General features: G+C 42.0%; 1 protein-coding gene and 1 long non-coding RNA gene across 2 annotated transcripts; one reads left to right on the top strand and one right to left on the bottom strand.

Moving 5' to 3' along the window:
- Window positions 1-38,208: 38,208 nt before the first annotated feature.
- On the bottom strand, window positions 38,209-84,212 carry LOC132592555 (uncharacterized). The gene is made up of 2 exons (XR_009558048.1): window positions 83,412-84,212; window positions 38,209-42,147 (listed from the first exon to the last, which is right to left on the bottom strand). It is a non-coding gene; the product is annotated as an uncharacterized LOC132592555 (long non-coding RNA).
- Window positions 84,213-109,710: 25,498 nt separating this feature from the next.
- PRL (prolactin) lies at window positions 109,711-119,002 on the top strand. Its single transcript, XM_035125422.2, has 5 exons — window positions 109,711-109,750; window positions 111,563-111,744; window positions 113,359-113,466; window positions 117,081-117,260; window positions 118,811-119,002. The coding sequence occupies exons 1-5, from the start codon at window positions 109,711-109,713 to the stop codon at window positions 119,000-119,002; spliced, it is 702 nt and encodes a 233-aa protein (XP_034981313.2).
- The last annotated feature ends 18,431 nt before the right edge of the window (window positions 119,003-137,433 follow it).

Here is a 137,433-nt window from a genome sequence, read left to right on the forward strand (position 1 = left end):
AGAGCCTTCACTGTGGTGGCCCCCTCATTGTGGAACAACCTCCCAGGTGTTCTGCTGCCTGTTAAAAACTAGCCTGTTGATGCAAACGTCACCAGGCACCCATCCTTAGCACCGTTCTATTGCACTTGTATATTTTACTATTTATTTGTAGTGGTTTTACTTTGTAAACTGCCATGAAAGGTGATCTGTAAATAATTTTGGATAAATGAATAGATTCGAGGAAGATAGATACATAGAGTGTTTATTTAGGACATCCATCCTAATTTGGAAGGCTTTTTAATGCCTTGAGTTGCCAAAGGATGGCAAGGAATGAACTTTCTGAGTTATTCCCATGCTATAAATTTCCAGAAATGTGCCAACTGTCAAAAATCACAACACTGGGTGGAAAGGACTCAGAATGGATGTTCTTATTCTTATGGCCTTTTAGAAAACATAATTAACAGCAAAACTGCTGCTTTTGCTAAATACTCACTGTTACTAAACAGCATAGCTATGTGCTTATCAGAATTGCTGCTGTAATTACATTGACTGCTGCACTTCATGCATATATGGATATCTTGCTAAGTTCACAGAGATGGAAACATAAATTAGAAAACACTGGTTTGTAGAAATGTGGCCACATAGAAGACGGCAGGGGAGTACATTTTGTAGTAATTAAATCCCATCACTTATATTCTTCCTACAGATTAGGAGGGGGACGTTCCAGTTTCCTGAAAAGTCGAAACACTTGAACCATGCCAAATTTGTAACTAATGAAGTGTAAGCAGAGAAAGCTTAGTGAACCAGGGTCCCATTTATTATGGCCAGAATGTGAAAACTTGCTGAAGACAGTCAACGTAATCTTGAGAAAGGGAAAGATAAGGGAATAGAATTCCTCTTCTATTTTCTGGGTAAACAATGCAAAAGCATTTAAAGACATAACTGCTAATTTCGGGAATTAATGGTTTGGCGGGCCGCAGAGGGGAAGGTATGTGATTTTCCAGAAAAGATCTGGAAAACAAATCCCCTCGATCTAAACACAGGAAATGAAGAAAGACACTAGGAAGTGACTTTAGGGATAAACACTGTTCAGAAAAAACAGTGCTAAATGGGCTACAATATTCAAGAGCTAAATAGGCTGTTTGAAGATCTTATTTAAGGTGAACAATACACACTAGCAGGGTGGGGTTGGGGAAACAACAAAAAGAAACTATCAAGCGGAGGATCGGAGGACTTGTTTCCAAAAATCTTGAAACAGGAATGAAAGGATGGGGCAGCAGAGAACTCTCCAACGGAAATGACATAGAGAACAGTGCAGGCCACTGGAATAACAAGCATGCTGTCAAAACACAGCCAAAGGATTCCACTTTGCAAAGAATTACAGTATCATTATCGGTGACATGGAGGAAAAAAAGATAAGAGCAGCTTAACTACTGCCTGTCAGTGTCTGCGGCTAGTTCAGCACCCAGTTTAAATAGCACTCAGCCAGCTGCCTGTGGATATACCCAATATTACATGTTAATATAAAAGTTGCACTGCCAAAAGAGATCCCCCCACCCACCCTTCATCTGAACAAACAGAGGAAAGTCGAAACCTTCCACAAAGGTGACCAGGGTGATTGCAAAACACAGGGAGTTGGGTTCATTTTGGCTTTGGCCATGACTGCAGTCCTTTGCTAGTTCATGCTCCATAAGAAATGGGAACCCTACAGAATGGGATTCAGAGTGCTGAAGTTTCCCATTTCCTTTCCATTTCTTTTGCATGGCTATTTGCAAAAATCTATTACGGCATGTTACACATTGGTGTTATTTCTTTACAAAATGACTTTTTATGTTTGTGGATGGGAAATGTTTGTAGCAAGTCAGGATCCTAAACGGATTGCAACTGGGTATTAAGTAAAGTGGAGGCCAATCTATTTGTAGCAAGAATATGGGGACGTCTCACCTACAAAAAAGAGCATTCCTACAAATTTTGTACAAAATGCCTTTCTCTAAAAGCCATAAAACGCAATGCCCCATCATTCTTTTCTGTAGTCCTGTACACACTTATTATTAGATACACAGTGGATTGCTTTTGAACAAGTGTACATGGCATTGTGCTATTTATTCAAGAAAGATAACCAAAGCCCAGCTAACATTCTTGCCCATTCTATTCAATAGCAAATATTTAACTAGACAATGTTTGCCCTAAAAGGAAATTCACACAACCATTTGGGGGGGGGGTGGAAATCACAAGGAGGTGACCTTAATGCTCAGTTTTCCTACAACAAATGGTTCATGAAAGCATTTCTAGAACATCCATGACATTCATGCCCAGAGCAATCCATTTCTATACAAGGGTTATTTTCTGAAAAGCAGAGGGAGGTACTTTCAAAAATGCCAAAAGCGTTGCCCCCTAACGTTTTAGTTGAAGCATGCCCCTACACTCTTCTAAAATTGGATGGGTTAACAGAAAAAGGAAGAGGGTTAGGCCCAGTGCTTTTTTTTCCTTTAAAAAAATGTTTAGGGGTACTCTCATTTTCCTACTCATATTGAAATACTGCCCCTCAATGAGGCCAAAGTTAGATTCACAAAATGTTTAGGGATATGCATACACCTGTGTGTCCCCCCAGAAAAAAAGCACTGGGTAGGCCGCACTGATTCCCATATTACTTCAGCATTGCAAAAAGTACATCCTGCTATCCCCCTACCACACCAAAGCAAATTCTGCATAGCTGTCAAGTTTTCCCTTTTCTCGCGAGGAAGCCTATTCAGCATAAGGGAATTTCCCTTAAAAAAGGGGAGGAACTTGACAGCTATGAAATTCTGTCATGAGCAAGAGAAAATGGGGAGGAATAGAGGGGAGGGAGAGCCTACTGACCTGTAAATCTACATAAATTGGAGGTCAATGTGTCAGTGTAGAAGCTACTCTTGAATCAGGCACTCAGGGGATTTTAGCCATAGCCAAGCCAAGAGCATACACTGTAGATCTTTCAAGACGCTGCCTTAGGTTTAGGTGAAGTGAGGTGGCCACCTCAGATGGAAGATTTTGCATATAGCAAAAGAGCAGGAGGTATATTTAATTTATTATTGTTGTGTTTTTACTGACAGGTGACTGGTGACAAGAAAGCATAGGTGTGCTTTGGGGATTTCCTGCCTCAGGTGCCAAGGTATCTTGTCCCAGTTATTGCACCTTGATTTGTGGGGGAAAGGGATGCCATTGGCTATTCTGTCCCAGGTAGGAAAATGTTTTTGACTGGCCCAGTTTACCATTGTATGCAGAACAGATATATGGTGGTGGCCTAAATTCCAATAGCGTGATTCAACAAAACCAATGTGTACATTATTCCTGAATAGTGAAATTTTAATTCAACATAGCTATTATTATTATTATTATTATTATTATTATTATTATTATTATACACCACCCTATACCCGGAGGTCTCAGGAAGGCAACCCCTAAGCTTTCAGAGCATTGTTGTTCCTCAAAATATGTTCATGAACACTTTGCTTCAGGGTGTTTTCACTATCTGTGAGTAATAATTCAGGGGAAGAGTTTGGATTTTTCCAAAAACGAAGGATGTGATTCTCAGGATTTGAGGAAATTTTGGATTTTTCCCCCTAAACAGATGTTTGGATGGGAGATTACTATCAGTGTCACTGATCATGAAATGAGAATATGTTGTTATGTTTTTAGAGAGGATTAGCTGCAGAAATTGCAAACATTAGAGGAACACCTTTCTCCAAAGGAAGAACAGAAGACTAAGTACACTCTTGTGTGCTCCTGTGTGCAACGGCTCTTGTACGCAATGCTCGTACATATGCGTATATCTCTATGTACAACCTAGTTCTCACACAAATGGAAATGCAAAGTCACCTCAATTATATTGTCCCAGTGTGTAATGAACGCCATCAGACTCTTAAACTTTGCCAGATTTTAATTCCTTCTCCTCAAATATCTCTATCATTATGTCTCCCTGTACACTTGAGATGTGACTGTATCCATTATAGCAGTCAGTCAGCCATGGCCTATTGCTTAATTTAATAACAGATTATGCTGGCCAGCATTTAATAGTCATTAATATCCTAATAACATTAAAGTATTCAGTATTGAACTTAATTGTAATGCTGATGAGAGCTGAAGTAATTGCAGTGGAATTTCAATAATAAATCACAGCCCTCTCTTGGATCTTTAATAAACTGACAACCGGTGCTAAATAAACTAGATGTAATAAAAGGCGACGCTGAAAATTTAAGACATGCAGGCACAATTTGAAAGGTACAGATTGAGGCCTGCAAACGTGATGCATACGGGAAGTCTATTGGAAGCCAGTAGGTGCCACATGCCATGTGGGCTTCTGCAAGTTAGGCGCAAATTCCCAGCACCTTTTGCAATTGGGTACAATGTTTGGAATGGCAGCTCCAAACCAGAATAACATCATTGGTCAGAAGGTGCATACCTGCCAAGTCCTGGATGGAAAAATTCGGGACCGGCACCAGACTTGCAGCGCCGGCGCCATTTTCTGGTGCCGACTTGCAGCGCCGGCACCATTTTCTGGTGCCCATAGAAGGGCAAAGCGCCACTGGAAGTTGCATCTACGCATTTCCGGACATGCGTAGAAGCGACTTCCGGTGCCAGCGCCGCCATTTTCTGGTGCCCATAGAAGGGCAAAGTGGCACCAGTACAATGGCCGCTGGCAGGAGCGGATTTAAGGGAGAATAACGGGATAATAACCGATACGGGAGATCACCAGGAAACGTATGGGAAAAGGGGGTTTCCCGGAGAAAACAGGATACTTGGCAGCTATGAGAAGATGATTTCGGAGATGAATGGCTGATGAAGATGATGGGCTATGCCGAAATGGCAAAATTGACTGGGAAAATCAGAAACCAGGAAGAGAAGAATGCACCCGTCTCCAGTTTCACCCAATACAATTGTATTGGCAGTAGGTCCGGAACAGGCAAGAGGGGATCGTGTTTCACACAATGTGTGATTAACTTAGGAATCCTCTGCATCAGGATGTGGTAATGACCACTAGCCATCTAGGTGGCTTTTTTAAAGGGTTGGACAAAATCCATGATTACAATAGCTTCATAATGGAGCCTCTACATTCAGAGGCAGAGGTTGGTGACATAAAATGAGAAAGAGCTACTGTCTTCAGGTTTTGCCTGCCTGCTTCCCAGAGGCATCCATCTACCCACTACTTACTTACTTACTTACTTACTTACTTACTTACTTACTTACTTACTTACTTACTTCTTTCCCCAGCCACTTTGGGTGGCTCCCAACAGAATATTAAAAATAGAATCAAACATTAAAACCTTCCCTAAACAGGGAAGGGTTCTAGACTAGCTGTTGCTTCTGATTTAGGAAGGCTTGCCATAAGCTGTTTTCTGATGGGAGTCTTTGCAAATCTCACCCATCCACACCTGTAATGAAAGGGATTTTTTTAATGCATAAATATCAATTTGCACCAACAGGCAGCTATGCGATGGTTTTACAATTGGCTGCAATTAGGAGTGGGGAAGAAATTCAACTCTGTTCACATTTAAATTTGCACTCTCTGAAACAGTGTCTGAACAGGAACCTAGCCCTCTTTCCAGACTTGCAGTTCTCTGGATTTTGCAGTGTAGTTCTCCAACTAAGTAATGTGTACAAAATTGCATGTATTAGGGTATGCATATAAATGCACAAATTAGCAAAATTAAATAAAAACATGCAGAAATGTTTTCCCTATAAGGGGAAATTATTTGCATGAACTGTGTATATTTGTCAAAATTGCACACAAAAATGTGTGTTAAGAGAACTTCGCACTAAAACGCTGAAGAATTTTCATGAGGTTGTTGTTGTTTTTTAATCGAATAGCTGCAGAGATGTGGAGAAGTGATTTTAAAAATGGGGAAAGGATCTGTCTGTCCCTAGTTGCAAGGCATTCAGTGTGAACTAGGACAGAAGGAGATTTTACTCAGTGAAAATTCCCATGTAAATGGGTACATAAGCAAAGGAAGAGTCAGGGAAGAACGGCAGAGAACTGAACTTTTGCTGACTTCATTAAAGAAAGCCAAGAATGTGCCCTGCAGCTTACAGCCAGGTACTTAGCTGAAACAGAAAAATGGCATCTGCCCATTTCAGAGAAGATCCTGAATACATAGGCAACAAATACAAGGCTCCCAGTATTGCACCTCATGCTTTCAGCTCAAATGTTTATAAAAGGAAACACTCTGACTTTAGCCAGGAATACTGTGAATAACATCTTTTCTTTCAATACTGAAGTTTTTCCAGGCTGGTCCAGGCAGATCTGTCAAGGGCAGAGACATGCGGCAATGAACGGGAAGAAGGAAAGATTGCCATACTTTTCTGAAACTTGAAGATACGGCTGAGGGTTCATGAGATGGTCAGACTTACTCCTCATACCCAAAATGTCAGCTAAAGGAAGCACGACCAGTTAATGGGGGTTATTGCTTTGCTTTTGTTTTATTATGCATTTTGTGTTTTCATTTTGTATTTTTGTGTTGTGGTGTGGACTGCTCTGTGATCTTCGGATGAAGGGCAGCATACAAATTTAATAGACGAAACAAACAAAACATCTGGAAGGCACTATGTTGGCTGCCACTCATGTAACACATACTTATCATGCCCCAAAACTAAAATCTGCAGCCAGGATTGTTTAAAGGGGAGTGACTTGAACAGAACCAGAGCCTGTGAATAGAACTGATACAAATGGAGTCAAACAGCATCAAATTATTCAGGGTTGTAAGACAAACTGGGCGTTATTTACTCTTTACGCGAGTAAATAATAATCATTAAAAATGGCGAACAGAGTCGAGCGTAAGCAATGATTCAGTGATGCACATCGGAGCAAAAAATCCTAAGTTCATATAAAACATGGGAACTGAACCGGCAACGACTGACCAGGAATGAGAACTTGGAGTCATAGTAGGTAGGATGATGAAGATGTCAACCCAGGGTGTGACAGCTGTGAAAAAGGCAAATTCCATGTCAGAGATCATTAGGAAAGAGATTGAAAATAAAGCTGCCAATATCATAAAGCCATTAAACAAACCTCTGGTGTGCCCGCACTGCGCTGGGTGATTGCTACATCTATATATAAAAAAAGAATATTGTAGAACTGGAAGAGCGTCAGAAAACGTCAATCAAAATGAGCCTGGGGTTGGAAGTGAGAAGTTACAACATTTCTGCTTTTTAGTTTAGAAAAAAAAAGGCAAGCAAGGGATGACATAAAACTATGTACAAAATTATGCACAGTGTATAGAAAGTAGATAAAGAAATTTCCCTTTCTCATAATACTAGGGGCTGGGGGTCATCCAACAAAGCTGAATGTTGGAAGATTAGGGACATACAAAGAGATGCACCTCTTCAGACAGGACTTAGGGCTCATCCATACTGTCATTGGATGTGGATAGCAAGCTTCCTGCACCTCCATTAATTCTTCATTGTCCATATCATGTTCTCCACCAAACCACTTCCTTCCCTTCTTTCAGTCTGGATTTTCTCACACCAGGATTGCTCCAGAAAGGAGTTAATGATTCACTCCTAAAGAGTCTGGGTAACCCACTGCTATGGGTTGCCTTGCCCTACTGCTTCCTATGTGGGTAACCCAATGCTACCTTCTTCCATGCCTCCTACTTCTCTTGGGTTCCCCAGCAGTCGCCCAGTTTATTTCCAGCTGGCTGGTGATGGTTGTGGGCTAATTTATTAACTTACTTCTACTGGAGCTTTCAGGCACCATTTTGCACTCAGGTAAATGATTTGCTTTTATCATGCTTGTGTGTTATTTATTTTGCTGAATCACTGGGGGAGAGGAGTAGTGGTTTTCTGCTTACCCCCTTTATTTAAAAAGGCAAAAAAAAAACCCAACAAATGCAGTGTATTTTGGACACCAAGTAAATAAATAAAATTTTGTTTTATTTAATATATAAATTTAATAACTTTTATTTTATGAAATAAAATTTAATAAAATTTAATAAAATAATTTTTTATTTCCCTCACCCATGTGGAAAGAATTTAAACAGCTGTTATTGTATATTTGACTTGAAAACAAATTCATTTCAAGTAAGCCTATAGAGGGCGGAAGGAAATAGAAACATCTATGCTATGCATTTGTGGCCTAAAAGCCACTGGAATAATTAGATGGTTTCCACTGATGTCAGTGGGGTTTGGATCAGACACATTATACAATGTCTATAATCTCCAGTACCCCCTGCGCTGCTTAAAAACGATCACAACATTTACAGTTACTGGTAGAATTATGCTTAAGTTATGAATCACCTTCTGCGTATGTCTGGCTTCCTATCTTGAGTCATTTTATTATTACTATTGTAATCAGACTTGTCTTGTACAGCACATTGTTGTCAGCTACGTGTTGTTGCCTAGATAGCTAAAGAGACTGTGGACCACCGTAGCAGCACAAGGAGTAATAAATATTTTGATTAAGATACTATTGTCTGCAGTTCCTAACACTGCTTACCAGCAATAGACAGATTCCTTTCCATGGTGTCAGAGTCTGTGGCACTCAAAGTCTAAAAATCTATATTTCTGCATTTTTTAATTCAGACATTTGCTTCATTTGTGCTTAAAAAGAAAGAAAGAAAAGAAAAAATCATTCCAAACAAAAGTATGTTATATTTCCTGCAAAGAAAGCACTTCCTCTGCTGAGCCATACTCAAGAGCAGGCATCCCCAAACTGCGGCCCTCCAGATGTTTTGGCCTACAACTCCCATGACCCCTAGCTAACCAGTGGTCGTGGAAGATGGGAATTGTAGTCCAAAACATCTGGAGGGCTGAAGTTTGGGAATGCCTACTCAAGAGAGTGGGGCGCAGCCTCTGTTTAAGCCAGGGGTAGTTGGAATTCCAGAAGTTGCTGGAATACAACTCTCATCATCCCTATTGGCCAACAACATCTGGAAGGCATCATCTTGGCAACCCTTGGTATAAGCTTGGGGTCCTCATTTATTTATTTCATAATAGTGGGGCTTTGCCACCTAACGTGGCCAATATAAAAATCAGTTGCAAGTGTTGACCTGGGAAAGCTTCTGCTCATGAATCTGAACTGCAAAGGGACCAGAAGAGGTGTTCTACAGAGGTGGCACAAGGTGAGGGGAAGCCATTTGCTTCAGGTGGTGGCTCCGACACCCACCCCACCTTGGCCATGGTGCTTTTGCCAGCCCTCCTGTGGGATTTTCCTTTCCCCTCCATAAACTGTATTGTATTACAGTTGTTGTCTTCTATGCATTCTGTGGGTGGGTTCATTTTCAAGAAATCCCTTTCCATTCGAAAGGAAGAAGGAAAGCTATGGCAACTTCCCTTTGCAATAGCTTTTTTGTTTCGCTTTGAAAACCAGGAGGAGTGTTCAGAAATACAGAACAAGGAAGTGATTTTAAGTGTCGTTGAAAAACTCTTGTGTGGCGATGACCCTCGCTCCCCAGGAAATAAGACGCAAGACACAGTGAAATGAATGGGCTGAGAGCCTGGGCAGAAGAGGCTGAGATTCCCGCCTCCGGCTTGTTTAAAAGAAGGGAAGCCCCGCCTCCCGGCTGACCCTATTGGTCGGCCCGGTTATGACGGAGGCAGGAACTCCCATCTCGCGAGGGGGCTGAGCGCTCAGCCCCCATCGCGAGGGTTCACTCAGGCCACACCCACAACACCACCTCCGTGTGATGCGGAAGTGGCTTTGCCAGTCCTTCAGTATCTGCAATGACGACGCCATAGTAGAATTCCAGTTGCTGAGAATATGTTCTATATGTCATATTGGAAGTTTTCATCCATTTTTTAAAAATCCATACACTACATCTAGATCTTTTTTAAGAAATGGAAAAATATCTGCCATACTTTCCCAGCTGGAGTTATTAATTACACATTCTATTCTCCTACAGAAGCTCTTAACTTTAAACGATTAAATGGCTTGATTAGCAGTGTTTAGCTTCTCCGAGGTGGTTTATTGAATGTCACATTTAACATTCTGGCACCTCACAGATGAAACTTAAAATCCCTGCAGGTTGGAAGAAATATGACTATTTTTTCCCCCAGGGAGCAACAGAAGGGCAATTTGTTACATATTCATTATCTCATCATATTGGACATTTCTATTTATACTCCAGGAAATTGACATGTTACGTGCTGCAATGCATATCATTTATAATATTGATGTACAGCTGCTTTTTAAAGTATTTCTCGAAAACCCTTTCGAGGAAGCATGAATTAGACTGGTGTCCAAAGTGCTGTTGCATAATCTGTTAACCATTTCATAATGTTACTTTCTAGGACTATCCAAATTTTCAAAAGTAGAAATAATTATATTTTCAGGTTACAGTAGGAATGTGCCGTTTCCAATCTAATCACATTTCCCACAGCAATATATGAACCGAAATGCAGTTACCCTTCAAAATTCACACTTCTCTGACCAAACACTATGTACAATAGGATTGTTGAGCTTTGGGGGGGGGGGCTAAGTTTGTTGAGCTTCTTTTGCAAAATCTCCTGCCTAATTCTGTTCTGAGAGCACCACTGTTAACAAAAGCATGATCGAAAATAAAGTGCACGAGATCTGGCCAGATGTTGCTGCTGTTGTTTAGTCGTTTATTCATGTCTGACTCTTCGTGACCCAATGGACCAGAGCACGCCAGGCACTCCTGTCTTCCACTGCCTCCCGCAGCTTGGTCAGACTCATGTTGGTAGCTTTGAGAACACTGTCCAACCATCTCATCCTCTGTCGTCCCCTTCTCCTTGTGCCCTCAATCTTTCCCAACACCAGGGTCTTTTCCAGGGAGCCTTCTCTTCTCATGAGGAGGCCAAAGTATTGGAGCCTCAACTTCACGATCTGTCCTTCCAGTGAGCACTCAGCGCTGAGTTCCTTAAGAATGGATAGGTTTGATCTTCTTGCAGTCCATGGGACTCTCAAGAGTCTCCTCCAGCAACCCTAAACTAAATCAGAGTACTTCAGGCTGATTTGACTAGATCACCTTGAGGCAGCCCCTGGTTCAGATTAGATCCACCTGGAGCGATCCAGGACCATAGCTGCCAAGTCTCCCATTTTTCGCGGGAAATCCCCGTATTTAAACCCGTTTCCCGCTGTTATCCCGAATGGAGAAAAATCCCGTAAATCCCCCAGATTTCCTACCTGCTAGGGAGGCTCCTTCTGCGCATTTCTGGACATGCACAGAACCAATTTCAGGTGCCGCTCTGCCCATGTCTGGGCACCAGAAATCGGGCAGCGCCGGCACTGGAAGCTGCTTCTATGCATGTCCAGACATGCGTAGAAGCGACTTCTGGTGCCACACCGCCACTGATCCCCAATTTTTCTTACCGGGAGTTGGAGGGTATGGCCAGGACTGTCCAAAAGGGTAGTGGTCCGGTGACAAGGAAGGCACATGATACTTAATTGACAAAAGCACCACTTACAGCAACTTCCACAGTGCCCTGGACACACACAATCACATATGCTTCTAGCCTCTTGGCCAGGCATCCCCAAACTTCGGCCCTCCAGATGTTTGGGACTACAATGCCCATCTTCCCTGGCCACTGGTCCTGTTAGCTAGGGATCATGGGAGTTGTAGGCCAAAACATCTGGAGGGCCGCAGTTTGGAGGTGCCTGCTCTTGGCAGTTGTCCCAGGTATCCCATCAGCCTCCCAGCCAGCATAGCCAGTGATCAGAGATAGTGGGCATCAGTCCCAAATTTCTAGAGCACAGCAGGCTGGGAATGACTGGAATACACTCATGTGCACATCTTTGGAGGAAGGGATAAGTGGAATGCATAATGCATGTGTGAACTTCAGCTAGCTAGAATATGCTCACCAATGCTCCCCACCCCACCCCAAAAGTAGCATTGAATAAAACTCTGTGAATGCTGGAGATCATATAAGCCCCCCTCCTCCGTTTGTTTTCTACCTTATCACCAAGCAGTTTTTAAATAGCTATCAGTTCTAACATTTGCATTCCTCTTACCCCTTAGCGGGGGAGGGATGGTGCTGTCATAATTAGACTACATTCTTCTGGGTTCCATAACGAGCTATTATTTTGCTAATGGAATATTCAAGTAGTCTGCAGTAATTTATCAAATAGTCCCAAATCCCATTTTCTCTGTGTGAATTTTTTTGTTCACAGGTAAATTGATGTGTGGAGGGTTATCAGGACTTTTTTGTAATTCAAATTAACCGTTCCACCTCCTTTTCTGGAAGGAAAAGAAAAAAACCCATCCCCTCCCCCAAAAGATATTGAAGCAAAGAGTGCTATTTAGAATGTCTAGCATTGGAACCATTCAGGCTTTCTGTAAGTAGTAATTTCTGTGTTTTAATTTGTTCTCTTCTTTTTGTCTTCACTGCTGAGTTTTTAAAGGGAAGCAGAATTCAGCATGCTTTCAGAGTGTTATCCTTTGAATTGTGGGACTTATTTGCTAGCTGGGCATGAGCAGAAGAACCTACCCACTGGAACAGAGGGCAGCCCACTCCAGCATTCTGTAACCAAGATCAGACAACCGCACAAAGAAGAACTCTTGCCTTCCTTGTGCTGAAAGGAGTTGCTCATGAAAACCACAAAGATAGCACAATTTAAACACATACGGTACAAATTAACCGACAAATGACCACTTGCTTATCTGATTTAAAAACTCAGCTCATAAGAGCCTGCTGGATCAGGAAAATGGTTCATCTAGTGCAGCCTTCTGTTCTCATTGTGGCCACCCAGATGCCTATGGGAACTTCTCAAGGAGGACCTGACCACAAAAGCACTCTTCCTTCCTGTGGTTTCCAGCAACTGGTATTCAGAAGCATTATTGCCTCTGATCATGGAGACAGAGCAGAGCCAACACAGCTAGTAGCTACCAAGAGCCCTATACCCCATGAATGTGTAGGCATGGCCAGCAGCTGTTCAACAGTGGCGTTGAAGGTGATAGACTCCCCTTCACTGGAGGTTTTTGAACAGAGGTTGGATATCAGGGATTCTTTCGTTGTTGGCTCCTGCATTGCAGGGGGTTGGACTAGATGGCCCTTGGGGCACCTTTCCAACTCTAGAGTTCTATGAATCTGTGACTCCAGACAGAGATACTCAGGCTCCCCCATGGATTCCAACTGGACTTTTATGAAGTTCTTCCCTTAGTGCCCAGAGAGTGCAAAAAGATACAAGATGAAAAAGTTTGCTTTCTCTTGCCTGGCACTAATCCCAAAACAATGACATCTCAGTCTGATGTAAAAAAAGATAAGTTCTCTCTCTCTCTCTCTCTCTCTCTCTCTCTCTCTCTCTCTCTCTCTCTCTCTCTCTCTCTCTCTCTCACACACACACACACACACACACACACACACAGGCAAGTTCAGGGAGGAAGAGAAAAAGCTTTCAATTATACTCTTGTCAGAAAGACCTTATAAGGAAGTCAGAGATACCAGGACCAGGCTGCTGCTGCAGCTGCTTCAAATGAGAAACTTTCAATTTTGTTGCAAATCAACTTCTGCCCTCTTGCTTTCAATGTCCATATGTCATAAAGAATTATTTTATTAAGTGCTTCTTGTCCTCTAGGCCTTGTTTTGTCTTTGAAGATAAACTCTGGACCTCCGTTATATGGGATCCTCAAAGGACACCTGCTATCTCCCTCGGAAGGGCCCAGAGTGTGAGCTCTGTCCTTGTTCCCTGTTCTCTCCATATATTATTGCTACTTTTTATTAAAAAGGAAATTATCCTTTGGTCCTCGCCCCAGAGCAGACTGGCCTGCCTCTTTCATTCGCAAATTGACTTTCTTCCTCCAGACAGATGGGAAGACAACCTTAAGTGACAATGAGACAAATTTCATTTTCCTGTGAATTGCCTTTTCAATTATTTGCCTCTACTCTATTTCTCTTTTCTGACCTGGGCCAAGCTGTTACACTGACAGAGGTGCCTCACCTCCAGATTAAAATATGCAAATTGTTATCCTTGCTGCACTTGGAGCAGTGTAATTACAAAGGAGTGCTTGATTCAGTGTTTTATACACGAACAATGCACACGTCGACTTCTGACATCACTCCCACCAATATAAACAAAAAAGTGGCATGGTGTAATCTATTATATAATGACATAGGTATACCATATGATGCTATTACTGGGAAATTTAATGCTATATTCTAGGATTTGGCTGTCTTGCTTTTCTAACTTATTAATAAAACAGTCATTTCAGTAGTACCACCCTTTCGCTTTCCAGACTCCTTTATAAAGTCAGCGTACAACAGTTTTACATCACCAGATCATCTTCACAAATTTCAGAATTTAATTGCAGTGAGGCTGAATGCCTTTGAAATACATGAAAAACATACACTCACAAAAGTGTGTGTGTGTGTGTGTGTGTGTGACATCTCTCAAAACTGAGAGGTATTAGTGGACACATGATTATGGTCTTTCTTTCAACCAGTATGTAGCTTTTTAGCAATATATTTCCCCTCATTTTGAGTGGGGTGCATAATAAAATCTTTCCCCACAACGGGCTCTCCTATTCTTTTCCTTAGCGATGTCCTTCTTTGAGTACAGCAGAGTAGGGTTCCTAAACAACAAATGATGAACAGGAGGCTCGGGCTATAATTTTGAGAAATACATTCACTAGGGAAGGTTCATGTAAAATGCTTTAGACTAAACATTTTAAAAGCAAGACAGCACAACAGCTCACAACCACTGGCCTGCAGATTTATCCATTTCACTTTCAAAGCTGAAAGCACTAATCCAGGCATCCCGAAACTGCGGCCCTCCAGATATTTTGGCCTACAACTTCCATGATCCCTAGCTAACAGGACCAGTGGTCAGGGATTATGGGAATTGTAGTCCAAAACATCTGGAGGGCCGAAGTTTGGGGATGCCTGCACTAATCCATACTGCTAAAGCACCTTGGTCATGCATTTTTAATACTGTCAACTGCCCCACTATTATAAACTCCATAAACTGGCTCCAAATTTCCATCTAGACCCTCAACCTTGGACAGCTGCTTTTGAAACCATGCCAATACTGATGGGGCCTCCTGTGTTTCAGCAGGAATATGCTGTGAGGCAGTGCGCTGTTCTTGATGAGTTCCTTGGCCCTTTGTCTGTGTTGTAAGGCATGGTCTGCCCTGGCGCCCCTAAATTAGCCCACCTCCTCTGGTGCAGTGGAGACTGCTATCCCACTGCCAGATCCAAGAGCAATGTGTTTTGTGCATGGGACTGAGGTGTGGGAGTATCCTCTTGTTATTTGCCTCAGGCAACAAAATACCTTGGCGGAAAGTTGTACTAATGTCCTTTAGTGGAGATAGAAAGAAACAGAAGGTCTCAATGAGGACATTGTAAAAAAGGCAAGAGAGGCTTGGTCTTTTCAAATTTGTGTTGTTATTACTGCGCAACTCAGCTTGTAGCTGTGGTGGAATGGATAAAAAGGAAGAGAAAGCAACATGATGGAGCAGAAAGGCATTTTAAGAGCTTAAAGGTCAACCTGTATAGTGGTAACATCAATATTGGAAACTCAGAACAAATTTCAGGGTAAATTGAGCCCCACAAGGTCTCAACTCCTGAATCCTTTTCTTGGAGAGATTATTAGAGCCGAGTTGGGAAGGCTTTAGTGGGCAGCCTGAAATGCCTCATGTAATATAAAGAAGCAACATCTTTTGAGAAAATCAGGGGGGGGGTCATCAGATGGTCTCACAATTTCATCTTGCTCAGTGGAGAGAATCAGACTGTTCATGCATTCATTCATGTAAAATGAATGCAATGGGGGAGCAGGTTTGGGTCTCCGCCCCAAATATCCACACAGCCATTAAACCTGCAAACAGGGCCTCTGTGCATACTAGTTGTGTGACTTGCTGTCATTGAACCTCATATACTGTGTGAATGCCGGAAAGGGGAGATTTGGAGTGAGGAAACAGAGGGCAGAGAAAGGATTAAGTACACTATCACCATCGTTGTTGTCCTTCCCTTCTTTGATCCCAAATCCCTCGCCCAGTGTAAAACAGACACATTACCGTTACAGTACACATCTGTAAGTAGCATGGGATTTTGGCATCCACAGACTTCCAAACACACATCAAGGCTTAGAAAAGGGTATATCCTCAACCTTGTGATATTGAGATGTTTTGGACTACAGCTCTCATCCTCAGCCATGCTGGCTGGGAATGATGGGTATTGTACTCCGTATCACCTGCAGGGCACCAGGTTGCCCAAAGTCTGGGGCACACTGTACCATTGTAAACACAGAGACCTCTTCATATCTCCCAGCTCTTTCTTAATTATTTTGACCTTGAGACTGGAACTCATTTTCCCATGGATGTGCATTTGTGATATCAAATATAAGTGCATTCCAGGATTATTCAGAGCATGCATACCAGGCAAATAGTTGACATGCGTTTGCTTGAAGCTCTGCAGAAGATAAGAGAGAAGCCAGAACTGCTTTCATAATCCTGACCTTGTGAAATGAGTTCTTTATTAACAAACATGGGGAGGGAGGAATACCCTGCAGCTTAGGAACATAAGGAAATTTTTTAATTAAACTGCTTTGGTGTTGGGTGCAGCCTTTACAAATGCTATTGCTGCACAAGAAAGTTGAAGAGAAACAAGCCAAACTCTCCAGTCTAGTCTCCCCCACTCTAATCTTCAAGACATTGCTGTGTCAGTCCTATATACACATAGGTGAACTCAGTGGGCATTATTTCTGAGCAGACATGTACAGGATTGCACCATTAGTTAAAAATAAGTCTCCTACTTTAAGTGGAATTGATTTTGCATTCTTTTTACTTTTACTATTTGCCATTTCTATAGAATTACAACAGCTGTGTAATTCTTATTTTACTCACCTCTGCTGTTATCTTAAAAAGCAGATAAAACTGACGGCTGATGACTTGCCCAAGTACACAGTTTGACTAGTCCACTCTTACATCTGAAAGAGATTTGCACCAGATTTGTTTCCATGCCATTCCCTTTAAAAATGTGCCAAAAGTTGCTATCATTGATGGAAGTCCAAATTAGGGTGGTATGCTGGAAATGAAATCCTTGAGCATCCTTATGATCATGTGCTTTCATTATGTAAAAGAAAGAACCTAGATATTTATGGGGTAAATTATTTTCTCTTAATATTATGACCCTAGTAGCCAGGTTTATGCTCTTAAATACCAAAGTCAAAAGACTTTATCACTGGTATCTAATTGTATGAACAATTTTTATTAGAAGTTCCCATTTGATGACCTGAGCATAATTATGTAATTATTATGCATTATGTAAGAATGCATTATTCAAAAACCTCAACAATCACTGAAATATCTTATTTCAATATTGCAAATCAGCATGTAGTCCAACTAGCTAGCTGTAGTTGCCTATAGTTTATTCTCAGAATCATTGGAAACCCTATACTGGATACATATGTATTTCTCCCCTGTGGGGCACTACCTATTCCTTAAAATTGATTGTGTAAAACATATCAAATACACACTATCAGTGCTAGTAACAGCATAAAACAGAACGAAGTGGAGGCAGAATCTAAAAGAAGGTGAATCCCTTTTCTCAATCAATAGTAATAGTGAGAAATAACACAATGATTGCAGCAACAGGTTCTCTCATTTTGTGTATTCTACAGCTTTTAAAAATACAGATGATTCAGTCAACTATTTCCATACAATGTAACACATTAAACCACTGAGCCTAGGGCTTGCTGATCAGAAGGTCGGCAGTTCGAATCCCCGTTGCTCGGTCCCTGCTCCTGCCAACCTAGCAGTTTGAAAGCACGTCAAAGTGCAAGTAGATAAATAGGCACCACTACAGCAGGAAGGTAAATGGCGTTTCCGTGCACTGCTCTGGTTCGCCAGAAGTGGCTTAGTCATGCTGGCCACATGACCCGGAAGCTGTACACCGGCTCCCTCAGCCAGTAAAGCAAGATGAGCGCCACAACCCCAGAGTTGTCTGCGACTGGACCTAATGGTCAGGGGTCCCTTTACCTTTACCTTTAAACTAGTCTAGTCATGTAACTGTTCCAGAATCCCCACTCATTCCAACCACGACACTTTTCCAGGATGTGGTGAGTTGTGTTCTGAAGGCATACCACATTGCTGAAGGTGATGTAACCACCTTGCTGAAGCCGAGAAGGTTTCCATCTGGTCAATATGGTCAGCTTTGCCAGTCTGCAGAGGAAAAATCTAAGCAGCACCTGCAGTCAGACAAAGCAAGGCTTGGACCGAGCTGCTTTGAAGGTGTGCTGTCCTTGCCAATCAGCTGGCTGGTGCTGAAAGCATGTCTTGAAAGAGGCTCACTTTCGGTGCCAAACAGCTGGTCGGTGTTGATAGTAATCCCCTTTGAACTGGTCACCAGATGTCATAGTGATGTTAGGTGACTGACAGGCAGGAGACCTGTGTACCCATCAAAGTGACCCATTGGGGAGCTCAGGATCCAGCACGTTGTCCAGAAAAGATCTCCAATCCCTAGCCTACAGCAACAAAATGTAGAGGAAGTGACAAGGTAGAGGACAGGACAGCCTTTTGGCGTGCAAATGAAACCCCTCCTACCCACTTTGCCTTGGGGATGAATGGGGCAAACAACCAGTGTGTCTGGTTTTCCTCTCACTTCTAGTTTGATCCATGTCAAAATGGATTTGAAGTGGATCAAGTGGTTTGGATTGTACTGCTTCAGAATGTGAGCAGAGGCTGTTTTTATTCTCCTACAACCACAACAACCCATATCTGCACACAGAAAATATATAATATATCCTAGGCAGTTTATTCAGCTCTGTTTTGTGTTACAGGTTGATGGATGGGTGCACGTCCTTATCTATGGCTGTGGTATGATATGCTTTGGGACCCAGTTGGGCCTTAGCCAGTAGGCTACAATGCAGTTGCTGGGTCACTGGGAAATACAGAGCAATTGGCTCCCACCTGGCTTGTTTCAGTAAGATGTGGTGCAGCATGTTCTGCACATGTTGGTCATTCCCCTTGGAGGTAACGATACTGGGCTTCTGAAGAGAAAACTCCTTAATCTGCAGGCCTCTGGGGATTTTGAGGTTATCCAATAGCATTGGCCTGACACCCCTATTGTTTGTTATGACATTTTGGCTCACATGATTTGGTATTTGGACTCTATGTGTATTAATACGGTTACTTGGGAAATTCAGCTGGTCCTGCTCAATTCTGAAGGGGGGGGGTCACCGACCTCGCAGATATTTGCCACACAAGAGTTGAACTGTATTGGCATGCTGGGATAGACCTCTACAGTGTTGGTAATTGTATATTTCTTTTGGACTTGCCAAAGGCCCTGCAAGACTGTGTTGTGGGGACAAGAGTAGCCTTTGGATCCCCCCCCCTTCTGTTGTGTGCAGGAGGCAGGTGGGGTACCTTTGAAGGCCACCTTTGAAGATGATGGATGCAGCCCCAAACCTCTGTCTCAGGGGCCAGGGAAAAGGAAAGGCAGAAGTGCGTCCCCCTTTTCCCAGGAAGGTACTTGGTCATCCTTAATGGCTCCAAATTTAATGGCTCTAAATTTTGATAGACAGTTTCTGCACTAATGGTTTTCCTCCACCAGTAATTCTGGGTTAAACAATAAATTCTCCCAGTGGTCAAACCCGACATACATGTCTGACTTTTTATTTCAAGGAACAGCATGCAATTAACCACACGCTTAGGATTTCAAAGCCAAAACCAAACCAAAATGCTGTGTTGTTTTCCAAGCCTGCTTAAAAATAAAATAAAAAATCTTATCTGAAGCACACATAAAATCATACAATAAAAGCAAGGACAACTGAAGGGCAAATCTGTATCTCAGTGAGAAGGAACAGGCTCATAGACTCTTCCCTTAATCCATTTGCCACAGCTCACAATCCAGAAGACTATAAAGGATGAATAGTGAGGTTCTCTGCACAAAGACCATGGAACTGACCTCAGCTGCCCTCCCATGAATAATGGGTGCCATTAATCGGACATGGTGGCAACAACAACACTTTGTAGCTTCCACTTTCAAGCAAGATACTGAAAGGGATAGAAAGCGCAGTCCAGTAGACGTTTGCTATGCTAATGTTTTTCCTTTTATCCTCTTGCTGTGATACAGACCTAGGAGTGAGCTGCTTATTCTGGCATAATTAATGATGCAGAAACTACAGCAATCAGACACTCTGAATGCAATTCTTTCACCTTCCTTTTTTTCTTTTTTAAAAAGCTAACCATTGAGCAATAACCAATTCCAGTCGGAAGTTACTGCAAAGATTAACTATGGGCAGTTTTCTTTGAAGATTCACTGCTACCATGCACAGGTAGGCCCGGTTTAAGCAGCAATGGATAAAGTCCAGACATTTGTTCTCTTTCTAAGTGTTCGACTTATAATGTGGGAGCAGGAGTGTTTAAAGTATTTCAGCAGGGTGGAAGTGCAGTGTAAAGGGCCTGCAATCAGACTGTAAACTTTGTAGCTGAAAGTGTACCCTCTTCCCTTCATACAGTATAGACAAGAGCATGAAAAGTTGTTTTCTACTGAGTCGCATCACTGGTCCATCTAACTCAGTCACTAACTATAGTGGCCAGGAGTGGCTCTCAGGGTACCAGCATCTCTTGTAGCCCTACCTGGAGATTCTGGGTTTGAACCTGGGACTTTCCACATGCAAAGTGGATGATCTACCACTGAGCTATATCCCTTACCCTGAGGCGCCTTGTGGGATTCAAATTTGACCTATGAACAGAATAAGGTTCCATGTGAAAAAATGATTTAGTGCATGCGTCTTATAACAGGCCAAATTGCCATGCAGCTATTGTTGCTTAACACTGTTTGGGAATCTGTGGTAGGTACCAAACATGCAAGGAATGAGATCACATGCTTCCAGGCCCATTTAATGCAGCAGAGCTAAATGGGTGGTCTGATAGCTGTAGCAACTATCCGTTCTGGCAGGTACCATAGTCAAGTGACGTTTACAATTCCAGTCTTAGCTCACTTATTACAGCCTGGATTCATCTTGCAGGCCCTCACCAGTACACATTGTAGCAAATAGCATCATTTTTCCATGGGGTTGCTGGGTCTCAACCCTTCCCTGCATGGGAAATTGATACTTGAAGAACCCAGGCTAATGTTTGTGGGTCCATGAAAGGATGGGAAAAGAGGCAGCAAGGGAAGTGTCAGTGGGGGCTTCAAGTATCCCTGAATGTGGTGCACATGCAGCCTCTTTGGGACTGACCAGAGAAGTACATGCCTCTCTCTTCGTGTGTGTTTCCATACTGCAGCCTTAATGTATCCAGTGGGTGTTGGGAGATGGAAGCTGACTGACAGGCTAATGTTCCTACAGGGAGAAGTGAAGTTAGTTTGTGCAGAATTAAAATGCTTTAAGATCCTTCCATTACAAAGAAGCTCAAATGTATTTATTGCAAAGAAAGGCCTCAGCATAATTCAGACTGCCTGAATAACACTCCTAATCTTCCCAAGTCTAACAGTTAATAGAAATGTTCCTTCGACAGGAATAAGAACACAGCACGGAATTTTGCAGAGGAGATTGCTAATGACAACAGGGTAAGGAAATCATGCCTGATAATACACCTGATGATTAGGCTGCTAAGAGCCACATGTGCAAAGGGAGTAGGAAGAGCGGCTAGGAGAGAAAATGACTTGTTGACATGTGAAGAACAGAGAGAGAAGAGATCATCCAGGCATATTTTTAATGAGGTGTTAAGTAGACCACCTCAAGAGACTCACTAATGAGTGCGAGATGGCTAAAGGTGCAAAGAACACAGAGATAGAGCAAATGGCACAATGCACTTCCTGGAGAGGAAGATAACATGTCATTGTGGCAGCTATGCGTGAGAAGAGCAGCAAAAAATGCTGGTTACTTTATTAATTTGACTTTTTTTTAAAAAAAATCTACGCAACAGCTGAGGAACTTAACACCATAAGGAGAGCATTGCTGGATTAGACCAAAGGTCCATCTGGTTCAACGCTCTTGGAGTGGCCAACCTATGGGAGGCCCACAAGCAGGACGTGAGAGCAACAGTGCTCTCCTACAGTGGAGACAGAGCATGGCCACTGTGGCTCTTTGCCCTTATAGCCTTCTCCTTCATGAATGTTTCTCACCTCTTTTAAGGCCATCCAGACTGGTGGCCATCACATCTTACATCTTGTAACTGGAACAGCTTCCTAGATGAGACTTCTCACAGGGCAAAAAAAAGCAGCTCATTCGGAGCAATATGCCACAGATGAAAGGCCTCTGTAACCCAAGAGACACCAAAATGGAAGTGAGTTCTACTAAAACTAACTGCAGTGCAATGGGAATATTATACATGGGATTATACTGGTAATCTAGCCTTCGGATATATGAACCCAATTGAAAGTTACGGTGGCCTTACTCACCAACTGCTAAGTGCTTTTCACCACTCACATACATTACCCAAACAATATTTCTAGTGCACTAGTGTCATGAAAAGCTGGTGCAAATTAACGAGTTGACTTCTAGGTATTCTGTAGAGGAGTAACTACTGTGTTTCCCCTTTTTTAAGACACCGTCTTATAACTTTTTTCCCTCAAAAAAACACACGGTGTCTTATTTTCAGGGGATGTCTTATTGTTTTTATGTTTTTATGGTATCTATGGTTCCGGGCGGTGGGGCGGCAGGCCTCCTCGGCCGGACCATGAAGAGGCCAGGCCGCTGGCTAGGCGCTCCGCCCGGCAATGCCTTTGTCTCGTTTTTTTTATTCTTTCTTCCATTTCCCCCCCCCTGCCAACCGCTCCAAGGTTCGTGCTACTTTATTTTGGGGGGGGGGTGTTTCGCGAAATAAACGCATGAGGATGAGCAGGGCTGAGGGATCCCGCCCGGCCTTAGACAGGCCACCCGCGCGCCTTCCGAGCTTGGCCAGCCGAGCTTGGCGAGGCGGAAGGCCTCCGGGGAATGTGGGGCCCGGGCAAGGCGGCACTGAGAGCCCCCATGGCCGCTCTCAGCCATCGCCCTCGTTGCCGCGCCCCTTTCAAGCCTCTCGCTCACTGCGCTTGGAAGGAGCCGCGCGCCCAGGGCTCATGCAGCAAGGGCCTTCCGGGGAATGTGGGGCCCGGGCAAGGCGGCACTGAGAGCCCCCATGGCCGCTCTCAGCCATCGCCCTCGTTGCCGCGCCCCTTTCAAGCCTCTCGCTCACTGCGCTTGGAAGGAGCCGCGCGCCCAGGGCTCATGCAGCAAGGGCCTTCCCGACTCCTTCTCAGGCACCCCTTTCCCCTCCTCCTTGCCGGTTCCGGGCGGTGGGCGGCAGGCAGGAAGAGGCCAGGCTGCGCGGAGGTATGGCTTATTTTCAGGGGGTGTTTAATATTGCACAAATGCTTAAAAAGCCTGCTATGGCTTACTTTCTGACTACGTATTAAAAAGGGGGGAACACGGTAGCAATGTAGAAAGGATCAGAGTTTGCCTTTCTGAATATACGGCGGTGGGTCATATCTGTGGGAACACGTCAAAGGGAAAATGAAGTGTACAGGAATACTGTCAAGCTGTACAAATATATATTTCAAAAATGTCCAAAATAGCTTGCATCTGTTTGTAAGCACTCAACAGTGACAAATCAGAGGAAGTCTCTTGTAAGTGTTCAAGGGTAGAAAAGAACAGGATATAGATATGCTTATGTGTCGATTCTAAATATAGCATTCCTGTGCAGCAAAGGATATAGGATTTAAGAGCCTCTGCAATATCTGAAAGAGGTCACCGAAAGAGTAAGAGGAAGGGATGTCTCACCTGACACAGCTTCATATAGCAAAGATCCGAATTCTGGACAAAATGGTTTGCTGGATTGAGCAAACCTATGTGACAAGCAATAATAGTAGCTGATGTTTGTAAAAAAAATAATAATAATTAGAAGATGCCCCAAACTACATTCAACTAAGTCTTACTCAGAGTATACCCACTGAAATGAATGAACCTATGCTAATTAACTAGTCCTATTTCTTCTGACACCAACCCACAACAGTTTGGGGTGGGGTATGGTGAGGAATAGAAAGTGGGGGGGGGAGTCCCATTTCGCTAGCTGAAGTTCTCGTGCCTGCTTCCGCTAGTGGGACCACTTAGTTGAATCCAGCACTCTAACTGTAATCATAACCCTTTGACACAACTGCCGGTATTTGACTTGGTTCTTCACAGCAATTTGACTGTTATGAGCAGTGAGTGGTAGTTTCACCACTTCTTTCAGGCATAATAGCTAAATGGCCAGATTCACTGAGACAAATTGGTACTTCATTCAACCACCGAGGAAGACCTGTATGGTTGGAGCATGCTTGGTCTTTGATATGCATCATTGTGCATCTTTCAGCCGTTGACAGTTCCAGATGGGTGAAGTATGAATAATAATGTTGTTGTTGTTGTTGTTGTTGTTGTTGTTGTTGTTGTTGTTGTTGTTGTTGTTGTTGTTACTCCCTTTCAATGGAATGATTACAAGCACCATGGCCAATTGATATGTACATTTACCACTCAATTCCCCTTATACACATTCCCCTTATACACACTGTAAATTTTATACGTGTGTGTGTGTGTGTGGGTGTGTGGGTGTGGCAGCTTAGTTAAATAATGTGTTTGAACCAAAACAACACCTCTTCTCTTACATATTTTTTGTTTTGTTTTATATTGTTATCATTTTATATTTTGGTTTCTCTCAGTTTTTCTTTTTTCCAGTCTTCAATTCAGTTTACAGTATTGTCCACACTAGTTTACAATATTTTTTAAACTCCCCATGAAAATTCATCAGCATTCTAAGGTGACTTTCTCTTAATGTAGGTTTGTATGCAATTTTGCCCACTAAGTACATTTTTGCAAAGGAATTTTTCCAAATATATGCATTTTAATGCTTACCTTATCCTAGTATGTGTTTTTTTGTACACATCACTTTACCCCAGAAAGGATCGATCTGGATTAAATGGAGGGTATATGGGCTGGCATTTTGATGCCAATGACATCATGTGAACACTGCCAAAAAAATAATAATATTGCAAGCATGAGGACCACCGATCCAACAAATAACACCCATTTGGGAACATGGGTTCCAAACAGTTCACCTAGTAGTTAATTCTGATCACATTCCTTTTCTCATCTAAGTACTTTTGCTTTGGGCTCACTTTTCTGATGACTGAATGATAGTGACAATGAAGTGAAGCCTACCACTCAACTATAAGGTCTCCATTCTTAATCACTTGTTTATCTAGTGCATCCCAGCCACTTTTAATCTGGAATCAATTGACATTGATTAAAAATGCATTTCTATAGAGTCTTGGGGGAAAGGGAAAGTAGGGCAGGAGGGCACATACAGTTGTAATTCTGTGTGTATCACAGAGAATGGTGACAATCTGCTCACATTTGGCTTTGCAACTGTCCCTTGAGTACATCTGTGTCTTCATTTCCATGGTGGACACAAATTTCTCTAAAAGCGACTGGCTAAACTGTAATGCAAAACATTACAGCCAGCTGAATATTTAAATATCTCAATATGCATGTGCAAACACACTCACATAAAAATAGAATATATATTCTATTTTCCACTTCGTTTCACAGATGTCCTAACTGATTGGTCAGCACTACACCTTGCGGCAGATATTTTAAATGTTTGTCAGAGGAAAGAGGGATTGACTTTTAAACATCCCAGAGAATTGTAGCTCTGTGAGGGAAACAGGGTTCAATAACAACACTCCGCAGCCATGACAAACTACAGTTCCCATAATTCTTTTTTTGGGGGGGCGGGGAGCCATGATTGGTATGATACTGCTTTATATGTATCATGCAGATAGGGTCTAAGTGAACAAAGTGCAGGTTTTCCACAGTAAACGCCCAGCATGGAAGTAGCCAATGGCTCCTTAGTTACTTTGCAGTCATATTTCTATACCCTCAACCTTTCTCTTCCTCTGACAGGGGAGCCTTCAGAATTCTCAACAAGCAAAGCTCTCACTTGCTTAATGTGCACAATGAATGAACTCCATCCCTCCCTCTGTGTACAACACCTGATCGGCATTGTACATATAATTAGAGAATTGTAGAGTTGGAAGGGGCCACGTGGGTCATCTAGTCCAGGGGTCAGCAACCATCCCTCAGACCATGTGGTGGGCCGGACTATTTTTTTTTGGGGGGGGGGAATGAATGAATTCCTATTAGGGTTGCCAGACTCAATAGAGGACAGGACTTCTGTGCCTTTAATTGCCCTGCTCTCTTTTGGGTCTGGAAACCTTGAAGAGAAACCAGCAGACCCTTTGCTTGGAAATTAAACAAAGGGTCTGCTGGTTTCTCTTTCAGGTTTCCAGACTCAAAAGAGAGCAGGGCAATTAAAAGGCACAGAAGTAAATCCTGTCCTCTATTGAGTCTGGCAACCCTAATTCCTATGCCCCACAAATAACCCAGAGATGCATTTTAAATAAAAGCACACATTCTACTCATGTAGACCTCACAAATAACCCAGAGATGCATTTTAAATAAAAAAGACACATTCTACTTATGTAAAAACACACTGATTCCTGGACCATCCGCAGACCGGATTGAGGTGATTGGGCCACATCCAGCCCATGGGCTTTAGGTTGCCTACCCCTGATCTAGTCCAACCCCCTGCAATGCAGGATTTTTTTTGCCCATGGTGGGACTCAAACCCAGTACCCTGAGATTAAGAGTCTCATGCTCTATCGACTGAGCTCTCCCAAAGCACATGCAGGGGTTCCTCTCAAGTGTTCATAAGAATAGGCAGATGGCAAAGCTGGCCACTGACCCTTGCAATGCTCATTAACTGAACATGCATACTGAATGAGTTTACAAGCCTCATATGATGAGAGTAACGTGTAGCCAACTTCATTAGCGCCTGACATCGTAATGTGCATTCTTTAATTAGTTTCTCCTCCAACATCATCCTTGCCAACTTTCTTGGCCTGGTACTTCAAACCAAACCCTGGATTGGATGATATAATCTAAAATACACCATCCAATCATTATATAAGTTAATGGCAGGTTACCAGTAAGGAAGGAATAAGTTAAACACTAAAAACAATGAAGACATATGAAGACATATGTGTGAATAAGTGGGTTATTTAGGTGAAACACACTTTTTGTTTCATATGGGCAACTAGTAATGCAAATTTTAAAAACCTCTCTTAGATTTCACCCTGTGACAACTCAGTTGAGAGCAATTAGAATTCTACCAGAACCAGCACGATGAGTAAAAAGGGCAGAACAGTTGGAAGCAGACCATCTGGAAACTGTTCACCCCTTGCATCACCACTAGCTAAAAGTCACTAAACATTTAGCTAGCCCTAATGTTTTACTACCCTGGGTGACCTGTACATCTTCATCTCGAGGATGAACTGGCCACAGCTGGAAGCCACTGATTCTCTGCAGCTGAAACAGCAGAACAAGATCGATGGGACTGAGGCTCTGAGCTTACAGCTTTGAGGAACAGCATTCTGAAGGGCAAAGGAAGGTGTTTGTGTCACTGCGTTGCCCCTTCCCAAGGCCTTGCTTCTTCCTGTGCAAAGATTAGTAAAAGATAGCTGTGTGAATGTGCAGCCACGAGAAACAGGTTCCATAGATTTATTCATTAGTATCAGGCTAATTACCTCTACTTTCATTTAGGAGCATGATTCAAATGAGTGCTCAGCTGCTTTGTTGCAGTTAAAGGTCCTGCTCATAATATTCTAAAGCTTCTGTTTACTAAGATCTTCTTGTACTAACTAAGCAGATGCATTATTTTGTTGTGCCATTATGGAAAACAGGAAGAAGAATCACACGCCACCGCTACCGCCTCTCTATTTATCACCACATACCAGAGATCTACATTTACTTTCTTCCATGCAACTCATATGGTTCCACGTGGAACCATATCTATCCTCGAAACACCTGAATATTGTAAAGGAGTTTTGTGACAGACAGGATCCCGGAACCCAAGACATGAATGAGAAAACAGCAGATCCATTTGAAGTGGGGGAGGTAAGATTTTTCCACAACAGAAGGAGCATAGAATAGGGTGGTACTCACCCAGCCCAGCCCAGGGTTTAGCTCCCTGCAGCCTGCCTCTGTCCCATCAGTGTTTTTCTCTTCAGCCCTGTTCCATTACCAGAAATTATATCAGTTGGGGAACATCTCTTGAGGGGGAAACAGGAAGACCAGGCTACAGGACATGAAGTGATGGTTGCAAGGAACGTTCAGTTTGCCCATTGAAACTTTTCACTCCGAAATACCACACACACTTATAAAATATGGCTGTTTACCATCCCATCTACTGTGACCTTCAGAAAACGTTCTTGAGCTGCCTGCCTAACCGACCAATGTCCAGGGGTGGCCAACTCTGAAGAGACTGCGATCTACTCAGAGTTAAAAACTGGCAGTGATCTACCCCCTTTTGGGGGGTTCAGGTCAAAGTTGTTAAGCTTTTTTTAGGGAGGAGGGAGGAGGAAAGCCCCATTTTTTAGGGGTTCAGGTCAAAGTTGTTGAGCTTTTTTTAGGGAGGAGGAAGGAGGAAAGCCCCATTTTTTAGGGTTTCAGGTCAAAGTTGTTGAGCTTTTCTGAGGTGGGAGGAAAGCCCTCTTTTTGAGAGGTGAAGGGCTAAAATGTTGAGCATTTTTTAGGGGAGCCAAAGTTCTTGAGCTTCTTTGGGGGGGGGAGACAGTGATCTACCAGTGATCTACTACAGGCGTCCAGTGATCTACCAGTAGTTCACGATCTACCTGTTGGACGTGCCTGTTCTACAATTTGCTTATAGACCCGTTCCCAAGAAAGAGGGGTGGTGGCCACTGGGTGATGTGCCTATTTATGAAAAGAACTCTTTGCCTCCATTCATGAGAGCACATTTAAATCACACAATTTCTTGTCTGCCCAAAGCACACAAATAACTGTTGTAGGATTAAGGCGCAGAAGACGGGACTGTTTGGCAATTAATTATGACCATATAGTTTTGTATATGGTGGGGGCACTGTCATGCAGTGGTTCCGCTCCTTCCTCCTGGGCCGTGTTCAGAAAGTGGTGGTGGGGGATGAGTGTTCAGACCCCTGGGCGCTCACTTGTGGGGTGCCTCAGGGTTCTGTCCTCTCCCCCATGCTTTTTAACATCTATATGCAGCCACTGGGAGAGATCATCAGGGGGTTTGGGCTGGGTGTCCATCAGTATGCTGATGATACCCAGCTCTACCTCTCTTTTAAATCAGAACCAGTGAAGGCGGTGAAGGTCCTGTGTGAGTGCTTGGAGGCGGTTGGAGGATGGATGGCGGCTAACAGATTGAGATTGAATCCTGACAAGACAGAAGTACTGTTTGTGGGGGACAGGAGGCGGGTGGGTGTGGAGGACTCCCTGGTCCTGAATGGGGTAACTGTGCCCCTGAAAGACCAGGTGCGCAGCCTGGGAGTCATTTTAGACTCACAGCTGTCCATGGAGGCACAGGTCAACTCCGTGTCCAGGGCAGCTGTTTATCAGCTCCATCTGGTACGCAGGCTGAGTCCCTACCTGCCCACTGACTGTCTCTCCAGAGTGGTGCATGCTCTAGTTATCTCTCGCTTGGACTACTGCAATGCGCTCTACGTGGGGCTACCTTTGAAGGTGACCCGGAAACTACAACTAATCCAGAATGCGGCAGCTAGACTGGTGACTGGGAGCGGCCGCCGAGATCACATAACACCGGTCCTAAAAGACCTACATTGGCTCCCAGTACGTTTCCGAGCACAATTCAAAGTGTTGGTGTTGACCTTTAAAGCCCTAAACGGCCTCGGTCCGGTATACCTGAAGGAGCGTCTCCACCCCCATCGTTCTGCCCGGACACTGAGGTCCAGCTCCGAGGGCCTTCTGGCGGTTCCCTCATTACGAGAAGCCAAGTTACAGGGAACCAGGCAGAGGGCCTTCTCGGTAGTGGCACCCACCCTGTGGAATGCCCTCCCACTAGAGGTCAAAGAGAACAATTACCAGACCTTTAGAAGGCATCTCAAGGCAGCCCTGTTTAGGGAAGCTTTTAATGTTTGATGGATTTCTGTATTTTAGAATCTCTGGGTTTTTTTTGGAAGCCGCCCAGAGTGGCTGGGGGAACCCGGCCAGATGGGCGGGGTATAAATAATAAATTATTATTATTATTATTATAGTATATACTTAGGGTTGCCAGACTCAATAGAGGACAAGACTTCTGTGCCTTTAAATGCCCCGCTCTCTTTTGAGTCTGGAAACCTTAAAGAGAAACCAGCAGACCCTTTGCTTGGAAATTAAACAAAGGGTCTGATGGTTTCTCTTTAAGCTTTCCAGGCTCAAAAGAGAGCAGGGCAATTTAAGGCACATAAGTCCTGTCCTCTATTGAGTCTGGCAACCTTATATATACTAATCACAGGGGTCAAATCATGTATATTCAACTGTATTAAAGACAGGTAGTCTTTGTGTTTGGTTGAAACCTCTTCAGGTGCTTAGCTGGTTTTACAGACAATTCCCAACTGCATCCATCTGTAGAATTAACTCATAGCTGTCAAGTTTTCCCTTTTCTTGTGAGGAAGCCTATTCAGCATAAGGGAATTTCCCTTTTAAAAAAAGGGAGAACTTGACAGCTATGAATTAACTACAAACCTAATGCAAGCCCATAAGGACATGTTCCAGAAACGGCAAAAGAACAGCCTTTCTTCTGATATTTTTGGCATCCTGGCTTCCAGATCTCTCTTGAAACAGAGATGTGCTGAGCCACAAATAAAATCAGTAAATAATACAGAAGAAAGCATTTGAAACTAATATTGTCATGGATAATTCTTGTGAACCATTTCATTGTTTTTAGTGCCTCTTCTTACACTTCAGCTAATTGGCAGCTAATTTAATTAATCATGTTATCTTTCAAAATGAAAAAACAAAAACAAAAAACCTTTGGTTAATCTCTGTTCAGTCAAGTCTTCCAGTGACCTCAATATTAGATTTGCTGTGATGAGGATGGCAAAAAAAGATGTTCCCTTTCGACAGAATGTCTTAGTCTCTTTGTGCCTGGCAAAAATCTACCCATTTTTGTAACTGCTATTAACATTAAATTTTTACTGCTTAGTGATGATATGAAAAGTCAGACTGCATGCCAGCCAAAGTGGACTTTCAACATTTACACTCCATTAATTAATTCATCACCTAAAAGCTAACTATTGATTTTTTAAATGGCTTTTCAAATCTGCTTAAGCCTCTGATGTAATTAAGACATGTGTTTACTGCAAATTATTTAACAAATACAATGCAATGCTTTTCTCAGCCACAACCAAGCAAGCTTCCTGTTGAACCATTAAAATTATTTGAAAAACTTCTATTATTGTGTTATCCAGTTAAATCACATTTGAATAGTGCATATTTTCATAGAGCCATTGGCTCAATTAGGTCAGAGACTTATTTGACTATCCTTCAGCATCCTGTTGGCCTCCTGATGGTTTTGACTACAGCTCCCATCATTTCCAGTCATCATGGCCATATTAAATGGATCCAGCTTTGGTACCCTTCTGAATTTATACGCCAGCCTCTGTACAGGGATTCTGCCATCATGTATTATGCATCTACCAGACCAGTAATCCTATTCATGTGGTGAGGAGGCAGACATGTCACAGTATATTAAAATAATTTTAAATGACACATACAAAAGATATTAAAGGAAATCTTACCTTAGTACAAATTAAAATCCCAGTTTGGAATGGGCTCATTCCATGCATCTTTCTGCTGAAATTAATTCCTTTGCATTATTATTATTATTATTATTATTATTATTATTATTATTATTATTTTGGGAGGGGGTTACAATAAACATTGCTGAGGAAGTGGAATGTTGTCAACACACATTTTTACAAAGTAGAAATGGGGAACTTGTGTCCAATCCAATATTGCTAGACACTGTCTCCATCAACCCCAGACAGCATGACCAATGGTCAGGGATGACGGAATATCAGGGGGTGATGGCAAAGGTTACCCATCTCTTATATATAAGTTTGCAATGTAAATGCTATAATTGCAAATTGTGACCTTTCCTTGAGAATGCAAGATTGTGGTTTGTTTTAAGTGATCACAAGAAAGATTGCAAAATAATAATAATAATGAGACACAGCCAAAGAGAGTCAAGGGGAGTTCACTCATCATTACTCAAGATGCACATGTTTTAGCATGTGTGAAAATACTTGAACGATAGCTGCTCACGTGGAGTGAATCATTTGCAGTGCTTCATTGTAGACAGCATAGGAGCGCTCTACATCATTGTATGCCTACATCAAGGGATATATCTAGGTGAGATATCTAAGTAATGGACACTGATTATGAGGAAGGAAACATACAGATTCAACAAGAGAAAAGGTGGATCTAAAGTGAGATGTTAGATCCTCACAGCCCTGGTCTCAGAAAATATGCTAAAGCCTTCCTTCAAAGTTCTGTAAGTGACCCCCAAACTTAATCCATCTATTAATCCATTCTCATCTTCAAGATGAGCCAAAAAAGATTATCTTGTGGTTTCGAGGCTGCCTCTTTTTCCCCTTTAATAATAGTGAACATGTACTGTGCAATGCCCATATCTGCTTGTTGGTCTTCAGCAACATACCTAATGACATCAATTTTAGGAGGATGGGGTAATGTCATAATGCTATCAGTGGAAATAAGGGGTGTTTTTATTTAAAAAAATAAATTCAAATGTTTTCCTGACTCCTTAACTCCTGATTGCACATCCAGGAATCTGCTCTCCCAGCTAATTTGCAGCCTTCCCATCCATGTGGAAAAATTTATGATTACATAAAATCTGTGCTTAAATACGCAGAGCACACATTTCATTTTGCATCAGCCCCCAGAGGGAGGGCTGCAACAGTTCTGTTGAGAAGATCTGGCTGCTGCTACTGCTGCTGCTTCATTTTCAAATGACATCCAACTGTTAATGGGAGAAGGGAGGATATTTGAAGCTACTCATCATGCATAGATAAAAAGGAGGCAGCATAATCCTGCTATGTCTTGATAACATTAATTAGCCGCAGAACTTAGGGATCTTTTTTTTAAAAAAAAATCAAAACTGTATTGGATTTAACACTTAGTTGCAAAAAAAAACCCTAATAATGTTAAGAACATTTCTGCATTCCTGATTTTTAAAATGGGGTAGTTTTAACAACAAAATAAATATATTTTTGTTGTTTTTTTTAAAGAGAGGTATGCCCATTTTGGATTAACCCAAACCCAACACACACACACACACACACACACATATATATATATATATATGAAGACATTTGCATCATGACATTTTCAACAGGGCTTGTATTTGAATAGATGCTTAGAAACGATTATCTTTCTTTCACTTTACATCAGGGGCCAGCAACCTTTTTCAGCTGTGGGCTGAAACCATGTGGGCTCAAACCATGGGCTCAAACCATGTGGGGGGCCGGACTATATTTTGGAAAAAATATATTGAACGAATTCCTATGCCCCACTAATAACCCAGAGATGCATTTTAAATAAAAGCACACATTCTACTCATGTAAAAACACCAGGCAGGTCCCACAAATAACCCAGAGATGCATTTAAATAAAAGGGCACAGTCTACTCATGTAAAAACACGCTGATTCCTGGACCGTCCATGGGCCAGATTGAGAAGGCGATTGGGCTGGATCCGGCCTCTGGGTCTTAGTTTGCCTACCCATGCTCTGGACTCCACAGGAGTGGGGAAGAGAACTAACAGATCTGCTTCCTTCTCTCTGTCTTCTAAAGGGGGAGACCTCCTTCCTCCATCCCTGGCTGCCCACCTTCCAGCCCTCAGGCATGGTTTACCTGGGGCTGCCAAACCATGAAAAATCCTTCTGGAGCCAATGGGCCCATGGCACTCGGTATGGACCCGCAACTCCCTATTTTAATGTGGGAGAAGCATATCTGAATGATAGCAGCGTCGAGGGCTACTTTGCAGAATGAGTGGGCTAACATTTTAAAAGGATCCATGGACTCTTGCCTGTGTAGATAATGTACCTTATTTGTGGAGACCAAAAACTTCAGAAATGCGGTTATACTGGTATACTGATAACAAATTCACCACAGAAGAAAATGCAGCAAAAAATAAAATAAATAATAAATGCCGGTTCTGCATTCCTCTTCCATTCCTGGGCAAGATGTTGAATGATCCCATAGAAATAAAATAATAATAATAATAATAATAATAATAATAATAATAATAATTTATTCATGCTTAGCCAGTACATCAGCAAGGAGGTAAGACTAAAACCCTTGTATATGTAGGGACATATGGATCTGAAGAAGCTATCAAACAGGGGGCTTCCTCGCCTGCACTCTGGAATGGTACCATGGTAGGATGTATGTACATGTCCTTTTCTGTATTTTTGAATCAGCTCTGTTTTTAATCATGCATGATAGTGCTTGCACAATTATATGCCACGTTCTCTTTAACAGCAAAAAACACTACATGGCAGATGTTTTGTTATAGAAAAATCCGAAATGGTTGACAGTGCATCTTTTATTTTAATTGGCTGATAAAAACCACTGCTTTCTTTGTGGATCTTTGTATTGAGGTGACTCCTTCTGCCACCCACCTCTAAGAAAAATTACTTCAGACACTAAAAAGCACCTTTCGAACCTCTCTCATCCTATTTGTGCTCAGTATGAAGGTTGAAAATGAAGAACAGTTCTTGCCAGTGTAGTTGTTTATCCACGTAACAGATGGATTTAAGAAATAGCCGATTTAAGGCTCAGCCATATAAACAGTCCCATTGCCAATCTGATCAGTACAAGAGGAACACATTTTACTTCCTGACTTTTAAACATCTGCGTTCTCTCACAATGGTCCAGTTCACACAGAATGCTAAGCCAAATCATGACTTAGTGTGAATTAGCAAAAGTGCAGGCTCCTGGAAAGTAGTCTGTGGCCATTTTGCACCTTCTGCAGTCCTGCAGCTGCTGTTGCATTAAGCCATGGTTCAACTTTGTGCGTCATCCCCATTTGGACTCATGTTTTAGCTCTCTCCAACAAACCACATCCTGTACAACATAAGACAAGCTACGTTTACAGGTCATGGTTTGTGTGCAGAGAGCTGCAACCCAAATATGCCTGGCCATGCTAGTTTGCTATACATTTAGATACCTTTGCCAAGATTTCATAAGCAAATTTTGCATGATGGTTCCTGGGATCAAGGTTTTTGTCTATGTTTAGAAACAATTAGGTGCCATTTTTAATAGATTATTTTATTTTTCTGTTGGAAGCCGCCCAGAGTGGCTGGGGAAACCCAGCCAGATGGGTGGGGTATAAATAATAAATTATTATTATTATTATTATTATTATGAATCAAGATGACAGACTGAACCTTTCAAAACTGCACTGAGTTTAGCCACCCATTTCAAAACTTCAGATTTCCAAATCACGCTGTGTACGAAGCTGCTAATATTCTACTTTGATCCATTTCAAGAAAACTTGGCCCTAGTTTGTATGCCAGTGTTACGTTTCTTTTTTAGGTATTGCAAATAGGCTTTTACTGATGTTTGCAGCAAAGATGTCACACCGTCATAGATCTGAAGCTCGACTATCCCATTGTTAGCCAGAGATCCAGAAGAAATATCGTATTTGTGAAAAATGTGTTTTCAATAAAAGAATTTTATTTGAAGGTCACTGCAAAATCATCTGCTTTAGCAAGCTTGAGCTTGTGAGATCAATTCTCTTTAGCTGCATCACCCAAAGGAGAAGAAATAGGATGCATACCACTGTTCCCTTCAGAGAGATTTCACAGGTGTCAATGCCACTTTAGTACCTTAGCGCTGTGCCACACACCGTTTTAACTTCATGAAATGAAACATCAAATGAGATTTTACAATGACAAAAAAAGCATTTTATAGCTGTACTAGCTGGCAAATGATGTACTACAGTGGTTTTACACTAGTCTCATTGTTCTGAGCTTTGAAATTCCTGAGGCTAAGCTGACATGTGCTCAGAGCATGCAATCCAGTTCATTAAAAAAAAATGTTATCACACATCAAAGCTATGGCTTAATGAACAAACCATGTGGACTTATGGAACTGCTAAAACTCCTAGAGCGTAGATCAGTCTCTTTCTCTGGTTTAAAATCTTAACCTTAACTCTCCCAAAAGCATTGGCCTGGGATAGAGATGGGGGGGGGGATCAGGTTGTGAGGAAGTCTAAAATGCTCCAAATGGAAAGAAATAGCATATATCCTTTAAGCTTGTCTGCACAGATACCTTATTGTGCATCAGACTCCCTTTAATGCGTATTTAATGAGCATTACTGCTGTAGTATCTGGACTGCATTGCACGCAGCTGGGAATATGGATGTATGCTCTTAAAATGCCCAGGATTAAAGAGGAGAGTGTCTTCATAAGCATAGTAAACAGTGGATCTGAGAAATTGCTAAAACACGTTGAAATGCTTAGCAGGCATCAGCATTCACAGTGGCTTTCAAATTCTGATTTCAGACACATATAATCTCGCATTTCCCTTTTGTTAAAATTGATTTTTATTCCTTCCTACTTCTGGGTTAACTACAGTATCAGTGTGGTGTAGTGGGTTAAGAGCAGTAGACTCGTAATCTGGGGAACCGGGTTCGCATCTCCGCTCCTCCACATGCAGCTGCTGGGTGACCTTGGGCTAGTCACACTTCTCTGAAGTCTCTCAGCCCCACTCACCTCACAGAGTGTTTGTTGTGGGGGAGGAGGGGAAAGGAGATTGTTAGCCGCTTTGAGACTCCTAAGCGTAGTGATAAAGCGGGATATCAAATCCAAACTCTTCTTCTTAACTATTTATTTAGCTTTTTTTAAACACTCTCCCAGATAGTGCAAAATTCCCCTCTCCTTTACTTTCTCTTGTGAACACACCACCCTCTCTCTCTTCTACTTTTGCTAAATAATACATGATAATGCTGTGAAATCAAGTCTGAATACAATATATATGAAAGATTCGCTGGCTACATTTTCTTAATGGTAACTCTTCAGTCTGTGGAAAGATCAAACTACTATTCATCTCAGATTGGAACAAGCCCATTTAATTCATTCATGTTAGTGAATGTATAAATGCAGGTAAGAGGCACAGATACTCCTTGGTAGATCTTAAAAAAATGTCAGAACGGCCCTGTATTTTTAATATTGAGTCCTGGAGGCCCATCTCCTGAACTAACATTTCTCATCCAGGTGCTTGCTAAGCAGCTTTCCTGTGGCCATATGAAAGATCTCCATGTAATAGCAAGCCCTTAATTTAGCAACAGGCTATATTCATCTCCTCTAAAGGAAATGTGGCATTATTTACCAAAATAGCATTAAGCAGTCCTTCTATAAATCAAACCAACAGAAAGCAAACATTCTAATATCCTGCTGAACCATGGAAAAACACCAGTCTAAAACCCATAGCGAATAAATGAAAAGATACATGCATGCATGTTCTATCCATTTCCAAGCAAAAATCAGTATGACTGCTGTTGAAACGACAGTCTTGAAATTATTCTTACTTTTCACACCAGTCCTAAACACATTTGTCCAAAGGTACACCCCATAGTTTACAGCAGTGCTTTTTTCGGGGGGGGGGCACATACCTCCAAACATTTTGTGAATCTAACGGGAGAAGAAACTAATTTTTAAAATATTTTTAGTTTCTTCTGTAGCACAATGAATCGTCAGTTCCTTTGCTACCCCTGATGGCGACCTCATTTCCTGTCATGGTGTTTCCTGAGTCACAGATGGAATGAGAGTACCCCTAAAATAAAAATTATGTTGTTGTTGTTTTTACATTAGAAGCTGCTTCTACTGTACAGGGTAAATTAGAAATCATATTGTGAACTGTCCCATGATCTTCAGATGAAAGACGGTATACAAATTTCAAACATATATACATATTGCATAGCAACCCATTGCCAATGGTTCAATTGCAAACCTTCTGTAGAAGAGAGCAAAGAGTTTCATAGTCCTGCTCTTGGATTTATTTATTTTTAAGTACTTGTTTAAAAATAGCAGTGTCTTTTAAGAAGCATTTGCGCTAGGTGTGTATATCACATGGCATTTTATACTTCGTAGCTATCGTGGAAAGCATAGCTATACCCCCACAGCCACAAGTATTTATCTAGTAGGGGTGTGCTTGAGGGATGATGTCGAAGATGTCTACCCACTTTTTGTCAAATATTGTGCTGGTGCGTCAAAATCAGTCTAGGATATCAGTTCTGCACCACTGCAACCACCGGTGAACCAACTGTGAACAATGGAACAGGTGGAGAAAGCTTACGTCAGGTGTGAAAGAAACATTGAATGGTACCGTGAGGGGAATTTGAGGCCTCTTGAAATGGCCCAGAGGCTCTTTCTTCTGTGTTAGTCGAATGTGTTTAAGGTTTATATGAAGAGGTTCACACAATAAATGAGAAAGAAAGCATGTGCACCTTGAAAATGAGCATTGCCTTGAAAAGCCTTTTTATTAAAGAAATGCATTTCTCCCAATAAATACCGTTCCTCAGAACAGCAGCAAGCTGAGGAGAGGCCCGAAGGTAGCCTGAAAAAAAGAAGCAGCTGCTGTCATACCACAGGTGTGAATCTTCAATTAAGAACCATCATGCTTTTCTGTCAACACTAATGAAATTCAGATGTGACAGGTAAGAGAGCTGCTTTAGGAAACTTTTTTAAAAAATTGTTGGGTTTCTTTCCCCCCCTCTTCCCCATAACAACCACAGTGAGGACTGCTTGCCAACAGGAAAGTAACAATGTGATGGGAGTGACAAGAAATGGGTTTCTAAACAAGGTAACAGCAAGGTGGGGAAGAAAAAGGGAACTGGTGCCCTTTCGAGCTCTGACAAGGTAGATGAGCCCAGAACTGCCATGTTTGAAACAGTGACTGATGACTTTCCATGGAGGATGTTTCATTGAAAAGTTATGCCACCCATGTTGAAATTCAATCTAGACTTCCAAAGGCTGGGTTGAATGGAAAACTCTCAGGGTAGTAAGTGAGCAGAAACAAACAATTCCCATCACAGAGATGAGTTCAATCCATTTAGCACATAGGGAATATTTTCCAGCTCCCCCTTTTGTTCAGGCAATGTATGTGCTGGGAGCTCCCATAAATGAGACAAGTAAACATTGGGGGGGGGATAGTTTGGTGTATGCAAAGGCAAGCTGAGAGGATGTTTTTTGTGAGATATGCTGAAAGTAAACATGCGCACACTGCCAGGCTAGTAAAATTCATTCAGAAGCTGCCTTTTAACATCTACCCTGAACAGGGTCCTTCCAAGCAAAATTTGGCAAAGTTTTAGTGAATCAAGTCCAATCAGTGATTCTGTGGCTGAAAAACCCCGAGGCAGACCAGGGAGAGATTTCTGTAGAACTGGAATTCTGACCAAAGTTCTTGGGGAAATGGTTGAAAAACCAAAAGTTCTAAGGTGGCTTCATGATTAGCTTCAGAAATAAAGCGCTGAAGTTCCAGAAATGAGGACTTAGTTAGCACATGACATTAACTGGAATGTAGTGGAAGGAGGGATAAAGTTTTAACTTCCGTGACTATTTTTTCCTCTCCCCCTTTTCCTGTTCTTCCTACTGATTATCATGCATTATGCTTTGAACTAGGAAGATGGGATTCACCAGTTTCCACGCCACCTTCTTAACCAGACAGCTAGGAAAGGTCAGAAGCAGGGCAGACAGTTGTTCCCTGTGCATTGGATGTGTCTGTTCTCTTCTAGATATATTTTCTTTGGCTCAGGCACCTGCACAGTGTGAGACCTATCACAAATTTATAAGCCTCAATTCTGTCATGCAATTTACTTGCTCGCTTCCCAGCAGAAGCCCACAAAGAAATCCTCTGCATTAGACTCCTAATTCACTGAATATCCTCACTGCGATCTTTCCCAACAAAATAGGGCACACACAAAAAAGCAGCTGAGTTGCAATTGCAGAAAATACACAGCCATATTAGGCCTGATGAAATGTTTCAGCATTCAGAATGGCTCTCTAGTGAGGGGAGAGAGACCCTGTCAGATAGCTTTGCTTAATAAACTCAGTGGTGGCCAGAAAAATAAGGGCCTATTCACAGGGCTCAGCTTTTGTGCTTGCAGCAGATGAATTTTTAAAGTTATTTGTCAGTCCACGCTGACTTTTCAGCAGCACTACCAGACTACATGCTTATGGGAGAGTCAACAACATGCTTTAAACTTAGCAGGTAGTTCATTGGGAAAGTTGCAGGAAACCTAATAAACGCTCTAGGAATTCTAAACATTGTTCCTTCTAAACTGTCATCTTTAGGAAAGGCAAATTCGGTTTCTGAATTTCAATTAAGAGAAAATACAATGTGTTCACTTTACATTTAGGATGACAAAACAAAAAATGGGGTGGGAGAATTAAACATTGCAAATACAAGGGAACAAAAGAGGATTCAATTTTGCATTAAAATTACATTGTTTTCCAAGGGCCAGGGACTTATTCAGCAGAAGCTCATACCTTGTCATACAGTCATACCTTAGTAACAGGTAGGTAGCCGTGTTGGTCTGAGTCGAAGCAAAATAAAAAAATTCCTTCAGTAGCACCTTAAAGACCAACTAAGTTTATATTTTGGTATGAGCTTTCGTGTGCATGCACACTTCTTCTTCAGTCATACCTTAGTTTAAGTACGCCTCGATTTGAGTATTTTCAGTTTAAGTATTCAGCGGACCTGTCTGGAACAGATTAATCCACTTTCCATTACTTTCAATGGGAAAGTCCGCTTCAGGTTAAGTACGCTTCAGGTTAAGTATGGACTTCCGGAACCAATTGTGTTTGTAAACCAAGGTACCACTGTAATCAGATCAGGCACTTCGGAGAATTTCTAGTGAGCCTGGCCAGGCTGGGGGTTCTGCCCACATATGCAACATGAGGAGCTTAAGCAAGGAGATGGAGCCATCGGAGGCTTTATAAATGCACTTAACTCACCAATACTTTATTATGGAAACTACTTTCAGGTGTAGTTCAGAGATTTTGTAAAAATTAGTTCAGTTACCTTTGTTGAAATGAGCACATTCATTACAAACACTGGTCTTGAAGCAAGGACAGGTGGCAAGTTGTGGCACCAAAATCACGAAAGTCCTTTCAGCTGTTCTTTGGCTTCCACAGCTACACTAGGATTGAAACATTGCCTGTTCACAGCTGTCACTGAGATACAAATAGCATTCCTTCTAATCTGCAGTACAAAAGGAGTTCATGCCTTCAGATGACTCTGGTATAGAATATTTGGTCATGATGCAGGAAAGAATTAAATAACCTAAAGGGTCTATGAGACGGGAGACTAAAAATGTGCTCCCCATTCTTCATAGCGCATTGTAAGGTGGATTGGAATTTGAATACAGTGGTACCTCTACTTACGAATTTAATGCGTTCTGAACGCACATTCGTAAGTCGAAAAAAATGCAAGTCAAATCCCATAGGAATGCATTGGGAGAAAAAATTCGTAAGTAGAAGCAACCCTATCTAAAAATTCGTAAGTAGAAAAAATCCTATCTAAACCGCATCCAAGATGGCGGACGGAGCTCCATTCGTAAGTAGAAACATTCGTAAGTAGAGTTATTCATAAGTAGAGGTACCACTGTAGATACAGATACAGTATACACAGTAGAAATAGGGGAAACTTTTCAAATCAAAAGCTGCTCAGAGCTTTCCAGAGGCACAGCAAAATATTATGGGAAGTGATTTCTTGGAAGTTGATGCAAGTATAATTGTGCAGGAATGGGATTACTACTGAGGATCTAGGATATATATATATGACATGTATGTTAAAAATAACAGGCACAGAAAATGTAGTCAAGCTGAAAATGGATTTGTTGAGAAATTTAGTATAGTTATAACATATTGGAACATGGAAGTATGAGCCTCTTTTCTTATGTGTTATTTGGTTTAACTTCATGTGCTGTTTGGGTGTATTTTCTTTTTCTGGATTGTTGTTGTTGATACCTTACAATTTATTTTATGGAAATATACTAAGCCTTGTTAAGTATTGTTATCATTGGGGGGGGGAGTACAACCCTGCAAAGGTGTGGGATTCTCACAAGGAGACTTCTCTGGAGGTTCGTGGCAGATTGATCCTGCTACCTCTACACAAGATGGGCCTGCTAAACCATTAAAGGTGAAATGTTGACCATGGGAACATTCAACACACTTGAGGATGGAATGGCCACTTGTGCTCCCTCTGATGTAAAGGTGTGTGAGGCGAGAGAAGAAAGGAGCTGCAGTAGCTTGTTGCTGCATAGGCTGGTGAGACGTAGCCCATTTTCTTTCCCCTCCTGGGAAGAGATTTTGACAGTGAGCAATGGCTGGGCGGTTGGTGGGCCATGGACCAGCCTTCCCACTTCCCTGTCAGTCATCCATCCCCTGAAAAGCAATGAGAGAAACAAAGCAATAACCATCAGGAAATACATAGACTCACAGCGTATTTATAGATTATCTGCTGCTGTTAGAAGTTGCCTCTGGCTGCCACTTAGCTGCTGAGCCAAGTTCAAGCTTTTTGTTTGCCAGTACCAAGCCCTATAAAGCTTGGGACCCAGGATACTTGAAAGATTGTTCCATCCCTTGTTCCATATACCCAACCAATCACTGTGCTGTGCAGAAGAGGGGCTCTTGTGAGTATCATCTCATCTGTTGGTCAGTTCCATATGATACAGGAATTGAACTCACTCTCTTAACATTTCAGACAAAGGCCATCTCTCTTATCTTTTCAGCACCTACTGAAGTCCTTCCTTTTTTGACAAGTCTTTTAAGTGGGGATATTTCTGCACTTGTGTCTGCGTCTGTGCTGGATTTGAAATGTTTCTTACATATGGAATTGTTTTTGTTTTTCTATATGGAATTGGTTATCTATCTATCTATCTATCATCTATTGTTGGTGATTGACTGTGAAATTGCTTCCTGATATTTTATGGAAGCATTTCATAAATGGAATCTGACAGATAAATAAGGAGTTGTGGGTAATTCAGAAATAATGTCATTTGACATGTGTGGTAGATGATGGCGAGTAAAATGATGCTTTAACCATCAGAAGTAGTCTCCTTTTTTTGCCAGGGGAAAATGCATAATGACCGCTCCCCACATTAAATGGGGGACGACTTTTGCATGGTCGTGCGCAACCCCCCGGACCCTAGTGCGGCCCCTGGACCCCAGTGCGGCTCCCGGTAGTTTGGGCTGGCAAAAATCGTCTCCCCAGGCTGGATACGTGGGGTCTCCGCCTCGCAAATCTCCTCCTTATAAGATGTCAAACGCTTTCACACTGCATATTAAGGAACATGGAAATGAGCACTGACATAGCAAATAATGCTAAATGAATAAATGCTTCAAACAACTGAAAAATAAACCAGTGTGCCATTGGAAGCATAATTTAACCCCAAATACCAGAGGAGTATAGTGGTAGGGAGGTTTACAGAATGATGTGTGTTTATGTAAGTGGGTGTATTATAAGAGAGGCCTGCTACAGATTCCACAGTTCCCAAGCTGTCGTATGTAGACTCCATGCTCCATGCATAAAACTGCTGAAATTTCAAAGACTCCAATGATATGCCATTGTTTTAGCAGACTCTACGGCTAAAGCAAGGCGGGTGTTTGTTTTGCTTTGTGGGGCAATGGGGAGAATCTTATTCCATTATGGGCATCTCACAGTATTTGGCAGTAGTACTGAACTACAATACTTCAATAGAAATGTAGAATTTTCACATAGAAAGAAGCAGCATTCAAGAGCAATAATTATATGGAATAAAGATGGAAAGCTTTCAGCTTTCACTGTGGACGCTTATGCCATATTGTGAAAATGGGTGGAGAGAGACGTTAAATGGTTAGGGATCTTGAAGTGAGCCTAATTGCACACAGCTGTGCTGAAAATGCAAGCAATTAGATGAGCTTATCTTGGGCACGTTCTGAAGGGGGGCAGGCTCTCTAAGCGTCTTTTGTTTTGGATACCCCAAGATAAAAACAAGAGATGGATCTATAAAAATACGAAAGATTAATAGTGTTATAATGGTGTATTTAGAAGCACTGTAGATGAAAGCTCTTGACTGGCTTATATAGCTGGAATAAGGGAGACCGACTTCTGCTGGAGACACCTAATATTGAGAAGGAAAGTCCATTCAAACATACGTGTTTAACAGCAGACTCAAGCTTATTAAGCACTGAAATGATGAAAAACCAATAATGGCACAAATTTCTCACAATGGTAACTTTTTAAGAATGAGACCCACTTGGAACAAACACTTTACTTGAAATTGATTGAAATGAAGTCATAGAATGGAAGGAAAATGCACAGAATGGGGTGCGGAAGCATCTGTTGATCTGGAAAAACTTTTGACACATCTTGTCTGGTTTGTTCCATCTGAGCTGGATCTAAGCAGGCTTACAGCCTTTTTTTTTCTTGGACTCTTTCCATGGTCACTACGGTAGACTGGTGAAAAAGAGAACCAGCTATTCCTGTAGCACGAACAGCTATGAAGAGATGAAGAAATTTCAGCAGGTAGAGTTGGCATGACCAGCAACATCTGCCGAAATTCCTTCTTCTGCACTCTATTAAAGGTGCAGCAGCCCTATCCTCAGCTTACTTGGCTACCTAATTTACACTGAAAAAAGCCAGCCTGTTCTACAATTTTTAATGCATAAAGACCTGCCCTGGTCCTTGCCAGCCAAGTGGCCAGGAGAGAATAGTGCAAGGTAAAAGCAGAGGCATTTGGGTTTTGCATCTATTTTTATGTGGTAAACAAAAGTAAGTGTTCAACTGCCTGAGCGCATTGGGTGCATATGTTATATTATACTCAAGGAAGTGCATGGGAAGATATATATGATGTGTGTGGACCTGAAAGAGGGAAAAGGTTTAAGTTAAATCAATCACACCCATCTGCTGTAATAATCAGGAATCTTCCACGTATGAAAAAACACGTTCAGAGATAGTTCACATACAGCAAGTTACAGTCACCTGGAGAGCTGAGCCCCCTGAAATTAGCTCATATTGCATCAGGCTGATAAAAAGCCAGTATAAGAGGGAGAGAGAGAAAATCACATAAATGCAAGACTCTGATTTTGAATGTTATAACCTCTGGGCTCTACGTTTTACCATTCAACTGAACAGATAACATTTATGCATATGGAGCTGTTGTATTGCTAATTCCCGAAATAATGTGTGCAGCATGGCATATCATTCCACTGACAAGCAATTGGCAGGTAGCTTTTACAATAGCAAGATGGATTCACAGCATGGAATGTGTTGATTGCTCGTGTCAACCCCTTAGCAATTTTAAACTAGTAGTAATTAGAGCTATAAATCTCTCCCAAGTATAATTAGATTACTATTTATACCTATTGTCATTAAAACCAGCCTGAGACAATTACTTTTTTTGGTTCCATTGCTGGCAAAAGTCTCTTTAAAAGCAATAATCACAGTGTTTAACGCAATCCATATTCCTAATTCTATAATGCAAAATATCAAGGAAATTAGACTGCCTCCCTCTTATACCCAATGAGATGATATGGCAAATTCACTTGTGTGGGTTTCCTAAATTACACTTATCAGTGCTGGATTAAAGGGCATTCATTCATTGAATAACACTCTAGACTACATTTATTTGACAGATATGTCATTCCCCTTTTCCTATCCATAAATGTAACGATGCAAGCACAGTCCATTTAGCTTTCCTCTGCTTTGCTTCAAAATGGGCAGGCTCTGGATATTTTCATTTTCCTCTCAAGTGGAAGCATACCCACTACCTCTCTGTCATAGGAAAATGAATTGTGTCACATTCTGAGTAGGAACACACCTAAATTTGTATTGTCCCTTTCAACACAATAAGCATGATCGTTACCCTCATTCAGTACTTGAGTCATCTCCATATTTTTTGTCGTAACATGGAGCCAGCTTTTCCCATCCATAGCGCAGGTGGATTCAGCCCTTGTGAATTAAGCTGCTAACCCATTCCTATGGTAATTTTGTCTTATGACCAACTGATTGCACACAGGTTTTCTTCCTCATATTGATCAAGCTATCACATAGAGCTCTATCCATCATACAAGTAATTTTCAGCTGGTGCATGAAAAACACAAGAATGAGAATTGACACGTAAGATCTTGCAAAGATGGCTGTCGGATTGGAGGCCAGAAAATATGCATCACCTTTTAGACCTCCTAGACCAAGTAGGAGAGGAGGAAGCCCCAGCTGATTCTTCCACTGGTGCTTCTGCCTACCCTTTTCTTCTGCTTAAAGTAGACATCAGGAGTCCCATTTCGCCCCACTGCTGGTGTAAAGATAGGCAAATGAGAGGACTAGGACAGAGCAGGAAGGGACAGCCGTGGTCACATCATCTCTTGCTGTAACTGGGTGTTCAAATGCACACTTTGTGGTATGTTTTTCATTCAGATAAAGATTCTAGAAAGCTGTCATTTGCAGTGTTGCATAATTAAAAAAAACATTTTAATGCAGGGATGAGGAACTTGTGGGCTTCTTGTTGGGCTCCAACGATGTCCCAACAGCTAGAATAGCCAATGGTCAGGGATGATGACCATTAGTTGCGGTCCAGCACCATTTCCAGGATGGGGGCTAATGGTTCCCCACCTGTTTGAAAACATGCTTAAACTAGTTTTATAGATTAAACTGCAGTGGGCAGCACATTCTTTAATTACCTGATAAAGTACTAGTCACTTCTATTCCCTTACACACAAATGATGTGAAGAAGAAGCGATGCAAAGTATACTTGAAGCTGTGAGTTTTTATTTTTCTTGGATTAACCATAGGTATCTTTTGGACACGGGGAAAACCAATCATTAGACCATTATGAAATTGAATGTAATATGAATGGCTGCTCCCAGCATAGAGGCTGGTTAATGGACTGTGGGATAATCCTTTTCAAGCACATTTTTAGCAAGTGGTCGAAAAAGGCGATAGCAATTCCACGAACCTCTTGTGTTTCCAGTGCTGCAATGCCAAAACTTTCACAAGCACTATATTCACTAGGCAACAGGGGGTTATAAAAGTATGAATTCCTTAATAATGAAAGAAGAACATTCAAACCTGATGTTCTCGACCTAGACAGGCTTTAGAATAGACTTTCCATGTTGTGTGAGTTTTGACCATTTAAACTCCCTTAATTGATGTTCTTGTAGTGCTTTCCCAAACTTATCCAAGAGCTGGCAGTGTTTCTAGCAGTCCTGTGTGTATGCGCACATACACAAATATGTGTGCAATTGCATGTGTGCATGTATTGAATTAATATTATTTACAGCCTTCTAAAGTCTGCCACAGAATGTTTGAATCAATGCCATTCAGCATATCACAATTATAGTTGTTCTATGTTTTAAAAAAAAACCCACTAGGAAGTTCATTTCTTCCTCCTGGATCTATTTATATTCCCTGTAATTTTAGCTTATGTGGAAATGATGCCTTAAAGATCAATGTTACAGCTCCACCTATTACACTAATATTTTTTAAAAAGAAAGGCCACCACAAGTATATACCTAGTGATGGACCTCCCAGAATTATTAAAGGCTACAGGGAGCCTGGATCTGAATCCCTGAATGTTGGATTTGAAGTGGTCAAAAGCATGGAACATTATGGCCTCATGGAGACACAGCCTATGAAAAATATAGTATTTGTAAATCCAGCAAACTATATGTGTATAAAAATTAACCATGTAATGTAAAAGGGTGGAAGGAATTGCAGAGTCAAAGGGATTAATTGGTCCAAAATTAAAATACAGTTGTACCTCGGAAGTCGAACAGAATCTGTTCCGGAGGTCTGTTCGACTTCCGAAATGTTCTACTTCCAAAGTGTGGCTTCTGATTGGCTGCAGGAAGCTCCTACAGCCAACTGGAAGCAGTGGAAGCCCCGTCAGACGTTTGGGTTCCAAAAGAACGTTTGAAAACCGGAACACTCATTTCCAGTTTTTGATCATTCGGGAGCCAGAACCTTCCACTCCCAAGGCATTCGGGAGCCAAGGTACGACTGCACAACAGTGCTGTTAATATTAAAAAGGCAGGAAGGTTTTAAAATTGCAGAGTCATTATTTGAAATGTCTTGTCTATATCTTATTCGCAAATGGCAGTGTTTTGAAAAATAAAAATAAAGGTGCTAACTTACAACTGCTACCAATTTCCAATTCTTATGCTCCTTCCATTTTCTAGTGAGTGGAACAGGTGGACTTTTCTAATTACGAAAACAAGATTCTTGTTCAGTGGAACATTCCTCCCAAAGCTTGTCTTTCTATGCTAGGGAGGGACACTAAAGATAGAGATAGCTGACAAGCAACAGTATTTGTAATTTCAACACAGTATTTGTGTTTCAAAGAATGAAGCAGTTCATGTACTGCATTTATTGGTAGGAAGGAATTGCTCTTATGTGGATTCCCCTCCTCTTTTTTTATTTTTCTTGTGGACCCAACACAGCTGCCTTTGTTCTTTGTGTGACTTGGAAAATACTGAAATACTTGGAAATACTATCCATTCAATAGTTGGTTCCGGAGGTGGAGGAAGAGGATCTTAGACCACCTAGTCTTAGAACTTGATTCCCTGAGGAAACAAACCCTCCAACTGCTTGGTAAAGCAATCTGGCTTCTGCTTTTTACCTAGCTCTCCAGCTAAAATTAATCTCCACCTCTGTTCATACGAGGACTACCTAGTTCCTCTGTTTTCCTGGTCCGCCTGCAAAATATCCTGTGTATTTCACGTAAGGGTGAAATATAGATCTGGGTACGTACAGTGGTACCACGGTTTAAGAACTTAATTCATTCTGGAGGTCTGTTCTTAACCTGAAACTGCTCTTAACCACTTTAGCTAACGGGGCCTCCTGCTGCCGCCGCACGATTTCTGTTCTTATCTTGAAGCAAAGTTCTTAACCTGAGGTACTACTTCCAGGTTAGCAGAGTTTGTAACCTGAAGCATCTGTAACCTGAAGCGTCTGTAACTTGAGGTACCACTCGGCATATGAGATATGGGAATAGCTGTTATATATTTCTGCCTCGGTGCAACTTGATACTTGACTATCTCCTAATACAAACACAAAAAGTGCTGAAAGACACACAATTGTGACAACAATATGTCAATAGTGGGAATAGATTCTTGACAGAATAGACAAAGTAGCGTTAAAGTCGCAAAAGTGTACATTTCGGCAAGGGTTACAAATAACAATATAGCACAAAAACAATTATTGTACTGAAGGATGCTCTGAGCAGTGCATGACTTCTGGATAAGGTCCTGTTTCAAAGATCTTCCTCAGGTGCTAACACCTCAAAAGTGTTTCGAGGCTTTAACTACAACTTTCAAAACTGGGAGGATTTCAGGAATGGGAATATCCAGGGCTTTTGTTCAGCCAGAACTCGCCAGAACTGAGTTCCAGCAGCTCTTTAGTGCGTTCCAGCATCTCTAGCATTGCCCCATCATGGCGCTCGGGGCTGTCCTATAGAATTGATCGGAGCTGCATGGCAGAGGTTGGTGGCGAAAGGCGGCAGTTTATGCTATTTCGCCATGGTGGTGGGGCAAGCGGGCGAAGAAGAGATCCTCCCTCCCCAAAAAGCTTAACAACTTTGATTCTGGCACCTCTTTTTCTAGAAAAAAAGCCCTGGGTATATCTCCAAATATTTTACTTGATTTCAAGAAGATAATACTATGGTGGAACCTCTACTTACAACATAATCCCTTCCGGAGGTCCAGTCATAACTAGTAACGTACGTAAGTAGAGGCACACTTTTCCATAGAAAGTAACGGAAAAGTGAATTGATCTGTTCTGGATGATGAAAAACACCCCTAAAACAGCAATTTAACACAGATTTTACTGTCTAACGAGACCACAGATCCATAAAATGAAGGCAATAATCAATGTACTGTACTATAAAATAAATAAGACAGTATTGTAGATGAAAAAAATAACATTTTTTCCCCTTATGTGCACTGAGGGTGGGTGGGCTTACTTGGCTACAAGCTGGTGGTGGGGCAAGGGTCAGTAAAGAGCTGATTCACTTTGGCCAGGGTCACTTTTTTTTCTTGCCAGGCCAGGTTCTTCTCTGGACTTCCTCAGGTTAGTTCCTTGGCGGAGTTTGGGGCTGCAGTGAGCCCTGCTGTGCCTCTTGCAGGCAGCACCTCTTCCCGGCAGCAGAGGCCTCAGCGCTGCTCCACACCTGGCCGAGCGAGCTCCAGGCTGCTGGCAAGGCCTCTGTTCGTATCTAGAGTCAAAGCACCTACTGAAGGTTGTAACTGGAATTGGACGTAGGTAGAGCTGTATGTAAGTCGAGATTCCACTGTACTATGAGAGTCCACAACAGGGGTCCCCAAACTAAGGTCCGCAGGCTGGATATGGCCCGAAGGCCTCTTTTATCTGGCCCGCAACAACCGTGATGACCGCCTCCACCCGCTCTTACTGGTGCAGCGATGCACTTCCGGGTTGGAAAAAAGCACCGAAAATCACTTGTGCGCATGCGCATTGCCCCCCCCTGACCCAGCAGTGCACTGGAAATGCGCATGCACACAAGCGATTTTCGGCGATTTTTCCCGACCTGGAAGCACGCCACCGCACCTGTAAGAGTATTGCGCATGCGCACAGACGCATGCTCCCGCGCACTCCCCCCCCTCCGTCCCACCGCGCAATCAAAGCCGGGTATGTTTGGGGACCCCTGGTCCACAATTATAGGCAGGGTTATAGGCACCCTTGTTTGTGATGTTATCTACTAATACAGCCTTATTTGAATTTCTTCTGCCTCATCTATAACTCCATCTTAAGATTCCTACAGGATGCAGACATGGGGGGGGGCTCCTCTCTCCCCACTTCTGCTTTGGGTATTGCCCCTACAATGTTTATTTTAAGCACTAAAATCCAGTATCCAAGGGTCTGTGCAGTGTGCAAACACTGCCAGATTCTCAGTGCTTTAAGTTTTGACAACCCTGATCACCTGCCTGGGGAGAGGTTCAATTTAGGCTGAATTTCCCTTTCCCCAAGATGAAGACAGCGCTGATAATCTGTTCAGCTTCAGAAAAACCTCCAAGGCACATGTGGCTTCAAGCCTAGTCTATATTCTGGAATTAAAACACACACACACCAGATAAGCAAGGCGGTACATGTTCAAAACCGGGTCCCTAAGTAAGCTTTTAATTAATATAAATAGAGGAGTCATTACTATTTAATCAGATATCTGAACAGCCCCTATTTAAATTATGTACAGATGTAATCACATAAAATGAGACTAGGGTGCATCACTTCCTCTCCCGCCCCCAAGCCACCACTTCTGCAAGCTCTGCACACTTTAATTTGACTGTGGCAGCTTATTTAAACAGGATCACATTTATTTCATTACTTCTGACTTGTTTGGGAGGTTTCTGATTAATGTAACTCTGTTTTCAGCCAAGCAAACACACATCCAGTTACTGTTGCTGTTTATGATTTATTTAACTCACGAAGTGTGGCGTAATCTTTATTGTATTTGCTCTGAGCAACCTTATAACCCTATGTGGATCTTCAAACAAAGGGCTCAGAAAGATATGGAGAGGGGCCACACCCCAACCTCCAATTGTTCATAAGAATGTGTTGCGCAGAGGTTCTAAATGCACAGACTGTGTCCTGAAACAAATGAGGACACATACCATGTGCTGACGTACATTGGGCTCTAGGCATACAGGCCTCTGTGCACAAGTTCTGATATACACATGGGGGTCAGTGGCAGGACCAGCAAGTGCAATCCCATAATGCAGCTGTATATGTTCGTTTCCATCTGTTTCCTGTTGTAGTCAAGTTGTGAGCACACAGGGTACTAAGACCAGACCAGGCAATTCCTGACAGTCAGCTGGAATGAGTCTTTCAGGGATGAGGAACCGATTGGACTACAACCCTCATTATCCCTGACCACCGGCTATGCAAACTGGGGCTGATGGGAGTTGGAGTCAAACGACACCTGGGTGGGTCAATGATGCTATTCAGTGGCCCAAAATTATGTATTTATTAATTTTATTAAGTTGATATATCACCCTTCATCTCAAGATCTTAGGGTGGTTCATAAAATAAAATACTGTACAAGCTAAGAAACACAGGGAATAATTAAAAACAACAAAACAAGACACCCCCAACAGACAAATTTAAAAGAACATTAATCAGCCAAATGCCTGGTTGGAGAGAAACATTTTTGCCTGGTGCCTAAAAATATATAATGGTGGCAGGCAAACCTCCCTGGAGAAATCACATTCCACAAAGAGGGAGCCACTACAGAGAAGGCCCGTTCTTGTGTTGCCACCTTACAGACTTCACATGGAGGAGGCACACAAGGAAGGGCCTCAGATGCCCACCAACTGTGTTCAGTTGGTTAGAGTGTGATGCTGATAATGCCAAGTTTGCGGGTTTGATTCCCCTATGTGACAGCTGCATATTCCTGCATTGCAGGGATTTGGACTAGTCCTGTCATAGGCCAACTCAGCCCTCCAGATGTTTTTGGGACTACAACTCCCATCACTCCTGACCACTGGTTTTGTTAGCTAGGGATGATGGGAGTTGTACTCCCAAAACATCTGGAGGGCCGAGTTGGCCTATGACTGGACTAGGTGGTCCTCAGGGTCCATTCCAACTCTACAATTCTATGATGAATGTATTGCCCTGGGTGGTTTCTACAAATTTTGAGTGGAGATGGCCCTGTTCAGATGACATAACGTGAGCTACCTCTCCTGGGCTCAGACCTTATCTATGTGCCAGGCTCCTGGTCCATCTAATTTTGGGTGACTATGAAATCGCCACAGCAGACAGTCCTAGTTTAGCATCAGAATCTGAGTCAATTAACAGAGGGGAATAGGAGCCAGGTCACAACAACAAATTAACCATTCAGAGCCCTGGATTTGTGCACAATTGTGGAGTTGCAAAATGTCATCACTGTTACCACCTGCACTTTAAATACAGTTAGATCAGGCACAGGCAAACTCGGCCCTCCAGATGTTTTGGGACTACAACTCCCATCATCCCTAGCTAACAGGACCAGTGGTCAGGGATGATGGGAGTCCCCAAACAACACTAGAAACCTTTAATGGCTACCTGTACAAAGCTACGGGAGTGTTTATCACCACGTCATCATATGTGAAACTCACATTAGTACAGGGGTATGAAGCACTTAAAATTGCAACCGCTGAGTTCAAACAGTGTATCTGAGACTAGCCAATCTAGGGTGGTGTAATTTTTATGGTTTTGAGTAAGGGTTAGGAGGTCCAGGGTTCAAACCCTTACTCAGCCATGAAGCTCACTGGTCACTTTGAGCAAGTCCCCTGTCTCAACCCAACCTACATCACAGGGTTGTTTTTAAGATAAAATGGGGAGTGGGAGAGCCATGTGTGCCAGCAGGAGCTCTTTGGAGGAAAAGTTGGGTATAAATGTAATAAATAAATAATTTTCAAAATTGGACTTTTGAATTAGAAAAGAAATCAAATGGCGCAACCAGGGAGAGGAAGCGATGGAAGAAGAATGGAAAGATTTTAAATTATATCTTAAAAAACATGCTAAAGTAACATATTAGAACAGAAATTAAGTTGTAAATAAACTGTGGAAATTAGTAATATGTGTTATGATAGTTAGAAAACAAGATATATAAGGTGATTAAAATGATATAGAATTTGCTCATTATAAATGTGTTAAAGAACGGCAGGGAGGGAAGCCAGAGGGGGTCCCCATAGACAATGTGAAGGAAAAAGGAATAAGTAATTCGATTTTATGTTTATTTTTCTTGTATTGTTATTATTGTTGTGTTTTTTCTTTTGTGTCTTTTTCTTTGTACTTTGAAAAACTCTAATAAAAATTATTATAAAAAAAGAAAAGAAAAGAAATCAAATGGAACTCAAACCCGAAAGCTTCAATAGAACTCAAACCCGTTTGACTCCTTGCTCACCAGCTCCAAGCAACTGGTTCTGTTGTTCAATGTGTATACAAAAATGATTAATTGCCTGCTGCTTGCCTCTGAGCATAATAATAATAATAATAATAATAATAAATAAATAAATAAATAAATAATATCTCAGCTCCTGCTGCTTGATATACTGAAAACAAATAAGCTGCATCTTTTAAACATATTAACAAAATAATTACACAGAAACACATGTTAAAGAGTAGCAGTGACAGCCACTGAGTGCTCAAAAGTGGTCATGACCTAGCTTCAAGTTGTGAAGTGTCCAAACTTTATTGAGCATTTTAATGCACTTTTTAATGCATTTTAAAATCTATTATTTGATCCATCCTCTCTGCCAAATGTAGGGGGCAGGCCCTCGTATTCTATTTAAACTTAAACTGAGGGGGGGTGTTTTTACAATATTGCCCGTGAAATTAATGGCTGAAACTGAAACTCCTAGCTTTCTGTCCAGTGGGAATGGCACTGGATATTACTAGGAAACACAGCAGTTAAGAACATAATTGTTGAGCACAGAAGCGGGTAAGAAAAATACAGCACCTCCAAAGAAAGGGCTACATTACCCTCTTCCTCTGCTCCTAATAGGTTCAGGAAAGAGCATCAATTTTCTGATATTTATAACCTCCTCTAAACCCTGCTTGTGCCACTGCTCTTAACATTTTATCTGGATGATGTGTGTTTTACTTTATTGAAAGTGTATTGAAAAGCAATGCACTGTAGTTTATAACTGGCCTCTAGATGATGCTAGGATGCTTTATACTCCGTTCTGTTGAAGCACTACTTTACTTCAAACAGGACCTTGAACTCAAATTATCTGGTAGGCGCTTTCTTCAGAGTCAGTGCTTCATTGTCTATCAGTTGAAAAACAAACTGCTCTCTGGAAACCCCTCTCTGGCACTGCTTTACAGAGTACTGATGTTGATGGAGCTTAAACGGGTTTTCTGCAATTGTCGTTCCAGGGCTGCAGACACACTGTGGTTTGGATTCAGTAGCTGGCTCTGCGGGGGCCAGTGAAGCATGGTTGTGCCTATTGGGCAGAGGGTGTTTTGGTTCCTTCCAACTCTATGGCTCTAACTTCCCACAATGACCGTCTGTATCCACAGAATTCACAGAAGCATGTATTGTTCCTCGCAATGCAAAAATGGAAATAGCCCCCATGAATGGAAAAATCTAGCTGGCATCAGTAGTTCTTCAATCTGGCATAAGTAAGCCATAATCAGACGGCTCCAGTTATGGAGGTTGGGAATGTTGTTGTCACACTCCCAATACATAAAGATAAGGTCGGTGTTTCAATTTTCATGGGGACTTCAGATGACTGACAAGAAGAACTGGTCAGGAATGAGAGTGACTCTCGCCTGCTTGGAGAGAGGCTATCCTTGAGGAGAAGGTCTCCACCTTTCCCCACCTGGAAGCTACAATCTGGACAAGCTCTTAAGTGCTATGTGTAGACCGCTGACTCACATTTCTTTGTCATCTTCCATAAGTTGAACAGCTTTACTGCACAAACCAGTCAGTGTTTCTTCAGAAGGAAACCAACTGTGTCCAATGCAGTTTGCTTCCTAGTTCAACCTGATGTTTTATACTACAATTCCCATCATCCGTGACTATTGGCCATGCTGTCTGGGGCTGATGAGAGCTGTAGTCCACAATATCTGGAGGAGCACCATGTTGGCTATTCCTAGTTTAGGTGACTCCATTAGATGAATCCAGCAGAGGGAACTACTGTTGTATGAAATTACTTCTATTCAGCCAATAAAGCCAAGAAGCAAAAGCTGATCTGCCAAAGCCCAGCCAAAAGACCTTCTCCGTCTTCTGGGACATTGCAGAGAGAATAGCTGAGCAGAGGCAGTTTCTCCTCTGTAACAAGACCACAGCGAAAAGAACAGCTGCAAAGGTTTTAGAAATAAAGGAACAAGCAAAACTGGCCTGCTTACATGTCCCAGCAGTTCAGGAAATAATTTGCCCATGTTCTGAACCTGAACAACCATAGAAAGAAATGGCAGCTTGGGAAAGGCTGGGTATCCTAGATCTGACAGAGAGAGAAACTATGGACAATCAGGAAAAACACAGTCATGTTCAGGACACCTCAATGTGGCTAACTCATAACATCTCTCTTTGCTCCTCTCCCTTATAAAGTAGTTAAAACTAAGATTTCTAAGTGTGATTCCAGAGCTAGGAATAGTACATTAATTATACTAATAATTAATTATAACAGACATTGGCTGTTTCCTGCACTGCTATTGTCTAAGAACAGGCTGGTTGGTGCATGTAGTTCTGTTAACTATGAACTCCTCAAATCTGGTTCCAACCCCATATATATATATATATATATATATATATATATATATATATATATTGCCAACATGAAGTTTTGCATCGCAAGCCACAGGTTTTATGGCACCAGCCACAATTGTATATTGATACATAGTTAATGCCCCCATCCCCAAATTAACATTGTCAGTTCTCTTCCATAACTTTAGCATGGCTTTTGGGGGAAATCCAGATCAAGAGCACCAAAAATATATATTAACATAAACAGAACATTAGATACTTCCCAAGAAACATAAAACATAGTACATGAGCCAATATCAGAGTCATACAGTATCTTATTGCATATCTAAAACTGACAGTATTTATTAACACTTATGAAGAGTGTCATGATGACACAGACTACTTTCATACTCACATTTTGGTTATTCCACATTATATACTGTGACTCTTCTGTGGCTGCTATTAAAATCCAATATCCCCCCCCCCCCAAGACATATTTTTGAACACACACACATCTCATGCATGTACTTTTATATAGATGAAGACTGGTGTGCAAAGACTACAGGTCTGTGGGGAGGGATAGCTGCCTAGAAAAAGAATTCAGAGAGTTTAATAGACTGAACTTATTTTGAACCCATATATATTTTGGGATTTCATGTGCGGAACTCCAGCATATAGCCACTTTAGGAATTTTCATTATTCATACATCCATACTGGCTGAATTTACAAAAGTTGCTGGCATAATATTTATGACATTCAGATGCTACAATAAAATACATTGCAACTGAGAGCTAGTTAACCTAACTGTGGCTATAAACAGACATTTGGAAGAAATCTCCCCAAGATTATTGCTGGATTACATTTGCTTTTAGCTGAACTTCAAGGAATCAAGGGCAATTGTGAAATGTGTCATCACAGGCAGGTCTTAAGCCATCGCACAAAATTCGTACATTAAAGGCCTGTTAGGTCATCTGGTCTGTTTTGGATTCCGTGCACTTTCCTGCTTTTTTGAAACTTATCACACAGGCATCATTTCCATAAAGTTATATATGTTATATTGTAGATGTTATATTGCTATTATGTTATATTGTGTCCTCCGCCATCTATCTGAGCTTTATTCAGTCTCATACTCCACCTTCCAGAAAGGATTTGGTGCCAAGACTCATCACTAAAACTGGCAATTGTAGGAGCCAGGTGGCTTCAACTCAGGGGACTTGGACACCGCCACTGACTGCCCAGGAATAGGGTGATCCAAGCTAGACAAAACACTGGTGCATTCCAGGCTCCTCACTGTAGTCCTGTCGTGATGGTCTCTCAGCCTGCTGTATGTTGTTCCAGACTAAAGATTAATTTAGAGGGCTGCCAGTTTCCACTGTCCCTGACCTTTGGCCATACTGTCTGGGGCTTACAGAAGTTGGACCCAGGGATGCAGAACCTCCAGTCCACAGGCCTATTTAGGCCATTTTGGTCAATTCTATTCTAGAGCCTATTTTACATAGCACTCAAGAGTGATGCTGGCACTGTGTAAAGTAGGAGCTAGGATATACTTTTGCAGTTCCCAAAGACCTATAATTGATGGGAAGGAATATTCTGTAGCACATTTGAATAGCTGGGAGACCACTTCCTCACAGAAGGCCACCATGCCTGCCCTGCCTGTGCTGGATTCCACTCCTGCTCTTCCAGGGAAAGAACATGTCTACCATGAAAAACCCAGTATAGGGCAGTGCATTGAAATACTGTATTGTAATGTAATTCCCTCACTAGTCAATGCTTCTTTCTCTTTCCTGTATTAGTCATACGGGTCGAAATGAATGGATTGCCATTGTAGCTAGTAAAATCTGGCTATGTATTTAAGTTACTGAAGGCAAATGAGGATAATAGAGAGTGTCAGCAAGGATTACTTCCTGGATGTCAGGGATGGGCTACAGGCAGAAGTGAGATGAACTGGGAGCCCAGAGGCAAAAGGGCAAAGCGAGACATCAGGGAGCAAGTCAGGAGCAAAGGACAAACCTGAAGGCAGGACCACAGAGCAAGCCAGAGCTGAAGAAAAGTCAAAAGGTACAGCAACACAACAAACCTCAGGAAGACCCCCATGGCTCAATCAAGAACAGGAAACAATCTGGAACAGGAAATGCCCTTAATACTCCTCCTCTGCCCATGAGGATCCAATAGCCTGCCTGGGTGTGCAAGGTCAGCCCAGGGCTTGAAGGAACTAGCTTTCCTAATAATGCATGAGGAAGTAAGGTCCATTTTAAGTTTTTTCTAGATTTATTGAATGGCTTTAAGATTGGCCCTTTCTTAACACGAAAACACATAATCACACAAATTAGTCACAGCCTACATTGCCTGGCTTGCATATGGATTCACGCTTGGTGAAATCATGGAGTTCTTCCTTGTAAATATTGGATGTAAAAAAAGGGAAAGGGGAAAAAAAACACCTTACGCAGGTGACATTGTATGAATGATGAGAGAGAGCCATCCAGCCATGAAATACTCCTAATAGAATATGCACCTCTCTCTCTCTCTCTCTCTCTCTCTCTCTCTATATATATATATATATATACAGTCATACCTCGGTTTAAGTATGCCTCGGTTTGAGTATTTTCAGTTTAAGTACTCCGCGGACCCGTCTGGAACGGATTAATCCACTTTCCATTACTTTCAATGGGAAAGTTTGCTTCAGGTTAAGTTCGCTTCAGGTTAAGTATGCTTCAGGTTAAGTACAGACTTCCGGAACCAATTGTGTTTGTAAACCGAGGTACCACTGTATATATATATATATATGTTTATCAATTGTCCTTTTGCCTTATGTGTAGCTGGATGTTATCATTAACCTTGGTCTGCACATGCGGCAGATAAATGTCATTCAAAGTTTAACGAAATATTACGGTACTTGTGAGAAATGAGACCACGTTTCCTTAGTTAGTACACACAGTAGACAGTTTCTGTTATGAGCCGTGTGAAGCTGTTATAAGCTTTGCAAAAAAAGGGGGGGGGAGATTATTTTATACTTTCAGGGTGCATTCCAATGTCATGCAAACAGCTTATCTAGACATATGGATCTGAAGCTCCATACAGTGCTCCATAGAACAGGAAGACAACAAAGACTCCTTTTTAAGAGGAGGTGTGCAAAAAACATACCAACAAGGCCAGCAGCTTGATAGGCAGCCATTTCTACAGCTTCCAACAGATCCACAGGATGGACAGGCACTTTTCCAAAAAAAATCTATGTGCCTCTTGCTGCTTTCCTACCTAGACAATGAATTAACAAGGTGTCCTGGGTGCTGGCCACATTTTCTGTTCAGCTGATTGGCGGTAGTTCAAGAATGAAAAAGGAATGATTCCATAAAATGCATCAACCTATAAGATTTACCATAACAATTCAGAGTGGCTAATGAAGAACACGAGTTTTGATCTTTCAGAAAGTTTTGGACAAATTAAAAATTTGTCTATCAATGGCTGTATTTGCATGTCATGATAAGCCATAGTTAATGGTTTAGTCTTGAATTTGTAGGTGTTTCCCACTTTGCTCCTTCTCTGGCATAAGTGGGAGCAACCATGATCCCAGGCTTAGTATTATACTTGAACTGGGGGTCATAATTTGTTTCACTCAAACAAACCATGGTGTGAAGGCAAAGTTTGCTGTTGGCTTATAAATCAAAGAATGTGTTCAGATTGTGGCCTGTTGCTCTTGCTGACTGGAAGAGAGGAGTAAAGTGTGAATGATCTCTGCATTTATGACAAACCATGAACTTGGCCTACCTTGAGGCGTGAACACAGCCAATGGAAGAAGCAGAACAACTCTGAATATCAGGTGCTCAATTTCTCTCTTAATTTCAGTTTCTCTCAGTTTCTCATTTTCCCAATCACCCCATTTCCACATACATTTGCAATTTAAAGAAAAAAAGAAGTCCGCGTGAAAATAGCTATATATTTTGGTATACACACATACATATATATTGGTGCACATACATACATTTTCTGGTGCCCAGTTTTGTCTAGTATATGCATTTTTGCAAGCAATTTTTACTGAAACTTGAATTTTTTATGAATTCTTTGGTTGGATAACGACATTGGAAAATTCTAAAAAGTGCCAATTTTGAAGGGGTTCAGTACATGTATTTGTCCAGGAAATATGAATTTGTTAGAATCACATTAAAATTTGAACCAAACATCTCCCTATCCATACAGAATAAACAACGGAACAAGCAACAGAAGGAGGCATAACTTTTATATCTCACTTGGGCGCAAACAGAAGCATCTGGTTGGCCGGTGTTTGAAACAGGGCTGGGCTAGATTAACTCTGATCCAGCAAGGCATTCATACTGGAAAAGCTCTCAGCAAAGGGGGAAAGCAGGAAATAATGTAGCATAACCTCAAGCACATTTCATGCAAACTATACAGGAAAGCGTGCAATCTTCCTCATAGTGCGTTTTTTAAAAAAACCCAGCAGCAACACATAAATGACATAATGTTAGTTAGCTTCCTATGAAGCTAGTTTGTGGATTAACACTTTGGACTGAGCCAAAAACAGACCTTTTTTTGAACCATACTGTACCAGCAAGCATCGAAATGGCTTCAACTAGCATACAATACCAAAGAAACTAACATATAAAAGCAGGGAAAGGGAAGAGCTGGGTGTGTATATAATTAGCAAATTTAACAATAAGCACATGTTGTGCCATCCAAATGCCCCCCCTTCCGACTTAAAATGTAGAAGCAAAATCAGCAAAAACAGGGAGATTATACTGATCTTGGCTTTTTCTCTCATATATTAAAACCAGATTTGGAGAACAAATAGACATTGGTTTTCACATTCCAGGTCATAATATCTTTTTTTTCCCTTAAGCTTACATTTATCTTATCCTTTCAACCATTAAGATTTCAAGGACAAGATTTGTGAGGTAATGTGTTTTTAGATTTATTTTTTTCCTTTTTCTCCTTAGGAAAAAAATATACTCTGCTTTGGCAGTTCAATCCTCTTTCTCCCTTTCGCTGCTTTTATACTGCTCATGCTTTGTGTTAGAAATATCACTGTAGTCCCACTAGAGTTCACAGGAGACATGAGGTAATGGGAATGTTAACAGGAAAGCATGTCAAGGACTTCAGATCAAATAGAATTGATCAGAAATAAAATTTACTGTTGCATCACAACCTCTGTGAATATAACAAAGCAGACCAAACAATTTCATAGTAACAATTTAAACAAACAAAAGAAAAGAACTAATGGCTTGACCAACAATTACATCAAATTGCAAAACTTCTCTGGAAATGGAAATGTTTCCAAGAGGAATAAGATCTCCAGAAAATTAGAAATAAAGCCACAGCAGCTTAATATCAAATCCATGTTGGTACCTCAGGGTCCAAGTGGTGCTAAATCAGATGGGGAATCTCCATATGTTGTTGAGCTCCAACACCCATCAGCCCCAGTCAGCATAGCCAATGGTCAGGGGTGATGGGACTCACAGTCAACCCATGTCAGAAGGCGTCATGGGTTTTCCATGTGTGTGCTGCAAATATCTGATGAATTGCCACTACTGAGACATCTCCTAATCTGCCAAACAGGACGGTCTGTCCTACCCATCTTAATGACATGGCTGACCCTACAGAGTCAGTGTCATAGATTAGAACTATTGTAGAGCACAGTAAAGCAATATAATGCACAGCCGAAAACCTGGAGATGTGGCAGTTGTGGGTAGAAGATAAATATGATAAAATACAGTGAGCCAGCTCCTCCAGGGAGGCAGCACCAACCAGATGTCAGGCTTCAGGGAATCTGCTCCCTCCCACGGTGCCAGCCAAGAAGCAGATAAACCAGAAGAATTCTTACCAAGTAATTTATTCAATAATTCACAGACGAAGGATTGCAGTCTCCCCTAAATAATGGTGTTCTCTGAGTAATGTCCCACCCCCCTCTGTCTCTCCTATTCAATGTCACCCCTGCATTGGCTAATCTGAGCTTTCTGCCTCTGAGTTTTCTGTTCCACTACTCTCAATGTGCACCTGGTCCTGGGAGCAGGTGGCTCAGGAAGGCTTTCCAAAGACACTGAGTCTGTCAGCTGTCTCTCCCCTAGCGCTTCTTCTTCCTGCTATTCCTCTCCCAATATTTCCCTAGCTTCTCCCCTCTGCAGCCTCTGAACTATACCCTTCTGCAAACCACTGTTCTAAATCTATACTATCCTCCTGTTCTCGGGAAGGTTCAGGAGAAGGAGGGCAGTCCCCACCATTCCTCCTCAGTCCAGCCCCAGACATCAAGTCTGGCCAACCTACACAATGCTTCAACTCTACAGAGGCAAAATCTCCAGGAGCTTCTTAAACAGGGTGCCATGGACCTGTCCAAGGTGCTGTATGGTCTGCTTTTTTATTTCATTTTTAAAGGGATTGATTTTCTATAATTTATATTACCATTTCTGTACACTGCCTTGTGAGGACACATATCCTGAAAAGCAGCATATGAATCTTTAAATTAATAAATAAAAGAGGGATTTTATGGAATTTGGAGGAAAGTGTTTACTATAACCTTTGAGGAAGAACAGAAAATCCCCCAAGTCATTCTGACCAAATATCATATTTATTCGAATCTTGCAGCATTCCTATAAATAAAACTCCACCTGAGTCTTTCTGTCATCAAGGTCAGATAGGTTCCCAGTGTTTGAGGATCAAGATGTGTAGGGATATAAAAAAAACCTCAATCCATAAATGGTATTTCTATTCACTTCTAAACCATAAATCCAAATTATAGTATATACAGCTACAAATATGACGATTCAGCTACAGGAGAGAAATATCCAGATATATCAAAGCCAAGATGCATTACAGAATCAATAACTACCACCCCCACCCCAAATGTAAATGTATCTTGAGGGGGGAACTTGAATGAAATAAATTTAAACCATCACATTCTTCCACTCCCCCCACAAACCCAGGAGAGCGAAGAAAAGATGGTTTGGAGTTTCTTCAGCTGAATGAAAATCTTTGTGTCCCAGATGTGATTTGAAACATCAGTCCTGCTGCCAGAGAGGGCCAAATCAGTTAACACTTTGCCACAGCCTTGTAAGAAAGGCACAGGAATGAATGCCAATAAAGGCAGCTCAGTGGCCAGATTAAATAGCTCACCTCTTCCACACCAAATGCAAAACAGGCTTCATTTCCATTTGCAGCCATGCTACGTGAAACAGTAAGCTTTCTATACCCTAAGTGTGCAAATTTAACACTGCTAGTATTGTACAAACAAACATAAATTTTTAACAGCTTAAAAATTCAAATGGGCACATAGAAAGCTTAACAGCAGCTCAGATTGGGAGGACAGGGAAGTCAATGGGGAGCTGATTAAGGCTCCCTGATCCTCAGCCAGACTAACAAGAACATCTGTTAGTTAGATCCATTTAAACAGAAGATACTTGAATTTGAGCCTTTAAATGGGAACACCAGGCCAAGGGGCTAGCCCTTATTCCACAAGTCTACAGGAGGCACCTAGGTACAAATTTACTTGGGGCAGAATTCAAGGAATATGTGATTGTTTTTGGCAAAGGCAATCCAGCAATTTGTTTATTTTTAAGAGATGCTCTATACCTCTTTTCTACCAAGAAAATATAAGGCAAGGAAAATGGAATGAGGACTGGGAGTGGGGAACCTGTATGGGGATTTTGGATAGGTGAACTGAAAGATAGAAGCAAATACAGTGGTACCTTGGTTTATGAACTTAATCCGTTCCAGAAGTCCGTTCTTAAACCAAAGCATTCTTAAACCAAGGCGTGTTTTCCCATAGCAGCGGGGGACTCAATTTACAAATGGAACACACTCAACAGGAAGCGGAACATGTTCTGCTTCCAAGGCAAAGTTCACAAACCAAAACACCCACTTCCAGGTTTGCAGAGCTCTTAATCCAAGTTGTTCATAAACTAAGCTGTTCTTAAACCAAGGTACCACTGCAGTATCTATCAGCCAAATTTGTTTATTGTTTCTACCAGCTTGGATACTGAGGGCCATAGATAATAAAGGAAACACATGACTGCATTTTAGCATATATATATATATATATATATATATATATATATATATATATACACACACACACACACACACACACACACACACACACACACACACACACATATCCATAGGAAGGGGGCTGACCAGGATTGGGGCTTCAGTGACCAAGAAAAGTTATGGATGCTCACAGCTCAGAGAGTAGTTTATCTTCCCTTTGTTACGGTGGCAACATTCTTGGTTCTATTCATTTAAGACAAGGCAGTACAGAACAAGGCATATCTTGTTTGCTCCCGTCAGAGATTGCATGCCTTCTATACATGCTGTCCTGGAATACTATTAACCTGCATTCCCCACCCCCCCACCCCATTCCAGCTGAGCAGCTGGGTCTGAGGCATTGCCTGTTCTCCCTCCCCCCCCCCAAAAAAATATTCTAAGAAGTCAGTTCTTAGAAATACTTAGCAAAATGCTCACTAATTAGGCATTTCTTAAAAGAACTCGTGGTTTGGAGACGGCAAGGTCATGCCCTAATTATGCACTACAGCTAGTTTGCAGTTTTTATTAGCTAATCTTCACTGGCTGGCTTTAAAGATGTAAACAAACTGCTCATTGTGATTTTCCCCCCTACATAAGGCAAAGTACTATGTTCAAAGAAATCTCTGGCAGGCAGAGAGGGGCAAACCTTTAGTCTCTTTAGCTGATGAACAAAACAACAACAACCACTAACCAGCAAGAGTAAGCCTGTTTAAGAGGTTGCATCAGTCAGCAAGTTTCCATAAAATGAATACAGTCATATGCCGAAACCCTCAGAAATGCCATGTTAAAGCCATGTTGATAGAAGGCTGAAAATATTTCAAGTCAGTAAAAGCTTATTATCTGACAAGAGTATTGCCTCTGACAAGGTATGATCCCTCATAAATTTAACTTCTTAGGAAAAAAGCCTTAGTAATGATTTTATACTTTTGCTTACGCACAATTTCTTTTTTCATACTATTGTTTTGCAAATTTAACTTCTTGTGAAACAGGCACCTTGATTTCATGACAGCTTCTATCGATTCTTCCTGTACTCAGACTCTCATGCCAAATACATACATTCTCACACAAACACACCCTGCCCTGCTTCTTTTGCAAGGAAGTGAACCTAAATGGACTTATTGCATTTCTGCACTCCATGCTTTCTACCCTACCCTGAGGGCTATTGGCATATATGATCCTGCCAGCCAGCCCAGCAACAACTGGAACCACAGGCTCCCCTCAGAGCCGTGGGGCCAATTCAGGCATTTTATACTTGGGCATGTTTTTGCAGGCTTGGGATTTGCCCCCCAAGTCTGCATTCCCAGACACAAACATGAAAGCTAATCGCAGACAGATCTCAGTGGCTTCCATGATCCCTAAGGATTTCTGCATCTGCAAAGAAAAAAGGCCTGAAGCAGGATCTGAACTGATATCTGATCTAGTTCATTGTTTTAATGGAAGATACATTATAGACGGTAAACAGTATGTTGTGTCAGATTTCTGGACTGCCTGAAAGATACACCCTCGGTTTGTTTAGTGATACAGTTGTGCACACTCCTATATTGCTAGAGGCAATGGGAAGTTGGTATCAGACTATGGACCAACTACATGTTCTGGAGAAGTAGCAACTGGCAACAACTATAGTCTTTTGCAGGCTAGAGGAACAGTCCTGGGAGATAATATGTCCACCCTCCCATCCTGGTGTCCCTGTTTTACTGCTCTTATCAACAGAATCCCAGCCATCTCAGGAGAGCTCCTGGAGAGGAGGGGTGGTGTCATGGCTCTGGTCAAATGCCTAGAGTCAGAGGAAGATGAGCCAGCCCAGTCCATTGTACCAACCTGCAGCTAAGGAACTGAATCAAGATTTAACCTGATCCTTGTGATCAGCAGCCTGTGCAACCCAAGCCAGGACCCTGACAGACACCTTCTTCTGAGCCTGATTCACCTAAAATTTAGGTCCTAAAGTGTCAAGTACCTCTCACGCCATTGTGCCTGCACAGCGGTGCAAAGAAAGTACTGGACACCAGGCCACAGAAAGAAGTGTTTGCCTTCAGGCTGGGTGGTTGTACCTTTAAGAATTTTCATACTCTTCAGGTGTGGCTGGGTGGGTAAAGCTGGATAGTGAGGGACTCAGAACAATCACCTCTCCTTTCTTGGAGTTGCTCACCTGGAGCTTTTCATGGTGCTGCTTGCCCGCCTTGCCCTATGGCACCTGCTATGGATGGATCTGAACAGGAACCAGTATTATCCACAAGTCTGAAGCTGAGGTATGGTCCTCATTAAATAGAATGAAAAGGCCTGGTTGAGTGTTTAATTTTGAGTTACAGGCAGGAGTGTTTATTTTACAGTTTTAATTCTGTTTGCATGTGTTGTAACCTACCCTGGGATCTTCTGGTGAAGGCTGGCTAAGAAATAGCTGTAGTTATTTAGTTCTAGTAGCACAATTCTAGGCATGTTTGACTCAGAAATAATTCCTACTGTGCTCAGTAGGGTTACTTTCAGAATAGTGTGTACAGGATTGCAGGGTGTGAACTGTATGGGTTTTGAAAACCTCATTCATTTAGGAATTCTGAGATTGTCCTCAAACCAGGTGTTTTCTTATTGTCTTATTCCTCTAAATCAGCAATGGGAAAACTGTGGCCCTCTGGATGTTATTGGACTCCAACTTCGATCAGATGATGAGGGGTGGCCACCAATTCCTCATTCTTGTTCTAAATGAGAACTGCATGAGAAATGGAATAGTTTTGAGGAGGGTGTTCTGCATTCTTTTGTGCTGGTAAAAAAAGAGAAAGGCTAAATGAGCTGAAATGTTGGGTTATACAGAATGTACCGTATATTCAAAGAAAGGAAAGCATATTCAACAATCCACTTTTCAGAAATATTGCCACAGTTTTTGACAGGAAATCAACCACACCCTCAGGGATAACAGAGCCTGTTCAGGACTAAATTATTCCTTATAGATGCTTCAGTACCTATGAGAATGAATTAAATTGATTTGAGAGTGCTCTGGTTTATAATTTCCTGATTTTTATTAGACAGTACCCGAGGTTTAGCACTAAATCTATTTTTAGCATTTTAACATGAATTAATACAAATAAATCATAAGGCCCATTTGCAACATGCATACATTTCTCGCACCCTAATGTATTTCCACTTCATATTCATCATAGCAGAATAATGTGTCTGACAGAAAAATGCATTCTTGACAAGTTAAAATTTTCTTAGACAAGATCCTCTTTTCCTAGAAGCATGTTCTAGCTGATTTATGTCCCAGCATGTTTTGAAAAACAAACCCCTTTTGAAAGCTTCTTAAATATATTGCTGCAATCCAGAATCCAGATGGCTGTGTGCTTATGCAAAGCTTGAGTGAAGAAGCGGGGACATTATATATCCTGGGGCCCCATATTCCTGTTCTGTAGGCCAGAGGCATAGATGGCCGCAAGCAAAGAACCATTCAGGGATTCCTTTCCATATGCTCCCTCCATCCTTTCCTTTCCTTTCCTTTCCTTGAAATCTTCTATAATATACACAGCACTCTGATCCTCATACTGGCTTTCTCTCTGAACACAAACACAGCCACTCCCCTATATATTGAGATGGAGCAGCAACATTATGCATTGCCAGCAAAATAATTTCTGCACTGAGAGCAAAAAGAACACACAATTCAGTTTTGAGTATAGCAGACACTTCTCCATCTTATTTGATACGAAACTCTCCGGAATGTCCAGGGCAAAAACGGGTGCAACCAAATGACAAAAGAAAATCCTAATCTCAGATTGTCTTTTGGGCCTGGCTTAACACTCTGACCTTGAGATGAAGAAGCAACAGCTACTGCCTGAAAGCAGTGGGTATCACAAGCAAATCCAAATGTTGCCTGGTTGCAATACTGCAAGCATGCAGTATGCTGCCATATAAGCACTCGGCTAAAAAAATGTAACACATACTTCACTTTGGGGATCCTCCCAAATAGATAAAGCACAGCAGTGAGTCCACTTTGGCTCAGCATATTCCTCAGTACTCGATGGATAATAAATCCAGCCTTGCCTGTATCTCAGAATCTGGGCAATTTATCTGCCCAGTTGGCCATTTCCAAAAAGTCTCCTCCCCACTGCCTTGTTGCTGTTACTCTGTCCACAGAATTCTGAAAGTTGTGCAGGTTGGATATATATATTTATATTTCATTTACTATGACATATGAATATGCATATCAACTGAGATGACTTATCAAAGCAAAGAATGGATTGATTTGCGCACACACACACACCCCAAATTGACAGATTTTGCAGTTTTCCACAAAAGATCACATGAGCTCTAACCGATCATAGGGAAGTAGGAGGTTTCCTTAAACTGAGAATACGATTGGTCTAGCTAGCTCATTGTTGTCTACACTGACTGGCAGCAGTTGTTCAGGGTCTCAGACAGGATTACAAACCCTATAATTTGCTGTGGGTTGGATGTCACCACTGTCCTGTTAATAAAAGTTGTGCATAGGGACATAGTGGGGAGTAGCACTTGGCACTTCTTCAGAGATTACCATTCTATGTCCTCCAAAGTCTGAGGTAAATGAGATGCTGGTAGAACCCAAGATTTCTTTTTTTTATTATCAGCCCTTCTGGAGCATTCAAGGCAGCCAAAGCACAGAGAAACAGACTGACAGGGCCATGTACTATACTGTATAAGGAACACGTGCACAAACGGAGTAAGTCTCACAGAGTTGGCTGACACAGATTTTGGCAACAGATCAGTTTCCAGCAAAAGATTGACACCAGCAAACACAACATCCATGAGGGAACTTCCTGTTCAGTGTTAACTCAGCTAGTAGAGTTTCTATCTCTAGACAACAAAGGTGCTTGTTGAAAGTCTTCCCATGGTGTTAGCCTGTGAATCAACTTGTAGAAACTGAATTCCTTTAATTAGAAATTCTTGAGCTACTGCTTTGCAAGTGCAAGGAAAATACCATGTACTTTCCTGGTGTGTTCCTGGCGAAGTTTGGATTTACAGCTCCAATCCTCTTCTGCAAGGGTGGCAGACAGATTAAGTCACACTGTCAAAACACCTTAATGGTCTTTAATGACCGTTCAAGAGGAACAGAGGGAGAGATGGCAAGTCAGTTTGTGAGCATTGAGAAACAATATCAAACATGGAACCATTGGAAGACTGGAAAGACCAATGACAATATGGTGTTTGGATGACTTCCAGATTTGTAGAACTGTTCTGTATGATGGAATTTGTACATTAACAAATCTGACAGAGTTTTGCCTTTCATTTAGCCAAATGTAGATTTTGAAAGTAAATAAATGCCACAACTGGGAAATGTAGCCATTCTATTTCAATGGTGTGTATTAATTAATCTGTGAGAAAGTGCCACATGGATCACACCAAGGTCCTCTCCCATTGTATGCATGCGTTTGTTGGTGAGCAGAGTTATGGCACTGGTCCTGCCCCCAAGATTGCACAGCTTCCCCCAATGCAACTGGGGCTCCAACTTCCAGGAAAGTCTGTGCCTGTAGGTTTTCTCCCTGCAGAAGTCCACACATTAGTCGAAGGAGCAGGGTAAGCTGTGTGATGTCAGGAGTAGAGCCAGCTTTGTAGCCCCCCCCCAGTGGTCTAATAACTACTCTACCAGGGAGGGCTAACAATGGTGGGTAGGAGATGCTCTGGTTCACACAAAATGATAAGCCAAACCATGGTTTAGTGTGAATGTGTTGGTTCCTGGAATTTGCAGCCACTTTGTTCCTCTGGTCCTGCTGCTGCTGCACTGCCATGAACAAAGCCAAAGTTAGGCTTAGTGTGTCATCCAAGCCCAGGTTCCTTTGCAAGACCTGAAGAGCCAGAAAGACTCACACTACACCCTAAGCCATGGCGGTCCAGTTTTTCATACCAAGTGGGCTTCAAGAGTACTTTGACACAGAATCTGTGGGCCGCACACTGCCTTGTCATGTGAGGGGTGGGGAGCGAGGCCAAAATTTGACACACACAAGCTTTGCACTGCCTTCCCAAAGCCTGATAAGTGAGGCACCAGGCTTTGGGAAGGAGGCATGAGGCTCTGGCAAGGCCTTGGAGTCCTCCCACCTCCTTCCCAAAGCTGGGAAAGCGCTAACTAGGCTTTGGGAAGAAGAAGGGAGGGCTCTAGGACCTCGTCAGAGCCCTCATGCCTCATCCCCAAAGCCCAGCACCTCGCCTACTCAGCTTTCGGAATACCACATGAGGGCTTGGGGGGCATAAATGTTGCCAAGGGCCACAAAAAAGGCCTCAAGGGCCACATGTTCAACTGCCTGGCCAGAACACTTGCTTATCTCACTGTGGTAACCAAGATTCATAGCCAAGTCACTGGTGAAACAGAGCTTCCCACAGAAAAGGAACCAGAGGTTTTTTCCCCTAAACTAAGGAAGAATGTGATTGAAGGCCATGTGAAGGTTCCTATAAATTACCCAGCCACAAAGTTATCTAATTTTAGAAATAATAATTACCAGTAGTTGTACACATTAAACTAGTTTTACGATCTTTGTTTTCCAAATAATTGCATATTGTTTTATTGAAAACATTGCATGGATTTGAAATAAAGGGCTGCACATGACTCAGAGCACACAGGAATCGAAAAGGCCGTCGCTGCTTAGCACAAATAAAAAGTAATTTGAATAATAGCTGACTGGAGGGATTTCCATTTTATGGCTACCCAATGGCTTATATAAAGCTTGCATTAAACATTATGCATCTGAACGTTTGACCTATCGCATGCAGTCCATAAATAGAAGTGAAATAGATTTAATGGGTTTAAACCCAATTAACCCTGTATTATCACCAATACGGGAAAACAGATCCAACTTACAATACAGTAAAACAGCTTCCATTCTTTCTCAGTCAGAAGCGTACAACCTGAGTTACGTGGAATCTGTTCTATAAACAGCAGGAAAATATACACTGCTTATTTGATCCATTTTGTTTCGATTAAAAAAGGGTTGGGGGGGGGGAAGAGAACCTCAGCCATTAGCCTATATAACAAATGGTCCTCATTCCAGAGTCAAATGATAACTTCATTGCACAGGAATGGATTATCACTTACTTTTTGCCTTCCTGAAGTCAATAAACTGTTTCCACCATTTCCAGCTATATGGCATAGTTATAGCTTATTCGCTTTTCTAAATATTTTATGCTCAACCACCACTTTATTGATTCCGTATTAATGACTGGAAATGTTAACATGGAATAAAGGCATCCTCCGACCTGATCAATTTTGTGTATTTTTAAAGGATTAACGTGTGTGCGCGCCTTCCCCTGTTGATCATTAGTTGCCCCTGTGACTTCAGGGTTAAATCCTTTCGGTATAATTTGGCCAATTTGCAACAAGTTGGGTTTTCTCCGTAAGGCAGAGAAGTTCTGCTCAACATATTGAGTGCAAATGTTAGAGGGACTGAAATTGTTGCTTAGCAATCATGGAAACTACTAGGCTATGGCACTGGGCAAAATTACCCAGCAGTCTGACAACCATTATCAGATTACGCCATAGCATTTCAGAGAAAATGGACTTTGCAAAGGGCTTCAATCAGTTAGATTTGTGTACTGCAAGTAGTTGTCCATAAGAGCATTCCCCAGTAGATTTACCTCTAGGTAAACCCACACACCCACACACCATGAATGATGGCCATTAGGCCTAGATCCATAAGAAACAGTATACCAGACAGCACATTGACTACAAGAACATGATCCTATGGGATCTGAAGAAGCTGAATCTTCATAATGATGGGTCTCACAAGGACCGGAGATGAGATATGCACTGTCCAAGCAATCTATCATCCAGATCGCTTCCTCAGTATGCCCTTTCAGAGTTCAACGCAGAAGAATAAGAGTTCTTTATCACCACCATCCTTATGGCATATCCCAGCCTTCCCCAACTTGGTCCCCTCCAGATATTGAGCAATACTGAGTCAGTGTGGAGCAGTGGTTAGAGTGCTGGACTAGGACCTGAGAGACCATGGCTCAAATCCTCACTCAGCCATGAAGTCCACTGGGTGACTTTGGGACGGTCTCTTAGCCTACTTCACAAGGTTGTCATGAGAATAAAATGGAGTGGAGGTGAGAGACATGGGCACGTCAACTTGAGCTCCTTGGAGCAAATGTATGATACAAATGTAATTGGACCACACATATTGCTGGACCACAGCTGTCATCATCTCTGACCATTAGATATCCTGGCTGGGGCTGAAGGGAGCTGGCATCTAACAACATCTGGAGAACACCAGAAGAAGAAGAAGAAGAAGAAGAAGAAGAAGAAGAAGAAGAAGAAGAAGAAGAAGAAGAAGAAGAAGAAGAAGAAGAAGAAGAAGAAGAAGAAGAAGAAGAAGAGGAGGAAGAAGAAGAAGAAGAAGAAGAAGAAGAAGAAGAAGAAAGAAGAAGAAGAAGAAGAAGAAGAAGAAGAAGAAGAAGAAGAAGAAGAAGAAGAAGAAGAAGAAGAAGAAGAAGAAGCTATGTTGCTATTGATTGGATTCAGAAAAAGTAATGTTTTCATTTAATCACCAATGCTTCCTCTTCATCTGTTGTGGTTTCTACATATACAATCTAATCAGATTTGGAGGCCATGCATGGTCGGGTGGGAAGGGAGAAGGAGACACACACAGCCTGCATGCCTCCCCTCTCCTTCTTTGCAGCCAGACCACCACCACTTCTGACATCCAACCCAAGGCTGCCTCAACCCAATTTGGCCAAATCCTGTGTCAATCCAAATCAGCCTGATTTGCTTTGAGATATGGTGTACAGTCTTACTGAACACCTTCCCAGAAAGAGAAGCAGAAGGCCATGCCTGGGAGCAACTGTGTCTACAGCAGTGGTCAACTTCCCACTCTCAACATAAAAAGAGATGTGTGCTGATTAAGCATAGTATTCACCACCGAGCATAAATTAACTTCAAGATAATTTGCTAGTATTTTTGGCTGGCTCGCTACACAGTGTCAAGAAAATGGGAGGCAGTAGTCATCTGGTGTTCTCTGTTGGGATAGCCTTTGTGCTACGTTTATCAGCTTTTTCTGGCCAAGGTTTTCCTGGCAAGCTGCCTCATTTCTTCATGTCAGCACAAATCACAAAATGCTGGAAGTGAGGATGTTACACTACAGGTAAGAGTGAAAGCTTGCAGGCAGTGGGAAAGGTTAAGTGCAGAAATGTTATTAGCTCACAGGCCAAATCTGAAACACATTTATTTTATTTTATCCAACAATCTAGTTCAAGAACAGTTGAAAGGCTATGGCCTTGTCATGACAGATTAAACGGAGACAGGACAAGGTCATTTGGTACTAGGGATTGTTAGATCCATCCATGTCCATTATTGTAATAATGGATAATATGGGTTTGTTAATAACAACTTCAACTTGGGTGCACAATCCTATCTCACCACCAAAAAAACCAGCTGTTGCAATATCCTTTCCTAGGAGGACCAGATGTCCAGGGCAGGCTGGGAATTGGGATGTATTGCCCCATCTGCTCCATTATCTCACTTTGCCTTGCCTTTACAGAAGCAGTTCCCAAATCTCTTCCTATCATATTTGTTCTTTTACCTTTAATTCAGAAGTATTTTCTTCTTCTTCTTCTGGAATATAATGAAAAAGACCAAAACTATTTCAAAATTCTAGAGTATATTAGTAATTACAGATTCTGATTTCTCTTATCAGAAGTTTTTATGAAGCACTTTGGGTTAGTTTATATAGCTGCCCCCCCCCCCCCCCGCAATGTCATTTTACCATGACTATTTAAGGACACAGTAGCCATAGAAATCTCCTGCAAGTGCCTCTGGCTTCCATCCTATGGCCAGTTCTTACATGTTTCCAGTTTCACAGGCAGGACTCAGCTGCTCACTTGTCTCACTAATTCTCCAAAATATAGGAATGTACAGCTCTAATCCACCTTCTACCCTGGGTCACGTGAAAAGGTTCTTGGTGCAAGAGGTTGCCTTGAGCTCTGTTGCAATGCTGGTATTCCCAAAGTCAGATAAAATACTAACTTTGCGGTCTGAGACTTACCAAACTTTTGGTTGTGGCTGTTAAACTCTCAGCTAAAAGTAAAACTAAGAGAGATTGAAAACCAGGTCACTGGAACACTGGAGGCCATCTTACACTGAGTCAGGCTATTGGCCTATCTATCTCAGTATTGTCTTGATTGGCAGTGACTCTCTAGGGTTTTGGATATTCCCAGTCCCACCTGCAGGGAAAGCATATGCTTTCATTGAGCTAAGGACCTTTCATTGAGCTAAGGATCTTCCCTGCTCTGTTACGGTAAGGCAGGGAACAGACGGGTGCAGAGAGGAACAATTTGCTGTTGCAAACAACAACAACAAATCTTTCAGCTGAGAAGTGTTATTTTTATACTACAGAAGGTTTTTGAATTTGGTAAAGTGTTCATTAACTTTTGCATCATTCTATTCGGACTAACACATGCTGTCAGAATCAGTATCCTTTTATCTGCTCCATTTAAGATGAATCAAAATGCCTCCCAAGTATACTCTTTACAGTCATTTTTCTGGATCACCAGAACCACGAAACTATTTTGCAGGTAGTAGGTTTGTTCCAATAGATCTGGTAAAAGGAGACCATAATCTGAAAACATTAAAAAAAAAAAAAACACCGAATAGTACTTTCATATAAACATAGATGGCACAAAAAGCTTCACAGAAGTTCCACTGTCGCTTATAGCAGTGCCTTTGAATCTGTGCTCAGAGCTTAAATATCGGATTTGATGAGTTGTATGTCATGGATAACTGTCAGTTCGAGTGGACCGTGGTGGCACCGGCTACATTATAGCATGAACCCAATCTTCTTAATAATGCATAAACATATAGTTCTGTCATATCAATCAAGGCAGAACAAATAGATTCTCCCAAGGGTTCTTATAGTGGCTCTCTCCACACGCACCCCCTCCAGCAAGGGATTGAAATAATCTGCACACAGACATGAGGCTGCCACCCATTTCCAACTGTTTCAAAGATTAAGAGAGATTCTGCTGTTATTTAATAATTGTCACCGTTGGTGGTGGTGTGTAGGGGGGCTAATGCACATATTTAAGCAGTGTATTAAGTCCATTGGCTTTATTCTGCTTGGACTGGGTCTCTAGGACATGGGGAGCTGGGATGTAAACAAATGTATATTAAGCTCTCTAGTGAGAGAACATCTACCCATTGTGGTCCCTTGCTGAATAACAAATTCTCCCTATTCTCCACTTTAGTCTGGTTTTTCCACCGACCAATGGTTTTCAAGTCTGAGCAATGTAAATTAAGAAAAAAGAAAGCAATAATAAAATATAGGCAAGCCCTTTGATCATGAAAATGCTCAATGTTTTCAGCTGATCTGTTCTGTAACAAGCGACCAGGGCAGGCATTTTCCAAATTAAGCGAAATGAATCAGAGATCTTTTTTCCATGTGTTCATAGAAATTGGCCTTTTGTCTACATGTGGAAAAGGGAGGTCAATAGGTGTGTGTGTAAGAGGGAAAATGGGAGTTTGCTGTCACACGGCACAGATCTGTGGCTGACTGTCCTTAATGCTCTGCATTGTGAAAATGTGGCCGTTTCTGTAATAAAATTGCCTTTTGCTTTGTTGCTTGTTAGCCCATAAAAATAACTTGAACAGCCCTTACTACGAAACATCAAAAGTACACCTATGGCTTAAACTCTGACACAATCAGAGGGTGTTCTGTTCACATGCAGAAAGTGAGAGTGCTCACACAGAGCTGCTAGTATGCAGTCAAGGACACCCCCATTCATTTAATTTCTGGAAGAAGCTCTGCTTCTGCACCCTCGGCTCACACAGCGTCTGCACAACATTGAACACAAGGCAGAAAACAACTTGTTTTCAAGTAGACAGACACATCTTTGGACAGGAGATAACAGCACTATCCAAAACAGAATGGAGCACAGTAAAGCTCATAGAAATCAATAGAACAGCTTTGATGGACTGCAGACCATATGTTTAATTACACTTCCCTGTAGGCACAAGTTTAAGCTGAAGGGGTTGGCAACTGGTACTTTAAGCTCAGAATGAACTCTGCCATGATGTGGTGTTCCAGCTCTCCATTCCTGGCAGAACAGAGAGCAGTTTTCTACTCCCTGCTACTTCCTTTCCTCTTTTATATAACCTGCCTTTTGCTCTTTCTTAAAACTTGTTGTTTCTCAGATGCAGACACACATAGGCCAAGTTGGCAGAGGCAAGAGGAATCCTCACCACCTAGAAGTCCTAGGTTCATTGCTCACTGAGATTGTAAATGCTGCTACAAACATTAACAATTGATTAAGCAAAACCCCCAGAATGGATCTGTAAATATATAAAGCACCACACAAAGAAAAAGGCATGGCAAATGCTGGAATCAAGACATTCATCATAATTATCTCTGTCTCTCTTTCATACCCTATTCCAAAATGTGTACACTAGAGTCTATGCCAAGTTCTATTAAAGCAGTAGAATTCCATAATAGCAGGCAAATTTTGCAATTATTGTTCAAATTATTGTTGTGTCACAACAACAAACATTCTGTATTTGCACAATACCTTTTTCCTTATGGCGTTTTAACACTTTTCACCAAATAATCTCTGGTAATCCTATCAAATTGTACCACAGCCTTTCACCAAGAGCCAAAATGTAAATGCAAAATGGACCGGAAGGACAAACCTGATTTTAACACAATGAAACCCATAATGCAGTGCAACTGCAAGCCAGCAGCAGGTATAAAGCAGTGACACATAGCTTTTCAATATGCCTTAAGACTACAAATATACAATGCAGTGTGACTTTATTAAAAATGCCTAAAACACCCAAGGCTTTTGTGGGCAGCAAGCAATTTTATTTTTGAATGAAAAGTTGTACTGGACAGAATTCAAACTGGCAGATGGACTTTCTACACAATCTGCTAGACTACTCACTGGCATAGGTGGAAAAGGAATGTATCTCAATGATACACACACAAAGTTCCCAGAGGTATTTGTTGTCATTATTTGTATCATACCCTCGCTGTATATGGCACTCTGCAAAGTAATTTCATCAAAATGCAGATCCCTGCCCTGTTGACCCAACAATCTAAATGCTGACAGTAAGGGAGGAAAACTTCAGAAGGAGGAGAAAGAAGGTCAAGACATGGTAACAAGGGATGGATGTGAACAAATTCAGTTAGCGCAAACATATATAGATATACTGTTGTTTAAGCTAGGAAACAGTTGACATTAGCTGATCCATAAGTGAAAGTGGGCATATGCCACAGAACACCATCATTACCAATTTCCACCTGCTGTGACTGTTATGTGTGATCCATTGAGTTGGGTTCAGTCATAATCAAATGTGTGGGTGAATAAGATGACTTTGGATTGAATATCCACCTGCCATGTGGTTGTCTTGACCTTGGGATCAGACTCCCTTATTTCAGGCAATTCAGAATGGGAGAAAGAATTGCAGTCTGAACCAGCCGTAGATATACAGTGGAACCTCGGTTTATTAACACCTCGGTTTACAAATTTTCGGTTTACGAACGCCGCGGACCCATCTGTAACAGATTAATTCACTTTCCATTACTTTCAATGGGAAAGTTCGCTTCAGTTTATGAACGCTTCAGTTTATGAACAGACTTCCGGAACCAATTGTGTTCATAAACCGAGGTACCACTGTATAGCAAACCAGAATCACATCTACAAGAGGAACTCGTTTTGCCAGTATCTATTTATCCCACAGGGGTGGGTTGCCCTCATCTGACTCTGAGCCCTAGTGAAATCACAAGCCATTGCTCAAAACAAAATCAGGATGCTTTTTGATATGCCAGCTGTAATGGCATATGCCAGATTATTTCCACACATGCGTGAATCGAGCCTTTTCTGTGTATCCTACGGACCTTTGTACCTTTTGGCTCAAGTTTCTCAAAATGGCTTACTTCATTTTATAAGTAAGCCAGCAGAGCAGCAGGAAATGCATCGAGGCCACCAGAGAAATATTTTGTCAACTAACTGGTTGACATCATGGTTTTGCTTCAGAAGGAATAATATGCAGCATTTTAAACATATCAACCCTTTTCAGCTTGTGCTGAGAAGTACTGCAAATCTGACAAACCCTGGTCCTTTCTATTACAGTGACTTGGCTTCATGATTATCAATGACATGGGGCATTTATGTAAATGTGTCTGATACAGTAATTATGAAAGAGAAGTGGGTTCTATAGAACTGTGTGGTCTCTATCAATTAAAATATTTAAATTTATGCTTAAATTGAATGTATTTATTATTATTTGTGGTGAATGTGAATCGACACATTCAATTTGGTGGAATTATCACAATCTCCCCTGAGTCTATGAGATTTTTATGACCTTTCTATCCACCTCCCCCCCCCTAAGGAGCTCACTATGGACTTCGTTATTTCCCCTTCCCTATTTCATCCTCACAACAACTCTGGGAGGTTAGGTAAGGTTGAGAGACAAGTGAACTTCATGACTGAGTAGGGATGTGAACCCTGGTCCCCCAGCTCATAGTCCAACACCTCTACACCTCCCTCGCCCACAGAAATGCAGCAAACAAAACATATTCAAGAACCCTGAAGGAACATGCACTGGAGAGCATCTAGTAGGATTGGGCACAGCTCTTCCACACCCAATCCATTTTTGGGACCACTTCAGAGTGGCCCCAATCCAGCTCAGGTTGATCCTGATCCAGACCCTGAACCTATTTCAGGCCTTGCATAGTATTAAAAGTTTTATACCCTAATAAAACAGGTAGTTGGGAGGGTGGCAGAAGGTGCCTCTCTTTCTTCCTGCTACCAACCACATGTTTAATTTCTAACCCTGCTTTTGATAGTACTGGATCACTCTGGGCAAACTTGATCCTACCCAGGGTAATCTGGAAGTAGACTTAACTGCTGCTTTTTTATATACTTTTGTATTGTTGTTTTGATTTTTGCGAACCTCCTTGATTTTTTTCTTTTTTAAAAAATACTTTTTATTCACTTTTCCAATTAAACAAGACAAAAAACAAAACAACAAACATACACACAAACAAACACAAAAAGAAAACCTATTAATTACATCATAGCTTCCTCATCTAATCTCTTTTTGCTCTGCTGAGCTATGACCTCCCTCCCTCCCTTCATACAGCTTTATTCCAGTCCTATCTCGCAGTTCCTTTTATGGATTCAGTCTCACTTCGTAGGATTTATTTCAGTCCTGCAAGTGTCTTTAAGCTTGTACAATTTTTCTCCATAGTCAATGAATTTACTCCACTCTCTCTGGAACTTTGTCTCTCTCTGGTTTCGGATCCCACAGGTCAACTTTGCCAGTTCAGCATAGTCCATCATTTTTGTCTGCCACTCCTCAATAGTTGGTACATCCTGTGTTTTCCACTTTGGGGCTAATAAGGTTCTCACCGTGGTTGTAGCATACATAAAAAGTCTCTGATCCCCCTTAGCAATCTCATCGTCCATTAGTCCCAATAAGAATGCTTCGGGGGTTTTGGTGAAAGTATACTTAAACATCTTTTTCAACTCATTATATAAATTTTCCCAAAATCTCTTTACCGTCTCACATGTCCACCACATATGGTAAAATTGTCCATCTTTCTCTTTACATTTCCAGCACTCTCTACTACTCGTCCTATACATCTTAGCTAATTTTACTGGTGTTAAATACCATCTATACATCATTTTAATAACATTTTCTTTCAAGGCGGTACATGCAGTAAATTTCATTGTTTCATTCCACAATTTCAACCACGTGTCATATTCAATATTACAGTGGTACCTCGGTTTATGAGCACAATTGGTTCCGGAAGTCTGTTCATAAACTGAAGCGTTCATAAACTGAAGCGAACTTCCCCATTGAAAGTAATGGAAAGTGGATTAATCCGTTCCAGACGGGTCCGCGGAGTACTCAACCTGAAGCGTACTTAACCCGAAGCATGGGTGTAATTGGTTCCGGAAGTCTGTTCATAAACTGAAGCGTTCATAAACTGAAGCGAACTTTCCCATTGAAAGTAATGGAAAGTGAATTAATCCGTTCCAGATGGGTCCGTGGCGTTCATAAACTGAAAATTCGTAAACTGATGTGTTCGTAAACCGAGGTTCCACTGTATGCCCAAAATCTTTTGCCCATTTTATCATCACCTCCTTAGTCATTTCATCTTTAGTATACCATTCTAACAAAAAATTATACATTTTTGACAACTTCGCTCTGCCTCCCAACAATTCTGTCTGAAATTTGGACCTTTTATCTTCAAAACCTACTTTTTTATCTTTAGAAGCCTTGAATTTTGTTCTTATGTAAGGCATAGCTGCCAAGTTTTCCCTTTTCTCGCGAGGAAGCCTATTCAGCATAATGGAATTTCCCTTTAAAAAAGGGAGAACTTGGCAGCTATGATGTAAGGTGATATATAAAGGTTTTTCATCAATCGATCAAAGCCAAGAAAGCATATGAACTTGTCCCTCAGGCCATGTCAGCTGACAGATGCTCTTTGGTGACCTACAGCCATTTAACATGATCAAATTGCAATCTGATTTAAGGGAAGGGGTTTTCTTTCCTCGCTGTTTCGGTGGCAGAGTCTGCCAGGTCTATGGGCCCAACATATGACAAATACATTTTTTTCCTCAAGCGGGCTCCTGACGGTGTGGTCGAAAGATTACCCCACCAGAAGATTGAAGCAAAGTCCCTATCTTGCATTTGGAGGGATAACGTTTTGGCCATGTTAACTGGTCTCTTTTACAAAAAGGAAAACAATAGAAAACTTCAAAGAGGAACAGGGATGTGAAAAATTGTGTTACCACTTCCCCACATTTCCTTTCCATTCTAGTTAGACAAAAAGAGCTTGGAGAGGACTGAACACAGAACACTTGAAACTCCTTTATCCTGCCCTGAGTGCCCTGATTGCTGTCTAATAAAAACAGGAACTTCATTTTATCTGCATGTGCATAAGATTAAAATATCTCCCCTCCCCTACCTCATCCTCCTTTTTCTACATGCCTCATGTCCAGTGAGTTACCTCTGGGCATTCCAGCTCCCCCACCCCCTTTGCCACAGGATCTAAGCACTACAAAATGTTCAAAAAATAGCAACAGCAATAACAGCCTCCCTTCTCTTTTCTGAGCCAAGAGAGAGAGACATAGTTTAATTAGTATACCGTATGTTTTCATTTGCATGGATAACCACGTGTGGGAAGCTGTATCCCTTTGAAGGGTTTTAGGGAGGGAAAGGTAGATCAAAGAGCTGGAGCTTCTTTCTGGAGGTAGGGAAGGGGGGGGGAGGGAGGTCCTTCCCACTGAAGGAAAGCCTCAAGAACCCCACCAGCTACCAATGGGCTGCATGGAATGGTGCTCGAACCTGATATTGTGAATCCTAAATCCCCAATCTATTAGGCTTTTATTAAATGCATCTGAACTCAATTTCCTGGGTTACTGCAACAGATTAAGAGGCTGTCCTTTGATGTGTCTCCCACAAACCTTCCTAGTCGCCACACCCTCTTCCTCTCTCCACTCCGGGCCCCAGGACTCCTCTGCACCGAGCAATGTGATTCTGCATGCTTGCCCAGTCACATGGAGTTGTTGGAGGAATGAATCCAAAAGAAACAGCCCATTAAAAACAGAAACAGCTGTAACAATTTTACATGCCATGGTTCTGATTTCCTTGATTTCTGGGTCTTCCCCTACACACACACACACCCTCTCCCCTGCTTTTTCCCCCTTATCCTGTTCCATTTTTAGAGATCAGTTTTCAAATATTGGGTGGGGAGGAAGCAGGCTGGTTTCCCCACTGTCGCTTACCTGGTGATTTTTTAAGTTTGCCCTAGGTTTCTCATAGGCGGTGGCAGCTACCCAAACCAAAGTGGGGGGGTGAGGGGGGAGGAGGGAGGAGGGAGAGAGAGAAGGCGGTGGAGCAGGAAATAAAGGAAGGAAAGAGGTAATTCAGCAGTGTAAGAGACTGAATCTTGAGTACAGGTGCAGGGTTTTATATCTGGAGGAATGGCTTCTGTTTTTTTTTTCAATCTGTTAATGTTTCTCTCCCTGAAATCATGTAATGGATCACTGCATTTTCATTTTGTCTGAATAAGTACCACCCAAATTAACTATTCCTTAAAGTTGTCTATGTTAGTGCTTTGAGATTTGCAGCAGCCTTTATTGAAGCTCACCAGCCAAGCAAGGCAGTCCTATATGTAATTGCAAGTTAGTAAACACCAGAGTTGTTAAGGAGGAATGAAGCCAGCAGGTGGGGTAGAGAAAGCAAGGAATTGTACCTACTGGGGCCAACTGATGGTCTACTAAGTGTCTGTGCCCTGGTCTTCCCTCTCTGAAGCATGACTTTGAACATGATCCCACTTTGAACTGGATGATGATGCAGAATGAATTCTTGGACAACGGATAGATTCCATGCCAAATGACCATTAAAATTTTCATTTGTGATAGGAAGGTATAGTTGATGACAACGATGGTGATATTTTTTGCAATGCAAAGAAAATTTTTGATACCTAAACTTTCTTGTAGAAAATGCTATGTGTAACTGTCATGCCAAACAGATTGTCGCAACTTATAGCAGCATATTGTGCCCCAAAGAAGCCTGGCACCTGTGGTTTGTTAAGGGTGGTGAGTGCTGTTAAGACCCCTATCCCCGTCCCCGGGCTGCAGTTCACAGAGTGGTTTAACAGCCAATCCCTCTCCCCAAGCAACTCCAAGAACTGTAGCTCTACATGGGGAATAGGGGTCTCTTAACAAGTCTCAGCACCCTTAACAAACTACACTTCCCAGGATTCTTTGAGGGAAGCCTTGATTTTTTAAAGTAATACTGCTTTAAATATATAGCACCGATGGGTCTTTAGTCACTTTAACTACAGAATTCTCCCCCGCTAAACCTACATTTCCCCTGGGCTTGGTGTGGGTATTGTCAGCACAGAACGGTGAGGGGCTGTATGGAGATATTCCCAGACAGTGATGCAGGCTCCTAAATCTATGGTGTGTGTTTCTAACTCATACACAGCATATAAACATCATATAGCAAACCTAGGAGCACAATGGGGCTAAAGCAACTGTTTTAAGTAAACTTAAACAAGATGGCAAATCCCCAGCTGTGCACAAATGTCTGATCCCACATTCCATTTTGGAACGACTGCCCATAAATACAGCAAGTTTCCTTTGTGGCTTGCAGTCAATTAAATAAACACCACACATTCCTCTCCCCCTCACTTTGCTAAGATAGCTTTATTCAGACCATTAGTTCATTAGAGCATGCTACGCTTTACTGTGGTGGATTCCCAAACTCTGTGTTTAATCATAAACTCCACGAAAAGCAAAGAGATTGGATGTTAGCACGTAATGCAGCAATGCTGCACATATGACAAAACAGCCAGGCCAGCGATGTGGCTTGTAGGGCTTGTACGATCCAGGCTCGCATCAAGTGTAAGATGAACAAACAAGACTATGATGGTGGGCTTTGTCAGCACCTGGCCTTTTAAGAAGGCCCCAATCTGCACCACCAGTAGGAGATGAAAATCCTGAGGAGCCTACCTGGAGGTTCCACTTCTGGCAGATGAAGGAGTCCAGCTGCAGTACCTCTGGAGGAGAGAGGGAAAATATCAAAAGCCTCAGAGAGAGGGAGGAGATGCCCTCCTATGGGTGTATTCAGACATGGGCTAGTGATAAAAACAGTAGCGCTTCTGTCCCATTATAACCTCAGGAAAGAACTCTATATCGGTATACCAATCCAAATTCCATCACTTTACTGCCACAACTTTCCAGGTCAAGGGGGCTGCAAAAGGATTTTTCTTTAACCGAATAACACAGAAATGAATGCTAAACATGCACTATTTCCATCAATTTTCTGGAAGTAGCTTTCACACCATGTGAAAGTTCAGGTGTAATGTAGAAATTAGCAGGGAAAGGGAATAAACTGCCATGTAAATGCAGCCTATTCCCTAAACGGCCTCCTGAAGGAGCATCTCCACCCCCATCATTCAGCCCGGACACTGAGGTCCAGCGCTGAGGGCCTTCTGGTGGTTCCCTCACTGCGAGAAGTGAGGTTGCAGGGAACAAGGCAGAGGGCCTTCTCGGTAGTGGCACCCGCCCTGTGGAATGCCCTCCCATCAGATGTCAAAGAAATAAACAACTATCTTACTTTTAGTAGACATCTGAAGGCATCCCTGTTTAGGAAAGTTTTTAATGTTTTATGTTTTATCATGTTTTTAATATTCTGTTGGGAGCTGCCCAGCATGGCTGGGGAAACCCAGCCAGATGGGTGAGGCATAAATTTATTATTATTATTATTATTATTATTATTATTATTATTATTATTATTTTATTTTCTTCATAGGAAAGAAGATGAGAAGACGAGTAGAGAGGAAGGTAAAGTTTGGACAACAATAGACAAAATGTCCTTTGCCTTCCCTGCCATTAATGTACAGAACTGATGTCACGAAGTTTCATCTCCATGCTTAAGTCACTGGGGATCCCTTGCCAATGGACTGCCTTCCCCATAGAGGCATGGCTGGCCCCAACATGTATGACATTTTGTTGCCAGGTGAAAGCCAAGTGAGTTTTTCTGTGTGGGGTGGGGGGGTATTATCAGGAATTGTGTTGCTGCAGCAAGTGTGGAGGCCAGATTGTGACTCCCTGGATATACAGTGGTACCTCGGTTTATGAACACAATTGGTTCTGGAAGTCTGTTCATAAACTGAAGCGTTCATAAACTGAAGCGAACTTTCCTATTGAAAATAATGGAAAGTGGATTAATCTGTTCCAGACAGTCCGCGGAGTACTTAAACTGAAGCGTTCATATACTGAAGCGAACTTTCCCATTGAAAGTAATGGAAAGTGGATTAATCCGTTCCAGACGGGTCCACGGAGTACTTAAACTGAAGCGTTCATAAACTGAAGCATGGGTGTAATTGGTTCCGGAAGTCTGTTCATAAACTGAAGTGTTCATAAACTGAAGCGAACTTTCCCATTGAAAGTAATGGAAAATGAATTAATCTGTTCCAGATGGGTCCGCGGCGTTCATAAACCGAAAATTCATAAACCGAGGTGTTCATAAACTGAGGTTCCACTGTATTTTTAAAGAATGCTGTATTTTTTTTTTATCTGCTTCCAGGTTATATTGAATTGGTTTTTTTGAATTGGGTTTATTGCTTTATTGTGCTATAACCTGCTTTTGGATCATATGTTTAATAGCAGGCTAGAAATTCTCATAAATAAAATGTGTTAAATTTCTCTATTCCTCCTCCATTGCTAACGACAAGCCGGGGGGTGGGGGGAAGCAGATGGTCATGAAATCAGAAGCAGCCACTTATTTGGCCCTAAACATTTGCAAGGCTAAGGAAAGAGAGCCATTCAGTTCGCATGTTGATGCAAACCTATTAAATTTGTGTTTTACTCACCAAATTTGCAAAGTGAAAAGAGGGCTTTGAAATTTGCAGTTCTCTGAATTTTGTGATGCGGTCATCCAGCCCATAGCTGCCAAGTTATCCCTTTTTTAAAGGGATTTTCCCTTATGCTGAATAGGCTTCCTCGCGAGAAAAGGGAAAACTTGGCAGCTATGATCCAGCCCCCCCCCCCCATGCACATAATAATATATTAGTGGGAAATAATGTAAAAAAAAACCCTGCGTTCTAAGGGGGCATAATAATAATAATAATAATAATAATAATAATAATAATAATAATAATAGAATTCATATACCGCCCTATACCCGCAGATCTCAGGATGGCAAAAACATATGCAGTAGGCAAAATAGTATACAAAAAGTCACACGCTAGAAAAAACATGGTACAACTTTTCATGCTGACTTTTTTCCCTTAACGTATACAGAAAAGTTGCGAACTAAACAAGACTGGAAACATGAAAAACTGTGGGAAATGACATTGAAAGATTCATCCACCCAAAAGATTTGTTTAAGGCACACATACCATCCATGTTTTGTCTTCTGCAAAGGTGGGGTGGGTGAGAAACTGATATCCTGGTGGGTGAGATAAAGTGGCGCTCCTTTTATCTGTAGTTTCAGTCTGTCCCAAGCAGAGTGGGCAGTACTGGTGACATGCAGACACTACAGAGATGAATATTCTCTGGGAGGTTTTTTCTTTAATAAAAGCTGTGGTTGATGAGGGTTGGGGGTTTTTTGTACCGTGAACCACACAAAATTCATCTAGAGCAAACACATGTGGCAACTAAGACCTCAGTTGCCATGTCTGCACCAAACGAAATGGTAACAGTAATGTTTAGACCTGCTTTTATAATCTATAAGGTTGCTCATTATGCTGGAAGATGACCATAACAAGTCACAAAACCCTACACATTGCCAATGGTTTGTCTGTCAATGTGCTGTTGTGTAATCCAACATCTCTTTACTTCAAAGAACAAGAAAGAGCCAGAACAGCAGGGAATGGGGAAAACTGGGGCTTATATAGTAACAGAGAACTAGCAGGGGAAAGATACATTTTGGCGGGAACCAATGGCAAGGATTCCCTCCAGCGGAAACCAATCCAGCAGCGGATCCAAATCCTACACTCTGAACCAGCAAATTATAGACGTTCCCTCTGGAACTTATACATTCAAATAAACTCTGTAATACAATACAATAAACTCTATATTACAATACATACTTGGCTGTGCTATTACTTTAATACGCAACAGTGCAGTTGAAGAACATGATCAAATTTTCATCTCTTCGAAACACAGAAGCTTCCTCATCATCAGCTACTGCTTTTGAGTGTCTACATTAGCATTTACCCGTGGCTTTTAAAATACTTTGGTTATATGTATGCATGGAAATACCTATTTCTCTGTTTCGCTCACCTAGGTTGTTCAGAAGCTCCGGTGGAATCTACACACAGATAAAAACTGTTCTGAAAATGCTTTTTTTTTAAAGCGTTTTTTAAAAATCCATTTAATTTTCCATAAGGCTCACCTTCGCCATCTCATGTCACATTTTGTATATTGCACATTTAAAACGTTTTATTTGCAGCTGTATAACTGACTCCTCTGACACAAAGAAAAACTTCTGGCTGCTTGAAACATGTTGCTCTGGGTTTAATGCAGATGAGAGATTAAAAGTAGCATGGTTGGAAAACCTACCTGGATTCAACAGAAAAGGAGTTCACAACTACAATGAACTCGGCTCTGGCATGACATTTTCTTACACATTTGTCGTCCCCCCCCACAGGGATTCTGGGAATTATATCCACATGGAACCTTAATAACAGACTCTGGATCCATGACAAGCAGGTCCATTAATGGATCTACCATTCTCTGATTAACCTAACTGCTGGGGAATGTGCTAACCCCCAGAGAACAACAGCCTTGAATGTGCTAGAGACCAATTCTGCTAATAGTTAGAATCTCTTCAACAGAGAAAACCACTTATGTGCCAGGTGTCATGGATGAACTTTGATGTAGCTGCTCCGGGTTTGTTTTGATCCCGGGGAAGTTGTGCATCTTGTGATGCCACAGCCTTTGTGTGCAAAAAGGATCCTGCAGCTCGTGGAGGAGGAACGTGGTTTCCATTTGGCAAGCAGCAGGAACTGATATCCAAAATGCCAATAGTACTGTGACTGTTTGGGATTTGACAGTGAAATCCTGTTACAAGGCTACTTAGATGAAAACTTTGTTCCGTTCCATGAGACTTGCTCCTAGTAAAGTGTGGATAAGATTGCAACTCTTAAGTGTGTGTGTGTGAGAGAGAGAAAGAAAGTTGATTTCAAGGAAACAAAACAGGCTGGAGACCAGGGAGGAAGAGGGTTGTCCTTGCGAACAGACTGGAATCTAAACATAGCTCCCTTGGTCCATGCTATACAGTCTGAGAGTGCCAAGTATGTGTGTCACCCAGAGCCGTATCTGGAACTATGACAGTGATGTAAGATTCCAACCACATCCTGAAAAACATCAACTGCCTTATTCAAAAATTCCACTCGTTTCCAGTGCCAGATTCCATAGGTGGTGGTGGTAGTGGTGTTTTTTTAATCAGCTGGGATTTTACACATTTTCCATCTGGCTAAAACTCCTCTGAGCTCTTTTCTCACAAAATGCAGCAGGATTTCCTTGCTTTACAACATAAAAGGATATATCGCTTTCAAGGATATATCACTCTCCCTCTTTTACTGGAGTGGGGGGGATTGCATTGCACCGAAGTTTTCTGCAACCTTTGTGAATTTGTACAAATGTGAAGCTGTGTTCAGGTTGCAGGCTCACAGAATTGACTTCTCAGCCTCGGGCTCTATTTGTTGCGTGCTTTGGACATGTCCAGACTGCAGGGATATTGCTAGGCCCTTTAAAGGTCTGGCACAAATGTGCATGTGCTACTTTATGTGAATAGATGCCCCCACACTGTGAAGATTGTAAAAGAAATACAGATAAAGGGCAGGAGATCTGGAGCCCACCACGAAAGATCCAGGATTCTGGGCTCTTAGGTCCCTAACAACACCCCTGCCAGGTAGGCAGGCGTTTCACTGCAGAGAAATCCCCAAGCCGCTCTACCTGCCAATCAACAAGGCTCTCCAGCACTATTGGTAATAGACCAGGCATCCCCAAACTTCGGCCCTCCAGATGTTTTGGACTACAATTCCCATCTTCCCCAACCACTGGTCCTGTTAGCTAGGGACCATGGGAGTTGTAGGCCAGAACATATGGAGGGCCGCAGTTTGGGGATGCCTGTAATAGACTGTCCCTCTCCATTTGTCTTATTTGTTAAATAATGATTTTTTTTCATATTAGTATTGATGATATGGTATATATATATATTTGAATCTGATTTATTTTTTTAAGAAAAGCATTTACATATATGGGCAGTTCACGATAGCTAGCAACACATTTAAAAGTTTATTCCCTTGGCATTGGTCTCTATCAAGGGTGCTGGAAGGGCAGGATTGTCAGAAAGAAATCTAAGAGCAGAATGAGGACAGCTGCCCCACCCCCCAATGCAACAGGGCTGGCTTACCGCATCTTGAAGTAATAACACTCATGACCACCTGAAGATTGTTGAAATGAGATAAGGCCATTGCATCCAGAATCTAAAATTATGCAACTTCACCACAGGCCCTTATGAGAGCAGCAAACATACCAGGAAGCTATGAGCCAAGCAAATACTATGCTGGCCTGATGATATTGCGTATGTATACAGGCAACAACTGATTAACGCGCGTCTGAATGAAGTGCAATCGTGCACACATGCACGGCGCCGAACCCGGATGTGACCCCAAAACACCACTAAACACATCACTAAAAGGGCAGAACGGGGGCGAGACGGAACAGGGAATGGAACTCCCGTGCAAAATAGTCACCAACTGTACATAGCATTCTTTGATGTTTGCCTCTTTTGTATTTTATTTTCTGTGTACTGCTTACAGACAATTGTAGTTCAGTAGTATGAAAACTGTGCACACATACATACATTTGGGGGGGGGGAGAGAAAATGAGCCGACATTCATTGTAATAATAATAAACAACTTTTCTCCAGCCTCTTTCCCATTCCTTCTAATTTCTGAGATTTTACCAAGCATTTCACACATACACGCACACTTTGAAGTCTCTCTTTCCAGCAATAAGTCCTTTTTAAAAGAAAGAATGGGAGAAAGCTGCAGTGCTCACAATGCTGAGTACTTTTGAATTCGGCTCCAGAATCCAGCCTTGAGTAGATATCCCCATTAAATGATCTATTAAAAATACAGGTAAAGGATCCCTAACAGTTAAGTCCAGTCGCAGAGGACTCTGGGGTTGCAGCACTCGTCTTGCTTTACAGGCCGAGGGAGTCGGTGTTTGTCCGCAGTTTTTCTGGGTTATGTGGCCAGCATGACGAAACCAGAGCAGCACACGGAAACGCCGTTTACCTTCCCGCCGGAGCAGTACCTATTTACCTACTTGCACTTTTTGGCGTTCTTTCAAACTGCTAGGTTCGCAGGAGCTGGGACCGAGCAATGGGAGCTCACCCCATCATGTGGATTCGAACCGCCGACCTTCTGATTGGCAAGCCCAAAAGGCTCAGTGGTTTAGACCACAGCGCCACTCGTGTCCCTTATTAAATGGTCTAGTCACACCTAATGCTTTATCACTGTTGAAGGTGAAGCCAAGTGGGATAAACCTGGCCACTGAGAAACAAGAAGACCCACACACACGACCCATGGGTAGGGACCACTGGGAAACCCATGTGAGCTACTTTGAACTTCTGAAAGAGTGAAATATTAACACAGTTTTTATTTTGAAAGAAAATGGAGAATGCATGCCTGCAGCTCGGTCCATAGCCTCCTTTGTGTGTTTGTGCGCTAAGTACAACATAACAGAATGGGGAAGGCTGTAGCTCAGTGGTGGAGCCCCAAGTTCCACCCCTAACTTCTCCAGATAGGGATGACAGAGACCCCAGTCTGAAACCCTGGAGAGCCAATGAAAGTCGGTGTAGAAAGACAACACTGAGCTAGATGGACCATCAATTATTGACTCAGTGTATGGCACTTTTCTTGGGTCTTTGCAGTACAAGAAGTAGCTGCATCTCAAGGCAGAAGGTCAGATCCACACTACCAAACTTCACAGCGAAATAGCCCACCATAGTGAAAATATCCTCCTCTGGCAACAAAGCCCCCATCCCCCAAGACCCTCTTTAGAATGCACATAACCAGATGGGGAAACCTAGGTGCAGTAAATAAATTAAATGAATGTAACAGTGAAGTGCTGAGTCCAGTCATTTCCCCCAAGAGAACAAGAACAGCTCTGTGGCTTTATTGGTGCTTGTAATTAACACCTGGCTCAAACACGTTTATTGGCAAAATAGGAGAAAGATGGGGGAATGGAGGGGAAATCAGCCTTGAAATTAATTGCCTGCCATTTCTATGGGCTCCTTTAACAATGGCATTATTAAAACGCAATCCTGGGGAAAAAAGAAGAAGCTTGCAGCTCCCCATCTCTGTATTTCTATAGTGAGCCACGGTTGATATTAAAGTAATGGATTTCCTCCAAACCAAAAACAATGTTTAGAATTATTCTTATTCAAATGTTTATACGCTGTGGAATTATTTGTCAGAATGGTTCTTTTAACGTAACATCTTTAGTGCCTTACTGCACCAGAAGACTTCATTGTAGGTGAATTTCTGCATTATGCATACCTCAAATCCTGCAACAATACTAATGTACCTATGGATTTTAAGTGGGTTTTAAATATCATTTTTTTAAAGTACTTTGATGTTCTGTTTCATCAGCGGCAGGCTAGAGGTCAAAGCAACAAAGGAAGTTAAGTGTACCTTCCTTTTGTTTTCTCTCACACTAAGACTTTGCTTTTGCCATGACTTCATTATAGGCATGTATTTAAAATAAGTATTTTTCAATTGGCTTCATTGTTAAGATTTGGGGAACAAGATATTTCAAGAGAGGGAGATTTTAATATTTTATTTTATTTTATTTAATAAAACTCTCCCCGGGATTGGAGTGGGGGCGGGTTGGGAAGTCATGTGGAAGTCAACCATTTTGACTTCCACCATCTTAGGGTGCAACCAAGCAAATCTCAGAAAATGAAATACACTCATCCAGATTTCATGTAGCACCCAGAATCAAAACTGTACGGGAAGCCTTAAATTGATTCAAATTCTTAAATGCTGTAGAGCTTATTAGTTCATTGATAAACCTTCTGGCGGTTCATTGATAAACCTTCTGGCAGTTCCCTCATTGCGAGAAGCCAAGTTGCAGGGAACTAGGCAGAGGGCCTTCTCGGTGGTGGCGCCTGCCCTGTGGAACGCCCTCCCAACAGATGTCAACTACCAGACTTTTAGAAGACATCTGAAGGCAGCCCTGTTCAGGGAGGCTTTTAATGTTTAATAGATTATAGTGTTTTATTCTTCTGTTGGAAGCCGCCCAGCCACTCTGGGGAGACCCGGCCAGATGGGCAGGGTATAAATAAATTATTATTATTATTATTATTGTTATTATTATTATTATTATTATTATTATTATTATTATTATTAAAATGGTTCAGACTGATGAATGGTGATGCCCAGTCAAGATACATTTGGAATCTTGTATTTGGGTACAATTGTTGTCATATTTTTGTAAATGCAAGGAAAACTAAAAGAAGAAACAAAAAAAGGCAGGATACAGCACTCAGGCAGCACCTGGGGCCTGTCTTCCACTGTGTCAACAGTTTGTCCAGATTATTCCAGCAGTTCTGAGGGCATCCTGTTTGTTCCACAGTGCATTGTGTTATAGAATTTTAAGCACCTGCTCTTTTTCTGAAACCTCTTTGTCTGGCTGGTTTTTATTTTTATTTATAAATCAGATATGTTCTCGTTGTCTTTCCTCGGGCTTAATAAAGTGCACGGGAGTCATGACAAAATATTTCCAAGGAAAACAAGCCCAATAACAGAAAAAATGCATAGCTACTCTACTCAGCCACTTTTAACCCATGAATCCACATGCTATGGTCAGATCAGCCAGCTCATACATCATAATTAAACCATTGTATTTTTTTTAACCTGACGAAGCTTCAGAATGCCCCAAAGAATTTTGAAGTTTTGTTGGTGTTTTTATTAAGTATTCTGTGTCCTCATTTTGTGGTTTTATGTTGCGAACCATACTGTGATGTTCAGATGAAGGGCAGTATACAAATTTAAGTAGTTGTTGTTGTAGTAGTAGTAGTAATAATAATAATAATAATAATAATATGTTGTTGTTGTTGTTGTTGTTGTTGTTACCGTGCCCATCTGGCTGGGTTTCCGCAGCTACTCTGGGCAGCTCCCAACAGAATACTAAAAACATGATAAAACATCAAACATTAAAAACTTCCCTAAACAGGGTTGCCTTCAGATGTCTTCTAAAAGTCAGATAGTTGTTTATTGCCTTGACATCTGATGGGAGGGCATTCCACAGTGCAGGCGCCACTACTGAGAAGGCCCTCTGCCTGGTTCCCTATAACCTCATTTCTTGCAGCGAGGGAACCACCAGAAGGCCCTCAGCGTCTGGGCTGAACGATGGGAGTGGAGATGCTCCTTCAGGTATACTGGACCAAGGCCGTTTAGGGCTTTAAAGGTCAGCACCAACACTTTGAATAGTGCCCGGAAATGTACTGGGAGCCAATGTAGGTCTTTCAGGACTGCTGTTATGTGGTCTTGGTGGCCGCTCCCAGTCACCAGTCTAGCTGCCGCATTCTGGATTAGTTGTAGTTTCCAGAATTCTATCATGTGGGAAGCAGTTTAGAATTAAAGCAACGCCATAATCAGAGGGCAATGGCAAGAAAAACGGAATAAATGTCCAAGGCCTTTTTCCACAAAAGGGAATCCAAGCATAAGAAACACAGTGGCTGAGTTATTTTGCTGCTGCTGTTAAAAACAGAGTTAATGCTCCACTGATATTTTTTTTCTTAAGCATACCCATCAGGTATCGGGGGTCAAATGTAACCCGAGAAAGTCATGCTAATTAAATATAAGGAAGTCATTAATGCTTTCATCAAGAGCTCTCCGTTTCCAGTAAAACAATATAGTAGTCCATATAAGTCAATCCCTCAGGAGGTTGCAGACTCTCTTTCCTCAGAGGTTTTCAAGCAGAGGTTGGATTGCCATCTGCCATGGATGCTTTAGTGGAGATTGCTGTATTGCAGGGGGTTGGATTAGATGGCCCTTGGGGGTCTCTTCCAACTCTATGATTCATCATGGTTGAAGACTACCTGGAATGTGGAGCTGAGAAAGACTGACACAAAGATATTGGTGTGTGTGTGTGTGTGTGTGTGCCGCCGCCGCCCCCCTGCTGCCAGGAAGCATTTTGGCCTCATCTGTTGATGGAGGGTTAAGCACAACTCTCTGCAACTTTAAACTGATAACACATTTCAGAAGTGGGGGCAGGGATGGACAGAGGCAGGTGTTGGGGAGATCATGTCTGGGAGGATTCCAGTAGCACAGCAGCTCCTGCAATTCAAGCCCTCCCAACTGAGAAAGCCGTTTCCAGTTGGATGAAGCCGAGTATTTCTTTGAGCTTAAGTTGGCACTTATCTGAGGCATTTCATTCATTGCCAGGAAGCACATGCCATGTGTCAATCAGCCCTCCTTTTTGCGGCTTTAGGACCAATTAAAACAAACTTAAACCCACAGGCAAGGTATCCTGCCCAACAGCTGCACTTCTGCACTCCAACTCCTCTGAAGACAATAGCGAGAGGGGAGCATCAGAATAAAGGATGCTGGGGAAAGTCCTCTGCTTTCATGAAAGCTATTCTGCATGTCACGGAAACACAAGCAGCATTTATGTACATCTCAGAAGCAGCCCAGCTGGCAGAACAAGGGCCAGCATTTATGCTGCCAATACTTAACACCATTTAGGTTGAAAATGTGGACATCTTCAGAATCAGGTAAGCTACCTACAGGCTGACCTTGTGCACATGAAGCAGCGTGTAATAAATTACTACCCTTCACTGAGATAAAGACCTGCTGTGCCACCTGCGCCATCCTTAACTCATGGTTAAATATGCTAAAATCTTGCCCACTAACCCTATCGATTACAATTAGATTTTCTTATGTTTTCAGTTTAGCATTCACCATATAAAACCCGTATAGTTAAAGCTATGGTTTTCCCAGTAGTGATGTATGGAAGTGACAGCTGGACCATAAAGAAGGCTGATCGCCGAAGAATTGATGCTTTTGAATTATTAATTATTAAGATCAAACCTATCCATTCTGAAGGAAATCAGCCCTGAGTGCTCACTGGAAGGACAGATCCTGAAGCTGAGGCTCCAATACTTTGGCCACCTCATAAGAAGAGAAGACTCCCTGGAGAAGACCCTGATGTTGGGTCCCTGGAAAAGACCCTGATGTTGGCACTAGGAGAAGGGGACGACAGAGGACGAGATGGTTGGACAGTGTTCTCGAAACTACGAACATGAGTTTGACCAAACTGCGGGAGGCAGTGCAAGACAGGAGTGCCTGGCGTGCTCTGGTCCATGGGGTCACGAAGAGTCGGACACGACTAAATGACTAAACAACAACAACATATAAAACCCATCAATTATCCATACATCCATAGATTCTGGAAGTGGCACTAGACCTGTCCAACAAGGAGTACTTGTTGCATACATGAATTCAATAGGTGGGGACTGTAGATACTATTGTGTCATCAGTACCTTCAGACAAAGTACCATAGCTCCACTTGATTCTCAACATCATGAGATGACTGTAAAAGTCAATATATGTTGGGAAACAAATGGTTGTGAATCCACCACACCGAGGCCCATTCTGTGCGAACTAAAACTACTGGAAGGCCCCCTTTCAAGTCCTACTGATATATTTGTTGTTTAGTCATTTAGTCGTGTCCGACTCTTCGTGACCTCATGGACCAGAGCAGTGATATATACATTTACTGAAATACATTTGTTGAAATCCATTTGCATTAATGAATTGAAGTTCACCTCTTCTTTGGTTTTTTGGGGGTGTGTGGGTTAAATTAAAATTATTTTGCTTCCCCTTCACTCTGATGCATGTTTGAACAAATATCTAACCTGTTTATGGGCATGTACTGTGCAGTTAGCAATTATTGTGGAGGGGGGAGGAGCAGACAGAAGAGAGGCAACATCAGAGAGGGGGGAAACAAGAAAAGTAGTATGCTTCCAATGCTTATCTCCCACCAATTCCAATGATATTTATACATCCATTAGGCAATTTCCACATCTTAAAAAAATAAATAAATCAGGAATGCTGTAAGTTAATGAAGTACAGTATAAGTATGGTATCCGACTTATTCTGTTTAGACCCACAGAGAAAAATTCTTAAATTCTGCTATCACATTTGTATCCCACTCTTCCTCCAAGGTGCTCAATTAAGTTAAAACTGACTTATCATTGATTTCAGTGGGTATATCCTATTAAAACTGAAAATAAGATTTAACCTCATTACATTAACTTTCTCAGCTGAAGTGCTGCATCTGAACAATTAAGAGGGCAGAGTAACAAATGTGCATTTTACCTTTGCACAGTAGACTAGTTTCTAAACGCACTTTCTTCCCTGTCCTCCATCTATCCAAGCCTGCAAGAGGCATTCTTATAGTGCAAGGACACATTCCAGTCAAGCAAAAACACTCAAGGAAGGTGGGAAGCAGGGCCCAAGGACAAACAGAGAGGTGTGCACTTGGCTAGAAGTTCCTCATCCCAAGTTTACACTCTCCTTGAAAAAGTTTTTTTAATGAAATGGTGCCAAACAATTTAAATGAATCAATAACTCATTTTTTGATACTAGATTGTGCCTTCATTGCCCTCTACTTCTCACATTCACAGGAAACCATCCCATGGAAAACTGTATCAGAACGTTTGTAATAACAACAATAGCCATGATTTTAATGCTGTGAACTTTAACAGTCCTATGTAACAAACTTTCCCTCTCCCCACCAGATGCAGTTCCTCTCAAATTTTTAACCAGGAACGGTTGGCCCTGTGCACAATCCAAGCTGAGATACTTTGTCAGAATCAAAGTAGAATTTACTAACAGATCCTTCTTCTTGTTTTCCAGTTTCTAAGAACTATTTAATCACCGAGGAAACCACTTACATTGGACAGGATCCAACCAAAGTCAAGCGCTTTGGCGTTCTCTTGACTCCAACAGGAAAGATAAGCATGCGCTTCTCTCTCTCTCTCTCTCTCTCTCTCTCTCTCTCTCTCTCTCTCTCTCTCTCTCTCTCTCTCTCTCAGCAATAGGATTTAAAGATGCTTAACTCTGGCCATTATGTTCTAGACTACATTATGCTTCATGGGTTTTTTTGCAGCCTTACCCGCCACCCCTACTTAATATGCATTAAGTGGATACACCATTTACAATATTTTAATTCTAACAGTGCATGAATAACACACCCTACCAACTATGATAAGGAACTTGAGTATGTAGCTGTCTATAGTTTCCATCAAATAATGATAATGATAATAATGATAAAGATTTTGGGGGAAATAAATTATCCGTACACCACTCCAGTGCGTTATATGTAGCATAATATGATCCTTAGCTGTGTTTTGCAACATAGCTTTAGCCTTGGGTCTTTCTTTAGACTTCTGTGACCATCTATTTCACAAGTAAAATAAATCACAAATAAGCCTCAGGTTCTCTTTCATTTCAGCTTTATAAATTACCCACATGGGGCAGGTATCCTTTGCACTCGTCATGCAAACCCCATCTTGAAAGCCAGAGGGGCCTCTGCCTGCGGATGACACTGAGCACTTGATAGCTCCAGCAGCTGGGGAGGACTGCTTCAGGGGCTGGCTTTCATTAGTCTTGCCACCTGGAGGAGACTGAATCGAAAGGAGGTTTTACTTTATACATATGGAATAAAGGGGATAGGGATGTACACCCGTTTATTTTGGGTTTCCTTCACTTGTCAACAGAGGTGAAAGTAAATTGTGGCTGTGGGTTAATTCCCCAAAAGAACACCCCATATTGTATCTGTTCCTAACCATTTTTAGCACCGATTGTGCAAGGTTTTGTTTAGCAAATGCATCCGAGTGATGGTTGTACCCAGCTAAGTGTTAGGGCTTTTGTGCTCTTACAACTTATAATGGTATAGTTGCTATTGTTTTTCTCCGGCTTTTGTTGGGGGAGGGGCGCATGCTGCCGCACAACGTTGTCATTACTCAGCTAGTATTCTGCTTTCCCTCCCATCGCAATGGTCCTATTCAGAGAAGGACTAAGTTGGATACAACCCTCACAGCCCATTCACATGATCTGTGAGCCACTTTGAGGAGAAACAGGATACAAGTCCACTAAATCAACCCATCCATCCAAGTGCTCTCCACAGCAAAACATCCACTTCCTGAATGATAGCTTACCCACAACTCAGGTTATTTGTGTGGGTGCTCGTAAGCAATTCCCTCAAAGCAGAAGTGGTTTCTGCAGTGATGTTATCTGTATGGTTCAATGGTAGATGAATAGCCCCCAAGGGTAAATCACACCATCTGAAAAAAGACCTGAGGATCCAGGTCCGAAGGCACACAGTACAACCATTTGTTGTAATGAAGGAGGTCTTGGGCCAAAATCATGTTGTGGTGGCAGATTTGTATCCCTTTAAATGGAGTCCTGTCCCATTCACAGGTAAAGCAAGGTATGGAATGAGGATGCTGAAGCCAAACTTGCCGCTTGTTCATACATTACAACAAGCAGGAATAAAAGCTGTCTCTACATATGTACAAGTGTTTGTGTGAAGGAGTACATACGTATCGATTTGCACAGCTCACCTATTGTGTAGACAAGTACACCAATGATACACTTGTTGAATCTTACATGTAAATGTATAAGTGTACAGCTCAACTATTTGGATACACAGATTGCACACTCACTGAACGAAATGTGTGCGCAACCCTATGAGAGTGCAGGCAGAAGGTTCTGAAATGTCCTATTGGGTCCTGCTATTGACAACCTTTCAATCACGGCTTCTTCCCACAAGCGTTCCAGCCTGGTAAAGAGAGAAATGTCTGGAAGTTGCCCCAATAGAAAGTTAGATCCATATATCTTCAGGCTTCCAATATGAACAGACACGGCTACTTACTAATGGAACTAAACTATTTTTTAAAATGGAAAACACAATTGAGACCTAAAGCTTCTAACAACAGCCAGCCATCTTAATCGATAACACGAACAGCAACCAGGGCCCCTTATTTAAATAAACAAACATATAACATTTGTGTGTTTTAGGTTGTTTAACTCTTGTTTTTAATGTTCATTTTTCAGCTTCTTTTCTATCTGAAAAATCAACTAATAAAATAAAAACTTAAGAGTAGACCCGTTGAAAAGAATGGACTCAAAAGTTTGGCATGATTTTAAGTCAATTTATTTCAATGGAGCAACTGAAGAATATGACTTGTCAGATCCAGGGCCAAAGAAATAAAAATGAGGATCTCGTTAAAAATAGGATCTTGCTGTAAGGCTCCAACGCAAACAAGAAGCAAAACAGCGAAAGACACCTCTCGAGGCTGGCTGCCCTTTCTGCACTTGTTCTTTGCCACTTCCCTCATAAAAGTCGGAATCATTTGCATTCCAAAAGCAGGAAAAGCCGGTGGGCTGTTTGCAACTCCTGGCAACCTTGTCTTTGGTGATAGTCACAGGTGCAGGCAATTAACAAACCTGCCCCCAAGATACGGCCCAGCAGGGTCTCCCTCACAAAACAGTAAAGGGACATCCTAGAACCCAGCTGGCTTACAAACAGAACTGAGGGAAGAGAGGCATTTGCACCCGTTCCTCTCTTTTCTAGCCCCCATTTTCTTTTGAAATTGAGAACACACGTTGGGAGTCACTTTGAAGTCAAAGTCGTAGAGGCTGCTTGAATGTTATATTATTGATTTCCATACAGTCCTCCTTTCCCACAAGGCGGATGTGCATTTTTGAAACCTGTTTAAGAGGGGGGGGGGCTGTTGATCTGTCTCATTCGCCAGAGCAAGATATACTGTATACAGTATATAGAAAAGTAGACCGAGCTGGCGGGTGAAAAGGGATGGTTTGCCTGGTTCAAGACCATGAACCAAAGTCCAAGCCTTGAAAGCTCTTTGCAGCCTCTCTCTCAGCCGAAAGCAATTTTCTGGAATGGGGGAGTCAAAGGTCACCAACTGTCCAAACACAACAAGAATGACATTGTGCTCCTATGAGTTAACAAGAGAATAGATATTGTTTTAGAGGTATTTTCTCGGAGCTGGACCCCTTAGAGTACTAACAAATCCTGAAGGGATTGGGCTGTTGTTTTTCTCCTTTCATGTTTAAATTCTCACAAGCCACAGAGTACGGTAAGCAGCACAGAAACATCGATGCATTTGCAAAATCCACACACACACACACACACACCCTCCAGATCCCGAACCGACAAAAACCAAACTCTGTGCAAACCCCAGTTCTCCAGATGGTTTCACAAATGTAGAAATCCATAAATCTTCCTTTCGTGTTTTTCATTTCTGAAAGTGTTTTATGTTTTTATCTATCCCTTCCCTCTTTTCGGCTAGCCTTTGGCTATAGGGGCTTGCAAACCCCCAGCCATCTCTTTTTAGCTTGCAGTCTGTACTTTTGCGCACTCTGTTGGAAACAGCCCATCTAGTCACCAGCAAGCTCCAAGCATGACTTCATCCTTCAGAACAAATTGCTGTGAAAAGCGCTACACAGGAAGGAGGGCTGTAGGTCTATTTTTAAACACACTGCCTGTCTCATAGCTCAAAAGAGTGGTAAGAAAAGTTCAATCATTCAGGGCCTCTCAGTGTATCCTCTCTCCCTTTTGACTAGGCCTCCAGAAGGCAATTCCTCTGCTAGGAGAGCGGGGGTGGGGAAAAGATGGAAAGAAATCCTGAGGAGGAGACAGAGTCCAATTATACTCCATGGCCATAATCCAACTTAAGAGGAGGGCCTGCCTAATTCTGTTTGGGGTTGGGCAATTCAAGCATGCAGGTGCTCATATTCTACAATTTTGTTGCACAGCAGGGCTGCCTCAGCGAGGATTGCTTGTTTGAATTTTACCTTCACATCAACCAAACAGAAAGCCAGCAGTCAGAAAGTTTATTTCCCAGCTCATGCCTGGCGACATAAACCACGTACTGATTTCTACACTGAAAGGCAGTGGCATAGCATGGGTTGCCGGAGCCCGGGGCGGGGAAAATGTTGCACCCCCTTGGTGTACTGGGCAGCTGGGGTGGTGGCGTGGGCCAGGGGGGCAAATGGAGCCCGTGTGGAGGGTGAACGGAGCCTGCCTCCAATGGGCTCCTCACCCGCTGCCTCCATCCACCTGCTCGCTAGACAAACCCACCTGCTGATGCGCCTCAGCTGCCAAGGCTCTGTGCCTGTCCTGGGGGCACTTGATTGCGCCCCTTCAAAAACGTGTGCCTGGGGCCATGCCCCCGTGCCCCACCATGCTATGCCTCTGCCAAAGGGTGTGTAACATTCACCTTTTGTAGACGCCACAAATGACAAACACAGAGCATTATCCAATGCACTCATTCTAGTAGGATTTCTGTTTGTGCAATAGAACTTGTGGATGTCCCAAATCTACTCCAGAAGGCTGCCCGGGTGGTGGGGACCAGAACAGATGTTGGAGGTGGGGGGGGGAGGAAGGAAAGTCCCAATGTGCAGCCAAAGTCCTTGTGATAAGAAAACAAGTGAATTGGATGCCACCCAATAGTCAAAATATTTTGAACATGTGCTTGGGGGAAGTCATTGCTCATAAAATGACTTCAGCTGATCACTGTGCGGAAGTGATGTGTTGAAACGAAGAGCAATAAAAGGCATCTTTTAGGGTAGAACTCTATTAGCCCCAGCCAGCGTGGGGGTTGCTGTCCAGTAATATCTGAGGTGCTACAAGTTCCCCATCCCTGCTCTTAGGGCAAGGATATGTGAGGAAACCTGGTGTCTTAGGAAACTCTACTTCACGGCACACAGTGTAAAATGCTGTCCAAAAAGCTGTCCAAAAAGCATGTTGATAAACTATTATTTAAAGGAGCAATCCTGCAGCAAGATCTGCTGAGATGAGCAAGGTTAAGATCTAGCAGATCTCTGGCTGAGCCAGAAGGTTCCTAGCACTACCAGGCTACACTACCATGACTCCCCATCCTCAGCTCAGCCAGAGAAACGCCAGCCTATCTCCACCATCCTGCCAGATGGCTGAGCTGAGACTGGTGGATATTAAGCTGGTGTAAACCCTGAAAAGGGGGTGGGAAGGGACTTGGGCTAGATCCTAAGTGAGGTTTTCTGTGAGGTTTCTGAAACAAACATTGCACACATGCATTTTGATATGTATCATTGGAATGAGACTGTGCTAAAGTAGTGGGTTAACAAGGATTTGGAATGAATAACATAGTTAATGACCTGTGATATTTTCAAGATGGTGGAAGGGATGATCCCTAGGGATCTAGAGAGCTGTTTGGAAAGAAGAACATCCTAAATACTTAAAGGAATCCTTAAAGACCAACACATATACAAAATGGTTGCTCTGCACCAATCTAGCCCCCAGGAAACCTAGTCCACGATTATCATTAGGTTTCTACTTTTTACTGGCAATAATAATAACAATACTATTGCGTTCCCTCCACAGCATCACGCTTTCAACGTTGCAGGCCTCCCTATCCAAGTTCTATACAGAGGAAATGTGAAATGTATAAGAAGATTGTGAAGGTGAACAAACCCTGCTTTGATGAGATGCAAAAACATTCATTAGAGCAGTGGCTGAAGACGTCGACACTTATTTAATGAATTTTTAAACTCAAAACTGTTAAGCAGCAATCCTATTTAATGCCATTGACCTTTAAAAGAGTAGCTAGCTCTGGGTTATGCTCTTGCTAAAAAGGACACTGTGGTTTCTATCATTTCCATGTCTCCTTATATGTGAGTGCAGAGACATTCTTGCCTTAGACAGCAATTATGGACTCAGGGAAACTCGATTACCATTTTGAAGGGCCACCCTATGTGTACTTTGCAGTGATTATTCTTTACTAACAAAAGGATCAGGGAAATCTGGACCACACAGCTACTGCACTTGGAGGAATAGGCCATTCTCATATCTGTCAACACTTGAAAAACCAGAAGAAATTGATTTGGCTTCTTCTTCTGACTTCAAGCTGGTTCCAACTTCACACTGGACAATAAGCCAGTTGTTACACACTTTAATAAGTTAGGTATGTTTTTAGTGTGCATGTACTCATATATGTTCTTGCTTTATAAGAGACTTTAATGCCTCCAGTCAAACTTCAAAGTACAAATGTTTTTTCTTTATCTTTTTCCATATAAACTGCTGCTACATTTCTAATTTAATGTACCCATACTGTCTGTGGTTAATGAGAGTCACAGGTTCTCCAACCTTGCAGCAGAAAGAGGCGATGGAAGTCTTTAGAGCCTCTGCACTCAATGGATGAAGAGCTTAATAGTGTCTTTAACAGGTCTTCCATTAAACCACCACCTTTGTCACTGCCTTAAGTAAAGGAGTTCAGAGCTAAGAACATGGTAGGAAAGATCTATTAGTAACTTTTAGCACTAATCAAGTCAAGGCTCTGACAAGGGGGTGAGTTGGGGGAAGGAATAAGGAAAGAGGCTGCCCAGCAGCTTAGAAATCAAGAAAAGTTCTGCTGGATCAGGCCAGTGGCCCATCCAGTGCAGCATCCTGTTCTCACAGTGGCCAGCCAGATGCTTGTGGGAAGCCCGTTCCCAGTCAGTTCCGTAACACTTACAGCTCACACCAGGTTCTAGATACCACTTAAGATTACATTCCCAGGTGCTTCCCCTCTGGTCAATTCCATGACCAACTGTTCTAGAGCATACTCCTCCTCTCAAATATTGTACAAAGATCTCACTTAATTTGGCCCAAATGGAAGTTCTTCCTTGATGACTGTTTCAGGGCCTGAAATGATTTGGCTAGAGGAGCTCCCAGCCAAACAGTGTCTAGCAAAAAATTGCCGTAAGAGTGAAACACTGCACTGACATTTTGTGCTGTCTGAATGGTCATAGCCTCTGCTAGTTTAGGAATGTGGAACTCTCCTTCCCTTGAAGTGAACGCAAAAGCTCTTGCACTTAGTTAAATCCCTTGTACAGACAACAGCTTTGGCAATGGCAAGGAAACACCTGCCTTCAGTCTTTGATTTGTGTCCCAGGAATGGCCAACAGGCTACTTTTAATGGTAATGAATTGAGATCTAGTTCTCGGTTTAACTTTGTACTTCAGTAATTTACCTCTTTGGTTTGCAGCATGTTATATGAGACACACTTCAGTACCAAAAAGGCAAGAAAAATCTGAATTATTTCTCAACCTCTTTTTAAAATAATAACAATAATAATAATAATATCCAGCACACCACTGTATTTCCTTCGCTTGCCCCCCCCCCGAGTTTTTGCACTGACCTTTGTGTACAGCAGCAAAGTATTTATTTATAATTCTGTCCATTCTGTGACAATCATTTTGAAAAGATACTTTTAAAATGTCAAGATCCTTTACGTGGAGAGGGGTGAGGGGAGGAAACAGCTACTTGCTTTATTTACCAACACACACACACGTACACAAATAAATCAAACCAGTCCCCTTCACATTCATTTTTTATGAAAGACCCAGATCTCAGAGATTATGGTGAGCAATTAGAATGGAAGAAGCAGACATGACACAGCTGGAGTTGTTTTAGATAAAATCAGAGTAAAAAGGTCGGTATAACTCAAGGTATATTTCCTACTGCTTACCATAGCTGCCAAGTTTTCCCTTTTCTCGCGAGGAAGTCTATTCAGCATAAGGGAATTTCCCTTTAAAAAAGGGATAACTTGGCAGCTATGCTGCTTACATGTAGGGTTCTTTAAAAACCAGTTCCTGACCTTCATTCAGTTCAAATTATTTTATATTCTGAAAGCTATGTGGGAAACCAGCCTTACTGGCAAAGTAAGCAAATCAGGGATGAAAGCAAGATAAAGGCACAGATTATTAATCTTCTGTCCTATGATAAACAATTGTGTAAAGGTGATGTGTGGGAGAGCATAAATGGGAAGACACCTCAGCTCTGCTCATGCACCACTCACGCACAGGACATCGCTGTATTTAGTTTGACACGGGAAGGGGTGGTTTTAGGCCAGGCATCACCAAACTTCGGCCCTCCAGATGTTTTGGACTACAATTCCTATCTTCCCCAACCACTGGTTCTGTTAGCTAGGGATCATGGGAGCTGTAGGCCAAAACATCTGGAGGGCCGCAGTTTGGGGATGCCTGTTTTAGGCTCACACCAACATCAAACTGTATGGGGAAGAGCTCAGTAACAGAGCATATGCTTTGCACACACACAATGCCCCTGGTTCAAGCCCAACGTCTGCAGGTAGGGGAGATCCCCATCTGAAAGCTGGGAAAGCTCCTGCCAGTCAGTGTAGGCAACCCTGAGGTTGATGGGCCACAGTTGTCTTGGAAAAGGCCCAAATGTGGGATTAGATGCTTGGTTGTTGTGCCATCTATGCAACCATGCCAGGGAAAGGATAGGGCGCCCTTGGATCTCTAGGATCTAAAGACATCTTGTTACCTAGGCATGTCCACAGATTTAGCCCTGGAGCTGATGTAGTTAATTTCCCTTCCACTGATGTCAAGGGGAGAGTAGAAGGGGGGGGGAGTAGTATGACACTGCTTGACATGTACTGTGTGGCTGTGCCTTCCAACGCCACCTCCTCTTCTAGGGTTTGCCCCCAAGACATCAACTCTCTTGGCCCACTAGCTTTTGCTGACAGGTCCAGAGCTTCACCTACCTGCGCAAGCAGTTACGAAATCACTACGGATTCAGAGTTCTGTGTATCCCCATTGCACAGGTCTGGGTGGAAATATTCATTAAACCATCTGAAGTTCTGGACATTAATTAAAACGATTGCTTATTCATTTGATTTCCAAAGCTCTTTCATACGTACTGGGAAAGAAGATTTGGAAACTGGATGAGAGGTCTTGCTGGCTGATATATGCACATAGATGGCTCCTGCATATTAAGGATGCAGGAAGGGACGGGAGGGGGGATGAATACAACACCTTAATAAAGTTTCACATCTGGCAATGAAATCTATTTTAAAAGTTCAAATCTTAAAGTGGCAGTTGTGTTATTTGATGTAGCGCAACGTAACATGCGACACAAATCATTTCCTGAGGGCAAGATGCAGGATTAGCATTCTGGATGACTAGGGTTGCCATATTATTATTATTATTATTATTATTATTATTATTATTATTATTATTATTATTTACCCTTAAAAAATGTTTTTGCCTACTATTGTGCCTTTTCCAGCACAGTTTCAGTGACTTCCACAGCAAGTTGGGTATAAACCCCACAACTACCTTATTGACTTCTTTCTAGTGTCTGCTTTTCTTGCCATATATTACACTGTCCTTGTTCAATTTGCACTGACTTCGGATTTATTTCTGGGGCCAGTTTGAGGTGCAAGTCCTTGTTTGTGTACTTGTGGTTCTTTATTAGTTGTCCCCCCCCCCAAGTGACTAATGTTAAAAATAAGTATACAAACAAAAGTAAAACAATAAAACAAAAATCCAAGCTAAACTGCTCAACAATAACATGTGTAAAAGGGCTGATCCAACTCAACCCAACCCACTAAAAAGATGAGCAGAGGAAGAGGTCACACACACTTTAGTCTCAAAATTAACTTCCCAAAGCCAAGGTGAATAGAAATGTTTTTGTCTTGTTGTCACTAAAAACAGTGGTGGTGCTAGGCATGCCTTATTATATCTGAAGCCTTTAATAGTTGGAGACTACAATATTTGAAGGTCTGCTTCCCTCCAAATGTACCTGACCATCAGGTAAGGAAGACTGTGAGATGGGGGCCTTTTCAGTGGCAGCCCCCTGCCAACTGTGGAATTGTTTCCCAAGCAAAGTTAGACCTGCTCCTTTCGAGTGGGCAGTTTAGATACTGTAGTTTTGCCTGGTCTTTAGTGTGTGTTTGAGTTTTAGCTAGTTGTGGTTTTGTCTATCTGTTTTATTGAGTCTTTTTAAGTGTGTTGGTGTTTAATTGTTTTCAGTTGACTACTTGGACTCTTCTTAGAGCTGAAAGGCTGTCTAAAAATATATGTACACACTGTACATACCTATATGCATCTGTATATATGTACAGTGGTGCCTCGCAAGACAAAAGTAATTCATTCCGCAAGTCGCTTCATCTAGCGAGATTTTCGACTTGTGAAGCGCGGTTTGCCATGGAAAGAAAGAAAAAATGCCGAAAAACTTCGTCTTGCGAAGCGCAGCCATAGAAAACTTCGTCTTGCGAAGCGCCGAAAACATCGCAAAACGCTTTCGTCTTGTGAGTTTTTCGTTGCGTGAGGCATTCGTCTTGTGAGGTACCACTGTATACATACACACTGCATCACATCTGGTACAATATTAAACTTGTTTGTGGTTTCATACAGTCCCTGACCTCATTTCATCCTGGCTACTCCTAAAGCAGCCCAATTCTTCCGTCCCATTAGAGTTTCTTCCTTCCTGTTCATTTCCTCCTTATTTTCCCCAGCTTTCTAAAGTGGTTTCCCTCCTTTCCCTCTTTCAATTAAAAGGGGCAATATTTTATTTTATTTTTAAAGAATGACTTGCGGTACTTTTTTCTAGTTGAGTAGCTTACTTTCCCCCAGCTATCTGAAAGCAAATCAGTAGGCTTCTGCCAGGTGTGTGTATCATACTCAAGTGAAAAGGACATTACTTTCACTTGTTTTCCTGAGCTATATTGGTCTGTTGTACAAAAGAAAAGCCTCTGCAATCTTATTTGAGAGTAATCTCTTAAACCCAGTGCATAGGATGGAGAATATTCTGTGGGGAATATTAAAGCAGAATGGTCTTCTAGATTAGTTGATCTAGGATGCCTTTGTCTCTCCACCCATTACCAGCTCTCACTCTAGCCACCACCAGTATGCTGCCTCCAACAGATTACTCCTCAGGGAATGTGGCCCTCAGGAAAAAAAAGGCTGACCATCCCTGTTTCAGAGCTTTCACATATAGAATCCAAAGACTTGAGTAATGTTGGCCAATGGTAGCGCAGCTTTCAACTTATAACAGATATGTGTGTGATCCCATCTTTTCTATCTTTAAGTTCCTAGCATTGACATAAACATTATCTTGATGCATATACATTACCATTTCAGCTGCAATGACTACTTGAAAGTTGAAATGATGGCAGGGCAGGCCTAGTCCTTCTGAACCCAAAGGTAATTAGCAAGTTTAATAAGTGTGTGTACACAGCGTAGTGCTTCACCCACCATGCCTGAAACACATCATTCGATAAGAGTGTTCAGCTCATGTGAAACAACTGCCAGGCCAGCATACAGTCACTTTGGACAGCACATTCCAGAGAAGGCACCATTTTCCATACTTGACTTTCCATCTCTGTATATCATTATAAGTCAACATCAAGTCAACAGCTTCAGGATCTGTCCTTCCAGTGAGCACTCAAGGCTGATAACCTATCCATCCTGAAGGAATGGATCTGAGTGCTCACTGGAAGGACAGATCCTGAAGCTGAGGCTCCAATACTTTGGCCACCTCATGAGAAGAGAAGACTCCCTGGAAAAGACCCTGATGTTGGGAAAAATGGAGGGCACAAGGAGAAGGGGATGACAGAGGACGAGATGGTTGGATAGTGTTCTCAAAGCCACCAACGTAAGTCTGACCAAACTGCGGGAGGCAGTGGAAAGAGTCGGACACGACTGAATGATTAAACAACAACAACATATCATTATAAAAATTGTGTTTCAGTCTAGAACAAGGGGGCATCATTTTATGCTTTTGGATCCTCGTGTGAAATTGTCTAAGATCATTATTTCAACACACACCTTTGTTCACGATCAATATTCTTTTCTAGTGGGTTTCTGTGTGAGGAAGGATTCTTGTGAATGGCCTAAGTCATGTGACAAACTAGTTTGATTCAACCCATTAATTCTATGATTTTTCACTAAGTGTTCATCTACCGAGCAAAACCATACAAACCCACTGGAGCTATCAAGCACTGTTGACTTGAATGTGCAAATGGTTGTGAGCACCCACCCCCATCCTAACTGATTCAGCTGATAATATTTGCGCAGTTGTTAACTCTGCACAAGTTCTGTTTAGCCTGGAAAGGAAGAAGAAACCCAGACTATGGGACATTGTTGTTGTGTGTTCCTGGTGACACCCCACATACACACACATACACCAAAAGATAAATTGCTCTGCTGTGCACCAGCTGCACTTTTGCAATGGACTTCAAGGGCAACCTCCTGTGGAGATCATTACAGTTGTGAAGGCCTAAAGCTCAAAGGCACAAATGATGGCTTCAATGTGTGGTTGCAGAACAAGAGACTGTCGCCTTCTCACCATGTATAAGTGATGAGAAATAATTCATCCATTCCATATCCCAAAATTCCCTGGTGAATCCTGGCACAGCCACCCCACACTGAAATTCCTTTTTAGCCAAATTTATATTCACTCTTCAGTTTTATTATTGGATTTGGCTTCACTGAGCTCACACACTTCAGTATCCCAGCTACAGCTAGAACCGGCATAAGAATGCAAACTGAGAGATAGAGGCACAGGGCCACTAGGACACCAGACACGTCCCAGGAATAAATGGTTCCTTACATCAAGTTTCCGCCAGCTCATTTAGGACAGAATTTAACACTAGTCCTACACAGAGTAGACCTGTTGAAGTTAATAGACATGCTAAACTTAAGTTCATTAATTTGGATGGGCCTACTCCAAACAGGATCTAGCCAAATACAACCCTCATCTATCACATACAAATGATTATATTATTTTCTCTTAATTTTTATTAAAATTACCATCCTTCTCTTGATGTGTTAATCTTATAGTTGATTATAGTTGACCCCTCAGAATTTGACTAAGAAGATGTTGAATGGTTATCAAATGAAGATCTAAACACATTGCCAGTTTAGGTTGTTTTTTCTTTCCCATTTCTTAGTAGAGAGTTAAACTTCACTATTTTAGTGTACAATGTTCTTATGACAAGTATATTTTAAAGAACATTCTTTGCATTTCTTATTCATAGATATTCTATATCCCCGATTTCTAATTTCCGTTGCCTGTCTCTGATCAATTTTGGCAATGACGTAAATTTTAAGGTGCATTAAGAAACATCGAGGACAGTTATAGTTTACAGGATTTTTAAAGCAGGGCATGTGTCTACTCACTCTTTTAACCAGCTTAATTAACTAGTATCCTTCCTGGAGCCCACAAACTCTTGATGAATATGAATAGGCTTATTGATGTTTGTAATTATGAACTTTGAATCCTGTTGATGAGCAAAGAGACCAGCAAAGGGGGAGCAAATCCTGCTGCATTTATGGATGGGCATCAAAGTGTATATAAAGATGGAACCTAAAGGTGACAGCAACTAGATATTCCATCTTCTGTTTGATAAAGCAAGTCAGCAGAGATGGTTTCTACCACGATCAACAAGAAGGTTTCACTGAAAGGTACGTGTTCTTCCACTCTTTGGGCCTTTCTCTCTTTTAGATTAAGGGGAAACTTTAAATTGAATAAATTTCAAGTCACTTGTAATAGGCATGCATAAACACCCTGTAAATCATTTTGCCGCCTCTGTAAGAACGCAGGGAGGGAATCTTCTTAGAACTTTTGCACAAACTCTTCTAAACATACTGCACAATGTCACACTGTGCACTAGAGAATATTCTGGTGGATCATGATCAATTTAGATCCTCACACTATACTTGATGCATTTTCTATGAAGGAGAGCACTGATTCTTCTCAATTCTTATAGCCGAAAAACATATTAAAACATAATTTGCTCCAATTATGCTCTTCCTTGAAATCTAATGGGACATAATGTAGCATCATGCCTTCACCTTGCTGCAACCCAAGACTCGTTTGGTAACAGCAGCAATCTAACATAACGAACCGTGCACTTCTATGCATTCCGAAGTTTGGTCCCACTGAGTTTAGATTAATTTACTCTTATGTAAGTATGCAAAAGAATGATATCTGAGAGTATTAAAACTGCATATGTTGTGGCTTTTCATTCAGCTCAGCAATGTCTCTCACCTTCTTTTGTTTACTCAAAAAAGATTTCTAATGAACTCAAAGTTTGTTCACAACTTGATGGTGTTTTAATTGGTATTGATAAAAGCATAGCACTACTGTTGCTGTTTAGATCATAACTGTGGAGTTGATCATGACCAATCAGTCCCAGTAGAAGTCTTCCAGATTGAGGTCTAAGACTTGCTTCACACAAATAGCCAGAACACAAGATGTTGAAAATATTCTCTCTCTCTTCACACAAATAGCCAGAACACAAGATGTTGAAAATATTCTCTCTCTCTCTCTCTCTCTCTCTCTCTCTCTCTCTCTCTCTCTCTCTGTGTGTGTGTGTGTGGGTGGGTGTGTGCACTAATATCAGCATATAAACATAACTGAGGTTCAGAGCGGAGGAAGCTATTTTATAGCAGGTCAACCTATCTGTCAATACAGACCAGTATTGTCTTGTCTACTCTGACTAGTTATGGGTTTCTAGAGTCACATTACCTATACCTCAACTTTCTACTGGCAATGCCAGGGATAGAACCCTGGGACCTTCTGCATGCAAGGCATGTACTCCTGAGCTATGGCTTCTGCTAAGAATGGACCTATATCATAGTACATTTATTATAGACTTGTGCCTTAAAGCATAGTTTAGACAAATATAAAATCAAAACATTTGTGTTTCACCGATCAGTTTCTTTGCTGCACTCTTCTTGCATAGCAAAGATATGGGGACCATTTATATGCAGCATACAGATTTAGAAGATATTAAAGATTGGGAAGGGGGGGTCTTAAAGTATAAGCAGTGTTTGCAGAACTACCTTCCCAAGGCATCCAGGAGCCTTTTGAATGCATTCCGGTGTGCTACAGGTTTTTTCTGGAGTCCCGTTACATATGCAGAAGAGTTTAAACGGCACAGCTGCTGAAAATTTGCAGACATAATCCCAGGACAATCAAAATCTTGGGAGCGACCTCACCACCCTCCTTCAAATTTAATTTAAACACCATATGTTTGTAGGGAAGGAAGCAACCCTTGGGGAAAGCCAGAAAGAAAGGGGCGCAACCTATCTTTCCACACTCTTACATTTATGCAAACACAATCATATATCTATAAAAAGTTGGTTTCCTCACATATGGTGGTTTAATGAAGTTAAACATTAAAGGAGGAGGCAGAATAATGTGGAAAGTTTCCCACTCACTTTCTGGACTTGATGGACATCTGAGGTTGTTGTTCTTGTTTACCTGAACAGGTGTGTTGCTGGCCATCCTGGCGATTACTAATGTGTACCTGTCAAGGAAGGGTGTAACATCATCACCTATTTGTCCCAATGGGTCTGACACTTGCCAGGTCTCTCTTGGGGATCTTTTTGACCGTGCTGTCAAACTCTCACACTATATCCACTCCCTGTCTTCGGAAATGTTCAATGAATTTGTAAGTAGCCAAACTTTTCTTGCCATATACTTTTCTACAAAATGAACCCCAAGTAAAAGATGACATGAAGAAATAGGGGTGGGGGGAAACTCTCTGGCAAAGGGAAATCTGTGGCTGCCTTTCTGTTTCTTTCTGCCCCCCTTTTATAATAGGAAATCACACAAGTATGGTGCTAAGTACTGTTATGATTATTGGGAGGGTTTGACTAAGAGATGCTCAGAGGAATGAATGGGCTTTGTATGCTGTTTTTAGACAACCTTTCATCCTGTAGGACCCCAGAGTGATGTGCAAGTAAGAATATAAAAGCAAACAATAACATTAAAAAACACAACATCCAGCCATTCAGGGGTAGATATGAAAATTGAAAATCAAGTCTGAGAAAGACTTGGCTGGGTACCACCCATTATTTGGAAAGGCCAGTTGGATAAATCTACCTTGAATGTAAACTGCGGTACCTTGGTTCTCGAACTTAATCCGTTCCAGGAGTCTGTCTGACTCCTGAAACCATTCGGAAACCAAGGCGCAGCTTCCAATTGGCTGCAGGAGCTCCCTGCAAACAGGAAGCAGAAGCCGCATCAGATGTTCGGCTTCCGAAAAATGTTCGCAAACTAGAACACTTACTTCCGGGTTTGTGGCATTCAAGCCAAGGTACGTGAGTGTGTGTGTGTGTGTGTGTGTGTGTGTAAAACATTTCTTCACCACCCTTCGTCTAAGGATCACAGGGCAGTTTACAATACAAGACCATACTCATATGGTAGCCAAGTATGATTGAAATAGGAATAAAGACTCACAGGCTCTTTTGCGTATCATCATCGAAGCCGTATAAACTGTCCCAACTATATTAAGTCTTAATTAATCATCTTTAATTTTTCTAAAGCAGTATTAAGTATTGAGGAGAAAGCTATGCACAATTGAAATGAATTTCAGCAAGATCGTGTATTTAAGGCTTCAATTGCAGATGAGGGAATACAGGAATAAAGATTCAGGATTTTACTTTAACATATACCTCAGCAAGCTACGCTCCTGCACACCTTAAGACACCTTAAGTTTAAGAAGTGGGGGAGAGGCAGGTTAGGAGGTCTTCTTCAATAGGTCCAGCATACCAAAGGAAAGAGACGCTCTTAGGAGGCACAAGAGCAACAGATGGGAGCGAGTGAATAAAACAGTGCCATTTATACACAGAAACCATTTAGAGGAGCAAAACAAAGTAACAAAGGGTTTTCTGAGTGGAATGCTTTGTAGGAGAGAAGCAATTAAAAGACCCAGGCACTAGGGTTGCTTTGGAGTTTGGCAGAGAGATGTTGAGATAGAAATGTTCATCCCACACTACTCAGTGGGATCACAGACTATGGATCACTTTACAAAACAGAGACCCTCTTATTTATAAGCAGATTATGGAGAAACCTGATCCCCAAAAGTTTAAAGCAAATTACATTTGACACAGTCTTAGAGGAGCGTGTAATAAGGTTCTGATACGAAATTAAATCTGAAGGATACATTTCACACGAGCAGCATCTGCAAAGACAAAGTAACTACTGATTATTTCTTCTTACTACTACTTATTCTTCTTTTCTTGTTATCTACTCTACTAAGTCTGATTTTTCTTATCTTCAGGATGAACGCTATGCTCAGGGCCGAGGGTTTATTGCAAAAGCCATTAACAGCTGCCACACTTCGTCCCTAACCACTCCTGAAGACAAGGAGCAAGCTCAGCAGATTCATGTGAGTTCTACCTATTTGAATGCAAACAGAACAAGGAACAAGCACATGAGTAGCTTAGATTAGAAAGTCTCAATGACTCAGTCCAAAGGCGAACAGGAGGAAAGGAGGACACATTAAGTGGCCATAGGAAGTCTTGCAAGGCATTAATCTACAGGGCCAGGGTTATTTTAATTTAGTCCCCACTGTAATCAGTGGTACAAGTTAGCAATACCTTGGGTGGGTGGAGCCAGAGGCAAAAAGCAGGTTTGATTTTGATTTTATTTTGATTTATTGCATTTCTGTGCTGCTTTTCATTCAAGTGAATCTCAAAGCAACTTACAAACAATAAATAACAATAACATAACAGAGCATCCTATATAATAAAGTCCCTGTGTCTCTGCGTCCAGTCCCTGTGTCTCTGTGTCCGCGCTACTGCACATGTGCCCCACGGACACAGGGATTGGACGCAGAGACTTGGAGCGCAGAGACTGGCCCCTCCTCCGCCTCCTCCCGCTGTCCCGAGTGGCAACGGCCTCCCCACAGCGCGCCTCAGGTAAGCGTGCTGTCCCTCGCTCTCCTGCCTCGCTGCCCCGCGTCACTCCGCTGCAGCAGGGAAGTGGAGGAGGCTGTCGCCACTCAGGACAGTGGGAGGAGGCGGAGGAGGGGCCGGCGGGCCTCGGGCGCTCAATGGAGGCGACGCCTGCATGGTCCCAGGGCTTCCCCTCCGTTCCCGCCCGGCTAGCACCCGTTTACTGAACGGGCTGAATGACACTAGTAAATAATATAATTAACAAATCAATGAAATATTTGCAATTATTTAACAAAATGGCAACTAAAAAAGTAAGCTAAACGCCACAATCACAGCAAAAGTCATATTATATTAACAAATCAATACAGCATTTAGAATCCATAAAACAACATTAACAAAATAGCAACTAAAAACAACAACCAGCTAAATCCATAGACACCCGCTCCACACCCACAACACTCTATTCCAGGCATCCCCAAACTTCGGCCCTCCAGATGTTTTGGCCTACAATCCCCATCATCCCTGACCACTGGTCCTGTTAGCTAGGGATCATGGGAGTTGTAGGCCAAAACATCTGGAGGGCCGCAGTTTGGGGATGCCTGCTCTATTCAGTTCACAATAAAAGACACATCATGGCTGTTGTTAAGCCAGCTTTGCCAGATGCTGTGCTGGCTGGGGTCCTCAGGTAGTGAGCCATCATGGAGACGGCGGGCGTACTGCAAGGTGGATGTTGACTCCGGGTAGCCTGCTCTGGCTCTGTTGCCCACGTCGCTCTCGGTAATCGGAATATCCATTCCTAGTCAAGAAAGTCTTGGCCGAGCCCATCCCTCTGGAGTGGCGAGGGTGGAGCAACGGATGTGATGCTTGCCTCTCTACAGTCAGCTACATTCCAGCCATGCAAACATCATGTCTCAATCTTCCATCCTGACAAGCAAGTGCAAGGGCATGTTCTTGCTAGGCAAAAGAACTTGAGGACATGAAGAAGAAATGGTGAGTGTTGTGGCCTGGGGTAGATGTGTGGCCAGTGGAAAGTCCCCAAGGCTGCCCTTCAGGCCTGACATCTATTCTGTTCCAAGGAAAGAGGTGTGACTGTAAAGGAAGACAGGAGTACAGCAGGCAAAGGCAAAGAGAGAGGAAGCGTGGTGGGTACCAACTGTCAAAAGTCCATAGTGTGCCATATAATTCCCCCCCAGTATGTCAGCTTCTAAAATTTAATAAGTATCTTATTAAAAGAATTATTTTTTTTAAAAAAGGTAAGTTTCTAGTCCATACACTTGTCAAGGTAATTAGAGTTCGTGGGAAAATTTCTGGATGTATTTGCAAATGCTGAAGTAGCACTTACCACCAAAGCTGTATCGATTCCCAGGCAATAGTTTTCTTTCTAAGTTGCCTTTATCCATGGAATAATCTGCCTCCTCAGAAACCAAGCCATGAGACACAGCCCTCTCGCTATTTGTATTGGCTAGAGAGCTGGTGCGTGAGCATTTGAACTTAGCAGTGTTGCAGTTCTCCCGACCTATGGAGTGCGAAAGGGTTCAGCCGCAGGGTACGTGTATTTTGCCACAGTAAGCAAAGTGAAAAGTGTTGGTGTCGACATTAGAGAGGTCTCAAGGGCAGCAAAATGTCTAGGAGGATCCCAGGAAAGAAAAAGCCCCTTTGATCTTCCGGCTCACCCCAAGCAGTGGCAAAGTTTCAAAAGAAATCTCCCCAGAAGCAAAACACTTCAAAGGGGAATCAGACCCATGCCTGGGCATGTTTGCCATGCTATACGTAGACCTAGAAATGTTTTGGATAAGGTATTAAGTGGCCTACCACAGATTTCACCTTCCATTATGTTCTCAAATATTTTCCAGATCCCGTATTTCTAAAACTGTCTCATTAATGCTTAAACTAATCATCAGATTAAAGGGCATTCCATTCAACAAGGCTGAACAGAGCAGCGTCTACCAGCGCTGGAGAGTGCATGGACAGTTTATTGATACTGTGTACTCAGGGGATTCTGTCACCCAGTTAGCCCAAAGATATTATCTCCAAAATATTTCTCTACCACTCTCTCATAGAATATCAGGGAGGTGCACAGTGCATATATGAAAACATGCAAAAGCCATGAAAAACAGAGCTATCGTTAAAGTTACTGGCCAGTCAAAAGGATTTAAACAGCTGCATAGGCCTGTCAGCATTTTAAAAGTCTCCAGGAAATGTTTGGAAGTCAAAAGCAAGAATGCCTACTGAATCTCTCACAGCACGGGACCAGTGACACTAAATGCCCGACTTCTGGAAATACTTGACAAAGTCTGATTGATTGGTTCTAGTGCTATCTGGAAGAACAGTGAACAGACGACAACAACAACAACAACAACAACAACAACAACCTGTTGCTGTTACTGTTTTCTATCCTGCCCTTCCTCTTGTAGGAGCCAAGGGTGGCAAACACCAAAAGGATAAAACAATTACTGTTAAAAATTAAAAAGCATTATTTAAAACCACTAAAATATGTAAAAGTCACATACACTCACATCTAATAATTTCAGGGTTGCCAGGAGACTTTCCGCCATCAAACGCCTATGTAAACAGGGACAGACACATCTCACCAGGAAAGGTATTCTACAAATGGGGAGCCAACACTGAGAAGGCCCTATCACAGGTCAACATCAACCAAGCAGCAGCCTATAGAGTGTAACCACTAATCCACACACACACACACACCCCGGTTGATCATTGGAGCAAAGGTGTTTGGTATTGAGGGAGATACTCTTTTATGTACTTGGGTTCTAAGCTGTTTAGGACTTTGTACACCAGTATGAACACCTTGAATTGGGCCCAATAGCTCACTGGCAGCTAGTGCATGATACATGGTCCCATTGGGCTGCCCCACTTACCATCCTAGCAGCTGCATTCTGCACTAGCTGTAACTCCAGACAGTCTTCAAGGGCAACCCCAAACAGGGTGCATTACAGTAGTCCTGGCAGAAGTCCAGGACAATTGAGGTCAGGCTAGAAAACTGTTAACACATAAGTTTAAAAAATGACTTGCTAGGATTATCTGTCTCCTGTGTAAATCTTGTGGCACTGTTTAACAAAACATAATTTGGTTTTCTAATGTGCAGCATGAAGACCTGCTAAATTTAGTGCTGAGTGTTCTCCGTTCCTGGAATGACCCTCTGCTACATCTGGTCTCGGAGGTCCAAAGAATCAAAGAGGCTCCCGACACCATTCTTTGGAAGGCCATGGAGATTGAGGAGCAAAACAAACGGCTTCTGGAGGGGATGGAGAAAATAGTTGGGAGGGTAAGTAGAAAGGACTTGGGAATTCTCCTAGTTGCATAGGACAGTATTCTGCAGAATCCAGCGTTCTAAATTACTCAATGAGCCTGGACAAGTGCTCCAAACACACATTCTCAGACAGTCAACATCCATGAACTGGAAAATGACAGAAATGACAACAAGGGGCTGATAAGCTACCATAAGCCCTAGATTGCTTATGTCCAAATGGGGGCAAGTTCCATCATTCATTCTGCCAGTTATGCAGCCTTCTTCTTCTTTCTAAAACCCTTCTCTATTTCTTTCCCTTGAATTAATTACACAATATCAGGTGGAGCACTACAGCAATATTATTCTTTCCTTTAATAATAGTGTGTTCTAGGAAAAGCTATGCCCCACTATTCTATAATTAACATGTCTCTTTGGAACTCTCCCCACCCCTTTAGGTTTCTAAATCAGTGTTTTTAGGGCCTATTGCTCAATTTGAAAACAGGCGATACAAGTTGATCGTAACTTCTAGATCGGTGGCCCACCAGATGTTGTTGGATCCACCTCCCAGCCTGCACAGCCAATGCTCAAGGGTGGTGGAAGTTTTAGTCCAAAAACATCTGGAGGGCCACAGGTTCCCCACCCCAATTTGGATGGTTCCCTTCACAGGAACCTAGGGATGCGGGTGGTGCTGTGGTCTAAACCACAGAGCCTAGGGCTTGCTGATCAGAAGGTTGGTGGTTCGAATCCCCGTGACGGGGTGAGCTCCCGTTGCTCGGTCTCTGCTCCTGCCAATTTAGCAGTTCGAAAGCACATCAAAGTGCAAGTAGATAAATACAGCGGAAAGGTAAATGGCATTTTTGTGCACTGCTCTGGTTCGGCAGAAACCCCAGAGTCGTCCGCGACTGGACTTAATGGTCAGGGGTCCCTTTACCCTTTATCTTTACCTTCACAAGAAACAATGTTTTCATCTCTTCCCTACTCCAGATATTGGCTCCAATCCAGCACAGCTAAGCCAATTCAAGCCTATAGATTTCAGGAAATTAGGAAAGCTGCAACCATTTGGGTGCACAAATGCTGCTAGCCCCCAAAGAAAAGTCTGTGTGCTTTCAAAACAAGGCAGCTATCCTTTGGATAAAGGAATTCTAATCTGAGTGCTATATTTAAAGTTCTGTTCTCATGCCTGAATACTTCCATATCACCCAAGGGAGTCACTGTTTCATCATGAAAGCTAATAGTACGGCATTCTATTTACAGATACATACATATAAATCATGGGAAAGCACTTTGCACAACAGAGTTGCAATGTAAATGAGTAATAATCATGGAGATCAATTCAATTGTTTGAAGCATGAGCTCTTTCTTTTTTTTACTGTCTGGAGCAAATATATTGTTCTTCCTGTCAAGATGGGGGTTTTTTGCAATTCCATTTGGCTTTCTTAAAACCTAAGCAAATATATTCTCTCATCTCAAACAAATACCAGGCAACTCTTTAAGTGTTAATGTTATAATTCTCTAAATATTGATCTGATACAGACAATGTCTCTGGGATGCTTGCTAATGATACTCATTTTTCTCTTCTTCATTAGGTTCACCCAGGTGACCTGGATAATGAAGTCTATTCTAGATGGTCGGGGCTGCCATCTCTGCAGCTGGCTGATGAAGATTCTCGCCTCTTTGCCTTCTACAATCTGCTGCACTGCTTGCGCAGGGACTCACACAAAATTGACAGCTATCTGAAACTCTTGAAGTGTCGCCTCATCCATGACAATCACTGTTGAGCAATTGGAGCTAGCACCTAACGCCTTCAAAATGACCTGCTCTTAGCCTCATTGCTTTTCACTGCCCACTGCAGGCCTTACGCAATATTTATGTCCATGTTATTTTTCCTTTGGTGAGATGCAAACCATTTGTTCGTGTCTGAAAACTCTCAGAAAAGCCATTCTTTTCTGTTAAGAGTACATTACTGTCTGTTTTAATCACAGTGATATGCAAACCATGCAATAAAAACATAAAAAAATTCTGAAATATAAAAATGTGTTTGAAATTGAACTTGGTTTTGCTTCCTCCTTTGGTTACCAACATCTGGGGACTTGTGGCCAGGGACTATGGAGCTTGTGTACAACTGATGCTCCACTCAGCCAAGGAAACTAAGTGCAGATATTTTTTTATCCCCAGAAGCTGTACTGACTACCATCAGGAATATCAGAAACTCTTCTTCGTAAAGAATCTGGGTGGCCAACAATTAAGGCAATAATAGACTGCACTCAGTTAAAGTATATTTTTAAAAATTGCTACAATGCTTACAGAGCGCTTTCCTGCTCTGTGCTATATGGAATTGGATGATAACAAACTCTGGAAAGCAGCTTATCAATATGTCTTGGAGGAGACTATTATTACTATCCAGAACAGAGCTCTGCTTTGACCTTGAATAACTGCCAACAAAAGGGATTGGCTCTTGTGGGTAGAATCCAGAAGGGACCTGCAAATAATTAGAAACATCAACTTCCCCCCTTGGTATTAGCTCTTAAGAACAGAGCATTTTAGAGCTAGTTATCTGTCCAACTCTCACCAACTTCCTTAAGAAACACTTTTATTGAGCTGTGTTTCCAAGTGATGACCACTGCAGTCTTGGACAGGCACTACAAGGTCCCATGCACAGACAGATTTTGCATTTGTGGGCAGCCTCAGGTGGAAGACATCACTCACCATCTGTTAGCAGGCCCTTCACATAGAGACCCAAGCAATCACTTTCTGAAACCTTTGTTCACAAAGCAAGCAAGCTGGAACACCCCAGCAGAAAAGATCTTGTATCTTTTGAGTGACAATAATAGGTTCGTAGCACAAGAGAGTGGCCCTCTATGCATTGGTTGCAAAAAACAAAAAAACAGGGACAAGGAATTTGATGAAATCACTATAAACTGTTGTGATGATTCGGTGTTTCATTAATTTGAAATCAAGCTGGATTTGAGTTTGCTTGTGTCTCTGGTAACCTCTCACATCATGGATGCTGCTGGCCAAGGAAGCTCTCTGGATTATACTGAGCTGGTTGAATCCTGCTTCCAGTCTGCATCTCTGGGTTGACCATGGCAGAGGATGAGCATCATTTTGACCTTTCACTTTAACTGAGAAAATATCCACAGTTTATAACTAGCTCTGTGCCAGATCCTGGACTTACTTTGAAAACAAATGGGCTGTCCAGATACCTTTGTGGATTGTGGTTGGGTCATTTTGCTCCCCCAAAGTCCCCAGACAGGGTCTTTGAAATCTGATTCACACTAGCCATGCATATCCCACTTCAGCCTTCACACCGGTGAAGGACCAAGGGGCAGGCAGAACATGTATTGCATGGAGAGACCAGGCTTCCAATTCTACCAACAAGGCTGTCTTGTACCTCGGTCACTCCACCCTACTCTACCACCCAAGGCAGGTGTGTGCCAGTTTTATTGCAGAAATGCATACAAAGCAACCTCAGTCATGTGCTGGAAACAGTTTTACTGGGAGCTGTGCAAACAGCTAAATTTAGTTCCCATACTAAAGGAGCTTAAAGCAGGCAAGCTTCTAAATTATTCTTAATGAGACCACTGTAAAGATCCCATGCCTGTACCTAGATTACCTAGCTCTGATAAAGCTAAAACCCAAATATTTGGACCAAACCTTAATCTGCATCCTCTCTTAAATTCCAAAAAGGTGGCCCACACTTTCCATTTCTGCAACATTTGCACGTCCTTCTGCTTTCCACAACACAAAATAAGATTGATAAATGTGTGTACCATGCTTGTATCATGGATAGAAATAGAAAGTCCTGATAATCTTACCAGAGAAGCCCCTTTCTTGGAAATTTCTGACCTGTTTTGTGCAAGCAAAGGAACTTGTGGTGGTTCAGACCAAACATCTAGATGCTTTATCATCCCAGTCCTGCCCTTTGAATGGTTTTGAAGTGTGTGCATCGTTTCAATGTGGCTTATGCCATTCTATAGTGCAAAGACTACTTAATTAATTTGCCTGCCTATGGTACTTGCAGCAGAACCAGTGGGTCACAGAGATTCTTGTCCCTTCTGCCAGACTTAGTGCCAACAAAAACCATGCAGGAAATCTTTAAAAGCAGACCCAGTCAGAAGCAGTTAGCTTAAATGCTGGTGTTTTTGTTCCTGATGTATCTAAAGGATGAAACAGAAATAAAAAGCAATGGTTTGTTCTTTGTAATATTGAAATGGAAGACTTTGTCTCATTGCTGTCAGGAAAAAAAACTACTTCTTAAGTATCACACAAGCACAGAAAGTGCGTAGTGACTTCTGAGTTTTCGGAACAACTTTTTGTGTCTGTGATGGATGATACTAGGGAAATGTTTTAAACTATTCGTGTGGAATTATGGGGACTGAGGTTACTTTTCTTTTCATCAGAGAGTCTTCCAGGTCAGGGTATTGAGTACAAGACAGCCACTCTGTACACATGCTTGTTAATTATTTTCATTTGTATTCTGTCTTTACTCCAAGAAACTCAAGAGAACTTTACACGGCAAGCCTAAAAAGTTTGCTTATCTTGACAGTTCGGAGTACATTCCAGGTTGTTGCTGGATGTGTTTTAGTTGACACAGAAGTTATGCTTGTTGTATCTGAGCTCTGATTCCTCATCCAAACATGCAGGTCTTCGCACCATGTTGAACGCCTGTGCAAACAAGCCAACAGCAACTTGCTCAAGCAGCAGCATGGACCTGGGTTCCTGGGGCTGCCTTTGAAGACAGTATGGAAGCTTAGATAACAGACTCATAGAGTTGGAAGGAACCCTAAGGAACACCTTGTCCAACCCCCTGCAATGCAGGAATATGCAGTTGTCCCGTACGAGGATCAAATCTGCAACTATTAACAAAAACAGGAAGGCATGAATATATAACACTGGTGTACTGGCTACTAATAAGTTTCTGGCTCAATTCAAAATACTGGTTTTGACGTTAAAAGTTTTATATGGCTCAGGACTCTGATACAAAGGACTGCCACTTATATCCATATAAACCTGCATGGGGACTGCAATTGTCACCCGAGCTCCTTCTCAGTATGGAGGAGGATGAGCAGAGCATGGGTGTTTTCTCTTAATAGTCCCTCATCTTGAAACACTCTCGTCAAGAAGCACGCCCATTGGCACCCAGTAAAAACTTCCTTAATATCCTGGGCATATTGGACAGCATCAATTATACTCATACCGCAACTCAACCCAGGCTTCAGGCTACAGTTGTTCTACTGTCATTGCCTACTGATTCAATACATTTAAACTATATTTTATTGTATTCTATATATTGTAAATTGCTTTAAGGTGCTTTTTTAAAAAAATTTAGCATAAATTTAGCATAAATTTCACTAAGCCTTCCGAATATGCTATGCAAAATAAGGTTAGATGGTACATGTAATTGTAAACCTTCACAAGATTCACAAGATGCCCGAGGGAGAAAATTTGAGCAGTCGGCTCCTGCAAGCTACCAACTAAAGACGGAAGAGGAAAATATAGCATTTAAAAGCCTGGTTAAAGATTAACACAAAAAGCTATAAGAAGGTTCTTAGGAAAGAATCAGGACAGCTGCAGCTGTATCTCTGCTACCTGCTGAGGGTTGCTAGGCAACTCAGGCCTTCCACTGCCCCAAGGGCCTTTTATTTTACAATTAGGATATCTGAAGGGGATTTTTTTGTTTTTCGTTTAAAAAGGATTTTTGCTCATACTTCTTAGATGCGAATAAACATTTCTGTTTTTAAATCAAGAAAAAATCGGGAGTCAAGCAGGGCCCTCTAATATTTGCTGCGTATGTGATTTTCTTATAGAACTGACACACTCTGGAAACAATGTACACTTTTTAAATTGTGACATTTTGACTCTATGGGAGGAATTATTTGCTATTTGTTTTGAACAGAACCTCAGCTCATGTCAGATATGAACCTCCAGACAATCATTAGTTTAAACTGCCTGCTATGTGTTGAAAATTTTCAGTCAATTTAAAAACTGATCTGAATTGCAAATGTGACTGTAATAAGCCATTAGGGAGCAAGCTACATATCTCTTTTCTCTCACTTGCAACCATCTTCATTAAGGGGCCTTTGGTGCATTGAAATATGAAAATGCCAGTTCAACCCTGCACATTGTAAACAAACATATAAATGGGGGGGGGGGCAAGTAAGGCTTAGAACTGGAAGATGCAATCACAGCAGAAGCCGCGTGTGCTTTCTCTCCCAAAACAATTAGGCATGTTTCTAATAAAACTAATAATCTCCATTTCTGGAATCCGACTGTAGCTAAGTACTCCTCTCTCTTTTTTTGGAGTAAAGGCAGAGTTTAGCTGAAGCATTTGGGAGGGAGCGCTCTAGAGTTCCCTTTCGGGAAGCCACATATTTGAAGGTTTTCATCTTTCTCCTATTCAAATTATTCATATACAGAAGAAATAATTCAACTGTCCATAGCATCACTGAAACAGCTATAGTCCCATCTCACTTGTTCCAGAATGTCACTTCTCATAACTTTGAATTTCACGATGTCTACAGCTGCAGCTGTGATATTGCACGTTGACTGATAAAACCAGACATCTGCTGGATTCACTCAGGATAATCATGATGCTACTGGATTTCACCTAAGACCAGGGGCAGTTCTTTTGTCATGTATAATGGAAAGCAAACCATCAAATATGCACATGTGGGATGTTGCTGCCTAACTCCTGTGATGATAGGTAAATTCTCTGCACATGTGGAGGGGGGAGGGTGACTATGCTTGCCAGCTCATCCCCTCCTCATACCTGCACATTCACTGCATGCCCACCCACCTCAAATTCAGAAGGCCACCTGAAAGGAGACCCTATTGAGCATCTAGCTGTATATACATAGGCATTCCACCCACTGGGAACACTACACATCCTGGGTGGAGAGCTTATGCATGAACAGGTTTGCATGCATCAGCTCTTCTTTCCAATGCCCCATTGATATCAAGGTGGTGCAGCTGCCCCTCTCCCTTGTGTTTGCTATACATGTACTGTCCTTATATTTTCCGAAATGCTGCAAAAGACTTATTCATCATCTCTGAAGATGTGTGCAACAAAGGACCAGAGTGATATGGATACACAAATACATAAGAACTAAAACTACATGCCCAGTTCTGTGTGGATTGGGGAGTGCCATACCTCAATGTAGGTTCTGAACTGAGGCTGCTTTTGATCAAATCTCCCATGTAGGCATGGAGTTTATAGAGTGACCTTGAGCCAGTGAAAATTAGTCCATGTAACTTACTTCGCAAGGTTTTTGTGATAATAAGATGGAGTAAACATAAGATATGCTTCCCTAAATTTTTCGGAGAAAAGATTGGGTACAAATGTGATAAAGCATAGTGTTCAAGAATCCCTGCTTCAGACACTACATTTTTACATGCTTTCTTCTTGAAAACAGTTGCAAGAGTTTAATGGGTCTTACACACTTAAAAAAAAAAAACAAATTTATTGTAAACCAGCATGCAAAAGTTAATTCTGGTATCTTGATGCTCAAGGGAGATTACACTATACAGTATTTTGCATCTTTTCTGGTTCCCGTGAAAATGGAAGCAAAACACAGAATAGTGTCCGGAACCTGCAAACCAACTTAATTTCTATTATTTCACCTTGGATATTCAGCTTGAACTTGAATTACGTATGGTGTCCTGCACTTATGTGCCATGATTCATTATAACATCTTAATAATTAAGAAAGTTTTGTTACAAATAGAATGCCACACTGTCAAGTTAACCCAATGACATCACTTTGCCTGACCAATAAACCCCCAAATCTGTTCAATGGAACTCAACAGGTTTTGTACTGTTATGCTTTTGTGCAGGTTTGATTTCTGTGAATTCACCTAACACCAGTTTCCTAAAATATGGCCTGATAGGGACCAGACATGTAAACAAAAGGTTGCTAGTATTCCCAGAAAGCTAGGAATCTGCTCTGAACTGTGCAATATAAAACCTATCAAGGCCTGAATAAGAGTAATGGGTATAAGCAGCTCTACAGAGGGAAGTGGCCATCTCAGGCAGACGATTTTGGGTTTCGTGGAGGAAAAGAAATTTGTTACTTTTTTCATTTATTGTTGTTGCATTTTTACTCCAAGGGAAAGGTGCTTGTGGGACTTCCTCTGTCAAGCGGGAGCGAGGTAAAAGAGGGCGCGAGCCTGGGCGCTTGTTTAAATGAGCTAAGCCACGCCCCCTTCAGCCGATCGGACTGGGCGATATGAAAAGACCTGGCCAGGAACTCCCTGTGACGTGGAGCTACCTAAGCCAGCGTGCACGGGTCGGGCTCATGATCTGCCCACAACATCGACTCCCTGTGAGGGGAATCAGCTCTGCCAAACTGCACTAATGATAATCTGTCTCTCTGTCTGTGTCTCCGTCTCTCTCTCGCGCACACACACATATACACACACAAGACTGAAGTAGCTCCTTACCGAAAGAGTATACTCAGGAAATTTCAAGCTGGGTTTAGCTGAAAGAGGGGTGTAGTTTGTGGGATAAGCTTATCTCTAGGGATATAATGCAAGGTTAGTGTATTTCCTGTTGAGAGGGTGTTTATTTGCTTTCAAAGAGCTCTGCATGCATATTAGTAAATAAAACAAAATTTACAAAGGATACCATTGACATACTTATTTATTTTGAAAAGTTATACCCCATGTTTCAATCAAATAACTCTTAACAAGCATCACAGAATGCATACACACAGCCCATAGACACTTAGATCATCTCACCAGTGCATATGAGCAGAGCACAGGACTGTCTCAGGGATAGAGATCCATTTCCACACAAAGGGCATGCAAAATAATCCTGAGGGAAAATTTATGTATCTGTGATTTCCCTCTAGTGGGGACAAGGCCCCTTCCTGTGAAAACTCCAGAAACTCAGGAGTGGTACAACCATCTCATTCCTTCTTTCATGAGATAGTAATCATGAGTCTGAACCTTTCTACTTTCCAATCCCCAATCCCCCCCTCCCCCAATATTGCTCTAATCCAGCTCTCACAAAACAGGGAGACTACCACTTTGCATGTAACTTTCCCCCCTTCCTGGCTCTCTCTTTCTGCTGGTGGCCTCCAGATACGTTGAACTATAGAGCCCATCAGCTCCCTTGCCCAATGGCAAGAGATGGTGGTGAAGACCAAAAATGCTTATGAGCATGAAAACACTTGCAACAGATATTCCACATTCTGGGATTAGGAGGAAGGATTTGATATATGACACCTGTCTTAAAACAGGCTAGTTGTGCTCCCTTTTGTGGGCAACAAGTTGTGACACCTTGTTTCAGAATTTTGTATAAGCAGTTACCACTCTCTCTGGTCCATAGAAAGGACCTGGAATTCTCAGATGTGAACCTCTTTTCTCACTTGTTGTTGTTGTTGTTTAGTCGTTTAGTCATGTCCGACTCTTTGTGACCCCATGAACCAGAGCACGCCATACACTCCTGTCTTCCACTGCCTCCTGCAGATTGGTCAGACTCATGTTGGTAGCTTCGAGAACACTGTCCAACCATCTCATCCTCTGTTGTCCCCTTCTCCTTGTGCCCTCAATCTTTCCCAACATCAGGGTCTTTTCCAGGGAGTCTTCTCTTCTCATGAGGTGGCCAAAGTATTGGAGCCTCAGCTTCAAGATCTGTCCTTCCAGTGAGCACTCAGGGTTGATTTCCTTCAGAATGGGTAGGTTTGATCTTCTTGCAGTCCATGGGACTCTCAAGAGTCTCCTCCAGCACCATAATTCAAAAGCATCAATTCTTCTGCGATCAGCCTTCTTTATGGTCAGCTCTCATGTCTTTTGTTAGCACATCCCATTTACACTTCCAGAATCGCCTTTCAGGGGGGTGAGCAGATGCAAAGGAGAATGCAGCTCCTGAACTTCTAGTATCTGTGGAGAACAAGGAATTTTAGTAGATGCAGCTTGTTAGAAGGATGACAAAAGAGCAATTAGTAGGACGTCCCTCTTCTATGCAATTATTAAAGCTACAAAAAGCCCAGCTCTCGTTTGCTCCTGTTTGCCCTAGATATGACCTGGAAGATGATACCACCAGTGGGAACTAAACCTCAAGGTACAGGAGGGCTGCCTCACTGAAGGCTGTAAAGATGTACTAGGAAAGTTCTATTGTCAAGGAACTAGATATAGAGTCTTGAGACACTAGGCATATGTTGGGTGAAGAGAAAGGAATGAACCAGAATGTTGCTGTTTTAAGGGTTAGCTCCAGACATATTTTGCTGGCACATGCTCATGCAATCAAACTATTCATTCAGCTGATGTATGTTCATGATAATACCAAAATACACACGGCTCCTTTTTATTCATACTATGGATTCCATTATTAGAATCAGGCTTTTCATTAGTAACTCCCACTACGTTTCACTGAAGCTCATGATCACACATATTTACCCCTTTATCAGATTTCTATTAAAAAATAGCTTTACTCGTCACGAAAGATCGGAATTAGAAAGGTGGCAAATCTGCTCCTCCAGCTTTATTATTTCCTTAAAGAGAGAAAAGGATGCTGTGAGATTAGCTCGACTGACAACTTGCTGCCTTCCTGCAGTTTTCCTATGTTAGACAAAAACGCTACCCAGCATTTTCAATTTCTTAAAAAAAATACAAAGTGAAAAATATGACAGTCGGACTGGTTAATTAGCTGCCTTGATTATGCAAATCCTTTTTTTAGATGTACTGTACAAGCCATATTTTTCTAAAGAGGCAAGTGAAGACAGGAGTTTCAGATGTATCCTTAAACTTCCTCCATTACAATTATAAAAAATTATAATTGCACTTAGAGGAGATTAGCTGGGCTTGAAATAAAAAAATATAAAGTTTCCCTACCTTTAAAAGACAGCTACTATTGCTGGCATTTAAATCACATTGCTTCCCCCAAAGTATTCTGGGAACTGTAGTTTACCCAAACTAGAGAGCTAAAGGTGATGTGAATTACAGCTCTGAAAAGAAAAGAAAATAATACCAACACACAAAGAAAATAGCTGCGCACAAAACTTCACCACAGGCAATGACTCACCTGTATCCATTGGGTTGGTTCTTAAGACTCTTCAAAATTAAAAGACCTCACACTGTCTTCCATCTGCGGTTGTGCAGACACTCCCACTGGGACATTCTGGATATACTTCAGGGCTTGTTCCCATAGCTCTAAAAATGGTTTGGGCATCATGTGTGGATTCAGGCACTGTAAAGGACAAATCCACCATCTCATCAATGTGTGACTGTCATCAGAAAACGCTCAGCCTGCACTATACCCAGCAGCCCATGTTGAGATGAGTCATGTGACTTCTGCCAGTCCTGTACTTTTCACATCTCACAGTGGCTGGAAATAAATGGGCACTTGGAATAGCATGCTAAATGCCAATCTGCATTAATTTCAGCATTGTCAGGCAGTATCAGAAAACACATGAACGCATACACATGCTCAGTGGTAGCTGTGGACTGGGCGAGAGTGTCTATGTGAACTTGCCCATGATCCCTACAGCCACATTCTGAAACACCCTGCTCCCGGACAAATGAAGTATAAAAAAAAGTAGCAATAATGAAGAAACAGGAAAATGAGGGCTTTTCAGTGGCGCGAAAGGACAGGCTGTGTCCCACTGATTTGAGACAGGGTGCTACTTTAAATTTTTATAGCATCTGACTCCACTTGGGCAGGAGATGAAGTGTTTATTATTCACTGAATTTATATCCCGCCCTTCCTCCCCAAGGAGCTCAGAGTAACACACAGGATTAAATTTCACAACATTCCTTTCCATTTATCATTCATGTCACCATATCTGAATGCATAAATCTTATTATTAATTATATTTTGGTTTGCTGAGTTGATTAATTGGCAGGTGCCAGGTCCTGAACATTTGGAGAGCTCTTAATTTTTTGAGTATATCCAAGTGTGTTTTTGAAATAACCTTCTCAGTCACAATGAAGAATTTGCTGTGTTTCGGGGAAATATGCGAATGCAATTCATCAGCTTTTGACAATGAGATTGCTCTGAAATGCTTCCCTCTTGTAGCTAAAAATATGGAGGGAAGAGGGAGTTATTCAACCAATCAACAATTAATTTAAAATGTGGGACCAGAATCCAATTCTGCATGGTATATGAACTGCACGCCTTGCATTGCAGGAAGAAATATCGCCCTGAACAACCCAGAATTTTGCCTAAAGAGTCACTGAAGCCACTGAAGGCCATTTTCTCAAAACTAAATGAAATCCCTCACTTAGGAGCACCACATTTCTAGGGCTTGGATTTCCCATTCCACTTTACTTCGCTTTTCTCCTTTTAAGAGATGCTATAGAAGCTTATGCTTATGAAAGACAACAGCATTTCCCAATTATAAACATAGAAATGAAAATACTGTGATTGACAGGAGTAGATGTAGAAGCATGCTGGAAAGGATAATTCTGTGCTGTGGCGGACATCTCAGAATACCTCAAAAAGCTTAGCATGGTGAAAGTGATAATCAACTAGTATACACAGAAGCTTCTGACCCAGAAGGGCACCCCTTATCTCAACTAAACACACTGTTATGAGGGAGAAAAGAATATGCAGCCAATTACCAGAATACATGTTCTTCTTGCTATACATTTATTTCTAAGGTGTGGGACTATTTCAGTTATTTTGCATTTAGTAGCTGTGGAAGCCTAAACCTCACAATCTTCTCAGTTGTGCCTATAATGAAGACTCAGATAGGGTTTTTTTAAAGGCTCAACAGGAAAAGGGTTTGCATCTGGCTAACGGACAAGATTTAATCTTTAGGTGCTAGTAGACTTTTGACAAGTCTATCTCACTCAGCATACACAAATTCATGTTTACTGTTGTGCAATAAGTAACCTTAAGAGTAGAGGAGCCACTTCCTTTTACAGGAAATCCCTTTCTAGGCAACGCTAGTAAGCAGAACTCCAATGTTTCAACAAGAAAGCTGTGTTGGTATTTAGGAAGAGATTGCCTCATGGCTTGTTAATGATGGACAGCTCACCTTTAGCTTCCCCACAGCAGGGTGACTGTACTCTTCTCTTTCTACACTAGGCTCCATTAAAGAAGAATTGCATAGGACATTGCCCATTTTAGTGGAGGCACAATATATGTGTGTGAAAGAATCTGCAGGAAGCTAAATAAAACCCAACTGTCACTCCCTTTTCCCCACATCAGCCATGATCAAGGAGATCTGTGATAATCTTTTTATTCTCATCCAGTCCCCCACCCTAACATGAGTTTACCAGAGGCAGCTAAGAGAGATAAATGAGGATAGGAAGGTGTGAGTTACAACTCCCATCATCCCTGACCATTAACCATGTTGGCTGGGGCTAATGGGAGTTGGAGTCAATGACATATGCAGCGTGATAGGATCCCAGTCCCTGTATTACACAGTTTGATCTGTCACCTTTGGCTTTTCTAACTGATCACCTCCAATATTCCACTGAGGTTGAACAGGGCCGTCTCAAGCCGGTCAGGCGCCCGGGCGCCCTGGTGCAGAGATCACTCCGGCGCCCCCACCCTGGTGGGTGGGCGCAGCGTGCAGCATGGCTTCCACGCGGCCTCGCCGCGCAGCGCCCTCCTGCCGGCCCAGCGCCCTGGCGCCCCGCACCACCGAGACTACCCCTAGAGCCGGGCCTGAGGTTAAATGCTGAAGAAAGGGGTCATATTTTAAACCTAGGGTATCATCCATCTTAGAGCATACCTGTACAGTATATGGGGAGCGATCAGCATAAGGATCAACAGATCCCTGTTGCTTCCCTTAGTGTGTGAATCCTGCAATGGCTAGGCCATTATCAATAACACAATGAAGGCCACAGTTTCCTCTTCATTGATGTAATCCATTTGCATTTCAGATTTTACCAAACAAAAACTCCGCCATTTCATGTGTTTAGCTCCATCACTGTCCATCACATATTGAAAGAAGATGCTGTGCCTATTTATACTGAGGTTCCCTGCGCTACTGAAGGCAAGCAATCAAAGCATGTTCAGGGTCCTGACCAATATTAGACTTATTCAGAGGAGGCCCATTGAAATTAATAAACCCGAGTTAGTTGTACGCATTAACACCAGTAGGTCTACTCTGAGCTGGACTGGCACCAGATGCAACCTGCAGAAATGTGTATGTGAGCACAATGGCAGTTTTGCTGTAGGTTTTGAAGCAGAAGCAGCTTTGGAATTTGACAAATAAGTGTGTCAGATGTAAATGTGCAGGTATTTGTCTTGAGCCGGAGAGCTGACCCCCGAACAATTAATGTGCTGTGTGTGCACGTACATTTATCAAGCCTCCCCAGAGGAACCCACCACTCTTTCTTAATCCTTATTTTAATCTCTAGTGTAACAACAGTGCATTTTCAGACCAACACTTCACCATGTGTATGTTTCTTTAGTCAAAGGCACATGCAAAAACCAGCATAGTCATAGCAATAATAGGGTAGGTCAGGGGTGGCCACCTCCCAAGAGACTGTGATCTACTCACAGAGTTAAAAACTGGCAGTGATCTACCCCCTTTTTTGGGTTCAGGTCAAAGTTGTTGAGCTTTTTTTAGGAAGGAGGAAGGCCCATTTTGAGGGAGTTTGGGTCAAAGTTGTTGAGTTTTTTTCAGGGAGGAGGTAAAATGTTGAGCTTTTTTTAGCGGAGCCACAGTTGTTCAGCTTCTTTGGAGGAAGCCAGTGATCTACCAGTGATCTACCGCAGACGTCCAGTGATCTACCGGTAGATCACGATCTACCTGTTGGACATGCCTGGGGTAGGTAAAGGTAAAGGCAAAGGGACCCCTGACCGTTAGGTCCAGTCGCGAACAACTCTGGGGTTGTGGCGCTCATCTCGCTTTACTAGCCGAGGGAGCCGGCGTACAACTTCAAGGTCATGTGGCCAGCATGACTAAGCCGCTTCTGGCGAACCAGAGCAGTGCACGGAAACGACATGGACCTTCCCGCCGGAGTGGTACCTATTTATCTACTTGCACTCTGACGTGCTCTAGAACTGCTAGGTGGGCAGGAACAGGGACTGAGCAACGGGAGCTCACCCCATCGCGGGGATTCAAACTGCCGACCTTCTGATCGGCAAGCCCTAGGCTCTGTGGTTTAGACCACAGCACCACCTGCATCCCAATAATAGGGTACCCAAGGTAAAAAAAAATTAAGCAGGAAACCTTTAAGGAGTTATCTTCTTCAAGTGCAAGAAGAGTTTGATACAAATGGTAGACAGCTACCTATCTGACTGCTGCCTTCCACCATACAGACTGGTGATTTTGTGATGTACAGTATTGCACCCTTTCTCCATTACACTGCTGGCCTATAGTGCCATAGAAAGAAAGTCTAGAGGCCCTATATATAAGATGCAGTGTAGAAGGGTGCACTTTTTAGGTTCTATGCTAAATTCTAGGTTCTTAACTGGGAGGGGGCCGACACTAGGCATAACCCAACCAAGATTAGGAACACTGAACACCTTCAATAGAATATAGTATTTTAGTGATTGTGCTCTAATAGTCTTCCTTATTCCTTAGAGAGAATCAAAAAGCACACTTGCCCCTTTGCATGAAAACAGATATGTTTGCTCTATTACAGCCTAAGTCTACTCAAATAGTTGAATTTATTTCAGATTTCTACAAGCTGAAACTATTCTGTGTAACACAGCATAATGTATTCAAGCAAGGGATTCCAATTTTTTCATAACTTTGAAACCAAGCTCTAGGACGGTCCTTTGAATTAGCCTTGGAAACTTTTGAAGACTGACATTCAACTTAATTTGAAACAGTTTTGCCTCAACACATCCTGCATTGTTCCAGACTTTACATAGAAGAGGGAGGCGAGAGTAAAGAAAGATGACGCTGATGGATCTAACAGCTCAAGGTGGATATAGGCATGATTTCCAAAACATTATAATTGGAAACATTTAACTACAAAACAAGCTCTCTCTCTCTCTCTCTCATTGGAACTGGGATAAATGAAAAGTGGATCTGGGTCTCCCTGACCCCACAATCCCTGAGTAGAGCACTTCATATCTAGACCTGTTTGAAAGACATAACAATTCATTTTATAACAATTAAAAAGGTAAAGATAAAGGGACCCCTGACCATTAGGTCCAGTCGTGACCGACTCTGGGATTGCGGCGTTCATCTCGCATACAGCTTCCAGGTCATGTGGCCAGCATGACAAAGCTGCTTCTGGCAAACAAGAGCAGCACACGGAAACGCCTGGTGGTGCCTGATGAAAACTTTCCGAGTGCAGCCAATTGCTTCCCAAGCTGGGATTGCAGCTGGTGCCAGTCAGCTGGTGGGTAAGGCATGCAAAGTCATCGTGACATCAGAAGAGGGAGGCCCTGCCTACCTATATGACTTGCACTTCCTAGATGAATAAGCAGACTAAAACACAGTTATCTTTCAGATTTCAGACTTCTCCAAGTTCTATGGTGCATTTTTCATCTCAAAGACCATACCAAAATGTAGTTACAGGTAGGTAGCCGTGTTGGGTCTGCCGTAGTCGAAACGAAATAAAAAAATTATTTCCAGTAGTACCTTAGAGACCAACTAAGTTTGTCATTGGTATCTGAAGAAGTATGCATGCACACGAAAGCTCATACCAATGACAAACTTTGTTGGTCTCTAAGGTACTACTGGAAATAAATTTTTTATTTTGTTTCATACCAAAATGTGTTCAAATAAATAGAGATTTTAGAATAACATACATTTAAAAAATATGAACTTGGTGAGAAGATATTTCAAAAAATATGCCCTGAAAGCTGAATGTTCATGCAGATCTTATTTTGTAAGGGAAGCAGATCAATACAGAAATGGGGTAAAAATGACTTATGAATAAACCCATGTGATTCCAACGTATTCAGGAAATAGACTGAGCCATCACTGGTCTCAGCTCAACTGTACATAAAACACTTCATCTGAATATATGCACACAAGTAAATGTTTGAATGGAAGCCCCGCTGACGTGAATTCCCCTTACGCGAGGCCCTCCTTTGCAGTGTCTTATTATAATAACTGCTATTTATATCCTTCTATCCTCTTTAGCATTCTTTTTCAAAATGCCACCCCTTCTAGGTCACCTTTAGTGTCAATGGCCCTTTGTCATTCATTTGCGTACTTCCATAGGAGAAAAATGTAGGTGAGTGATTTCCATCTCAGGCTTTAATCCTCATCTCTCACTGTCCCCTTTGATTTCTGGCAGGGCTCCTGCACCATCCGCTTTGCTTGAAGGCATGGCTTTTCTTTAGCAAAGCTGGCTTTCCAGCTCAGTAGCTCCTGAAGGACATTTCTACCTGATAAATAAGGGCGTACCACTGGATTTTTTTCAGATCTTTTCCATTCTACTTATTGGATTTTTAATTCCAACTGGCCTCACTTTTGTTTCCCACACTGTATGTATACCTGTACACACACACACACACACACACACACACACACACACACACACACTTACATCTTCTAGCTTGAGTAAGCATTAGGCCTTGAGAGAGGGCATTGCTCCTAGTCCCCGCCTCTCCAACACATCCCCATTTAAAATGGATGCATGTTTAGTTTCCTGAGCCTTTGGGATGAGCTTCTGCAAAATAAAAGCAAGCATGAAGAAAATGCACTACTGGTTCAAGCAGTTTCCACATGGAGTGCAAGTTCCCCCAGGCTAACCACTGTGGGGAGGCGCTGGTAAAATCTTCGGTGATGCTCAAATTATCAGATAGCAATTCCTTCTCAAATTGTTGCAAAAAAACCCACAACAACAACAACACCCTGCTGACCCCTCCTGCCTAACTAGTAGCAGTTAACCAGAGTCAAATTTTCTTCTCCTTCATTGGCAGTGTGTACTGGCTGTGTGTGGTTTACCATGGCAGCCAGCACACAACCAGTGACAAGCTGTCATGATGCTATTCCACGTGTCCTGCTGACTCCACTAAGCTTCTGAGCAAGCTAATACCTATAGGATTTCATGCACCATCTTGAAAGCATGCTTACTTACTCCACCTGGAAAAGAAAACAATACACTACCTGATGTTTTGCACTCCAAAAACTTTAAATTAAGAACTTCACAACTTCAGTACTTTAGTCAGGGTCAGAGTATATGACGACGATGTGTCTTTTGATTGCAAAGCAAGACCTATATTCAGACTGTGCCTGAAGTAGAAGCTCTACCACTTCATCTTTGTCATTTCTCATCAGTTTGTGAGATCACACCAGCAGCCCAGCCACTTCATCTGCTCTGAAAAACACTTCTATAAATCCCAACTACACAGTTTGGGCAAATTCAATCCCCTCCCACTCCTCAAACTGCAAATGGGCATTGAGATCAGCAGTTGTTTGTTTGTTTGTTTGTGGGGAATTAAATTAACATTTCGCCGGAGTTGCCATTCACATTTGGAAAGAAAGCCTTGAAAAGCCAGCTCAACTGTCAGCAATGGAAACATTTGAGCACGGCGACTGTTTGCAAAAGTCAGTTTACTAACAAATACTGGTTTTCGAAGAGTGGCAATTTATTGCACATTTTATTTCCTCTTCTTGTTCTTGAAAAGTAGCCACTTGCATGAGCCCAATGTAAATCATGCTGGGCTTCGGAAACTGTGGTCCAGTTCACGGGGCAAGTGGCAGAGCAGGAAAACACGGGCAAAAGCTTTTCCTGCTAGTTTAAAAGCATTTTAACCCTTTCTAAAAACCCATTAAATATTGCCACAAAATTCTCATGAGATTTCACCACCAGAATTTCCAAGACTGAAATATGTGGGAGTGGGACCATTGCTCAGTAGATGAACATATATACTTTGCATACAGAAGGTACCAGACTCAAACTCTGGCATCTCCAGGGACCGAACCCAGTCTGAAAGGATGGAAAGCAACTGCCTATCAGGTCATGCCAGATGGAAGAAGAATGGACTGGTCTGAATTAAAGCACCTTCCCAAGCTTGATAAGATTTTTCAGTCACCCTGTAGAAAAGATAATTAAAATGTTCATATACCTAAGCTTTAAGTTATTTTCATTCCACTGCAATGTCAACAGATGTCCCTTGTTTTCAGAGAGATCTTGTATTTTAAAAGCCTATTCCTAGATCAAGAACATTACAGATGCTTCAAAAGCAACGCACCCTTTACTTCAGCACACTGGAGTTCCATATTTGTTACGTTTATGGACTAACTTTCCTTTTCCATAGTGAAACACAAGAGTGAAACACATAGTGAAACATAGTGAAACACAAATCTGGGCACAGATTTTATTAGTTAGTGGCCCTAAGTAAAATCAAATATATATTTCCTACAACTTTACTATTTAAAGCACTATCATCCCCAGCTAACAAAAGCCAGACACAAACAAGGAGCTCCTGAGAAGACTCTGGTGCCGTTCCAAGGAGTTTCAGTACCCTTGAGGAATCATCACCCTATGACATCTGATTGGAATGATTAGGTACACACGTAAGCACTTAGGAGTTTGTCTTCTCTATTCAGCTATGGATGGGGACCACATGCGACCTCCATGGTTTAAGAGCTTCCAAAAAAGATATTTATTACGCTACACTACTGTAATTTCTTAGAGACTTAACCACAATATGAAACAAAACCAACATATTTTGAGAAATTAATTAGGAAAAACAAGGAACACCTATGGTAAAACATACATAAATTGCACTTGAAATACGGTAAAAGGTAAAAGGTTAAGTCCAGTCAAAGGCGACTATGGGGTTGTGGTGCTCATCTCACTTTCAGGCCAAGGGAGCCAGCGTTTGTCCACAGACAGCTTTCCGGGTCATGTGGCCAGCATGACTAAACCACTTCTGGTGCAACAGAACACCATGACGGAAGCCAGAGCGCATGGAAACGGCATTTACCTTTCTGCCACAGCGGTACCTATTTATCTACTTGCACTTTTTTGCCATGCTTTCGAACTACTAGGTTGGCAGGAGCTGGGACCGAGCAATGGGGGCTCACCCCGTCACAGGGATTCGAACCGCCAGCCTTCTGATTGGCAAGCCCAAGAGGCTCAGTGGTTTAGACCACAGCGCCACCCGTATCCCGCTATGATCAGTATTAGGATTTCTTAAATTGTCTTTCCAGTCTACAGAAAAGCAGCTACAATTCCGATGAAAAATCAGGGTCCCCTAATAAATTTACTCTTATTTGAAAACATTCAAATAAAGACAAGAAGAAAAACACACATTCCAAGTTCTCATTGCATCCATCATAAAAATGTATGAGAGCGGTATGCTCCAGCTGAATCAGCAAGGGCCAAATAAAACC

Source organism: Zootoca vivipara, chromosome 8 (genome assembly GCF_963506605.1).
Source record: "Zootoca vivipara chromosome 8, rZooViv1.1, whole genome shotgun sequence".
In the NCBI taxonomy this organism is placed as follows: domain Eukaryota; kingdom Metazoa; phylum Chordata; class Lepidosauria; order Squamata; family Lacertidae; genus Zootoca; species Zootoca vivipara.

Excerpts from the sequence above, each read along its gene's own strand:
- PRL (XM_035125422.2), top strand. The coding sequence starts at position 109,711 with ATGGTTTCTACCACGATCAACAAGAAGGTTTCACTGAAAG. Across the intron at positions 111,745-113,358 it reads CGGAAATGTTCAATGAATTT|GATGAACGCTATGCTCAGGG; the intron begins GTAAGTAGCCAA and ends TCTTATCTTCAG. Across the intron at positions 113,467-117,080 it reads AGCAAGCTCAGCAGATTCAT|CATGAAGACCTGCTAAATTT; the intron begins GTGAGTTCTACC and ends TCTAATGTGCAG.